Source organism: Euprymna scolopes, chromosome 27 (genome assembly GCF_053919585.1).
Source record: "Euprymna scolopes isolate OS-2025 chromosome 27, ASM5391958v1, whole genome shotgun sequence".
Taxonomy (NCBI): domain Eukaryota; kingdom Metazoa; phylum Mollusca; class Cephalopoda; order Sepiida; family Sepiolidae; genus Euprymna; species Euprymna scolopes.
In genome coordinates, this window is record NC_136508.1 from 30,569,169 (window position 1) to 30,713,347 (window position 144,179).

Sequence of the window (144,179 nt, forward strand, 5' to 3'; positions counted from 1 at the left end):
TATTTGTTTACTGGTCGGTTTACTGTTTTGTTTAATGTTATTAACATAGAGGCCACAGAAATAGCTACGAGATTAGGCATAGAATATAGAGCTAACCGCTTAAATAAGAGAAAAGCATTTGTAACTTTAAAAGACCATAAGAGAATTTTACCAACCATCCATCCTGCAGACTTATAAATCCAGCTGAAAGCAAAATACGCCAGTAACGCTATAATAAAAGAAATTGTCAAAAACATAAAAAGTAAAACCAACCTTAACCTATGGAGTAACACGCAGTCAGTGCTAAAATTGTTTAATAATATAAACGACCCACATAGATGCAAATTCACTCAACTAGATATTGCGGACTTTTACCCCTCCATTACAAAAGACACACTAGAATAAGCATCGATTTTTGCATAAAAATACAAAAACATTAGCAATATAGAAATAGAAACCATCATGCATGCTAGACAAACCCTCTTATTCCATGAAAGGAAGACCTGGGTAAAAAAAAATCAAACCCAGAAACCCATTTGACGTTGCAATGGGGCCCTACGATAGTGCAGACATCTGCGACTTAGTGGACCTATTCCTACTAGAGCCTCTGAAAAAAGACCAGACCATACATACGGCCTGTATAGGGACGATGGCCTTTGTCTCTCACGCGATCACAACGGGACTAGCCTAGATAAGCTTTGAAAAGATCTAATCAAAACATTTCATGAACAAAGTTTAAAATAACAATTAGCACCAACCTACGCAAAGTAGACTTACTAGATCTAAATAACAAGACATATAGACCCTTCCACAAACCTAATGAGCCATGTACCTCCCCTACAGTTTTCAAAAACATGGTTGCCAATATCACCAAAAGAATCTCCACGCTCTCATCAAACGCTGACATCTTCAACCAAGCAGCTCCATATTACAATGAAGCGCTCCAAAAAGCGAATTCAGGGAAAGCATTAAATACCATCCAACCCAACATCGACTAACAAAAGACAGGCGCAACAGGAGGCGGAACATCATTTGGTTCTCACCTCCATTTTCCCTCAACACAAAAAACTAGTGGGATACCTATTTCTTAAACTGCTATATAAAAATTTCCCTCCAAAACACAAGCTGCACAAACTATTCAACAGAAACACGATTAAGGTCAGCAAATCACCCACCCAATCAATAAAAAGATCATCGCAAGGGACCGCAATTAAAATCAAATTGGGGACTGCTCTTGCAGATCCAGGGAAGATTGCCCATTAGAGGAAAGATGCAGGGTGAAAAACCTCGTATATGAAGCGACACTCACACATCAGGCAAACGATACACCAGAAATATACATAGGCATGACAAAAGGGGCAAATACAAGGATAAAGACAGCATTAGTCGCCCGAGTATGGCAGCTAAAATAAAACGGAAAACCATTCAGCATTAAATGTACAATCATAGAGAGCATACTCACCAGCCTCAAAACAGTTCACCCTTTGTGATGCGGAGATATACAACATTATAAAGACCATTAATGCCCCTCAAAAGACCTGTTTAAGCGTATGCAGTGATACACCTAAAGCCTGTGTACATAGGAGACAAACGCTTCTAATAAACTAGGATATTTCGTCAAGATTATTCTAGATGCAGACAACTTAACGCATAAATTAGTAAAAGTGAAAATGGTCATTTAGGCAATTGTAAGTATAAATGTAAGTATAAATATTAAATATAAAAATTAAGAACGTTATGTCTACCTTAAAGAATACAATACACATATAAAGAAACAAAAAAATTAGGAATTAAATACCCGGCATACCTCCTATCAACTATTTAAAATAAAAAGGTTAAAAAATAAATAGATAGATTAATTACCTCACTTTGACCAACTGAAACATGTATTATATCCCTTTAACTAAAACAAAGAAAGAAAAAAATTAATAAGATAAATCAATTATCACCCTCACACCAGCTAAAATTAACAAAAGGCAGACCGGAAACCATGCGAATCGGAAACAAAAACAGGGCAGTACATATTTGATAAAATGCATTAAATAAAAAATTAAAAAATTAGAAAATTAATATTAGAATGAAATAAAATATACAGAGATTATAATAAGCTATAGTTAAATAAAAATGAGCATCATTATAAAAAAGAAATGCGGCCCTGTTTTTGACGAAAGCATTACATTATTTACGGTTTACCATTAACTGGCCCCCTTTCTGGTTTTTCTTTTTAAAAATAATTGGTTCAGACTAGTGGTATATCTGCTTCATCTCTTCTTCTATTCTATCTTCTGTCTATTCTATCTCTCTCTCTCTCTCTCTCTCTCTATATATATATATATATATATATATATATATATATATAAAATGAACTCATTTCCCCCTCCGTTTTTTACCTTAATAGGATTATCTTCTATTCTTCTTCTATTCTATTCTCTTTCTGTTCTTTCTTCTATCTATCTTCTTCTATATATCTTCTATCTATTCTCTATTCTATTCTGCGCTTATATTTCTATCTTCTATCTATCTTTTTTCTTCTAATCTTTTATTCTCTATCTATTCTTTCTATATTCTCTCTCTCTCTCTCTCTCTATATATATATATATATATATATATATATATATATATATATATATATGAAATGAACTCATTTTCCCCTCCGATTTGGACCTTAATGGGATTAAAGATCAAAACATTACATGCAAATATTATGTGCAAAAACTGACGCACAGTATCTGAAGTGTGTTATAGCCCTATTACATCTCCACTTCCTCGATAATCGTAGATCTCTATATTTTTTCTGGTGAGAGTTGAAGGCCAAAATCGATTAGATTAATTGGAAGTTGTAAAACCTTTTCTCTCTAATAAATTCCTTCTACTCCCGCTACCACTTAACACCGCTGCAGATCCGTTCATAAGGAACAGAACGAAGAAACCGGTTTGGGTTTGTAGTTGCTTAAAAAAACATGGAATAGCACTTTACAGTTCCTTTTCGTTCTATGTTGTCTACTAGGTGAAACACAGCATTGGATTAAATCGAATCGAAGGGTTATTTATGCCATTTTTTTACTATTTTTTCCTTGTTTGTATTTTTCCGCTTTTTTCCGCCTTTCGCTTTCCGTTTTTCGCTTTGTGCTCTCTTTTTTTTTGTTTACGTTTTTCAGAACACGTATATCATGGTTTTCCCTGATTTATGCATCGTCGTTTTCCCTGCTTTATGATTTCTGTTTTTCCGATTTCTTCTTTAAATAAGTTTTACGTTTGTTCGGTGCTTTTTTTTTTGGGGGGGGGGAGTGTGTTTTTGGTTCTGTCGAATTTTTTTTACAGAAGTTGAACATCGTTTTTATTTTATTTTAATATTTTAACGGGGCTATTTCTTCGATTATTATTTACTTTACCCCAGCCTCCCCCTTTATGCACACACTTACAAACAACCGGGCAACGCCGGGAACCCTCGCTAGTATATTTATAAGAAGCAGGTATTTTGAAGAATTTCAAATGCTGTATCTACAGTTGAAAAAACAAATGTCCTCTTCGTCTGGAGATATATCATGGTTAAAAGCACATCTTGTTGATTTTGTCTCATAGTTTCATTCTTATTGACTCGAAATCTTTTGTGGTGGAAGCCATTTGTTTTGAAGTGTAATAAAGTCATTTATATTACAAAACCAGACAATGTCCTGAACTGGTGATACTCGATAAAGGCGTTTATATTAAGGAAAGTATGGTGATATCTGGCGATACTAATGATGTAAACATTTGGGAAACGCCAGTGTTAGTGGTAAGACACTCAGAACTAGAACCAATCTACCCTCTCGCTTCCTGAGATTTCAGAAATGTAAATGGTGCTCAAAGGAAATTTACGATCGAATTCGTCTTACCCGTTATATGCATCCCAGAACGCATGGTTTACCAAAAGTCCACAAGGAAAATGTTCCTTTTAGACTTATTCTTTCAAGATTGGTTCCACGCAACATGAATTGGGTAAATTCTTAGCCGAGAACCGTACACCGGTTCTGAGAATATATTCTGGATTCCGCACTCTTGATTCTGTTCGGTTTGCAGAATTCCTTCGTCTAGCCAAGGTTTCATCGAATACTGGATGCTTATGTTCCTATGACAGATACAGTTTTTCACCAATGTGTCTCTAGATGAGACTATCGGGATTTTTTTCCGATTATCTTTATCGTAGTTCCCTAGCGAAGCCCTACTTTACTGAGCATATATATATAGTGAGCTTAGTTACTAAGTCGGTTGAATTTAGTTTTGACGGGAAGATGTATCGTTATGTTGATGGGAGAACAAGGAAAAGTGTTTTGCCTCTATCACTTGCCAATATTTTTGTTGAATTTCATGACCAACTGCTTTTTGATTTGTTTCTTATACCGATGTACTATTTCCTTTATGTAGATGACATTTTTTCACGTGTTTCTCTTGTATGAAAGCTGCGGTATTGTTACAGAAATTAAACTTACTTCACCCTGCATTGCCGTTTACTACGAAGGGCATTCTAAGATGTTCTAGTAGAAAGAGCTGGGTTGCGCTTTGTCACCAGCGTATATAGGAAATCTGCTTTTACAAATCTATACATTAACTTCTAAAACTTATCTCTTGACATCGGAAAATTAATCGGATCATGACCTTAGTATATCGGGCATTGTTGATCAGCTGCAGTGCTAAACTACAGCCAGAACTAAAAATTATCACTGAGAACCTTTTGGCCAATGTCTATCTTTTACACACATCGAAAATGCGTGACAGAAAAACGTTTAAGGGTGGAATATTGGTTATCCCTCAAAAATGTCCTATATATGTTAAGCCTCCGTGGATTTATGCCAAAAGCCAGGAATTTTCACAGAAAATTTCTACAGCCGTTTCACGTTGGTATTTTGCAACTAAGGTTCGAATGGGGTCTAAGAAGAGAAATGCTATGGCCAGCATTCGAGCAGGTACAGGCTCATAAGTCAGCTAGCGGTGAACATTTATTACAGTGCCAGATTTGCATTGGAGATTATAAAGATGAAACTTACTAAGAACACGAGGGAAATCAAGGTGAAAATTCGCTAGGCTCTGTCTATAATAAGCGTCAACCACCTCTGTGAAAAAGAAGGAGCATAGCCATCATTTAGAACTCTTGGGTGTTCGAAGAGGTTGTTTTTTTTGTCTCCTTTCTCCCCGAGACATTTTCTTCCTATTTTCTTTCTTATAAAGGCTGTTAACCTTCTCCCGATCACCGAGGATGATTTTGGAAGGTATCTACCGAAACACGTCTTAATAGAGTCTGTTACCCGAATTAACTTTTACTTTCTTTCATTTGTGCGTGTGTGTTTTTAAATATTGAATTAGAGCTAAGGAACGACATTTTTAGAAGTGTATTTTAGTTTCTGCTCGTAAGTTCACTTTTCTTCTTTAATAATATGTGCAGAAATACGTTTAGTCGCCGGTGACCCGACCATGAGGCAGGTAGTACTGGGTAACATGGTTCCAATAGCATATAACATGACCTGACAATATACATATATATATATATATATATATATATATATACAAACATATATATCATTATATATATACATAAACACACACAGAGACATACACAGACACACACAGGCACACCCATACACACACGCATATATATATATATATATATATATATATATATATATACCTTTGTGTATACTCGAAGTATTTCATCCTTAATGCTACGCTATAATGAACTATAGTATTCTAGCACTTAGCGTAATAGTAACATGGAATCTAATGCAACAAAAAAAACGAATTATTAATAAATTAAAGTCGATCTTTAAAAGAATTTATAAATTATTAGGCATTTATATAATAACTTAAATATCCCTGGCATAATATATATATATATATATATATATATATATATATATATATATATATATATATATATATATATATATAAAGTTATATTTCGTTATTTTTAAATAGAAGTAGGCAATGGGAGTACGGCGAAAAACTCAACTTCATACAGTTAAAGAAGTAGTATATATTATCATACGGAAAAAAAAGTGTTAATACCTTCCTTCACTCAGCTTACCTTATTTTTCTAAATATCATATGCACATAAGAAAATGCAGTCATACATTAATACATACAAACATACGCACGAACTCCCCCTGGCGGCCAAACGTAAGGGAGCTATTTTGTTTTAGTTTTACAGTTTCCATACAGAGTGTTTTATTTCTTTCCACGCGATAATTTAATTTCGTATTGCTGTGAGATTGCACTGATGATTAAAACTGGGTAATAAAAACTCCAACTGAACGTTATAGTTTATGAAGTTTTATTCTTACATTCGCTTCATCGTAATTTACGTAAGATGGTAATGTTAGTCGAGAGATATTTTTATTATCGCATAGTTGCGCATAATTAGTTGCGAATAATGATGATGATGATGACTCATCGTAGGTTTCTTTTATCTTTTTTACAACTGATTAATCTGCTACAGTATTTACGACGCAGCCTCCTACCTTATATTCTTCACCGATGTGATCAGAAGAAATAGCAACTTTAATTATTATAATGACTGAACTTCTCCATTCATATCCTGAAAGATTCATCTTTTCAGATATTGCATATATTGTCAGGAACATGCGTCGGAAGCCGAGAAAAATCATTGAACACCTGACTAAAGTACATTGAGAATTGGGATAACGCAGTAGAAAAACGGCAAAGTAGTAAACCATGTATATATTATTACTTCTATTGATCTTATATTTACAGTATTTCAATATTAAATACAATGTAATATTTTGTCTTTTGTCATGCGCTCTTCGTTATAGGCATAATCGCCTGCTCTGGGTACGCAAATAATGAAGTGTCAAACTAATCTTTCTATTAGAATCTCAAAAATTACATAATATATCCAAACAGATGTGTGCGATTGGTTATGTCTTACTATATGATAATGTTGCTGCGCTTGTTTTAATGTGTGTGAAGTCTTAAGAGAATGAGGGGATATGGATAATGATTTAAGAAATGTTTGAATGATAGAAGTACAAAATCGTAAATACTTGGACAAAATGTGAGGATGTGAAGAGAGAGACAGTAGTGGAGAAGAAACAGGAAGAGAGAGAAAGAGAGAGAAGATCTCCACTTTAAAATGACACGATGCAAAATAAATAAGAATGTATTAGAAGAATGTATTAGAACTCAAGTCACACTTTCTATTCGTCACTGTAACCTTTCGTGTTTCTGTCTTCTTCTCTCTACATTTGCCCCGTCCTTTTTCCTTTTCCGAGTTTATTTGCCACTCTTTCTCCTCTATCGAATTTATTATGCCGAAATGGGCGAAAACAGCGAAAAAGAGTTGGAGAAAGATAGATTAGTAGATTGATAGATAGACGGACAGCGAGCGAGAGAGAGAGAGAGAGAGACAGAGAGAGAGAAAGGGGGACAAAGAAAGAGAAAGACAGAAAAAATTGAGGTGTGCGTATGTCTATATTGTTATGATTACTTTTTCGAATCATGTGAAATGACGTCGCATTGCAGTCTATGTAAATAACCACCATTAGTCAAAATAACCATAGTAATCTCCAATAGTATGATTAATAATATTTGTCTGTGTATGTGCACCTGAGCATATGTGAGTGTATGTGTGTGTGTGACTGTAGGTGTGGGTTCGTTCCATTTCGAGTCCAAAACGACTAAGACAATTTTTATGAAATTTAACAGAAAAATATTTTATGCACCTGTAAGTGTTCAGAGATTATTTATTGTGGAACGTTGTTGACATGTATCGATATTCGATGATCGAATTTATCCAATAAAGGAAGAAACAATCAATTTTGACCAAATTTTAGAGCTCACACAGCCTTATATAAAAAGTGTATTTTAGAAGTTTTATTACTACAAAGGCCAAGAGGCCCAACATAAAAAAATCAATAGTAACTGTATAATAAAATCAAAACTGCGCTATTATACCTGGCGATTTTTTTCATTTCAAACCAAAATTCAAGCAATTATTACGTCACATGCAATAGTAGGTCCAGGCATATAATATCTGAGGTGAGTTATTTTATATGACAATGACGCGTTAAAAATTAATGTTTTTGTTTAGAGCCCTATTATTACATAATACTTGTCATTTCATTTAACAATTCAATTTAAGCAATTATATGTAATATATATATATATATATATATATATATATATATATATATATATATATATATATATATATATATACTAGCAAAAGAACCCGCCGTTGACTTAGTTCAAAAACAGCCTGCAGAAAATGGACTCTGATTTATGAAAGTATGATAGGTTATGAAAAGGAAGGGTTGTAAAAGACAGCTTCGAATTTGGGGGGTATAAAAACCAAAGCAAAATATGATGAAAGCAAAAATAAAATAGATAAACCCCATAATTTATTATAGCATACCTGTTTACGCTGAACCACTTATCACAATATTCTGTGGATCTATATTAAAAAACCTTGTTAAACTGTGTGACATATTTCGATTCTGTAGAGGTCAGGTTCGAACGAACACCCCGTAATTTTCTTATACCATATTTCTTCAAACTGAAACATAATTATCAAAGTATACTTACGCAGATAGATATGAAAAGTCTTTATTAAAGTTTGTGCCTATTTATATTCTATGGAGGCCATGCGCGCACGCAGGCCCCACAATTTTATTATACCATTCCTATTAAAGTTAAAACATACTTATCAAAGTATTCTTATGTGCATCTATATCAAAAAAACTTTTAAACGTTTTTTTTTTTTATTTTTTTTTTATTTCCATAGTTTGTGGACCAGGGGCTAATGCAGACCCCACAATTTTAATGGACGACACTTCTACCAGATCAAACATACCCATTCCTGTGTCTCGATACACCTTTTATCATTATATGTAATCAGCTTTTTTAAAATAGTCAGCCATATAGGAGCCTACTCGTGACCAGACACACACACAGACATTCTGCTTTGTATATATATATATATACATATATATATATATATATATATATATATATATATATACATACATATATATATATTTATGTATAAATATATACATATGTATAAATATATATATATATATATATCTATATAATAATAAAACTCAAATGACCTTGTAACGAGTGTTGTAATCCAACATCGTGTATACGACTTACGATTGCGCATGTGTACATAAACATAACCCCATAACAGCGTAAACAAGTAAACACAAATCGCTACTTTTGCAGAATTTGACCTGTGCACTGGAATATTAACGTTATTATTTAGAAATTGTTATTTAACATGGGAAGGGCGAGGATGTTTTGCAACTATTGTGTATTACAAGTATACTGTCGTAATTTTCTTACAAATGAATCAACTTTGACCCGTATTGTTTTAGCTTGTACGTTTGCAGCGTCCCAATTATTTCTTATCGCGTTTAAATTATCTAAATAAACAATTGGTAATACTTGTTGCATTTTTTTATATCGTTCCTTTCCGTATTACGTTTAAGATATTTTAACGCAATCTTCTTACAAATAAATCTACTTTAGTCCTTGACAACCATCAGAACATTTTGCAACATGTACGTTTTCAGCGTCCCAATTGTTTTTTTTTCGCGTTTGTATTAAACGATATATCAAAATTTTAATAGTGCACATTTACCTATAATGTATGGCAACCACGTATAAATAAATGGCTGTAAGTTTTTGTTTTTCAAGAATAAACAATTATAAACAGAACGACTCATAGAAATGTATCTATATTATTTTTTCATTTTAATATACTTTCATAGAAATGTTTCTGTTATGTCACAAAAAACTATTTTCTTTACCTCACAAGTGCCACGCTCATACATGTATTCCATACCTAATATAACATACTGACCCAACGGGTCACGCGCAGTCTAGTATCTTTATTAATATATATATATATATGTGTGTGTGTGTGTGTGTGTGTGTGTGTGATCATAAATATATATATATATATATATATATGTATAAATATATACATATATGTATAAATATATATCTGTGTGTATATATATATATATATATATATATATATATATATATAAATTCGTATTTCTGTTTGTTTGTTCACAATTTGATTAATATATACACAAAGTCTATTAGTTAAGTATTTCATTTATTTCTATATATAGTAAATTTCTTTTAAAAAAATATACGATTAAGAGGTTACCTCAGTTGTTTATTATATTTAGGAAAATCAATTATACTAAATAGCTGTATGTTACTTTAAGATTCTAACGAAAGGGTCGTTTAATTGTTCTATTTATTATTGTTATTTCATCAACTCTAAATAACCATTATATTGATAATATATTCAATGAAATTTATTTGCAATTTTTACTTCCGACACCAACATCTTTTATAAAACGAGTAGAGTTATTTCCCCTGATTAGTTTTCTTTTTATGTTCCAAAGTTCGAAAGATTAAAAAAGAACTCTTCCCAAATAAATTAATTTCGTAATCGCAAGATGTTTTCAGCGTGGAAAAATAAATTCATGTAGACAGAAAGATGGTTTGCTTTATTTTTAAATATTCAATACTATTGCATAATTAGACCCGGATTCTCGGGAATTCCCGTCAAGCATGGTAAGGCTCGACCGGCAATCATCGGTTTAAGCCGATGGTTTTCACAGCCGCTTTAAATACAAACAAACCGGAAAAAATACAAAGGTAAATAATTAAAAGTAAAGGACTGAAAATATGTTTCTTCATTTTATTATATACATACATATATATATATATATATATATATATATATATATATGTTTGCAAAACATTTATCAGCAAATACTTTTGTTTGTTTTTTTGTTATACTTTTTTCACCGTAAATTCTTAGATGTAACTAAAATGTTTATTTTTTTTTAATTTGTTTACGAAACGGAAATTGTTAGATGAAAGTACAGGTAAAAATGTACTTTTTTTAAAGAAAACTTAATATCTTTATTTTATTTTATTTATTTTCTGTCCAAAACCGATTAAAGAGAGTTTTTCAATCTCAACATTCCGTATCTAAAATATCGAATCTATAGACCGAAAATTGAGAGGGTTATTTGGTAGGGAAATGTACACAGACAGACAGACATACGTTTTCACTTAAATAGATACATAGATATAGATAGATTGGACGCAATACGTAGTAATGATTGAAAAGGTGTTTAAAAATGCGCCACCACCGAGAATCGAAACAAAAACGCTCAGCCCATGAGTTATTTTTGCCCCTGTCGTGAATGACTGGAAGACATTTATATTGCAAGGATAAAAATTAAAACATGAGCCAATAGCTATTATATTAGGCATTCGCAATGTCGGCGTTCGACCTTCATCTGGCAATTTTCTTTTCTTTTTTTTTTAATTTTCACACTTTTTCATCGCATTTTCCCGGGTAAAACCAAACTATAATGTTTCGCATGGATTCAAATACCTTATATATTAAGTTTACTGCCTGTTGACTAGAAACGCTAGAGGGAGTTTGGTACGCAAAATTGGTTAAACAAAAATATATACATATACATAAATATATATATGGAAACAGTTTTGTGTTTACTATAAATTTTTTACGCAAACATTATGCAAGTATAAATCATTTAGAATATGTGCATTAATATAATTACACGTAATAATTAACTAAAGATGATCATCCCATCAGAAAACCGAATTAACTAATAGGGAATTAATTAAAATGATTGTTTAAAAGAATATGCAAATAGGCTAGATCTTTTACTAGTGTAGTCAATTCAACAACCCATATATAAGATAATTGTGTTTTCTTTTTAAATAATTAGAAAAAAGGGCTGCTTTTTTCTGTTATTCTTGGACTTCGGGCCGGGATCAAAGTGTATTATCTGTTCTGCAAATGCTTCACTTAAGGTAAGTTGTCCCGGTCAATGGAGGGGAAACCCTCTATACTGGGGCAATTATTATTTTTGGTCCCAACCAGATTGCTCGTTTCCCTTTTTTTCAGGGAGCTGGTTTAACACCACATAAAAACGACCTTGTGTCACATGTGACTTTGGTGGGAAAGCAAACAAATGCTAATAGAACACAGGGTTTTTAATATGAATATCAATACACCCGCAAAATAATGAATTTATAGGACTATAGAATATATATATATATATATATATATATATATATATATATATATATATATATATATATATATATTAGGCGCTTCAATTTACGTACAAAGGTACTCACCAACACGATTGGTGACTTGCTCTATGCGGATGACTTTGATCTGGTGGCTCATACGGTGACTAATATGCAGCATCTTGTGGACGCTTTTGCGTTTGCCTGTAGCGCATTGGGCCTGGCCATCAATCTGAATAAAAAACTGTCTTAATGTATCAGCCTGTTCCGGGCATGCCATACTATGAGCCATCAGTTAATATATGTGGGTCAAGGATAGCGCTTGTCTCAAAGTTTGTATACTTGGGTAGCACATTGAGTATGTCTGGTGGCCTGGATGATGACGTGTCGTTACGGATCAGCAGGGCAAGTGATGCCTTCGAAAAGTTGGACGGGCGTTTGTGGAGACGTCATGGGATCTTGCTGCCAAGTAAGATTAAGGTTTATCCGCATGCGTTCTCTCTACTCTTCTTTATGGTTGTGAAACTTGGACAACATACAGGGAGCATTTGAGACGTCTCGGGCGGTTTCACCAGATGTGCTTACGGTGAATCTTAGGTGTGGATTGGCAGATGTATGTCAGTGATGTGGAGGTGCTTGATCGAACCCAATGCCTTAGCATTGAGGCTCACGCTATTAAGCATAGACTGAGATGGAGGGGACATGTGGTAAGAATGTTAGACAGTCGACTTCCCAAACAACTCCTTTTATGGGGAGGTCTCTGACGGAAGACGTCTGGCTCAAAAGCCTAGATTGAGATTTAAGGATTGTTAAAGATCCACCTTAAAAAAATGTGAGATTGATGAAATAACCTGGGAGAGTCTTGCTTTGGACCGCGGAGGGTGGACAAGGACCTTGCGGGAAGATGTGGGCAAGTTTAGGATGGATCGAACCCAGTATGAGCGGCGGAAGCGCGATATCCGGAAAAGGAGAGCGAAAGGAGCTGTGGATGGGAGTGGGGGCCAAATTGGTCTGGAGTGTGAGGTGTGCGGAAGAATATGTCTTAGCAGAGCTATTCTGATGAGTCACCAGTTTACTTATCGGCGCAGCGGGCCACAAAGCAATCTTGAGTTGCCAGAGTTAAACTGTGTCAACTGTGGGCGGATGTACAAAACGACAGGCGGTTTGAAACGACATTTGATCATGCATAAAAAAGAACAGCAAGAACGTGCTGCTAGTGGTGCACATGTCTGTACAGTGTGTGCTAAGGAATGCAAGGGTTTAGCAGGACTTAAAAGCCACATTCGTGCAGCCCATCACTGAATGTTTTCGTGTTTCTACATACCTTTTTTCTTTCTTTTTTTGTGCTATATCGAGTGATGGCAATGTTCGAAAGCGAATTTGCTGCCACCACACACACACACACACACACACACACACACACACACACACACACACACACACACACATATATATATATATATATATATATATATATATGTGTGTGTGTGTGTGTGTGTGTGTGTGTATGTGTGTGTATTTCGGGTAGCATTCAATACGAGTAGTAATAACATACAGTATTACCAGAAGTAGAATAATCTCTCTGTCATTTTGCCTGTCTGATGCTTTCGCTCTCCCTCTCCCCCTCTCTCTCTCTTTCCCCCCTGTCTCTCTCCCCCTTCTCTCTCTCTCTCGGTATATATATATATATATATATATATATATATATATATATATATATATATATATATATATATATATATATATAAATAAATAAAATAAAAATTACTATTAAATTTACCAAAATGATCCAAGATGGTAAAATTAAAGTATATTAATATTTATAAAATTATCTCAGCCAGATGTACAAGCTCGACAACACAGATTAGGAAATAGAGCTTATAATATGAGCAAAAAGTTAATAAAATATGGTAAAAGACACTTTGAAATGAGTTAAAAACATATTTAATCTGAAAAGGAAACACTAGATAAATGGATAGTCCTTAATCCGCGGGGGCTCGAAGAAATACTTTCCTTCTCATCAGAGGGTAGGAATTAGCAAAATGCGGAATCGGATTTTGCATGCAGAAGTATCTGATGAAACAACAATTAAGTCAAAGATCTTACTTGAAAACAAAAATAAAGTGAAGCAGAGTTAATATGGCGAAGAAAAAGGTGATTACACATGAATGGATAGTCTGGTGAAAGATAAAAAATCCAGTGACGGTAAAATCCAAAAATAAATAAATAAATAAATAGGTTGGGGGCCGTTTTTTTTTGGTCACTCCGCATATATATATATATATATATATATATATATATATATATATATATATATATATATATATATATATATATATATGCGAAGTGACCAAAAAAACGGCCCCCAACTAAGATTAGGCCTGTTTCTTAGTGGTTTGTCCGAATTAAATGAATCTTTCGTCGTACCGAGTTTATTATATTCAAATCATCACATCAAAACACTCGGGTCTTTGGCCTTTTTTTTTCTCCGTTCTACAGCATATGTTCTAGATGGCCTCAATTTAGCTTTTGTTTTTTTGGGGGGGTAACCCTATATATATATATATATATATATATATATATATATATATGCATATATATATGTGTTTATATATATGTATATATATATGTATATATATATACATATATATATTTAATTTAAATACCAAAAAACAAGAAATGGGCAGGTGAAATTATTAAAATTTCCTTAAGGCCTTATCGTCTGACCCTCTAAGAGGAAACGTCAGAATGATAAATTAAAAACTAAGAAAACGAATGAGGGAAGAAGGGAATTTTGGTTTCAGTTGGAAGAACAGTGGGAAAAAAAATCTCACTGTTCAGGTGGTTTTAAATCAATGAATATCTCCAACTGATGTTTCAGAATCTTTTGTCTACACAGGCTAGGTCGAGAGTTTTTTAATAACTAACGCCTCAATAATATTGAGATGATAGTTCGACCTCGCACTGTATAGAACAGAAAACCACCCATCGGAATATTGATCGGCACACCTATTTATACTCAACAGGTGATTACCAATGGCAGACTCATGAGCTTGGGAGTGCCCGGATGTTCTCGAAACCTGGTGTAGTCGAATATCCCGAGGGATATGTTGGGATATTCTCATTTCTAATCTTTAATTAATTAGGTCTAATCCCGACATTTATCTTTCTCGCCCGGATAAAGGATCGGGCGTTGTTATACTTAACAAAACGGATTATATCTCCAAAATGTTACAAATCTTGGACGATAAAAGTAAATTTCTCCGTTTGGGTGATTAGAGCCATGATGATACTTTTCGTATGGAAATAAAAATCCAGAAAAGATGTCTTCAACTTCATAAAAGCGGATTTATTTCTAAGGAGATTTATGATAGAATCCGACCCATCGGCTCTCAAAGGCCTAGAATGTACGGTTTACCCAAGGTCAAGAAACCCAACATTCCTTTGCGACCCATTTTATCTATGTTGGGTTCTGCACAACACGAACTTGGTAAATGGCTGGTTGATTTTCTTAAACCTGTGCTTTCTTGTTATTCGGTCCATTGTATCTCTGATTCTTTTCAATTCGTATCTCAGATACAAAAATTACCTTTATCTAAAAATACCGAGTTCTTGGCTTCCTTTGACATTAATAGTCTTTTTACTAATATACCTTTGGATGAAACCATTGGTATTTGTGCTGACTATCTATACCGTGGCCCCTTAAAATCTCCACAATTTCCTGAACGAATTTTCGTTGAACTGATGGAACTTGCTACTAAATCAGTCTCCTTTAGTTTCAACAACATTATGTACCGTCAAATTGATGGGATATCTATGGGTAGCCCTCTTGGTCCTTCGTTAGCCAACATTTTCGTTGGATTTTTGGAAAACGAATTATTTTCCAAAATTACTAAGCCAGCATTCTACACACGCTACGTTGATGATACGTTTGCATGCTTTCCCTCTCGGAGTGAAGCTGAACAGTTTCTTCGTCTTCTTTGCAACCTGCATCCATCTTTACAATTTACTATGGAGGTTGAAGACTTTAGCTCTCTCCCATTCCTTGACGTTCGTGTTTCTAAAGTTGGTACTACGTTTGAGACCTCTGTTTATAGAAAACCTACATTTACAGAGCTCTATCTTAATTGGTTTTCTTTTGCCCCTCAGTCTAGAAAAATAAACCTCATTAGCGCTCTTACGCATCGTGCACTTATGATTTGTTCACCAAACCGTCTTGATACGGAACTTGAGGAAATCACAAATATTTTTCTTAATAATGGATATCCCATTAATATAATAAAATCTACTATTGAACGTAAAATTACTACATCTAATAGTGGTAAACATATTGGTCCATCACGTTGTCCCATTTATCTAAAATTACCATGGTTGGGTCCTGTTGGCCTTCATATTGTTGAAAGGATTTCTTCTGCTACTCAACGTTGTTTTCCAGCTACTATGCTTAGACTAGTTTACACAACTCGAACCTTTTTCTCTTCTTTTCGTAAAGATGTTTGCCAACCATTCAAAAGAACTCTGTTGTTTATAAATTCGTTTGTCAGTGTGGAGCTGACTACGTTGGCAAAACATCCCAAAGATTAGAAATGAGAATATCCCAACATATCCCTCGGGATATTCGACTACACCAGGTTTCGAGAACATCCGGGCACTCCCAAGCTCATGAGTCCGCCATTGGTAATCACCTGTTGAGTATAAATAGGTGTGCCGATCAATATTCCGATGGGTGGTTTTCTGTTCTATACAGTGCGAGGTCGAACTATCATCTCAATATTATTGAGGCGTTAGTTATTAACAACTCTCGACCTAGCCTGTGTAGACAAAAGATTCTGAAACATAAGTTGGAGATATTCATTGATTTAAAACCACCTGAACAGTGAGATTTTTTTTTCCCACTGTTCTTCCAACTGAAACCAAAATTCCCTTCTTCCCTCATTCGTTTTCTTAGTTTTTAATTTATCATTCTGACGTTTCCTCTTAGAGGGTCAGACGATAAGCCCTTAAGGAAATTTTAATAATTTCACCTGCCCATTTCTTGTTTTTTGGTATTTAAATTAAATTATGTTTCCTCTGAAATTTCTCCTTCCATTTTGCTGTACCAAAAATTTATATATATATATATATATATATATATATATATATATATATATATATATATATATATATATATATATTTCGGGTTACATTCTATGAAGAGTAGTAATGACATACGGTATTACTTATTACATTATTACATGTAGTATATTTTATTGAGATAAGGTTCAACATGCCATTTGCACTTTATTTTTAAAATGTTAAAGAGTCTCAAATTATTGTTCTATACACGTAACGTTGAGGGAGTAATATTCAGGAGAAAGGGAAAACGTTCGATCACAAATAATTTCTTTGAGCGATCTGTTCGCTTGATTATCGATAATGTGTTATCATTCCGCTCCTAGAAGACGCTATCGATATTTTCTGCACTACACTGCCAATGGTTGTACATTGATAAACGCGTAGGTTATTTAGTTTATCAGCTTGATCACGACTCTTAAAGTTGTTTTCCATATCTTCAAAATACAATGTTGAACGCCTCTTTTTGGGGGAAAAATATATATTCCGAGGACTTGAGTAAAAAAAAATAAAAATGGAAAATGAACACATGAATACACAAACGAAACAAGAATAATAATTGATTCAAAGAAACTTCATATGTTTTTTTGCCTTGTTTATACATAATTAAGTTCATTTATTTTATGGAATGCAGAAGCACGCGCAAAAACACACACGATCACATAGATCTATCTATTAATCTGTTTTTCTATATATATATATATATATATATATATATATATATATATATATATATAAATAAATATATAATTATTTTCCAAAGCTGAAGAAACGTCGCAGCCCACAAGAGCCCAAAATGCCAACAGACCTAGAAGAAGAAACTACAGGCCAAATTCGCTTTCCATTCCTTTCTGCAAAACATTTGGAAGGTGAATAAAAAAAAACTATAGAACCAATTTCTTGTCTTGGAGTGAAATAATTCTTCGCCCCCAAACACTGGAATCAAGTCTCCCTCCCAGACGAGAATTTCCAAATGGACCAACAAAATAGCAGAAGGCATGTTTAAAAGATACATGACAGTCACTATACGATTACACATACAATGACATGAAAACTGATAAGATAATCAAACACTCAACCATTTATTAGAGAGAATATAACACAAGACTCGAGTTTCTCCCTCATTTGGGCTCATCAGTTAGACATATCGGCGCTCAGAATTTGAAAACCAAACCTCTATCATGCTGGGCGAAAACTCTACCAACTGAGCAAACACGCCATACACATAAGAATCTCTATTAACTTACACAGATCAAGCAACCCGCGACACAGATCCGACAGTGGAAAGAACATATCGAACATGCCTGCCTAATACCGCTTTTTTGGCTTAACACCCACCTCCACTCACCCAGCGTAGTACTTAATATTTTGCATAAAACAAAAAAAATGTTATTAATAAAGATTTTTGTTGCACTATACAAAATAAATCGCTGTTTGCTTCGGAAATTCAGTCGACTATTCTACTGGTTCATCAAATTCTAAACAGCTCACTAATGCGATATTGTGTACACATTCCTACGTTAATGACTATTTCATTTTTGAATGCCCACACACATGACTGACTATTTTTTTTATATAAGTTAAAAATATTTTAAGCATCATAACTCAGAATGAAAAAACAATTTTATATTTTCATCATAGTCTCAATCTTGCAATTATAAAATCAAACACGGTCACGCTGCAAATCTGATGTCTAACTCCATATGTGGCCTTGGCTCGTTTCTATCTAAGTAATAGTTTAATTTACTTTGATGTTTTTAACTTACACGTCGATATCGCATTAAAACATTAAAGCAAAATGATGCGTTTTATTTTCATAAGTAATAACTTAACTACATCATTTCTGAAAGATGATTTACATCAATCTCAGCCATGCTTAACCTACCATTTCACATTAAACTTTGTTACTATACGGTGTTATAAAAATATGGGTGTGGCACACTGACAAAGCTCCATTCTGGGAAAAGTAAGGGGCTTTCCGGAAAGGTAACCTTATACCAGTCTTGTCACATGCTTTTAGTAAGGTACGTATAGACAAGTTCATACGTATACTTAAAATGTCGGGCCTGCCAACTCAACAGATTGACAGGCTACGTGTGCGATGGCGCTTGTTTATGTAATCGGGTGTACCACCAAAGGTCAAACCTGTATTCTGCTCCAGATTTAAAAAAAGCAGCATACTAATCCATTTGCTTCGATTTCATAGGTCGTATGCATGTCTCTATCTCTTTCTTTCTCTCTCGCTTTCCGTCTTTTTTATCACACACAGTGGCTCTATCGCAAAGGAAAAAATATATTTTTTGTAATAGCTTAAGTTTGAACTAGTTATGCCACGCGCGCATAGAAGTTTTGGCTGCGAACACCATTGGCGTCACGTATTTGGTTGAAGTATAACTGTTCAATTTAACTGTTAAATATAATATGATTTCATATTCATAAAAAATATATACCTTGTTATTTTGTTTTGTACAAGCGTTCACTTCCAAAATAGCGGTCCCTATTATACACAACGTCAATAAAATCCTGCCCGCAATGACGCCAAGTAGAGGAGCACCAGCAAAGGCAGCAACGTCTAATAAACCCTAAAAAAAACTCTTATGTAACAGGACGGGCGTTATATCAACGTCTTAATGTAAAGGGGGTGTTCACATCGTTTATTTCCCGGGAAGCAAGTTGCCGCTCTCAAAACGTAACAACTTTTCAAGAAATGCCCCGCACGACAACTATAATAACTATCCTAAGCAATCGATGGGACAACATAACTTATTACGTATATATTGGCTCTTTTACTAAAATACTTAAAAATATATCTTAGCAACTGACTTTTATTTATGGTTTCTGAAAATTTTAGCTCATTTTGTCATTAAGAATTTACTAGTAAACTTTTATTATAATACAGAAAAACGAATTATTTTCTACGCAAATATGCGATGCACAAACTAACAGCTATTACTATCACGAAGATGACAGATAAAACTGTCTGGGCGCCGTGAAAGCTTCCATCATGTCCGACTATATTTTATGTATTCACGATTATTATTCACTTAATATTCCATAAAAGAATAGCGATGTGTTAATTCAGTAGAGGAAACGTTATGCCATTGTTTTTTTATAGTTTTTTAAATAAAATATTCATGTTGGTTCTGTCTACGATTTGTGCGTGATTGTGTATTTGTTTAAGTCTGTATCTATGATAGTGTATGTGACGTTTAGGTGGCCTTCCGTATATCAGTGTATGATTCGAAGCGCGAGGATGCTGCGTGCACAGAATAGCAGAATAATAAAACACAGAAGAGGCTATTATGATATTAAGAACTTTCAAAGAAAAGATGTAACAGTATAATTTGTAATACTACTCATATGTGCGTGTGGAATATCGTCAATTCTGTCACAAACATCGCATGAGTGTGAATCTGCTTAGTATGAAGGTAATAGTATCTTCTGACCTTATTTGCGATTTATATAAAGAGTGTTAACCTCTGACCAGTGCTTATTTCATACCGAACTCTTTCACTACCAAACCCCACAGAATGAAACGATAAAGTTGTTGCCCTTTAGAAAACAAAACTATTTTACAACTTATTACAAAAATCAATTCAGATATCTTTATTATAAAATACAGCTGGCATCTCTTCAATAAAGCCGCCTTCACTTCCAATCGAGGCATTGATAAGCGTCTGGAACTTGAAACCTGCTTTATTGAAGGAGTCGGCGGAAGCTCAGCGAATATTTGGCGAATGGCGGCTATCAGGCTGGCTTTAGTATTATGGAAGGTCATGACGGTGATTTTCTCAGCGTATGACCAAACGAAATAGTCTAGCAGATTCAGATCACGGGAGGAGGGAGATACAAGACGGTGGGGGGACAAAATCGTAGCACTCCTTCTGAAGCCAAGCCTGGGTTTCTTTGAACGTGGGCCGGCGCCAATTTTTGCTGCCACAAGGAAACCTGATTGCAGCAGGTGATCACCGCATTCTATCAGCACATTAAGATATACTTTGACTTTGATATCAGCATATTAAGTATATTTTGATTTTGATATCAGCACATTAACATATACTTTGACTTTGATATCAGCAAATGAAGATATACTTTGACTTTGATATCAGCACATTAGCATATACTTTGACTTTGATATCAGCATAGTAACATATACTTTGACTTTAATATCAGCACATTAACATATACTTTGACTTTGAAGCCAACTTTGCAACCAGGAACACTTTGAATTTCAAGATTTCGAAGATGTGAGTTTGAATGATGTGGCCATCAATTGAAAGCAAACCAACGACCATAACCGTAGCCGAAAACTTAGTTTCCATCAATCTGGGCACGTCCCTGTTATTCATGTTTATCCAGCGATGCATTTTGAGTGTCAGTTGCCATTAGTTGTGCTAGGCTAACACATGATAGAAGGCTGTTATCGCTCTTGGGATTTGTGCACAACTGAGCAAAACGTAGGTGGTCTGATACAAAAAAGAAAATAGCTTTACATCAAACGGAAATGGAATGTCATCTTTTGTAAGGCGACGATTTTATCTTTCCACACAGTAAAAGGTTCCGTGGCAGCTAAACTGGCAACCATGATGTGCCATGTTCGTATCCAGTTGGTTTAACAGAAACACTTTCTATAAACCCACCTTAGCTAGTGACACAGTGTCGTAACTGTTCTGAAAATGTACTTTACCTTTTCTCTCCGGATCACTGAAGAAGAAATCCTTCATGAGTGAGACAATGTTGTTTTTTTGTTCATATCGCGAGTGCCCCTTTTCTGAGAGGCTAGATCTTCCTCACGGGGAAAAACGTTGGGAGACAAGTAAAATGGACCCAACACTTTTTTTCATGTCTAATGTTAATAGAGGTAAACAAAATATTGGGTTTCTGACTTTGAGGAAAACCAGTCGGCAATATTTTTTAGAAATATAAGCCTCTTTCAAAAACCGTGCTAAAATACTTTGTATTATTTCAATAAACATTTACAATTTATAAATCACTAAAAATGATCTTTGTTTTTTCTTACTAATTTGGGCGGCAATAATCTTTCTATGAATTCCAGTATTCCCCGCATTATTCCAACAAATACCTGAATGCTTTTTTTCCGCATTCATGCTATTTTCTTTCGACTATTCACAACGATTACAGAACAAGTACCGTGCTCTATATTTCATGGAGAAGTCAAATTATTGGAATTGTGGTGATTATATTATAACATCACAGGGATTTATGACATAGTACATTCTAAGCGATTGTACTCGGAAATCAACGAATCAAGTTCCCTGGAATTGGAGTGAGAAAGTTTTTTGGAAGGGCAGCAGTAATCAGCGCTTTTGCAGAACATTGCAAATTGGATTATTGCAACAATTATTTTCGTAGATTTATTTATTTATTTTTGGTTTCCTCATGAAAATCTCCTACTTTATTTCCTCGCACCGTCAATGTTAATGCAGCTTTTTGGGGGGCGGGGTGGGTATTGGATCTTGAATTTCCATGGCGAATATTATAAATAGTACCAATTTTGCCATTGTGTGAAACCCTGTCAGCTGACCTGCTATCTATCGAACTGCAGCATGGTCGCCATCGAGTCCAAAGTAAACAAGTTCTTGTTGGACCGGCTCGTCAAATAATCAAACAACATCCATCACTACACTGTTGTATCCATGCTCATCGTGTACTCATTTTCCTCTCTTTATGGGGACAAAGGATGGGGCTTGATAAGAACTGACCCATATTGTAAAACTCTACATCTAGAGCTCTCTCGGTAAAGTAACAGATTATTTTATGTTTATCTTGGATTTTACTATCTTATAGCAATTTCGAAAATAAATATTTTAGTAAATTTGGTTGCAAAAATACTTAGCATTTTTGTATAAAAAATAAATAAAATAAACGCAGAAAGCACATTTTCATTGATGTAAACACTGGAAACTTGGCTTCCCCGGTCGTACTAAAACCTGATATTTTAACCAATGCTGATTGCGTATTAGTGTTATAAAAACCTGCCCTTTATTATTATATATTACGAGGAAACATTTGCTCAGTTGTCTAAGTCGACAAAAAAAATAAAATAAATAAATAACAATAATAATAATAATAATAATAATAATGTTCTTCATCAATTGCCATCTATGTTTCTTTATAATATCACGTCAGATGACATTTTAGTTTGACGATGAATGCCGCTTGAAAAGTAAAATACTTAGTTTAAAAGATTTGAATTTTGCGGTGATTTTTAATGGAACCTCTTTTTTATCGTAAATTGTACTCATTAAGAGAACAAAGTAAACTTATGCTGGGATACATCCAGGTTTGAACAGGAAATCATTCGAGCTAAAGTCGAATGCTTTTCCTCTAAGCTATATCTCCAGATAATAATACATTTTTTTCAAGAAATAATTTGATTGGCCGGTGTAACGTAAAATAGCCCCTTATCAAAAGTCTGTTTGTTTTATTCATAAGAGAGAACACATTTTAAAGATCGGATTTTTTTCTTTTTTTCGATACATTAGTGATTAAAGAATGGGGATTAAGTGATACTGTTTTTGGACCAGTAAAACTTGAAAAATTATAGTTTGTTAAATATTACTCTATTTATAGTCAATTTAATCCAAAAATTCAAGGTAACCCCCCACATTCATTGAAGTAAAACATACATGGAGCTAAAGATTAGTGTTACTATTAGAACACTTATTAATGGGGCATGTATTCCTATCGGATAATTATTTTAGAACTTAATTGCTGAAGCATTATTTTGTATTCAAGCCATGCATAACCTTAGTAAATTATGGTTTGATGGCAAACATAGGTTAAATCTATGTTAATGAAATTAGTACAATGGTTAAGATATGCTTTCAAAACTTATATTTTGAATAGATTAGCTGAGCTCTAATTGGATCCGTTGAATTAATCAATAAAGCATAAATAAATATTAGGAATTTACCAAACTAGAAAAATCAAACGGCCTTGGTTATTTCCCCTTTATCGTTAGGAATTCTTATTAGGATTTTGGTAACTTATAACTTCAACTAATTCTTTAAAATTCCGAACATAGAGAATTATCTCCCTTCTACTTCTAAAATATCCGATAATCTTAAATCTTAATGGGAGAGAACGAAAGAAAAGTAAAGTAAAAGAAAAGTAAAAATAAAAAAAATAAAAATAAAAAATGGTCACACACTTTTTGAAGACACTTGTTTTTAAGTAAAATTTCAATGAGAAATTTGAAAACTTGGACGTGTCGGATATAATGATAAATTTCTTTTTATTTACTGTTTTCTTGTAAGTCCGATATTTTGCCAATAGATAGCTTAATCAGGGTAGAGTCCGATCCATGGATATTTTATTGTTTTTTTTTCATTTTGGTGTTATGGTGAAGAGAAGAGAAATGCACTTGTTATTGCGTTATGCTCCAGTTTCGAGCGGGATTTAAATTAAAAGATTGTCACACGCTTTTTGAAGACACCTATTTTTAAGTAAAATTTAAATGAGGAATTTTAAAACTTTGAAATGTCGAATATAATGATAAAATCATTTTTATTTACTGTTTTCTTGTAAGTCCGATATTTCGCTAATAAATTGGCCGGACTCTACCCTGATGAAGCTATTTATGTACGACCTATGATTCTTGGACTAAGCTATTATTTATGCTGATGTCGGGCACACACACACACAAACCCACACACGCACATATATATATACATATATATATATAAATATATATATATAAAAATATACACAAACGTATTCACGTAAATATATGTAAGTTATGTACATGTAATGAAAGTGGTTGTAGGGTAAATATGTGTAGGAATACCCGAAAATGATGATTAACATATAAGGTTGTTCGAGGGAATACTGGGCGTATGTCTAAATGTGTGAATATACACTTGTAGTTGAATCTATTATGCATGCGTCCACACAGGAAGTGTGGTATCATGGGCACACACGTTTTGGGCCATAGATAATAAAACAAATAACATTTAATACAACTGCCGCCTTAAATAAGATAAAATAAAGATTTATTTTCTTTTTTAATAATTTCACTTACTCTTTCTTCCATGTATTCACTTCGCCAGCAACATCACGTAACATGGCTGTTCCTCCCAATTCGTAAAAGTAGAAAAAATACTTTTTTTTTATATATATGTTTGGTATTTTAGTTTTGTGAAATGATTTGTTGGCGTCATGTGCTGTTATTTCTGAAAATATGTACTGCAGGAAAATGTATACGCAGATGTAGCCAATAGTGTTTGTATATATAAACATATTATTCATATTTACGTACATTTTTCATGTATTGGGAATTGTTGGACACATAGCAAGTTTCAGTGGATCTTCATCTAGGTCGTAAAATATACATCGATAAAACACATATATGTGTGCGCATGTGTGTGTGCGATATGTACGTATCTGTGTGCAATTGTGTGTGTACATATATATATATATATATATTGCTTTTCATTATATTAACATTATAGTTACAATTATATATATATATATATATATATATATATATATATATATATATATATATATATATATATAAACGCTGTGACAGGGCATATCTTTTGATTTAATTTTAAATGATTTTGTGAATTTTGATTCTTCCGTGTAAAAACCTTTTAAAAACAAGTTTCTTGGATTTTGCATGTATCATTTACTGATGGATTCCTACGCCGCAAGAGGCCGTCAGGCGGATAGTAAAATATGTACGTACTGTTTCGTATCTAATTACAAAATGCCATAATGAGGCTTCTCAGAGAGCTTACAGTTTTATATAAAACATTTCATTGGAATGGGCAAGTTTTATGAGGGTTGGTCTTATTTTGACTACCGTGTTCTCTGAAATTGTTTATGTTTGATTGTATATTTCTCGGGTTTCGAAAAAATTAAAAATATACATAAATACCTTACGATAATTTTACTAAAGTTTTGGATAAAATACATAAATTTACAACAATTATTGAATAAATATACGTTGAAAAAAGCTCGTTGTTCAAGAGTCTTTTATAAATGTGCTACCTGTCCCCCCAAATTATATAAACTTTTTAATGTCAAAGGTTCTGTAAAACAATAAAATCGACTTTTATAAGATACTAGCAGTTCATCCCGGCTTTTCCCGGTCCCTATGGACTGTTCATAACTTGTCTTATGTGTTAAATCCATTTATGTAAAATTTAAAATGTGGATACCAAAAATTGTCTAAGTATTTTTTGCTTAATTTGGACCCTAATTCTGACCCCTTTACAGTTATTGTTTTGGCCTTAAATCAGAACAAAATGTTTGAGCTATGTCGAAGTTAAATACATCTAAAATTTAAAGTGTTTGGACACAAAATTTGCGGAGGAGTTTGATAGAATCTGCAAAGGGCAATTCTTTCAACTTAGACCTTTCGTCAGCCATATTTTCGCCTTAAAACTTATCAAAATGCTTGCTGCATTTCTGAATACCTATTATATCAAATTTCTATTGCTTAGATCAAAAATTGGCTAAGTCGTTTGCTAGACACCGCAAGGACAAATCTTTTGAACACTGACCTCTTGGAAGCTCAAATTTTCAACCCACACCAATTAAAAAGCTTGCCCTATCTCTGAATATCCTTTATGTAAAATTTCAAATGTTTAGACCAGAAATAGGCTGAGTAATTTTGTAGAGACCGCAGAGGTCAATTTTCTTTTAATTTGGACCCAAATTTTATCCCTTTTTTATTTATTTGGGCTCAAATCCGAGTGAAAAGTTTGGACCATGTTTAAGTAACCTACAATGAAAAATATCGAGTGTTATGAGACACAATTGGCGAGGAGTTTGATAGAGTTTTCAAAGTTGATATCGTTGAACGCTGACTCATTGACAGACAAATTTCTAGCCAAAAACCTATTAAAAATGTGTTCCCAAACTTCAATAAGCCCAATGTAAAATCACAAGTTTGTGGACCGAAAATTGACCGAGTACTTTGCTAGGGAAAGGTACACACACACACGCACCCCCACACACACACACGCACATGCACACACACCGACATTTTCATTTTAACCCGAAATATTAGCATTGCAGTTCAGCTTTTCTCAGACCCTAGTTCTGTTCATAACTTGCTCCACGTGTGAATACACTTTATGTAAGTTTTCAAATATTGAAACAAAAAGTTCTCTGAGCAATTTAGTAAAGATCGCAGGGGTAATTTTTTATAACTTTGACCCCAATTTTTCCTATTGAACATTTATGATGGTTGTCTAAAATCCAAATGAAAAGTTTTACCCACATCCAAGTTACGTACATATAAAATTATTAGTGTTTAGACACAAGAATTTGGTAGAATCTACAAAGGTCAACTCTTTCAACTTCGATCGCCCCAAAACTGATTAATTGTTTGTTGCATGTCTGAATACCCTTATGTATAAATTTCAAATGTTTAGAGCTAAATTGGGTGAGTAGTCTGCTAGACACTGAAAGATAAAATCTCTTGAACTTTGACCCCTTGGAAGCTCATATTTTCGACCCCAACCGATTCAAAATCTTGCCCTATCTCTGTATACATTTTATACAAACTTTAAATGTTTAGACAAGAAATTGGCTGAATGATTTAGTAGAGACAGCAGGGGTAATTTATTAAAATGTAACATCAATTTTGACCCATATATATTTAGATTTTAGGGCTAAATTATAATTAAATCATTTGATCCAAGTCCTAATAATAAAGTATTTTTTACCATAAATAGGCAGAGGAGTTTGTTCGCGTTTTCAAAAGTAAAATCGTTTAACTTTGGCCCCTTGACAGACAAATTTCTAGTCGAAATCTGATTAAAAAGATTTTCCCAAATCACAATACATCTATTGTCAAACCTCTCTGGTCCCCCCTCGCCAATCTTTCACGAAAAACACCCGTCTAGCTGAATCCTCTGTGAAAAATGTCCCCACTCTATATATGTGCCTAAATCAAAACGTGGATTCCATGAACAAAGCTTATTTTTTCGAACTGCACGCCTGTGTAACTCTGTTCCCTCTGCCTGCTTCCCACCGGACTACAACTTGGATATCTTCAAGTCCAATGTTAACAAATTCCTGATGAACCGCCCCCTTAAGTAAACACTTCATCAAATCTCCATACTAACGTAATGTACTTGCAATAACCCTTATCCCTGAGTGGCTTCCGGGCCTTGACAAGTGGTGATCACTGTGTAAAAAAAATCGCGATACTCTAGACTGAAAATTGACTGAGTTATCTTGTAGGGAAATGCACACGCACAGACATTTTCACTTTTATAGATATAAGATATAGATAGACACACTTCGTCCTACTCTTCTCCTATTGAGTGTTCCTATTTACTTGGCTCCTTATAGAGGGTAAAATTCGACATAAAGTCGTTTTTTTAATATGGAGAAAATACAGCCCCCAAAAAGGGGCACTCTGGTCGGAGCAAAAATTAAAATTGCATAAGACAAGAAGGATTTCTACTTCATCGAACAAGTAGAGAATATGTGAATGCAGTATCAGAACAGATAGTATATTTTGTTAACGTTTCAATCGATGTAACCACCGACCGAATTTATGTGCAGATTTTCATGTTATACAGAACCACTCCCGTGTTTGAGCGTACAGAATAGAAACATTAACATGCTAATATATGGTGTGAGAATGTGGGTTTTGGTGCCCATTTTTTAAAACAATATCTCCTGCAAGACCTGTTCTAAAATTTATTTTCAATCGATATTTATTTAAGAATTGCCATTTTTTTCCAGGCTTGCTAAAATGGCATTTTTTTTTTCATTGCCCGTTTTTTTCCATTGCTCAATTTTCCGTAATTCATAAATTTAACGAAAATGATCACACAATTCTGGCATATTCTAATGGTTTTTAAGCAGGTAAACTTTAATTTTACCACCACCCTCAAGCATAATCGGCAAAATCATGAAACCACAAGTAATAGCTTTATTTTTCGTATTATCACCCGGACTTATGGTAAGTACGAGGACGGGATCGTGTCTTTTATGACTTCAGGCAATGATATATTTTATACAACAGTTTGACCAGGAACATGAACATGACCAAAATAAAAACACAACTAAAATCCTTTACCTGATCTTAAAACACTGTCTGGTCCAAAAGCAGTGATCATTTTACGTTAAATTTGTATGCGAAACTTTTTTTTTCAGATTGTTTACATGCCATGGCTTAAAAAAATAGGGAGTCGGATTTTTCTTTTCGCAACAAAAAGTTATATTTGCAAATGGCGAATACTTAAAACAGAAGAGGAAAACACCGATGATTGCAAGAGAATAAAGTATTTATGTGTATCCTTTTACACGTAACTATTAAAAAATAAATACAACCATTAACTATAAAGACTGATAAAACGATTTATTTAGAAATTTAAAATGGAACACCAGTTCCATTCATGAATGTTCATTACATATAAACATCGTAAAATAAGCTCATGTTTCCGAAACATTTAAGTGTGTTAGGGCAGTTAACGGAAAACTAAATATGTTCTTTGTCTATTATAGATAGATTATGTGCGTTTATTTGAGGCGGGGTGTCTACATTTTAAGCGATTTCGCATGGTTTAACGCCGTTGCCAATGGAAGTTAAGTTAGTGGGAAACAATTTAGCTAAAATCCATAAAGGATTTGAATGGCTCAGAAATGATGATTATTTTACGTGAAATTTATATTCGAAATTGTGCTTCCATTCCCAATACTAACATTTTCTTTCCGTCAAATTTAATAAGGTTTTCACACGTAATCACCTATAGAAGTAATATTTCATTTCGGAATGGGCATTTAGCTGAGAGTGTTAATCTACAAATTTATCACCACCACCGTCATCGTCATCATCATCATCATCATCATCGTCATCATAATTGGCCCACAAGGAGCTTTCATACAGGACATCAAAGATCTCATTGAATACAGCCCGTAGTATTCCCTGAAAGCTGAGTGACAAAATGTCTCCCCAGATTTGCGAGCACTCTGGGTTTAGAGAACTTATAGGTATGCAGCTTCAATGTTTTTGTTTTTATATAGAATTTCGTGTTTTGTGTCTGCAGCAGTTTGTCTGGTCTGCGTTTGGGATTCATGTGTGTTAGTGTCCATATTGAAGAGTTTTCCTTAATATTTCAGCTGTTTTCATTATTGTTGCTGGTTGTATTTTTCCAGTAATATTTCTGATTCAAATTTCTGCCATTCTTTTTTCAAAGTTTTTATAGGTATTATTTTGATTTTCTTCATCTTCCCTACTCATTATTCATTTCAAATCTCTCTCTCTCTCTCTCTCTCTCTCTCTCTCTCTCTCTCTCTCTCTCTCTCTCTCTCTCTCTCTCTCTCTCTCTCTCTCTCTAGCTCTGGGTATTTGGCCCGTTTCTCCTTTTCTTTGATATTCACCCGGTGGTAAGCTGGAACAGAAAAGTCTACGGTTTGACAGAACTTTTCTTTCTTGTTTATTATAACGGCATCTGGCCCTCTTGCTTGGATGGGTTTATTAATTTGTATGCCCATATCCCAAAATTGTGATTCTCCTTTTCAAGTACTGTTGCCGGCTTATGTTTGTACCATATGTCTGTGCATTTGAGATGTAGTTGTTTGCATAATTCCAAGAGTACTTCCCTTTCCACTTGGTTGTGTCTGTTTTTGTATTCCATTTGGGCCAGTTGGCTGCATTCACTTATTATATGATTTATCGTTTCGTCTCTTTGTCCACAGAGTCTGCATTTGCTGTTTTCTTGTGTTTTGTCGATCTTTTATTGGATGTGGTTTGTTCTTATGGAGTTATCTTGTGCTGCGGTTCTTAGGCATTCAGTTTCCCGGCTTATGTATCATTTTGGCATCCATGTCCAAGTGTTTCCGTTTTTCTCATGTTTTGTTATACTTTGGGATCTTCCATGCAGTTGTTTTTCCCCCCATTTTTCGTTTCTCGTCTTATCTTTTCTCCTTCTGTTTTCTTCTCCTTCTTCTTCTTCTTCTTCTTCTTATTATTATTATTATTATTATTATTATTTATTCTAATAATAACATTATTATTTAGAGATTCGTCGATAATTATTTGTTCGTACATCGTTTTCTCATTTTGCTTTCGAATCCTTGATTTTCCCAACTGTTTATGAAACTTTTAAGTACCATGTTGTATACTAACAACGAACTGGTGCAATAAAAGATTAGCGGGGCTTATGTAATACTTTTAAAATGTAAAAAAAAAACCCAATTTTAATGTAAATCGAAATTTGAAAAAGTGCTGGAATCGGAAATTTAGACCCGAATAAGTAATTGTATCGGAATCGGGAACATTTTTGCAATCTTCATATCACTATTTTTCTGAAAGTCAGACGAGGTTAATTGATCGCTAATACGATTCGGTAACCGAAACATGTGTAACAAAATAGATAAAACGATAATAAAAATAAAATACATGTTTGTTCTGCAATAGTATTGAGCACTTTCTTCAGGTTTTTACTAATTGCCATTTTTACTATATTATATATATATATATATATATATATATATTTATGTAATTACTTCGTTTAGTCACATAAATAAATATATAAAATTATTAATTTATGCGTAAACTTTAAGTATTTAGTTCAAGAGTTCTCAATATGTATGTAGAGCTATGTAACACGTTATAAAATATATATGGGGATAAAGCTACTCTGAATATTCTGCGTTTCATCCACGCTAGGATTCCTCAGTCTTATGCGAGAATTGTGTGGTTTACGTGCGTTTTTATATACGCACCTTCTATTGAGTTTTTAGTAAGCTAATCAGCTTTCTAGTTTCGACGACACCCTATCTAATCAGCCAATGAGCAGGTACTTACAGGGCAAATACACAGATTATCCCCGGTTAACCCGTCCCTGGCGTGTGCTGTTTTAGCGAGGAACGTGGCTATCTAGTGAACTGACCTATTTTAAATCTAGGTTATTTTTTTATATGTTTTATTATTATATTATATTTATTTATTATTATTATATTTTTTATATGCTTGTTTATATATATATATATGTATATATATGCGTGTATATATGTGTGTGTTTTATATATGTGTGTGTTTGTGTGTGTGATAGTTTATGTATGTGTATGTTTATTTGTTTATTTATGTTTTGTTATTTTTAGTTTTAAAATTATTTTGTACGTCTATCCTAGAGTAAATTTTATCTTGTGAACACAGTTGTTCGCTATTTCTCTTCTACAGTTTAACAGATCTTGGGGGTCTTTAAAGTAAAGAATAGCACATTTCTCATGAAGGCATAATCTACATGGGTCGTCTAGGTCTCGACATGCGCTTTTTGTCTTATTATTTTCCATTCGACTACAGGCGAACGTCCGTTTTCCTTGAGTTCCCAGTATTTGTTTGCTAGAGTTGTTTTCATACGGTGTTTTTTTTATAATTAAATATACCTTTGTAGTCATAATATCGAGTTTTACAATCTAAGGAAGTCATACCACCGTAATATTTCTTGTTATTCGGGTTTTCTTTCGCGAACAGTGTGGCCTGGTAAAGTATGCTTTTGGTTAGATATTTATTTTGGAATGGGCAAAGTATGCGGTATCTACAGTTTAATTTATCTTGTTCGTTATTGGTATCTTTTATTTTTATTTCTAGTATGGTTGTGTTTGTCCGGAGTTGGTTTATTATTATTATTATTATTATTATTATTATTATTATTATTATTATTATTATTATTATTATTATTATTTTAATTATTATTTCTACTAGGTACATATGTGTCCTTTGCGTTAGTTTTATTTTGTCATGGTGTCCATTTTTATTTTTTATTTTGTTGTTGTTTTCATTGCTTTTACTTAATTTTTTGTTGCTTTAATTATCATCTCTAAATTTTCGCAGCAGCTTTAGGATAGCTTAAGGTTATTTTTATTGAAAATTTTGTGTAAAAGAATTTGTGGCGGGGAAGTGCTTTTCGAGATCTAGAAATTTCTTGCCAGTTTTTTTTTTACATTTCGTCGTATGGCGCCGTATACTAGATTATATTTCCTTTTCTTCTATTTTTAATTGTATGATAGTTATTGCTGTTTTGTTGCTTATATTTGATATCAATATATTTATCAACTATTTTTAGGGCTGTTTTATAGATATTGGTTGCCCTGTTAAATACACTTTCATCGCTTGAGTTATTGCTGAGTCGAAGTTCATTTTTTATTAATATTAGTAAAACTAAATATTTGGTTAAAGGAAGAATATTGTCTATATACAACATATATAGGCAGTTTTTTTAGATATTGTTCATTATATAAATTTCTAAAGAATACATGTGGAATTTGGCGAACAGTGCGCTAAAACATAATTACATTGATCATCTGTCTACTTTGATATAGAGAGGGAATCAGGTCCATAAAAGTTTTCTGACAAAGCTCGTTAGATTTAACGCCTCTTACATACATACATACATACATACATACAGGCACACACACACAGACACACACACACATATATATATATATATATATATAACTGTGTGTATTCTTAGAAGTTTCTTTAAAAATTTTAAAACTATAAAAAACTTGTCTTTCGCTGAAACATTCTCTCGTGTCGAGGAATCGTTTTATTTACACAAACAAACAATAGTACAATAGCTCTTCAAGGTATCATCAATTGTTTATCATAAAACACTGTTTCCTGAATTTAAAAACAAAACAGTAAATTAAATCATGACCCCCCACCAATGTTGATCAAACACCACCTACCTTCTCTCTCTCTCTCTCTCTCTCTCTCTCTCTCTATATATATATATATATATATATATATATATATATATATAAATATGGTCAAATTTTCATTCGCCATAATTTTGTTTCATGTGCCCGATTTTAATGCATCTGTACTAATTCTTAATTTGTAAAAGAGTTGTGTTTTCGTACTAGTAAATAGATTTAAATATTATCTTGCACACAGGTAATTTTAGACTCATTGTCGGGAGTGACTCAAAAATGATAATTCCAATTATTTTAGATGGTTTGTATCTTGCCCGATCGAATTTTTTCATTCATCATAGAAGTGTTTACTTTGATTTTCTGTTAACGCAGACATGCTAAGTCAAAACATAAAAATTTAGCTGTGGCCTTATTGCTGTCGTATACTCCAGCTAGTTAGACTGTTTTTCAGAAATCGACTTCCATTACTGCCATGAATCCTTTCCACGGGTACGCCTCTCAGTTAAATATAAGTTGAAAGTCTAGCTATTCTGGCGTTGAACGCAATCTCCTTTGCGTCAAAGTTAACGCAAGACCGGAAACCGAATATTTTCTACTTCCGTTACAGCAAAGACTAATGGCGATTGCCGCCATCTATCAAACGTTGCGCTCGACTGGCGATGTTATCGATGAGACTCTGTTAATCGACAATCGTTCTCTTCGACCAGTATGAAATCACTGTTTTTCGCAGTTCTGATGAGTGTTTGCGTCGGGTGGGGGGGGGATACATTAGGATTCAACGTAGCAATTGGTGCAGAACGCTACAGTTTTAGACTATTATCTTTATATTGCATCAAATTGCGTTCGTCGACTATCATTATAACACCTACGCTTATATTCTCTCAGGCAGCCATAATTCTCCCGTTTAATTTTATTACTCTTGTGGGAACACGGTATTAAGTCAAAGACCCATGTTCTCTCATTTTATAAAACTATGATATGTTATATTTATATTTAACAAAATATGCTCTTGAGGTAAGCTGTTGACATTATTTTGCACGAGTGTCAGCGGCCCAGTTGGTGAGGCATTAGAATACACCGACTGCCCCCCTGTAGAAAGTAAAAGTCCCTCAATGGGGGTCCTGGATATGACCTTAAACTATATCCACTGATGATGCCCCAGCTTGCGGGCTTTGGGGAGTGTGGAGCCACCCTTTAATTACCATTGCTCCCAGGTCCACTCAGACCCGGAGTGGTTGTATCTGTTAGGTTCCAACAAATAGAAACCGACTTGAAAACAACAAATATATTCTATTAAACATTTTTTCTTCAAAATCTTTGGATTCGGCATCAAATAACCTGAAAAGGTTGGATATGCCGTAAAACAAAAACAACCAACCAACCAACGAGTGTCAGCTCTGATTCAATGAGCGCCTTGGATTCTACTAGTATTACCTTCCGCCAATGGTAGCATGAAGTGACCCATGAGTCGGAATGTGAGATTTAAAGAACTTACACCTTGGATGAAGGGCACTATCGTCTGTAAAATTTGCCTAGGCAGGCCATCGGCATCACCGGTACAGGTACCTCAGGCAATTCGCAATAAACCTTTTTACAAATTAAGAAGGCAACTTCTGGTATGTTGATCGTTCTAGAACAGCTTAGCCAGAACCATAGAGGAAAGCTCTCTGACCTACAAAAATACTTTTCAGCAGACCGTTGACTTTCTCCTGTTTGGACGCTTCGGGCAACTTACAATAAACTTGCTGATTTTCAAAAGTAGAAGACAAAATTAAAATGTAGTAATACGTGTTAAATGTTTCTAGTAAGTGTGCACAGATATCCTCGTATATATTTGCGATATGCGTGGATTTACACTAATCATGCATATGACACAGGTTAAGGTAAGTAAAACGGATTTTACTGGTTAATGGAACTACATTGGACGGTAGTGAAAAAAGTATTTATAAAGCAAACGCAACTAATAAACACGATGAACATTCGAGCTATTTTTCATCTTCTTACTATGACTGTCGGTTAATTACTGTGATAAAATCCCAGATCGCCCTGCATAACAAGGAGAAGAAAAGCGCGGGAGATACTAAACTAAATCTAATAGAGAGATTTGTATAACGTTCACGGTAAGTTTCCAGAAAAGAAAATATATATGCGACTGTGCTGATACAATGGTAACATTTTTTAAATAACGTGAAATTTTGTTAATAATATGTAAAAAAAAGTGCTGACTTAAATACAAAAAAACACTACCTTTAGAAAAATAGCGTGATAATCAAATTCGTTCATTTGGACCGAGCCAGTTTTTTTTTTTTTTTTTTTTACTTAGAAGTCAACAATCCTCAGGACTATAGGCTAGTCGAAGATGACACGCGGGGTAAACTCATAATGTATTATTATTGATCGTTGTTGCTATTTGTAAATAAAATGCTAGAAATTATTACATTGTTTGGAAGGTTATTCGTGAAAAGAAAAAAATCTGATTATCCGATCACTAGGGAAGATCAACTTGGAACGGAAATAGGAAGGTTCTAAACATGGCTATTCGTCTTCTGGAAAAGTTATGAGCTGTGAAAACCTCGTTGTGTTTACCAAGTTTGGAGGAACTTCTACTACACCCGAAATACGAGGAAGCGGATAGTGATGCCACTGTGGGTTTGGAATAGTTGTAAACGATCAGCTTTGGGGATAGAAAATTCGCACGAACACAGAGAACTGGCGGGCAGTTATGAGAGCAAATTGAGGCTTATGTTACGAATGACTAAAAAAAAGGAATGGGGATAAATAAAAAGCCGTCAATATGTAACAAGCAAATAAGTGAATTGTGGTTCTAAGCGTAAATTATAGTATCACAAGATAAATATTAAATGAGATACAAGCATGGAGGATAAGGTGTATCCTGTGTAATTAAGAGGTACACAACTGTATGTATTGTTAAAAGTGATTTTCTGTTTGGATCCTTAAACGTAGTGAGTTTATAAATTAATTAATAGCAAATTATGGGAAATGACTAGGTTACAAATAGTCTAATTGTTTGAAGCATGAGAAATAAGATCAGAGGACATATCGGACGAGAGATCATCAGCTTGAAGATTGGCAAAACGACGATCTGTTTGACTGCAGTAAATGGGGGGGGGAGTAACCGACATTGTAGGCAACCATCTATTCTTTCTCGGCTGTTTACCTTTGCAAGAGTTAATGATCGTATGGCATGGCCGTACAACTTAAGCTTTCATTTGTTCTTCACTTTCTCATGCATAATTCATGTAATAACAGTAGAAAGGGCGTCGTAAATTTATGCCAGCAGGCTCGTACATTTCGCTTCACTTATTTTCTCCTTTATTCAAGGAGCGATAAAGAATTTAGCTTTTCTGGATAGAAATCTATTCCTCTAAATACTTATCGTTGGCAAATTTTAACCTTGGAATATTATTGATTAGGTCCTTACATAAAGTAGCTTCCTGCCCTGTCTGGAAATATTTAACAAACAAAAAAAAACGTTTATCGAGAAAAACTACCCTAAGCATCAAACCACACCCCTTCACTGTTGATGTCCCTGAACGCCAGAAAGATTTTGACTCTGGGATTATTTCTCTCGAACAGCTATACTTTAGAATTGCCTTAGTGCTACTTGTTTACCTTACTGAACTGATATACAGGAATTTAAATACAACGTAAACCAACACCTTGTTATTTTTTCTAGGCATAATTCCCAAAAGTCGCCCCTCATCTCCAAGTGGTGATATGCCTTGTTAAAAGTGAGCGTAAGTAAAAAATAAAAATAAAAAAAACATCAATCCTTGATTCAACTCATAATGTAATGGACTCCCTTTTCTTTGTTTATATAGTTACATAAGTTCATTCAAATCTTGTTGTATTTTTACATATGTTCTGCTAGACAAAACACGTGTCCTGCAATATTACTAATCAGAGAGTCGCTGTGTATATAATCATTTTTACTTAAATATTTCTTCGGAATTTCTTTGCGATGACAAGAGATAACTTTCTATTATTTTAAATATTCTGACTATCGTTTATACAGAGTTGCACCCAAATAAAACATCCGACTATTGTTGCCTTAATTATCGTTATGCTTAATTAATTAACCAGTACATAATTTAATTCACAGTGTAAATTATTTTTTGTTCAGACAACGAGGGTTGTGTGGGAGTCTTAAGCAATTTATAATTGTGTTGGTATTACCTATGTAGATGCTTGAACTGACAACTTTCAAGGATTATTATTTGGAAAAATATATTTAGTACTTTATCGGTTCCGCAAGAGGTCAATTCATAAAGCGTATTCCGGTCTGAAAGTTGGAAAACATGAACAATGAAAAGTGTGAATAATCAGAATAAAACACCACATGGTAATCACGCCGTTGTGTCGGCTGGTTATAAAGGAAACTCTGAAAGTGACATAAGTACATGATTGTTGTAGATTAATAAAATGTTATTTAACATATTCTGTACGCGATATGGAGTGCGATAACAATGTGGTCGGATTCACATCATACAACGAAAAAAAAGGATGAGTAAAAATAAACTATTGAGAATAATAGTGAATAGTTAAAGAATGCTTGAAATAAATTAGTGACATGAAAGAAAGCTGCCTACCATTAAGTAAGCCAACAAATTAACAGCGCAATTCAGGCTCTATATTAAATTTCTTTGCAGTAGATCGATAGCATATTTCTCGGTTAATTATCTGCGATCATGATTGAACTATTGACTATTTCCAGTGTTATTGAACCGCTCCAGAATTGGATGATGGCAAAAACGTTCCCAGGCACTGTCTAATTAGTTTTCAATAAGTCGCTTTCAATAGTCCCAAAGATATATATATATATATATATATATATATTTATATAAATATATATTCTTTATTTTTTCCTATTATCTCTCACACTCGAAGTATATGTATATATATATATATATATATATATATATATATATATATATAGATGAATGACTGATAAACGTTTGTATGAAAAATTCCATAATGTTGACCAACTTAAAATTTACACTTTTAATTTAGCTGACATTTATAACTGTACACAATATATGTTTCGTAGCACAAAATCAAAATCAAAAGGAGATAAAGTTTTTAGACATGATTAAAATCCAAAAATTTGCAAAAAAAACTGTAAATACCTTTAAATGTTTACATTTCGCCATTGTAAATTTTTCTGTGTTGGTTGTTGCTATTTCTCCTGATGAGTTAAGGGCAAAATAGATTCACTAATTAATATAATGATTATATGATTGGTTTTGGACTACGAAATATGTACTCTCAGGGATTGTAAATGTCAACTTAATTAAGGGAATAAATTGTAAGATGGTCAATAGCATGGACTTTGGAATAAAATCTGTTGCCATCCATTCTTTATATTGCTTGGTAATTACATGAAGCTACTTAAATAAGGATTGGTATATATTATAAGGAAATAAAGAATATTTCCACATTATATATATATATATATATATATATATATTATATATATAATATATATATTATAATATATAATATATATTATAATATATATATACATATATACATATATATATATATATATATATATATATATATATATATATATATATATACGAATAATGAGATGAATAAGATAACAGATTAATAAATCGTGTGGCTTCAAGTCTTACAAAATATTTTAGGAGGTAATATTTTTATCAAAGAAGAATCCAAGCCAAATAAAATTGCGGAATATATTAGATAGAGCTAGCGAAAATTTACAGTTTATACATCTTATTCAGAAAAATATAATTTTCGAAACAAAACTTCATTTTCGAAAAAAAAAGAATACAACATTTAAATTCATTTCAAATTAATTAACAACATTCAAATTAATTTCAAATTCCATGGATTTTAGATGGTACTTATCTCCTAAGAGAGATAGCCATCTACTGAATATTAATCCTGGTTTGATAGAATTTATCTATATCGCATATACATAGAAAATATATTAAATATTAAATATTTTAAGGGGCATAGAGAAAGGACATAAGGATGGAAACAAAAAATATGAGAGCGGTTTTGGTATTCAAATAGAATGGCCATCCTCCAATAGAAGAGGATGATGGTATTATGTATGGCTTTGGTTGAAGATTTCCATATTGAAGGTAAAATCCAATTATGTTCGATTAATTATTCAGAGTGAAATACACTATTTTTTTTTTTTTTTGCGAACACAGAATTTTAGATTAATTCGGTCCCATTTTTGTAAATGTAAGATTAGTGGAAATTGTTATATTTTCTATAAAGTAAAACCCAGCTGGTCAAAATAAATCTTCCAATTAGTTAAAAGAGCCGAGATGCATTACAAAATACCTGAAATTTAAAGCCGGCTTAAGTTCTTATTTAAAGAGTGGATTTAAAATAAAGATAAAAAAATAGAGACTTAAAAAACCGTAAGTTTAATTTAAAACGCCATGTCACATTCTCGAGTATCTAATTAAATGAAACGAAAAATGCAAATATCTTATTTATATATTCAGAGTAAATGCGTAAATGAAAGGAGAAAGAAGGAAAGAAAAAGTCCAAACGGAATTTATTTTAAGTGCAGCGTTTAGGTGATAGAGAATAGAGTTTCAATTGGAATAGTGTTTTCAGCGAGACAACCAGTTTGCAGCGAATGATAAATCGGTCAGGAGAAGAGGGGATAAGTTTTTTACATGAGTACAAATTATTATTATAGTGCTAATCATCTATTTAATATAATTGTCTTAGGCACTCTAACTAATACTGTCTTCATTCTAGATGGCTTTAATTAATAATGTGTTTGTATTATAACTTCATAATTTATAGACTATATTTAATTTTACTACTATTTTACTTTTTATTTTATTATTGTGAAAGTTTTACGTTAAAAATTAAATTTATTATCTTATTGTGAGACACTAAGAATATTCAATCAAATAATAATACTCACTTTCGAAATAGGTAAATAAGGTATTGTTTTTATTTAACTTTAATAAATACTTACTCCTCTTGTGTTGGTCTTAACAAGAACACAAATCATGTGTTTATTTATATTTAATATTTAATGATTTTATCCTCATGTTGATTTTATTATTTTGGGATTGTTAATGTTGTTAGTATAACATAATATTTTTTATATTCTTACCCTTGCATTTAGTATTTTCTGATTTTTACATAGTTTCTTACCTCATATTTAACATGTTTCAATGCTGAAACAGGGAAAAAAAAGCAATTAGAATGTTTCAAGCGCCACATTCTCGATTCCGGATGTGAATTTGATAGTTTAATATATTTTAACATATAATTCTAAAATAAAATGATGAACGTTTTATTAAGGCAAAACTTATGCTCCCATATCTCATGTTCAATTACATTGAGTCATCGTGGTAGAGGTTTAAAACTGCGGTGTATGATTCGGCCAAAGAGTCATCAGGTTTTGTTCAAAGGAAGAATCCCTAACATGCGTCGAACCCAACCATGTGGACTAGCGTAAAACATTCTTAAGTGAAACAGGGGGTTTTGAATGGACAAAATATTTGCACAATATTTTCCCCGGAAAATGAAACAAAACTGGTGCTAGCTGAAAGCTAATGTCTTACAAGATGCGACGGATAAGTGTGATTTTAAATCATTCTACTAACACCTCAATGGCGTGTTTGGTCTCATTTTTAGAAGTGAATCGCCAATAATTTCGTCAGATGGAATTCTCCTTACTAAAAAAAAAAACAATTACTAAGCGCTGGTCTGAAAACTTTCAAATATTTTGAACAAAAACTCCACAGTTGATCTGGGATTGATTTATGATATTCTTCAATGGCTAACCTTTGAGGAGCTTGCTTGCAGTGCATCCATATCAAAGATTAAATCGTCTGTGAAGCTACTTTCAAATGGTAAGGCTCCATGTGATGACAGCATACATGCAGAAGTATACAAGTGTGGAAACCAACTGCCTATCAGAAAAGTAAGTGCCCTTTTGTAGTAAAATGGAAACTGGTACCGTACAATAACAGTTCAAAGACGTGTCAATTATTAATCTGTTGAAACACGAACAAAAATTAGTGTGAGTGTAGTAACCGTAGAGGAATTTCCAATTTATCAATTGCTGATAAGATTCTTGCTCATGTCATCTTAAGCAGACTCAATAGTTCAATCTGGGAAACTATGCTCCTAGAAACCCAGTGTTGTTTTAGGGCATGGAGAACGCACTGTGGACATGATTCTTAGCCAGTGGCAGCTACACTGCAAAGCGAACTTGCAGAATAATGATTTGTTTGTTATATTCGTTGATCTCACAAAAACGTTTGATACCGCCTCCAGAGACGCCTTGTAGACTGTTTGAGGAGGTTTCGTATTCCAGACAAGATGTTGAATTTGATCGACGCATTGGGGAATGCTAGCGAGAGGACGATCTGGCTGCGAACAGGTGAACATTTTGAAGTGTAAAATTTAACTAAGCAAAGATGTGTCTTTGCCCTGATCGTTTGCTTTTTTCTGATCGGTGATGTTTGAAACAGTTTTCACAAACACCTCGGTAGATATGAGTTTTGAGTAACGATAAACTGTAAAGACCGTTCTTGATCTCCTTTATACTGACGCAAGCTCTGGTTACGCATAGTCTTGTAACATGAAGAACATCCTCAATAGTTTCTCTGATGCATGTAAGTCTTTCAGTCTTACGATTAGTATAAGAAAGACTGAACTTATTAACCATCTGAAACTAGACCCTACACTTTATATACCACATATACACAATATCCATATACCACATATACACAATATCCGTATACCACATATACCACAAGCATTTATATATGTTGATAGTAAAGCTTTGAAAACAGTCTCTTTTTACATACCTCGGATCTTTTGATGGAACTAAATTTGAAAAAGATATCCAAAATAAAATTATAAAGCTAGCGAGGCATTTAGTAGATTGGGACACAGATTCTGGAACAGCCAGGATCTGGCTCTAAAGTGAAGGTGTCAGTCTACAAGTCTATTGTTCTGCCTTCTCTTCCGTATGATGCCGAACGTGGACCTTTTCTCGCATGTATATAAATCAGCTTCCTTACTTTCCACCTGATAAGTCTGCTTTGTACTTGCAATGTTGGATGACAGGATCGTGTTCCAAAATATGAATTACTGGAGAGATGTGAAATCACTGATATTGAATCATTTTTGATCAGGATACAAATACTCTGGTTATGGTTCCTAAGCAATTTTTCTTTGGGCAACTTATTGCCGCTTAATAGAGCGTCCTTTGATTCCTTAGATGGATAAAATAAAATAAAACCTGAAGCGTTGTGATATTTCTCTAATTTCTTGGGATAGTGCAACAGGGAAGATGTGTTTTCTAGAGAATAGAATTTAAACATAACTATTTGCGTCATAGGGATGTCGTTCATGCAAATATGAAGGTAAATCACCAGAAAATTCACCAACAATAAATAGTTATGCCACTGTAGTTTCAAAGCTCCAAGTAAAGTAGAGTTATCTGTTCACTCGTGAAGGCAACTTTGACCAACGAGAATATGCAAGTTCACTATTTGCAGAAGAGTGTGCTAAACGTCTGCACGATTGTAATTATACATGCCGTGTCACAGAGCTTGACATATTTTACGTGAAAGGCGAATACCTTACTAGTTGAGTTATGTCGCAACATACAAGAAAATTTATTAGCAAAGCACGGTCAAATCTGACTATCGAAAGTATCTACTTCATCTCAAACAAGGTATATGGTAATCCAACCATTGTGAACTTAAGCCGATATCTCAACAGGAAGTATTTATACTCTTGCCAGGAAGATCACATATAAAGATGACCCTGAAAGCAAATAAATATTACAATTTTTAGAATGAGAGAGAATATAATTATTTCCACATGCAAACAACGTGGCAGATCATATAGAACCATAAAAAACCCCAAAAACGGAAATCAAAGACTTTAGTTTCGCAAACATTTGGATTCATAATATTTCTAATGGGGGTAAAACTTAAGTATTGGGCTTATTTTATTTTTTGTGTCTAGCATAAGCTGCATTGCTGTTTGACTGTGGAATGTATATATATATATATATATATATATATATATATATATATATATATATATATATAATTATCGTTTTTGGAAAAAAGAAATCTAGCAGAGTGATTAATTATAAGGAAAAACCTAAAATAAGATCGTATTTATATATATATTCTGTTTTACAGAAAGTTTCTAGATGATACGAATCATTTGTACCCGCTGATTTGGACCGATTTAGATACTTATATCAAGCTCTCTATAGCCAATACCAATCCTTTGATAATAATAATCCATTCTCTTAAGAGAGGAGTATTGGCGGAAGAGAGCTTGCTATAGGTATCTAAAATGGTCCTAATTATCGGGTATCGGGTTTGAAACCGACAATACCAATGACTCGTCTCATCCAAAACTTCCTGTAAACACACACACACACACACCCACATATATATATATATATGTTTATATGTGGGTGTGGGTTTGTGTGTGTGTGTTTATATATGTATATATATATATATATATATATATATATATATATTCATTTGTGTATATGGGTTATTTTATTTACTTGGTCGAATTCGAAATTCCATAGTTCTAAATTTCCTTTATTTCCGTATCAATAGTTTTGTGCTCCTAAGGTAGAGGCCCAGCGGATTGAGCAAAAGGTGGCTTCGATACTAGTATCAAATCTCATGACCGGTAGGAATTGTTATCATACGGTGATGATTACGTAAGCATAACATACTCGTGTTTGCAGGTAAAAATAAGGAATCCGTTCTATTACATTTTCACTCATATCATGATTTATGTTTGTGCAAAATTTCCAATATTTCCAAGCCGTAGTTATTGTGAAAAGTTCGAACAGACGGACGAACAAACGGTCACGGGTGAATTTACAGGTCCACCCTTCTTTTGTCGGGGGACCAAAAAATGTGTGTGTATGACTGTTTATTGCTTTTACATATCTGTGTTTGATTTTTTAGAGATACATTTGAGATTTGATCTATTATCACTGGGGAGATGTAAGATAATATTTTGTCGAACTAGTGTCGTTTTGTAAAGAAATATAACGACAAATAATAGCTGTACAAAATATATTTAGTCATTCTGAAAAAAGTATATTTCGATAAAAAAAAAGCACAAAACTAATACGTAGAAGACGTATTAGAACCAATTCCCATGGTCTGTTTGGTAATGAAATACTTGTACAATATATGTTCATTTATTCTGACTCCAATATAAAATTGTTTTAGGTTTGTTATTTGTTTCTTATTCAAAAATAGGTGGGGTTAAATGAATGTTTGTTGTAGAAAATTCTCCGTTTTATATGTAACCATTTTAGGTGATTTTGTTTTATTCCGTAAACGAAATTGTGCGCGCTTGTATCTTGAAATTGATATGTGTGAATTGCGAATTGCTGTTGCTCGGAAGATCGTTAGGCATTTGTAAATATTGGATTTAAATAGTATAAACCAAGCCGATGAGTATTAGTCGGTTCTATTTCTTAAACTTGTTTTTACTTTTTTATTGATGGGTTTGTTTTGAGTGGTAGAAAGGAAGAACGAGGGACAAGGAGAAAAATAAAGAAAGGAGAAGGAGTTAGATTCTTGTTAAGCCAGAAGGAAAATTTCATCATACTTTTACCGTTAATCCCATAGTACTACGAGCAGTCGTGTTATTTGTAATAGTATTTATTGCACTTACGCACCACAAGCTCAATTAAGTGAAAATGAAAGTATATTTTCTTTATATCGCGGTACTTTTAGATAAAGCGTTTCACTTCAGTTTAAACGTTTATGCTATCGTGGTTTAAAGCTTTATACTAAGATATTGTTTTTTTTCACATAGGCATCACCACTTATCAAGGCCAAGATGCCACTTGAGGATAAGGGTTAAAGAGTGTACAGTAGAAATTGAACAATATAGTAATTGTTAGTAATGGAAATTCGGTAAATTTGTTAACTTATATGGAAGGGCTAATCAAAATCTTGTTTACGTTAGACTTGAAGACAATCATATTGTACTCAGGTGGAAAGCAGGAAAACGGAAGATAATTCCATAGGTCTGCAGTTCTAAGAAATGAGCTTTTTTCATGGAATATACGTTTAGGTTTTGGCACAGATAAAAAGTGGGGGCAATTGTTGATAGTGTTTTCTGCTAGACGAGTTTTTCTTTTGAAGGTTTGGCGATTGGGGGAGCATAGATTGGAGCTAAGTCGAGGACTTGCCATGAAAATAACGATACATCAGAGACAAACTCGCAACATCTCTTCTGTGAAAAAGAAGTTGCAGCCAAGAGAAAAGTGGCACCCCCTTGTTTCGTAGTCATACCGCTTCAGTTATTTGGTAGGCGATACCGCTAATCAACATATTCTTTAATTCGGTTTCTGAGATATGCTTTACTTTAAATCATGTCTATATAGTAAGCGGATAGCTAAGAAACCGATCATAGACATGTACTTCAGCTAGTTTATTTTAATATGGATGGAACAAATACAAACAGTGCTCTTATACTCATGCATATGCTGCTTTATTGTAGGCATTGGGGTATGACTACACTTGACTATCAATTATATACTCTAATGTATTAATGCTGTTAGATCTTATTTTCGGATGCATATTTAAGATTTCGAGACAGTTGATGAATATAAAAAAGCGATCATCTAAGTGAACTTTCCTGTCGGCCACCATTACGTTGTCCATAATTATGGAGAGTCGCTTTTGAACTAGGACGTTTAACGCATGCGCAGGTTCAATAATGTCCCCAAAGTAGCGACAGTCACGAACCTCTGATTTCCTTGTAATATTAAGGTGGACGGGAAAGAGGAGCGAACATTAGTTTATTATTCTACAAGATGTTTTTTTTTATGAATATATGAAAAGAAACTGTAATCCCGAGCACGGTCTGATTCTGTTTAACTCTTTAGAATATATAGTAGAATATTTGTATAACATAGTTGCGCGTTTGTTTTAATAGATTATTCTGGTCCCGGATATAAGCTTAAACTATATTCGATGGTGAGGCCCCAGCTTGAAGGCTCTGAGGAGTGTGGAGCCAGCCTTTAATTGTCATTGCTCCCAGATCCACTCTGACCGGGAGTGGTAGTACGTGGTGGGGTTCCAATTATGAGTTAAATAGAAACCGACTTGAAAAAACAAAATATATTCTATTAAATGTTTTTCTTCAAAATCACTGGGATCGTCATTTAATAACCTGAAAAGGGTTGATGTGCCGAAAAATAAAATCAACCAACACACGAACCAAACCAACATCTAAAAGATTATTCACGACCTAAACAAGTTTTAGCAATCTTTCATATATTGACACTGATTCTCGGGATTTTCCGTACATTATGGCTCTAACTCGACCGGCAATGACTGAATGTAGTTTTAATATTATTTTTGGGTGATAGGAGGTATTACTTCTGTTTAATTTTTAACATTTGTTGACAAAAATAATTTGTAAATTTTCTTAAATAGACACTATACGGTTTTCAGAAAAATCGTTCATCTTTTCAGAAATACTTTCCGTTTAAAAAAAATAAAAGTTATCCGTTAGTTTTATTTAAAACAAAACAATATTGCAAGTTTTCTTTAATAAACAGTACTTTTAATTAACAATTTACTGTTAGAAAACATTCGACTTTTCTAGGAAGAAAAAGCCTTTCTTTATTAAAAAAACATTGTAAAATATAATAACAGTTAATAAACAATACAAATAAAATATGAATAAAGAATAAAATATTCGTAGTAAATTTGTTAGTTTTATTCATTGTATTTCGATGATCTTTCAGTTTGTCTGTACTAACATTATTTTGCGTCTGTTCCTTTGCTCGGCTTTTTACGCTGATTGCCAGTCGAACCCAAACAAAAACTGATGGAAAATCCCGAGGACTCTGGACAAGTTATGCAAGCGTAGGGAATTTTCTATTACAAGTAAATTCTAATTACTATTGCACGCGCTAACATCTTAAAATACACATGTCAAAGTTTTTGGTAACTAGTAATATCGTTTTTATTAACGATATTGTACGTAATATTTTAACCAGAGATCAAAAAGTGAAAAATGTCGTGTTTCAGCAGGACAATGATCTCAAGCATACTGCCAAACTAACCAAAGAATGGCTTAGAAATAAACGAATCGACGTTCTTATTTGGCCCAGTCAGTCTCCAGACCTCAACCTAATTGAAAATTTGTGGAAAATATCGAAAATCAATATTCACAAGAAGAATCCACAAAATATTCAACAACTATAAAAGTTCTGCAAAGTTGAATGGCGCAATATACCTGCATATCTTTGCAAAAAAAACATGTGTGCAACAATAGAAAGCGATTGGAAGCTGTTCCACGCAATATAGACTATGCAACTAAATATTAAATTAAATGTATCCAATGCTTTTGCGTTAGTTGATTTATATTTTTCATTTAATATAAAATTTCTAAACTTTAACGTTGTAATTACTACCCCAAATATTAGTTAGAATATTACTAGGAATATACTGACCAAATTTAAGGTAAAATTATGAACCCTAATAAAAGTATTGAATAAAAATGTAATGTACCCAATATTTTGCGTGGCACTGTCTCTCTCTCTCTCTCTCTCTCTCTCTCTCTATATATATATATATATATATATATATATATATATATATATGTGTGTGTGTGTGTGTGTGTGTGTGTCTGTGTGTGTGTGTCTGTGTGTGTGAGTATAGGAGACAACGTGTTTGTTTTCCAAGGTCAGAAAGCGATTAATTTAATAGTTCAATTTTTGTCTTTGTTAAAACCTTAAATTTCCACAGGTGATAATAATGATGAAATGATAAATATTAATAGATTTAAAACTTTAACTGAAACAATAATCTATAGACAACAACTATCCCCCCTGTTCCCTTCCTGTCTTTCTTCCGCCCTCTTCGCACCCCCTGACCTCATTTACCCTTTGACTCTTTCATCCCAAAATAGCGAACATTTCTGTAAAAGTCTGAGGAAGCTACAGACGGTAAAAAAACGGCCGAGTAGCTGAAACAATAATGTAACTTAACAGAAAGATACGGTAATAAAAAATAAAACACATATAAATATATATATATATATATATATATATATATAGAGAGAGAGAGAGAGAGAGGGGGGAGAGAAGGACACAGAGAAGGGGAGTGATAGAGAAGAAGAGTGATATCAGACGAATATTATGTACTTTAGAAAAAAGGTTTCTGTTCTTGTTCGAAAGACATTTTTATTCCTACACGTCAACAAATAGAAAATAAATAAAATATAAAATAAATTTATATGCTTCGTCTTAATGTTTATCTATACACACACACGGACATATATATATATATATATATATATATATATATATATATATATATATATATATATATATATGCACATGTGTGTACGTGTGTGTGCGTGTGTATGAAGAGGAAACCTATCAATTCCTTTTAAACTATACGTAACATTAAGCATAACAATTGACCATATAAACTACATAGGAATCAGGAGAATATAAAAATGAGTTTATAATTATAATGTATATGACATGATTTTATTTAATTTCCATTAAAAAAGATATTAGTGTTGCCAATATACATCAGAGTGAAGGTGTTCTATTCAGAGACATTCAATATTTCTTAGTAACATATAACACCAAAATCATGCCACGATGTTTCCCGACGATTGAATGATAGTCAGCAAATGTTCCAAACTCCCATATTTTTTTATCATCGAAATTCATGGATATACATATCTTAAATCAAATCGATTGATTGACTGCTCTCGTTGTGGATCCATTGTGGTGCACCGGGAGGAAGCTTCACATGCCTCCTTGTATTTTATAACTTAGTCCAAAACAGATGCCTCTCTCTATGAATTATTTCATAATTTACTGTAGTCTGTATTGCACTGTAGATAACCTACTGTTGATTTTATACAATTATTTTAATATATATATATATATATATATATATATATATATATATATATATATATATATATATTGGCTTGGATTTTAGTTTAAAATGCACATATTAAAGTATAATATTCCACTTGTGCCCTAAACAGAAACATTCACATATCAAAGAACATATTGTTGATTTACAGGTAAGAACATTCGGCTTGTGTTCTAATAAAACTGTTGAATTTGGAGATGTAGTGACGCACATTTGAAAGCAGAAGTACGCAAACACGCACATACCAGGTTGCTTTTGATCTACATTGTTGTGTCCATAAAAATAACCGAAATTCTTATTATCACGACATCAAAGAACTTTAAACATTTATTAATTTCTCAATGCAAAATAAAAAGAAGAATGTATAATCCTAATGATTGATGTCTACATAAGAGATAACTAAACAATAGAAGAGAGAAGGTAGCAGACTGACATATTTGAAATATCTCCACTGTCATGCATTACACCAAACAGGCCCTACAAATAACGTTTTTTTTTCTCTCTCTCTCTCTTTCTCTCTCTCTCTTTCCCTCTCTTTGTCGATAGGTAAAAGGTTTATTTGTAAATAAAATGTATATGTTGATAATGTCATCTCCGTGGTTATTTTGAGAATTACGACAAAGAAATTTTCATGTATATGTATTATTTTAGATAGCATTTTAAAAGTGCAAACAAGAAAATTATATACACAGTTAAACAACACAAGACCACTACCAGGCAGATAAGGTATCTTTGTGTGAAACTTCATGAAACTCGCCCAAGATGTTTTGAGACCATAGGGAACGAACACACAGAGAAACAGACACCATTTATTTTATATAATAGTAGATATTTAAAAAAATACATATATTGCAGAATCAGTGTTATTTATATTGCTGCTGTTAATAGAGTGTATCACTGGGTTTTAAAGTTAAACATTGCCTTTCTTGTTTTCAATCGATTTTTCCTAATCGATATTTTCATCTTTTGTAGTTATAATGAATTTATCGTCTTTATATTCTTACACATTAATAGATAGTGTAAGTAAACATACATATCTGCAGCATTGATTACTGGAAAACAATCCCCAATGAAAATCATTGCTTCAATACGATTCGTTGAAGACACTGGTTATGTAAAAGATTACTGTGTATAATTATGGGTGAATAAATTGTAGAAAAGTATTAATACATTATAATGAAGTATTTGTTTAGCGCAAACTATTTTATACAACTTTAATGTTCACAAGTTTTTGTTTGAGATAAACTTTGACCTACTTACAGTGAATGTTTTCAAACTGGGGGATCTTTATGATGAACTAAAGAATCTATACGGAATTTCATACTTGACCTTTATACATTTTATATACGTTCGTCAGCCATAAACAAAGGCCATAACACAAAAACAATGCAGTGATTATTAGTTCTAACTGAACCATCTTGGAGGTTACTGGTTCAATCCTAACATCAAACTATATGTCTTCTACTTGTTGCTTCTGGAGTTAGTTCGTATGTTGCGCTTTGAAAAATACTAAGTAAATACTTGAAGCTAAACTGCCTCAAAAAGGAAAAAATCACGGAATCTCTACTATATAAACGTCAATTTGTGTGCGTGTGCGCGTGAGAGTGAGAAATACTTCCGTATGTCAAGGCTGCTACTAAGAAGGTGGATTCTCTCTACTGCGCTAAAAAGCTACTTACGCCTGAAAGTATCATGTGCTCTGGAAAACTATCATTCAACCATATACGGAGTACTGTTGACACATTTGGGCTTGTGCATCTGCTACCAGCCTTTAAATCCTGGACAGGGTTCAAAAGAGAGTTGCCAACCTGATAGGTCCTGAACTGTCGTCTCGGCTTTAGTCTCAATCCTATGTACGAAATGTTGCATCCCTCTGCCTGCTACAAGTATTTAAGTTTTAAATGCTTTGACGACCTACAAACTCTTGTACACCATCGATGTAAATACCCCAGACAGACCCGACAAGAAGCTAAGCCATAGCCTTATACAGTAGATATCGTCAGGTGTAAAAATAACCTTCTAATCCAACGGTTTCTTCCCCAGAACTTCTAGATTTGGTGTTCCCTTCCGGAATTCTGCTTTTCCAACTGTATCAACATGCAGAAGTTCAAGTGTTGTGTGAACAGACATCTTGCTGCTCGTCTCCATTCATAATGGTCTTGCAACTTATGTACCCGATAGTATTCCCCTACTTCCAAGTTGTACCGTGCCTTGTTTGGGGTGAAGATATAGGTTTCCAAACGGCTGGGTCTAATTTTTGTAAATTTCACACAAACGTAATTGTATATCTAGCAGTGTTTTTAGATATGTTTTCTAGTGAACGTCATCCTATAAGTATCAAAAATCCAAACATTCTTATCTTAAAATAGTCTTTCTTTTATTATAGATTAAACAAAAACATTTACAATGGAAGATCTTACAAAATAAACCAGTGAACATTACATGAAAAGGGAATATTCGAAAGCAACAAGTCAAAAAAGAACAAAAGTGCTAGACTGAAAAAGTAAATGAAAAGCTGCTTTCCAAAATATTATTTTACTATTTGTATTGAACTATGTAGCACAATATTGTTTTCTAATTATTTATGAATATTCTATTAATTTATCTCATTTAGGCCAGTTCTATATGTTAAATATAATAGATACTATTTCATAAAAATATTAATAAACTCATTTGCTTTCGTTTCAGACAAAGAATTAAACAAATTTTGCTCAAATCAGAAAAGAATGCGCTTTATCAAAACATATGTGTTGATTAGATATTAGTAGATCCCGTAGGATTTAAAAGTATATTTGTTTGTATTCGTGTGTGTATGTGTGAATGTGTGGGTGAGAGAGTTCATCCCTTATCGAAATCGAAAACGGCTAGGCGTGTTTTATGAAATTTCACAGGAAGGGATACGACATATAAAATAAACAGTACGTTGTTTTTATATGACAGGGGTGCTCTCGAAATGAATTTTTCTGTTTAAAGCAGAGTTCCACTATGATACTCGATTTTTAGATTTTCAACTTAAATTCAAGCCATTATGACCGCGGAAGAAGTAAGGCCAGGCATATAAAATCGACAGTAGCTTCGTTGATATGGCAGGAACGCTTCTGAAATGAAGGTACCTGTTTAGAGCACAACTGAAGCATTTTCAACTTAAAATCAAGGCATTAAAAATTCAAAAAATGATTTGATAAAATCAACTGCAGGTTATCTAAAGTGCGGTGCAGAGTCCATTTAATTGGAAAAAAAAGTATCTGCCGAAAGGCATGTAAAGCTTCCTTCCAGTGAACAGCGATCAATCCCAAACGAAAGCAGGCAAATAATATAATTAAAAAATGAGCAATGCCATTTATTTCGATGACCATAAAAATATGTCAGTGTGGCCCATGCCTTCATCATCAGCACATCTCGGGCAACGCAAGGTCTCTCTTCCCCATAATAATAAATCTTATATAAAAAGTCTATATGAATGTCTGTCGCCATATTTGCAAACTCTATATCTGCTTAGACTAAATGTTTAAGAACGGCGATTTGGTCCTCAACTGATGTGATTTTTATGGTTTAAAATAGTTTTGAAGAGGCCAACATAACGTCTAAATTGAAACAATCATAATACATTATGCATAATGTTCTTTGCTTATTTTTAATTTTAAGTTTTTTATCTGTTCATATGTGAATCACGATGATATAGCGGTAACGTTAACAGGTTGGAATTCTACAGTTGTGATTTCGGTTTCGATTCAAGCTGATGGGTACCAAATACTTATTTTTTAAATTTAGAAATCACGACTCTATAATAATACACATGGAATCTGAACAGACTAAAATCTCATTTTTAAGCGAATTTTTTGCGCTTCCCCCTTGCTAGTCTAATATATAAAAGACATTATGTCTGTCTGTCCCCATACTTTAAAACTCTCGGAAACTAAAACATGCAGAGCGGCGTTAGTGGCTTCAAATGATTGGACTATTCTTTTATGGGTCTTTAGCCGGTGAGAATTATTTTAAGGGTAAAAAATCTGGCCTAATCGAAGAAATCATTTCAAATGTATACATTCATCTTAGTTTAATTTTGATTTTAAATCACTTCAATTACGTGTCACGTTGGTGCAGAGGTAGCGTTATCATTTTGGAGTTTTACAGTGTCACTTTCTCTATTCATTCCAGTTGATGGTCACCAAATACATTTTTTAACTTTTGAAATCGCGACGGTATAATAATATATAACGAAATTTGAACAAATTAAAATATCATATTTAAGCGAATTTGTCCACAAAGCACCGCGCCTCCACCCCGCTAGACTAATATATAAAGATAGATATGTCTGTCTGTCTCTATATTTTCCAACTCCATCCTCCCCGAAACAAAAATCGCAGAGCAACGCTAGGGATCTTTAATGATTTGATTTTATACGAGCTGTTCCTTTTATGGGTTTTTTTTTATCCAGTTGAAATATTTTTAAGAGGTAAAAAATTAGTCAACATTTAAAAAGGTTTTCTACATTTTCTACATTTATCTTTGTCTATTTTTAATTATAATTTTTAACCAATTCAACCCCGACTCTATAATATTATATAAGAAATCTGAAAAATTAAAATATTCTAATTAAACGTATTTTTCGCCAGAGTAAACCCAGACGCCCCTTCCCAACGCTAGTAATAATAATACAATACTTAAGCCTTCTAATCGCCTCTAGCTGACGGAAGGAGCACGCGAGATTCAGTAGATAAAACAAACTGTAAAAAATAGGTTATAATAACTTTAATGACGTTTATGAATACGAAATTTGGAAAAGATGTGTGTAACATATGCTGAGATAATATCACTTTGAGCCAGAACAGTAGTCCAAATAATCTAAATAAAAAAATTATTCGTCACCGTCTGAAAAAGAAAGGGACACATCCTTAATGTTTGTACTAGGGATAAGCGATTTAAATACTCATGATCGTATATAAAGGTCCATAATACACCCGTATTTCGAAAAGCAACGTCTTTTTTAAGTCCACTTTTTAAACAGTTTAAAATAAAGGACAGCTAATCTTCATTTATATCGGTCTCTATATAAATGCCGTCGACAACGTCTTCTTCAGAGATGAAAAGCGTAAATATTATCCCGTATAAGAAAAGAGTTTACTGTTCAGTCAGCCGAGAAGTTTTGACATAGAGAATCTTTTGCATCAATGGCCAGCTTGGATTTTGCGAAAAGACAACGAATTCAAGCTTCTTGTTGAACGCGCCAAATAAAAAAATTGCCAACGTCGACAGGCGGAAAATTTGGAAGATACGAAAATGACAAATGCTTATCAATTAGTTTCCCCCTGAATGGAGAGCGGACAGTGGCGTGATTAGAAATATCCTTGTAGCTACATTTCCCCGATAATCCATTGTCGGTGTTATGATTTTTACAAACAAATAACACTCCTTCCATAAAAAAACAACAAAAATTCATTATTTATCTCTTCGAAAAGCACATGAAAACACCCATTTAGCTAGCTTTCTCTATGCGTAACGTTCTAACATTTTTCTTCTCTCGGCATAAGACTAATATGATATATGCGCTATTTGAACAGCGATATATCATTATTTGCTCAGTCTCTCTATATATTTTTAAAAGCTCAAGTACTATATTTCGCAAAGTCAGCTATGAGAGGATAATTATTATATTTTGCCTGCCAAGAATCTATATCTACTATTATGAAAACGGACATTTGTATGTGTGTTTTCTTTTTTTTATATGATTCCGCAACCCTGGAGCCGATTTTAAAAACATTCCCACAAATATATATTCCGTGCCTGGTGATGTTCTTAAATAGGTTTTGAACCAGAATGTCTTCAATAAGTATGGAAAATTTATAGTAAAAATAATCCGATGAAAAACGGACAGAGCCAAAGTTAACACCATTCACAGCATTAAATCAGAAGTGCATTTGAGAAATGTAATTAACACACAAGGAAAAACGTCATCTCATATTAAATCAACAGTAGGTAATCTACAGTGCCATGCAGATTACAATGAATCTTGGACTGTCTCATTACGGGTAGGCATGTTAGGACACCACTCGGTATACCACAATGCGTTAAATTCCGAAAAATCAAAATGGCGTAATGTAAACATATTCTGAGGTATTTACAGCTTCCAATTTTCAGATTTTTAATCATGTCAAAACGCACTTCATTTCCTTTTGATGGATTGATTGTTGCTGTTTCTTCTGATGAGTTAAGGGCAAAATAGATTCACTGATTGATATAATAATTATAGGGTATTTACAGCTTCTCTTCCAATTTTTAGATTTTTAATCATGTCAAAACACAATTTTTCTCCTTTTGATGGATTGATTGTTGCTGTTTATTCTGATGAGTTAAAGGAAAAATAGATTTACTAATGTATGTAATAATTGATTGATTTTGTGCTACGAAACAGATTCTTTCAAGAATTGTAAAGTTCAACTGAATTAAAGGAATACATTGCAAGATCGTCAATATAATGAACTTTGGAATATAAACTTTTGTCATTCATTCACTATATTGCTCTGTAATTACATTTATCTTCTTAATTTTTTTACATGGTGGTCACCACTTATCCAGGCCCGGAAGCCACTCAGGGATAAGGGTTATTGCATGTACAGTACGTCAGTGTGGAGATTTGATGAAGTGTTTACTTAAGGGGGCGGTTCATTAGGAATTTGTTAACGTTGGACTTGAAGACATCCAGGTTCTAGTCAGGTGGGAAGTAGGCAGACGGAACAGATTTCCAAATACGTGCAGTTCTAAGAAAGAAGCTTTGTTCATGGAATCCACGTTTTGATTCAGGCACAGACAAAGAGTGGGGGAAATTTTTCACAGTGGATTCAGCTAGACGGGTGTTTTTCGTGAAAGATTGGCGAGGGGGGACCAGAGATTGGAGTTCAGGCGAGCACCTGCCATGTAAATAACGATAAAACAAGGATAGGTTCGCAACGTCTCTTCTGTGGGAGAGAGGTTGCAGGGTAGAGAAATAAGGATTGTTATATATTTAAAGGAAATAAAGTATATTTCCACAGATATATATATATATATATATATATATATATATATATATATATATATATATATATATTGTGTATTTAGGCAGCATTTTTTAATTAAGGCAGATATTTTGAAAAACACGGATGTTTCTGGGGGGGTATTTTTCCGTTTTTATAATCATTGTTCTAATGTGTCAATCGAAAATGCGTAAGAAAATTTCCGTATTCGTTTTGGCCCATCTCTTTCTTTTTTTTTCTTGCAAGTGCTTTTAAACGGGTCTTACTAATCAGTTCTCAAATACCTCAGTCTATAAACAAATTAGTTAGGAACCTAGACTAAACTAATAATAACCAAGCTAACAATCTCCACCTCCTCAATATATTCTATCGCAACAAATTACACCACAAATTTAAATCAGATGAAAAGGTTCTAAGAAATATAATACATCGATACATAATCCCAGTTAATAATAATAAGATAATATTTCTCATGTGTTAACAAATTCTTAACTTAAAAATAAAAACAACACTTCCCGGACAACAAGGTCAGTTAATGAACCAAGGTAGTCTACCAATTCAAATGCCACTTCGCAGATATAAGGTCGATTTACACAACCACACAACATGGCTGCCCAAATTAACAATTTACAAAAATCATAGTTGAAAAAACAAAACTCTTTCCTATGAATTCAAACGTAAAAGATTAAAAAATACTGGAAGCACTATATATATAAGAGTTGAACAGCAGAAAATTAACAATGAAACTTTTGAAAACCATAATAACATTTTAAATGACTAGACACGTAACAACCATTATACACACACACATACACATACACACACACACACACACACATATATATATATATATATATATATATATATATATATATATATATATATATATATATATTACGAGGAATGTTTTGTTTAAAAAACAGGGGGAACAGTGCTCAATATGTTGGTAGAGTTAAATATTTTATTATTTCAACCTCGGGGATTTTTACTAAAATCATCACAAGTTGTTTCAATAGACAGGACGATAAATTATACTGCCGATCCCTCTAGACGATCTAAACGATCTTTATATGATAAACACACACATATACAGACATGTATATATATATATATATATATATATATATATATATATGCGTGTGCGTGCGTGTGTATATATATACGTGCGTGTGTTCGCGTGCATGCGTTTGTGCGTGCGTATGTGTGCCTGTATGTGTGCACATATAGTTACATATGTTTATTTATGTATATATTTATACATGTATTTTTTTAAAATTTATAGATTAAAAAATAAAAAATAAAAAAACCTGTAAATTCCATACCATTTTGTAAACCACACTTTTAAACCATTGCCCATTTATTTAGCCACGTTGTTAATTTCAAGTAAATTTAATGCAATTTGAACTGGAGCATATAAAATGATCCAAATTTTATACGAAACAAGAATTTAAAAACTGACTGAAGTCGACTGAAGAACATTAGTTGAAAGTTCTTACAAAAAGAATAAAAAAACAGATTGAGGAAAAGGACTACGGAACTTTACTACACAAATTCAACCGAGACCTGAGGATAACCATTTCAAACATGGAAAAATTACAAAAAGAGATCATTAAACAAAAACTCACTTTACTATTTTAAAATATATGTTTGAATATATATATATATATATATATATATATATATATATATATGATTTTTTTTAGATTCGTTTTGAATGAATTCAATTATTTTTACAGAACAGTATGTTTACCTAAATCCGAGTTGAGAATCATTTTTTTCTTTTACCAATTTGCTACTGCCAAATAGTGTGGTGGTATGTATCTTGTTTTAAAATGTAATCATCCACTGACAAGTGTTTGTTGTTTAGGACTCATCAGTATGGGTTAATTTATCGAGATTCAAAATCCGTACGACATGAAAAAAAATCTACTTTCTTACCACTGGATCATCTCGCAGGACCATTAGAATATATCCCTATTTACGTAGATGTATTTATTTGTCTGTTGTTTTTTTGTGCGATACGTTTTAAATGATTTTAATCATTTTACGAAAGTGCATTTTTACCTAAATGTAAGTTGGGGATCATGTTCCCTTTTACCAATTTGATACGCCAAAATAGGGAGCGACATGTCTATTGTTTTTAAAATATGATTATCTCCAGAGAAGTGATCGTCGTCTACGACTCGTCAGAGATGTTGAATCTTGCGAGATGGCTGCAGATTTCGCTAGATTCAGCCAATCTGATGAGTCGAAGACGACGAAACACGTGACAGTGAATAATTATATTTAAAAAAAAATATATATATATATATAGTAATTTATAAAATATATATGGCGATTAAGCTACACTGAATATTCCGCGTTTCATCCACTCTAGGACTCCTCAGTCTTATGCGTATTATATAAATTAATTGTGTGTATGCACATGAATTTACACTTATATAGTTTATTATTATACTAAACTCTTCACAAAAAATGAACATAATACACATATATATATATGTATGATTTATGTGTATATAGGCATTCTTATATATGTGCATATACACACACACGCACACAAACACACACACACATATAAATAAACGTGTTCACAACGGATTGAAGAACTTGTTGGGAATAGTTGTAAGCGTCTCTGCGGAGTGACTGGATGGAAGATTTACGGTTCTATGGACGAGAGGTAATTGTCCATCCTTTCACGAAACAGCTGTAAGAGCTTAACGCCAAAAAAGTGAATTTCTATTCATGTAGGTTGTGATTTTATTCAATTTACGTATATATATATATATATATATATATATATATATATATATATATATATAATGTATATATATATATATATATATATATATATATATATATATATATATAATGTATATAATGCCGAAAAGTCAGTAGACTATTATAATGGACAGAAGTAAGAACATAACACAAACTAAATGTAGTACTCTTTAGCAGGTAAAAGAAAACTGCTTAATTTCAAAATAAATCCTGATATAAAAGCTTTGCACATGTAAAAAATACATTTCAAAGTAGGTGTATGTAATGGGAATACATTTCCATGCCCAACCTTGGATATTACACAATTTAAGGCATTAGAAAAAGAAACAATTTCGTGTTAAGGAATAATTCTGACAGAAAAAAAATATTTGAATAAATGTAAGATGACAGAAATTTCAGAAAAGCTCACACAAATGGAATGATTTGACAAAATTATTGTCCATATGCGACAAAAACGTAAATGTCAAGAAACCAAAGTTGAGCAAATAAAAAAAGATTTGAAGAACTGGTTCTTCATACTGAATAGAAACAGGTAAAATATTCGAATTATTTTATAATGGTAAAAAAGAAAGAAACAACTGCATTTCCTCAGGAAACTATTTCAAATCATAAGAATGATATAAATTAAGGCCGTGGAACGAAGTTACAAGACCAGAATGTTGCGAAAACCAATAGAGCACCACTAAAAAAAGAGAACCCTGGAATCTTTAAAACAGTTGCGCAGCCCTGGTGGTATTTCTGTAATGTAATTGGTGTTATTTTTGAAGCACCAAATGTGCGTATGTTTCGTTGTTCTTATTTAGATGTCGACTTACATATGTGTTGTTGTTCATGTTAGTAAAGGTGTTAAAGTGATAGAGACAGTCTTAGGAGTGTACATGTGTTGAGCCTTCATATGTCTCTAGATGTTCATGTTGGTAGTGATAGCACATTGGAGACATAAACAGGGTATATATAAAGAGAGAGACAATTCTGTATATATATAATAGACAGTGTACATGTTACTACAAGAGCACCAAGCCTGTAATTCAACTAGAAGAGATGTTTGAATATCTTGATAGATAGACCGAGAGTGCGTTTGACCTTTACGTTTTGACAGTTGTACATATGATATAAATACGTTACCTTTCTCGTTGTAATGATGAACACAGAAGACGGCAGTTATAAAAACACATGAGGATACGTTTATTGCTTCTTCGACTAAGTGTTTAAGTGTTTCACTAAGATATCAATTTATTGGCTCCTCGTGATCCAATAATAATAATAATAATAAGAAGAAGAAGAAGAAGAAGAAGAAGAAGAAAAAGAAGAATACATTTGGTCTCACAAAGTAATTCTATGTTTTATATTCTGTGTGTCTGTAGTTATATTTCCGTGTTGTACATATGCATTTTTTCATGAAATGATAACCTAATCCTAGACCCAGTTTCGAAACATACATTTAAATATGAAGAAGATGATACAATAATGATACAATACGTGTGATCCAGAAAACAGACCTGGGTGGCATGGTCTAAATGTAGTATTTCTTTTGGCTAACATGGATGAGCCGGTTGGCATCCTTGTGATGTTAGCGAATCTTTTAATTTCAGGAAAGAAATCACAGACGATCTTTTTAATTGCAGGGACAATGCTAACATCGACGAAACACAAGAAAGCAACACATTCATCTGCCTATTTAGGCTTAAATATATGAGAGCACAAACCAAATTGATGCAACTATGTCACAAACACTATCAATTTAGCAATCTAAGAAGAAATATTCCCCTAGATGAATATTTAAATAATATATTTCCTATTATTTTCAGGCGTAAATAAAATATGTTTAAAATTTCCTATTGAGATGACAACCTATCAGCCTTAGTTTTGTTTATTTCTAATAATACATATTATTTTTATAAGTCGTTTTCAATGTTTATCGATCAGATTTATTATTCAGTATATATCATACCGAAATGTCATTTGACGATATCGGCGTCGGCGCGTCTGTATTGTTAAAACTAATGTGCTTAGAGTCCAAATTATTGATATGTATTTTCCTTTTTGTTCATATAACGAGATATACTCGGTTTTGTCCGGTTTTTACTCAACATTACATTCCATTAAAAATTAAGTATAAAATAAAGACTGGTATATGTGTATGCGAGTAATATGTTATTTTTCGAAACGATTCACTTCGTGTAAATGAGCAAATAATATTCGAGCTAGGATTGAAAACAACACCTAACGATAGTGGGTAAAGTGCAATAAAAATTAGACCAGCTCTTAACAATCTTCAAAGAGCGTTTCTAAATTTCGTGAAACAGATGATAAACAGATAAGTATCCGATGACCCCCCAAGTACCAACTTCTCAATTGTTGTCCCTTATAAGCGCTTTCCATCAGATGAAACTGATTAAAAAAAAAACAACATGTATGAATAAACTATATAATTTTAAGTTTGTAGATCAAACATTCCTTGAGTATATGGGTTGAGAAGTGTTCGCACATAGATTTTCACTTATATATATATATATATATATATATATATATATATATATATATATATATATATATATATACGAGAGAGATATTGAAACTATCTTGGATTATTTTGGTCTATGTATTTCTCTATTAAAAATGATTTGAAAATTGTACATGGGCCTCCTAGTAAAACCACAAACCAGTGGATATTACCGCTGATTAAGGTGTATTCTACAGTTACTTAAACGTTAGGATAGTGTGAGGGGCAAAGAAATAATGAAGCAGTAGAGAAGACAAGACATAGCAGAAGAGAAAGCGGAAAAGATAACGAGAGAGACAAGGTCAGAGATATAAATAGATAAAAAGACGGTAGGGGACGAACGAGAACAGAACGATTATTAGCACATAAGAGAGGAGGAAAAAGAAAAAGAGATAAAGTGAGTGGGATAAAAGAAAGCTGGCAAAAAAGCGAAACAGAAGAAGAGTATGCGCGCGAGAGAGATCGAGTTGGAGAGAATAAGAAATTTTTATGACACTATGTGTGGCATTTTCTCTTGCTTTTATATTGGTCTTATCGGAACGTCTTTGGGAATATCTTAAGAACCGAGCTCACATTTAATAGGATGTTATAAGTATAGATGCCATCGATGGAACGTGTATGTAAAATAAAATGAAAATGAAACAATACGTTACAATAAAATTAAGGTCATCAGATAGCAAGATGCATTTAAATAAGTAAGCACAGTTATTGTTGTGTCTGTATCAATAACAACACGAACGCAGAAAGTAAAGGCAAAACAAATATATTAAGACAAAAGATAATACATATTTACAAAGGTGCAGTTGTACTGCAGTTAGAAGATTGTCCGGCAGAGGGCGTGTTAAAGTCTTTCATGGAGCAACCGGCACATGCGTCTTGCCTATCCGGCGTTCGAACACAGCTCGCTGATCTTGCTGACTTGATACCTTTATCTATATCTTTTCACCCACGTATGCTAATTAGTGGGCGTCTCCACAACAGTTATAGAAATGAAAAATATACAAATACAAGATTTTAGTAGATACATTTTATATAAGAATAACTTGAGTCTCGTTGCAAGAAAAAAGACAAGGACGACTGGAAACAATGCCGAGATGAGCGCAGAGCACACACAGCACTTGGAAGTCAAAATGGATACCCATTTAATAATGGGCAGGATCATCGTTGTTTATCTTCGGTGATCTGATGGGAACCGGTGTGTCAAACGTGGCTATGCTGTATACATAGTTAATCAGCCGAGATCAAGATTAGTCTATATGAAAATATATAAGATATAAATATTTACTTAAGAATCAAGACAATGAAAAGAATAGGCAGTTGCCATAGCCCTAGTTATAACATCCATGTACAAAACATGATTAGATTCTTATTATTTCTACGGCTTTTGTATTATGTCTTTATGTAGAACGTATTCTTTGGAGAAATCGTTTTCTTTTTATTTCCTCGTTCTAACTTTGGTAAACAGCTGCGCGTCGCCATATCTCCTACATATATACATTTCGTAGAGATTGTAATTGATTGGATGGCATTTTCCTGCCAACTAATAAAAAACTACAAGAATAATTGCGAATTATAGAATGACGACTGAAAATAAATTCAGTATATCGGAGCAGAAGAGATGAGTGAAAACAACATAAGGATGCATTTGTTTGTATAATATACGAGTGGTGAAGCAATAGCATTTCTATAATTTTATCAAAAATACAACTTAAACAAAGATAGATTCAGTTTTCTAGTTGTCAATACATTGAATATCCTGTGTCCATCAGACATTGCTGATGGAATGAACATAATATTAGTTTGTATAAAAATAAATTAATTTTCCTTAGTTTGGATTCGATAAACAAACAGAAATTTCTCTGAATAGAGATTGTGCAGAAATATGTGTGCACTTATATAGTAAATAGTATTTGAAGAAGTGGGTTTCTTTTATATGGGTGTTTGTATATGTGCGTATGCATTCATTAATATATGTGTGTGCCTATATGTAAATATATATATATATATATATATTCATATGCACACACACACCCACACACACATATATATATATATATATATATATATATATATATATATATATATATATATATATAAAGTGTCTGTATTTTTTAGATGGGGTGTTTTCATTTATTGAGATTGTCGGACTGACTTCTTCATCTTGGTTGTTATAGTCACAACGTTTCGGTCGTTTTGCCCTCCGGCCTTCATCAGGTGTTCGATACAAAACACCTGATGAAGTCCGACAATCTCAATATATATATATATATATATATATATATATACATATATATATATATATATATATATATATATATATATATATATATATATAAACTGTTAAGACTATACTTAACGTATTAAACAACTATTAATAAATAAATAAAATATTAAAAATATAAACAAGAAATTCAAAATAAAATAAAAAAAACCCTTATACAACCTTACACCAACTTATTGAATGGTTCAATAAGTTGGTGTAAGGTTGTTTAAGGGTTTTTTATTTTATCTTTAATTTCTTATAAAAACAAATAGAATTAACTATAAACACAATCAAGCCTCGATAACAAAAACAGCAACAAAAAAGAGGCGGGGGAGTTTTTACAATTATTGAAAACGCAAGAAAATATAGTTGAACAACAATCAGTGGGTGTCATACTATACACTCTACCAGTCGAAACAAGAAAGAGCGCCCGGTCCATATTACCAAAAGATTTGACAAAAACACGGTCGTGTATAATCAGACATGCATAAATAATGACTTGCTGCCCAAGTGTACGTGTATACACGCACTTATATATAAATATATATATATATATAAATTTATATATATATATATATATATATATATATATATATATATATATATATATATACGAAACAGATACTGTCAAGAATTGTATAAGGCAACTGAATTAAAAAAATAAATTATTAGATTGTTAATATCATGTATTTAGGAATATAGTTTTTTTTTAATTTATTCTCTCTCTCACTCTCTCTCTATCTCTCTCTCTCTCTCTATATATATATATATATATACACACACACATGTTTTTATATATATATATATATATGTATGTATATATATAGACAAATATTTAAAAGTTGTTACAAGGAACTTGCTAAAGTATCAGAACGATTTGTTTATGACAAAGGCTTTTCCCCCTGCATCAGAAAATAAAGTATTTTCCGTAATTCATTTTCCGCATGCATCAGAACTAGTTTTTTACCGCTATTCATTATAACAATTTAAAGATTCAGTTTTTAAACATTTCGGATAAACATTATTTCTGTTTCCTGGCGAAAAGCGTTGTGCTTTTTAATATTAAAAAAATCCTACCGAAATATTGGCTTGTTCACTGTTGCAAATATGTAAAATTTGTCAATAAATAAAAATATCATAACCTGCAGGTTTTATTGAGCACTTTAAAAAACCTCGTTTTAATTCCTGGGTTTTACATCTTCAATATCTTTCGCTTGGTATATATATATATATATATATATATATATATATATATATATATATATATATATATATGTATATATATATATATATGTATGTCGCCAAACGCAGAGGTATTTTTTTTAACTTTGACCCCTTAAAATATATTGTTTTGGGCTTAAGTCAAGTTATTAAGTTAAATCCATGTCTAAGAAATCTAAAATTTCAAGTGTGTAGACCCAAAATTGCGCGGTGGAGTTTGGTAGAGTTTTCAAAGGTCAAATATTTGTACTTTGACCCCTTAGCAGCATGATTTCTTGCTGAAACTCGATCACATCGATTTTTCCAAATCTCAGTAACCTGTATATCAAATTTCGAGTCTGTAGACTAAAAATTGACAGAATTATTGCGTAGGGAACTGTATACAGACACACACACACACACACAGGCACGTTCACTTTTATAGATATACTAGCATTTTAGCCCGGCGTTGCCCGTGTTCTTGGATGTGTATGTTAAGCAAAAAAAAGTAGTAGTAGGAAGGCAGGTTCGAACCCGTAAAGGAGGAAAAAAACGGCGTGAAACCTAACGTTTATGCTGTTACGACTACCTCCAAACTGGAAGACACATTTTTAAAAGTTAAGGCTAGAAAATCTAAAGGAGAGGATAACTTTCAATAATATCGCCGAAAAAGTGCCCCCTCTGTAGAAAAGTTCCTAGTTGAAGGGGAAGATATTAATTTTTTAGCCAATTTTTCGATATTTGTTGTATGAAAGATCGAATTTTTAAACGATACTGATCTTGGTAAAATCCGTCGCCTCTATTGAAAGTTTAAGGCAGACATGCAAACAGACATACATACATACATTTATATATCGGTAACTAAAAATTATCAACCCAAACTGATGAAAAATCTTGCCCTATCTTTGAATACCCTTTATGCAAAATTTCAAATATTTAGACCAGAAATTGTCTGATTATTTTGGAAGAGACCGCAGAGGTATTTTTTTTAAAACTTTGACCCCATAAAATGTATTGTTTTGGGCTTAAGTCAAGTTATTAAGTTAAATCCATGTCCAAGGAATCTAAAATTTCAAGTGCGTAGACCCAAAATTGTCGGTGGAGTTTGGTAGAGTTCTCAAAGATCAAATCGTTGAACTTTGACTCCTTAATCGCAAAATTTCTGGTCAATAACCGATCACCTCGATTGTCCCAAGTCTCGGTAACCTTTATATCAAATTTCGAGTCTGTAGACTTAAAATTGGCAGAGTTATTGCGTAGGGAAATGTACACAGACACACAGACACTTTCACTTGTATATATATATATATATATATATATATATATATATATATATATATATATATATATATATATATATATGCGTTTAAAGTGAATAAAACCATATTTCTACGTTACCAATTTATTTGGAATTTTCAGACAATCCATCTTTAGAGTCGAGGGATGCTTTTATGTCATTGAATTTAATTTACCTCGCGAATTATTAAAATATTAAATTAAATATAAATATATAAATATAAATATTTTTCGAAGTCGTTTCTGCGAGACTTGCCCGGTTTTATTTCTGGTAACTTCCGTTTCAACTACTCTCGAATTACCAGATAAGTAAAAAAAAAACAAAAAAAAAACTTACTCATGCAGAGAGTGATCCGTGCTGAAATAATAACGTTATTATTTAAAAAGCCATTCTACACATGGGGAAGGGAGGGGGTTTTGTACCTATTCTGTACTTTAACCTTACAATTGAATAAAAAACATATCATAAAACTTTAATTAAACGTGGAAATACGATTTTAAAAAAATAGCGCAGATCACTCTCTGCATTAGCACCGAAAATGTTACTAAACATTTATTAATAATTTCTCACTTTTACAAACATTTGATTTTAAATTTCTTTTTAAATGACGACTTTTATCGACTTTTTAAAAAATATCCCCCACCCAAATGGTGTTTATTCCGAAATCCGTTGTTAACATGGATAGGTTGAGTGTGTTTATTCTGAAAGCCGTTCTTAACATTTGTGGAGGTCGATCTAATGTAAAAAAATAAATAAATAAATTAAAAAAAAACTAAATCATTTACTGATAACTTCTCACTTTTACAAATATTTTTTAATTTACATGCGTGGATGAACAAATTGTTGAATAGTGCGAAAACAAAACGTTTTTGTAATAAACTTCGGGATAATTATTTTGGTAAATATTTACATTTAGGTCCACCTCCACAATTTTTTTTTAATGACGACTTTTATTGATAAATAAATTTACTTCTCCGCAACTTTTATCGATAAATAAATCTACTTCTCTGCCACGGCCACTAAGCCCCTCCTTTTTTTATAGTATTTTCGGGTGGGTATGCTGACAACAAATATCAGTTAAATTTTGAAAATTGCCCCCTCCAAAAGTGGTGTTTATTCCGGAAGCTGTCCTTAAGATGAGGAGGGTGATAATAAGGTGGACCTAATCTAAAGAAAAAAAAGTTTTTTATGCGCACATAAGCAACTATTTTTTATTTACTTTTTTTTTACTTTTTTTATTTAAAAATTAGTAAATTTCAATGAATAGACTAATAAATCATTTATCATTAATATGTGTTTTTGGTTTTGTGTTGAATGAATTTTTTTTTTCATTACAACAATAATGAGCCAATTTAAATCTTCCGGCATGCGTTTAAGGGTTACGAAATTATCAATAAATCGTTTAGTTACTAAGCCAACGTCAGTAAATAAAAAAATGTCACTTGCGCATGCATTAGCCTTAACTAGGGGGGCTAAGGGAGCGACCATTAAATAATTATGCTAGTCGCCATGGACCTCTACGCCCAAGGAGTAGCTCAAGTGGCATTTATGCACTTATGTTATTGTGCTATTTTTTAAAATAGTATTTTCATGTTAAATTCAAATTTTACAATATGTTTTTCTTTTATTAATTTGTTAAGTGAAAGTACAGATAACCCGGTCGGTTTCTAATGTGAGAATGTCTAGCCCCCCCCCCCCAAAAGGGGTACTCTGGATAATAACAAAACATTAACATTGCCTCAGTCTCGAAAGATTTCTTCTCTACTGAACGAGGAAAAAAAACGGTGAAGTGTAGTTCACCTTCTGTTTCTCTCCCCGTCTCTCTTCCTCTCTTAATATCTCTCTCTATCCATCTCTCCCTTTCCCTCTCTCAATCTCTCTCTATATCACCCTCTCCATCTCTCTTTTAGCCCCTTTCTCTCTCTAACTCCCTCTATCTCTTTCATTTCCTCTGTTTCATCCCTCTCTGTTTCCAACTCTCCCCCTCTCTCTGTTTATATATCAATCCCTTTATATCTCTATCTCCTTCTCTTTCTCTATTTTCCTCTTACTTTTTCTTTTCTGTTGATATATCTTCATCTCTATCTCTCCATCTCTAATTCCTCATCCTATTTTAGTCTCCTGAATTAATTACAGTGAATAAGGCATTGTCAAAACATGGATAAATCCTATTTTAGTCACCTAATTTACTGACTGGGAGAATAGAAGTTATTTGGAAATTACTGCTACCTTGAATAGCACCAGAAGTAACTGGTAAACCCTTTCTAATTAAATTGATTTTGGCAGCCATTAGATTACAAAATGACATAGCCTTAGCGCTTGCTGCATGAGGAATACCTGCGACCTTGCTGCCAAGTAGAAGAATTATTTATTCTACTTTAAAACATTCATTTTTTTCAAAAATCTCATGTTCGACATATCCAAAACATCCAATATGGGGAAAAATATTGCAAAAATGCAAACTTATTGTTTAGGATGAATGCACAATGGTACGCAAAAAATCACTTGAGGCTCTTGGTCGATCCTTGCAAGATTTGCCTGGCAATGTCAGACCATTTGGGAAGGCAGTAATATTGCTTGCAGATTTCAGACAAATGTTACCTGTTATTCTTCAATCAACACCAGCAGATGAAATAAATGCTTGCCTCAAATACTCTACTTTTTTATTCCATGTGAAGACATTAAACTTAACTCAAAATATGCATATCCAGTTGCAGACTGTTCGATCCGCACAAAAATTTTTGCATCACTTGTAGGAAATTGGGTACGAAAAAGTGACAGCTGATATGAGTTAAGGGCAAAATTCTTTGACTTTTAACTTCTGTAATTTCTGTAATTTTATTTCATCAAAAGAATAGTTAGTTTAAAAGGTTTTTGCAGATATTCAAATTATAAGAATTCTATTTGAGTGAGTGAATGCGCTATTCTTGCAGGTCAATACAAAGATGCCTATGAACTTAACGCTATTATTCAATGTAAAATTCCAACTGAAGTAGTCAAATACAAATCCATCGACACTGTTGTGAAAGCAGATAAAGTGGTTAATTATCCAACAGCTATATTTGCCAGGGATGCCACCACATGTATTGCAACTGAAATTTGGTGTACTAATTATCATGTTGTAAAATATAAACCAATCCAAGCTTTGCAATCGCACATAGCTTGCAGTAAAAAAAAATAACAAACAATATCAAAGAAACAACAATCTTAACAGGACCTTTCACAGATGAATATATCTTCATTCCATGCATTCCTATGATTCCACCGGATACATCATTACACTTTAGCAAATTGCACTTTCCAATTGTATTGTCATTTGCAATAACCATCAACAAAGCACAGGGAACAAGCTTTACAATTGTGGGCCTTACAGTTACACACTGACTGTTTTTTCACATGGACAATTTATGTTATGTATTCAAGAGTCACCAAACCGGAAAATCTCTATATCAGCTTAGAAAATGGAACAACAAAAACTGTGTACCCATGCAAAATGGAAAATTAAACCTACAAGAAACATGCTTGTTCTCATTTTGGAACTTTTTCCATTGCGCCAATTTGAGCCACAGCAACGCGTGGCAGTGTATAGCTAGTATATATATATATATATATATATATATTTATATATATATAATTTGTTATATTTTGAGCAAAAACAATCCTAGAAATATGCTATATTTAAAAAGGAAATCATTTTCAAAATAAAAAAGTTACATATATCTGTTTTAATTCAAAGAACTTTAGATGAGGAAATTCATCCGTACCATCGGTTTCACTCTTTATAATAGGTAACCATGTTTATGCCTTAATATCTAGCTTTCCTCAGCCGATCTATCTCATCTGTATATAACCTGAAGAAGAAACATGTACATATATTACACAATCCCGTGCAATTTTGTTCCTTATTATTTTTTTTTCAAAATTGTTAGATTTCTTTATTATCCGTATAATATTTTGGATACCAGAGAAAATCCGATATATACTTAAAATGAGACTGTTATTTATAAACTAGATTTTATGTTTTGTTGTATAATCTAAACTATGCAAAAATCTGGTTATTTTGGTTTCATACACATGAGATAGATCCACTGAAAGCTTTATCTTAGTACCCAAATCATTTCTCTATTATCAGGTTTTGAACCGACGGTATAGATGGCTAATCTTATCCGTATTTATGAAATATATATATATATATATATATATATATATATATATATATATATATATATATATATATCATTATTTAATATTTTACTATAATAATTAAATACCTACAGACACTAGTGTTTCACCATCTCGAGAATGTTCAGTGCAGGGTGTCACGATTAACGCCAGTCAACAGACTTGAACTCGGCAAACGAGCCGTCTCTGGCTCGATTAGCAAATACCATACTTGTAGCACAGGCAGAGGGATGCTACATTTAATCGATGGGACAGAGGCTTAAGCTCAGATGACAGCTCAAGACCTATCAGGTTGGCGACTCTCTTTTTAATCTTTTTTAGGAGTGAGAGTATTAGCAGATGCACCAGCCCAAATATGACAACAATACTCAATACATGGGTGAATGGTGGCCTTATAGAGGTACAGGATACTTTCGGACGGTTGTAGTTTTCTAGCAGGGTAGAGAGAACCTACCTTTTTCGCGGCGGTCCTGGCAATGCTTTCAATGTGATTTTTCCAACTCATGTTTCCTGTGAACTTTAGCCCGAGGAGTTTTAAAGAAGTACTTTCAGATAAAGAGTCTTTGGCAATTGTAATTTGTGGTAGAGAAGGTTTCTTGTAATTATTGAAGGAAAAAAGTGCAGTCTTGGCAGCATTGAATGTAACTATCCACTACAGATTGGAGGTTATCCTCTAGTGTTTTTGCCATTTCTTTAGATATGTGTTCATTTGTGTTCCTTTGGTGTTTGTTATAGAGCGTGGTCTCATCAACATACAATTTTGTCAGAGAGGTTATCTCACATACTATTTTGTCAGGGAGGTTATTTATGAATATTAGGAATAATAGAGGTCCAAGGAAAGACTCCTGGACCATTCCCGCCTCTATGCCATATTTAGATGTACGACCATCGAGGACAGCTTGGATTTTTCTCTTATCTAAGAAGGATTTTATTATGTTAAGTATTCTTTCAGTGATGCCGTATTATCTGCTTTTCCTGAGAAGACATTCATGCCATACCCTGTCAAAAGCCTTAGATATATCTACAGCTACCTCTCTACCCTCACCTGCTTTGTCAAGTGAATGGCATATACGCTCAGTGATTACGATTAGGATTGCTGTCGGGAAACGGGCTTGTCTAAATCCATATTGTTCGTCGGTCAACAGTTTAGCATCTATAAGGTGATTGAATAGAGTTGGGTTTATTTTGGACTCAAATATTTTGGCGAAAACAGGGAGGGGGCTAATGGGGCGGTGATTTACGGGGGCAGGTCTTTTGTCAGAATTCTTGAAAACTGGTACCACAGAAGCAGTTTTCCAGCAGGCAGGAAAGCAAGATTCGTTAAGGCATTTGTTGTAAAGTTTGGAGAAAACCGGAGCTACTTCGGCGGATCATTTTTTTAATAGCACAGCCGAGATGAGATCAGGTTCACATGCTTTTGAAGTGTCAAGATTTTTTATGATAGCATGCACCTGAGCAGCAGGGGTGATTTCAGATCGTCTAGTGTGGCGTCTATCCGCAAAGGAAAGTCAGGGATGGGGTGGTTAGCAGGACCCAGAGTGGGGTTGGAGACAAACCGACTGGCAAGCATGCTATCCTTGTCGGTTGCTGAGAAAACCACCTCATGATTTTTGAATAATGGTTAAATTGTTGATTGCCCATTATTAACCACACTGTTGTAGATTTTCCTGAACTCACGGGTTCCTAATTTCTGTGCTATGGTGCGGTTTTTGGTGGTTTCAGTCAATTCTCTCTTAGCTGCCGCTATTACTTTCTTAAGGTTATTTCTGGCTTCTATATACTTCTGCCTGTTTGAATTGGACATGTCAATTAAATCTGCGGTACGCATGCTGCCTTTACGCGATGGCAGCTGCACCAGTAAAAGTAAACCATAGTTGAGAGTGGGGCTTGCTATAATATTTCCACGTGGGAACATGTGCTTCAATTGCTGTTTTGAACCACTCAGTTGTCCCATTTGCGCACTGTTCAGCAGGAAGTTAAAAGATATTTCGGCATGGGGCGTCTCTGATGCGATCCGTGATGCATTCCTAGTCAGCCTTTTCATAATATCTCGTTGTTTTTAGCAATGACTCTTCCGTTTGGCTCTAGACTTAATGGCGATTTCAACTATTATCACTACATGATCAGCATTCCCAAGTAGGCTGTGGGCAGTCGTAACCCAATCATCAGGAACAGATCTAGAAGTGATGCGTGTTGTTCTTGCTGGTCAAGAAAACGGGTTGGAAACGTAACCGTCTGTGATAGGGAATGAGATATAGATAAGCTATGTATTGTGCAACCAGCTGCGTCTATGTAAGTAGAAAATCCAAGCCAATTGTTGTGGTGGACATTGAAGCCACCAAATACATGCACATGTGCGCTAGTGTCGAGGGGAAGTGCTGTATCTGTGCGGTCATAGATTTTGTTTATTAAGATATAGTCCTGGGTAGAGGGAGAGCGGTAGAGAAAATAAAAGTAACTAATGTTATGTTGCATGTTAAGTCTAAAGCACATAAAGGTTTGACCATGCGATTCTAGTTTTGTTTCTCTAGTCAAGAGGAGGATTTTTCGAATGAAGACTCCAAGCCCGTGTATAGGTCTGTAAGAGGCCTTACGGCAAAGTCGGAGATATTAGGTCAAGTAGTTAGAGGTGATGGACGAGTGTAGGTTAATCTCACTTAGTGCTAAGTTATTCGGATCTTTTTTAGGAGAAATGCTTCAGCATCATTTGAATTAGTTCTTAGCCCACGGATGTTCATAAATGCAAGCCTCAGGGGAGGAAGCAATTTGGTGTTGTTTGAGTTTTTCCTGGTTTAACCGTAATTTTATTTAGCACTGTCATCATTTTTTAAGAGTTTCAGTTTAGGTAGGAAGCTGAACAAGAGGTTATGCAGAATACTAGATATGCAATACAAATAGACCATCAGCTGACCCTCCATCCACTAGGAGTGTCGCCTCAGGAAGAGAATGTCCTTTAAGAGAAGAAGAAACAATTTGAGCAATTTTAATCTCTGAAAGCTGCTATTATGGCACTGGCAGGAATAAAATCTTACTTGACAAGTGAGAAACAACGTTTAGTATGACAATGAACAACTTTGAATTTTGAAATATATTTAGTATGAAACAAAGCTAACATTCTTGAAACTGGCTTTCAAGCAAGAAATACTATAATCTACTATAAAATATTTTACATTTTCTCTCAACTGTTCATTATTGGATACTTAACCTTTAAATGCATCCGTTGAAACTACTATGTAAGTTTTTGAAAGGTGCTCCGTAATTTTGATCATAGCTGTATATTGATTTTTTTTTTCTGTTAATGTAAATGTTACGACAGCTTTTATGTATATATATATTTTGTATGATGCTAGTCTTACTCCAATTATAATGAGGAACATTTATCTTCGGAATGGCATGGAATAAAACGTATTTACCTCAACCCAACCCTTTTTCCATTATTTATCTGATGATATAAAAATTTGACGTAAATTTATTCTCCATGTCTTACTAAACATATTTAATTGCTTTGTGCATTGTTATAGGTGTGTTTTGTATATATTTGTTAGTTTATTTACATATATATATATATAATTGTTAATATAAAAATCGAATTATTGCCTATATCTCACACGTCTCAAATGTTTCGTTATATGCATATATATATATATATATATATATATATATATGCACACAAATATACATACATACATGATGATTGAAACGTCTTGTCACACGAATGCCATTCCCTCCGCCACTTAAAGTGCATGAGCCGAAACATGACTTCCATCGCCACAGGACAATTTTACTAGACAAATGCCTGAGGGAGTACCTATACACAAATGATGTTACAGAGGCTTAGCTTTATACGACAGCTAAGTCTCCATGTCGGTTCAAAATGTTGAGATCCAGCAACAAGCAAGAGCAACATAGCCAGCAACAAGTTAAAGTGCAAACCAGCTTAATGTGGGTACTGGTCTCCCGATTTAAGTTTTTTTTTTTTTTAAATTAGATATTTGCTTCTCCTCGAAAGGTTGCCTTCACCATGGCTTACAGGAGCCCTCTCCACACAAACACAAACGCACATACATGCATACAAACGCACAGGGTGGTAGTTGGCCGTTGACCCCAAAAAAGGGTTCATACATACATGATGATTGCAAAGTCTTGTCAGACGAGTGCCACTCCCTCAGACATTTAAAATCCATGAGCCCAAATGCCTGAAGGAGTATCTATACAAAGATGATGTTACAGAGTCTTAGCTTTGTACGACAGCTAAGTCTCTCTCTCGGTTCAAAATGTTGAGATGCAGCAACAAGCAAGAGCAAGATAGCCAGCAACAAATTAAACTGCAGACCAGCTTAATGCGGGTATTGGTCTCCCGCTTTATGTTTTTTTAAATCAGAGATTTGCTTCTCCTAGAAAGGTTGCCTTCACCACGGCTAACGGGAGCCCTCTCCACCCCAAACATACATACATACATGCATACATACATTCGTGATGTTAATCGTGGCACCCTGCATTGAAGATTCCCTAAAGGATGAAACACTAGTACATGTAGGTATTTAATTATTATAGTAAAAGAAATAATTATATATATATGAAAAATATAATTTCTGAAAAACTGAAATCTAAAATAAGAGCAAACTATATATTTATGTGCTCATATATATCTATGTATGATATATATATATATATATATATATATATATATACATACATATATATATATATAACTGCTTAATTTACTCACTTAAAATTCATATACGAAAGTATAGATTTATGCGTAAACTTTAAGTATTTACTTCCAAAATGCTCAATACGTAGGTAGAGCTAGTTAGTAAGTTATAAAATGTATCTGGCAATTAAGCTACACTGAATATTCCGCGTTTCATCCACTCTAGGATTCTTCAGGCTTATGCGCATAAGCCTTAAGAATCCTAGAGTGGATTAAACGTGGAATATTCAGTGTAGCTTAATCGCCATATACATTTTATAACTTACTATATATATATATATATATATATATATATATATATATATATATATATATGTATTTAATTTAATATATTTAATATTTAATAATTGATATAGTAAAAAAATTATTATATATATATATATACATATATATATATATATATATATACATATATACATATATATTACTCATGCTCCCCCCTTAAAATGCACATTGTCATTTGAACGTAAAAGGCAACTATTTGAGACCACGCTTAGATAAGATTAACGAGAGGTTGGTGTACGTTACATTAAAACTTCAGCACATGAATCCATGAGGTGGCGCAGATAGTAGGAAAGGAATGTTCGGTAGATGAAATTATCATAGTAAAAAGCTTTCTGGCATTGGGGGACCTATACACTGAAGTGGTAAGATTCCGTTGCTAAGCGCATTTTTCGCTGATATGTACGTCGACGAGGAACAAGTGCAAAAAATTCATCAAAACATATTCTATTAAAATACTTGTAAAATGGCACAGAGATGCAATGAGATAGGGGTTAAAGCTTAGTTGAAAAAGTCGGACCTGTAAAATTGAGACTCATTTTAGGACCGTATGCAATAGTAAGAGATTATAAGTAGATGCACAAGCCCATACGCGGCAACAGGACACCATGCCTTGTAACAATATATATATATATATATATATATATATATATATATATATATATATATATATATATATATATATATATAAATACGTTGATAAAGCTTAATATATCTTTATTGTTTCAACTTCGGGAGTATTTTCTTAAATCCTTACAAAATAGTTTCTATGCAGGTTTTAAATTGCCTGATAACTTGGGCTGGATGATGTGTGTATGTCTTCTTTAGAAACAATCGTGTAATGATTTAAGCAAATACTCCCTAAGGGGAAACAATAAAAGCACACACACACACACACACACAAACAAATAAACACACACGCACACACACACATATATATATATATATATATATATATAGATAGATAGATATAGATATGTGTGTATCTATGTACACATAGATACACAGAGACACAAAAATATACATATATATTAACGCACACAGACGCACACACACACACACACATATATATATATATATATATATATAAAAGTGAAAGTGTTTGTGTGTGTGTCTGCGTGTGTGTCTGTGTCTGTGTTTTTCTGTGTACCTTTCCCTACGCAATAACTATGTCAATTTTTAGCCTACAGATTTGAAATTTTATATACAGGGTACTGAGATTTGGAAAAATCGATCTGATTTGTTTTCGGACAGAACTCATGCAATTAAGAAGTCAAAGTTCAACGATTCGACCTTTGAGAACTCTACCATACTCCTCCTACAATTTTCGGTCTAAACACGTGAAAGTTTAGATATAGGTTCCTTGGACATAGATCTGACTTTATAACTTGATTAGATCCCAAACCAATAAATGTTAAGGCGTCAAAAAAGGGGTCAACGTTAAAAATAATTGACCGCTGCGTCTCTTCCAAATTACTCAGACAATGTCTGGTCTAAATATTTGAAATTTTACATACAGGGTATTCAGAGATAGGGCAAGCTTCTTTTATCGGTTCGGATCGAACATTTTTAGTTACCAATACATAAATGTGTTGTGTATGTATGTTTGCATGTCTGCCTTAAACTTTCAATAGAGGCGAGGGATTTTACCAAGATCAGTATCGTTTAAAATTTCGACCTTTCATACAACAAATATCGAAAAATTAGCTAAAAACATTAATAACTACCCCTTCAAGTAGGCACTTTTCTACTATAGGGGAGGTCACTTTTTCCGCCGATATTTTAAAAACTTATCCTCTTTTATATAGTGTCTAGCCTTAATTTCTAAAAATGTCACTTCCGGTTTGGCGGTGGTCGTAACAGCATAAACTTTAGCTTTTTACCCCGTTCTTTTCCTCCTGTGCGGTAGGGGTTCGAGCCTGCCTTCCTACTTCCACATTTTTGTGTTCAACACACATCCAAACACCCGGGAAATGCTTATATATATATATATATATATATATATATATATATATATATATATATATATATACATATATATATATATATATATATTAGCAGGCCACCCGTCGTTGCCAGGTCATAAAACTACGTTTAAATATTATATTTTCACTTACGGAGATTTCATGGTACTTGTGAATGTAAGGCTAAAAGGTTTTAACATTCGACCTTAATCAAAAATGTTATTAACTATAGAAATCTATAATTTGAAATGTGTCTCATAATTCTCTCTTTATGGTATTTTATGTTTTGAGTAACTTACATTATCCGCAGCCTGGAATACATAATCATATAAATAAATAGCTTCCGACACACACACACACACACACACACACACACACATATATATACACACATACACACACACAAACAAACAAACATATATATATATATATATATTCTGCGTGTTGATGTGTAGGAATACAAAATGACTTTTGGAGAAACTATTTTTTTCTTTCAAAAGCACATAATTTTCGACCGATCCATAGGTATTCCTCAGTGTGATACATATTTTCATTTCTTAGTATCAAAGGTTCTATAGAAATTACACAGCTCTTAGATCAACAATTTTTTCTCGATTTTTCCATTGTGTTTCAACTATTTTTCCGTATTATTTTAGTGTTTTTTTATTTCCACATCATCTGGTTCTTTTTGTGGATATTTTTCTACTTATATTTTGCTAATATAACCTAGAGAGAATGTCGCAAAGACGTTTATCTGCAAATTAAACACTTATACTCTTCCGGTGTCAATTCCTATTATTATGAGAAATTCTATAGTATAAACACTTTCTATAATTATTTTTATACTTTGGATTTATTACTGAATCGAAATATATATATATATATATATATATATATATATATATATATATATATATATAACTATATTTAACTTAGGCTCTCTCGTATTTATGCATACACATATATATGTACATATACACACACATGTAAATATATTAACAGATACAGGCACAGTTAAACACACACATATTTATATATATATATATATATATATATATACATATATATATATATATATATATACATATATATATTATTTGACTAGAAAATCACGTTATACTTTTAAATTAAATATTAAAAAAGAGGAGCGAGCACATAATATCGAAAATATAAAATTTCAAAAAGAAACAAATTCCACCTAAGGATTAGTTGACGCTGAAAATTGCCTGAAAAGCGCGGGATAACAAGCAGGTGCTCGATAAGGAGATTAACAAATAAAGGATTCAGGAATCGCTAAGATGGCATGTGCTTATTATTCGATAAAAGTTAAAACACATCTAGAAAAGCAAAGACAACATTAACATTTTATGGAATCAATAAAGAATAAACCCTAATTATAACCACGTTATTATTTTTGCGCCGCATATACGCATTTCGCTGTAAACAATTCGACTTTGATGTTGACTGAACTTATTAATTGGCAATGTGACGCAACAATCACTAGTTTATATACTTCCGTCAATTTGTGCATTTACAGAACATATTTACTAGTGCATGTAGTTACAGCGTATTGCCCTTCTTCAGTTATTGTATTACAAGCAGGGTAGCTATTTAAATGACAATTTGACTGTTTCATAGGGGTTAATAGCAACACAAATTCATTATCAAATGAAAGCTATATCCGAACGGGTATTTTATGTCTCTTATTGCAATCAAAGGACCCCTGTCTAGAGCGCGTATCTAATATTACGAGATGTAGCGAGACGAAGTTGTAGACTATTGCAACATATTCCTGTATCTTAAACTTCAAAAATGAATGTTTATATCCGTGCAAAACTGCAATTGTAAACAATCTAATTAATCGAGCCAAATGAATCCGAGGATCCATCCACATATCAGTAAAAAGGAGATCAAGTCAAATTGGGGTCTCTTGATTATCTCTTCATAAAATGCTTCATGGAGAGGGCAAATTTCCATAGAAAATTAAATTGATGCAAGAGCTTCAGCAAAAACGATTCTCAAAAAAGGCTGGAATACATAATGCAATTCCAACATTTGGCCAATGATCAAAACTTTCTCAAAAACCTCATTATGTCCGATGAGGCCCATTTTCATCTGAATGGGTTCATAAATAAGCAAAATTGCAGGATTTGGGGATCAGAAAATCCCCACGCAACAGCACAACGGCAATTACACCTTCAGAAATGTACAGTATGCTGTGGAGTAACGGCGGATGAAGTAATCGGAATTGGTGGACATTTGCGTAACATCATTTTTCATAACAAAAATTAGACCTTGTGAAAAACATACCCTAGATTAACTTGTCTAAATAAAAGTAGAATACATAGACTATGATATCTTACAATATGTCCAAATATCACGGATAGACTCATCTAACTACCTGTGAAAATTGGTAAGCATAACTTTAATAGTAAGGAAGTTAATTATATTTAAAATCCGTCAGCTTCTTTTGGGGCACCCTGTATATGATGATGATGATTGCAACGTCTTGTCAGACGAGTGCCACTCCCTCAGACATCTAAACTCCATGAGCCCAAATGCCTTAGGGAGCATCTATACACAGATGATGTTTCAGAGTCTTAGCTTTGTACGGCAGCTAAGTCTCTCTCTCGGTTCAAAATGTTGAGATCCAGCAACAAGCAAGAGCAAGATAGCCAGCAACAAATTAAACTGCAGACCAGCTTAATGCGGGTACTGATCTCCCGCTTTATGGTTTTTAAATCAGAGATTTGCTTCTCCTGTATATATACAGATAAATACATCATAGGCATATCTTTCTTTATATGTCGTGCTTTAAATAGTAATATTATATTTTCGAATTAAGCAGCAGCTACAGTTATATTGCTGGCGATTGATTTTATATGTGAATGGTGTTTTATTGAAAACTATATTATCTTATCCCTTTTATTATCAGCGTATCATAGTCGCTAGTTTAAGCTTGTTTTTATTTTTGATTTAGAAACAGAAAATTATCAATGAATCAGTTCGCTTTCACAAAACCTTTTGTACCCTCAATCAATCATGACGGTTTCGATGAATCTTCGTTGACTATAACGTTAATAGAAAAAATTAAATTCATATATTTGTTTTTATTTATAAATTATAGTTTATAGAGTGGTAAACGTTAGATTCTTTGAATTTGTAATAATTTATTTGAGGGTACAATCAGTTTCGTTAAATAAAACTGTAATTCCTACTTGTGAGACATGTGATCGGGCCATAGATTTGATGATTGACCAAACTCCTTTGTTCCAGGCAAAGTAGGTTCATTACACAATCAGATTTTGCAAGAGTTTAATTTATCTCTGTTAATTATTGGGCTTTTGTTGTGTGTGTCCCGTTTTCTTATGTGGACGAGCACTCGCCTCGCATGCAAGAGGCGCGGGTTTCAAATCCCGAGATCTGATTTGTATAAAGGATGGATATAATTGCGGACGAAACTTGTGTCCTAGACTTCCAGTTTGTTCGCTGTTATGGCGCTTGTGAGCTGATGCAGAATTTGGCTGTGAAAATAATCATATGATCTCTCATATTCTGAAATTTATATATATATATATATATATATATATATATATATATATATATATATATATATGTGGGTGTGTGTGTTTGTGTGTGTGTTTTGTGTTTGTTGGTGTGTGTAAGTGTGTGTGTGTGTTCATATATTCATTAATATATAAGTATTATACATCTATATATTAACTCCCTTCCGGGAGTCTGCTTTCCCAACTGTACTGATATGCAGAAGTTCAAGTGTAACGTGAACAAACATATTTCTACTCATCTCCCTTCATAATGCCCCCGCAAATTCTGTCCCTGATAGCATCCCACTACGTCAAAGTTGCACTGTGCCTTGTTTAGAGTGAAAATATAATAAAAGTTGAATAAATAAATATATATATATACATATATATATAAATGAAATACGTATTATATACGTTTGAAACCAAAAACAACGCATTATTACAAATTCACAGACATTTATTTTGTTTGAAAATGATGCTGAAATTCATAAATATATTTCGAGACAAAGCCTCATCATCAGTATGTCTTTCTTTTTTGGCCATGTTGTTGCTGGGGCAGATAATCAGAAAGTCGAAGTATGTTTGTTGTTTTTATAGTATTTTTTAAATCTCGGCATCGGGCGTTATGTCACGCGGGATTCACGTTAAGATTTCTTGTTCCTTAGAAGCGCCGGTTGAGTTTGAATAATGTTTAATTGATTCAAACTCAACCGGCGCTTCTAAGGAACCAGAAATCTTAACGTGAATATATACTGTGTGTATATGTGTCTGTCATCTCTAATGTGAATATTGCTAGCAAATGTTTGGAAGTCGTATAGTTTGTCTCATATCTATTGCTATCTCTAGCGGAGATAAAAAAGAAAACATGATGATTTATTTTTCTATCCCGTCATTCTTTCTGAATCAATGGCGCTTTAAATTTATATGAGCTGTAAATTTCCATTTTAAATATATTGTGGCAGTCAATTTTTAAACTTCATTTTTCTTACACTGTTTTAGCTCTTAACTTTTAGGGCGCTCCTTTTTGCAATGAGTATTTTGTATACTGTTTTCTTGTTGTCTAACATTCCCAATTATTTCTGTTTGCTTCAAATCAGTTTCTAGATTATACTTATTTCCAAGGTAAATTACATACTTATTTAAATAATTATTTATGTTTTAAGTGGATTTTTAACGCTATTTATACCAAAAATGAAAATGGCTATTTTTCTTGATATAAATATCATACTAGTACAATTCCTCGGGTAGGAAACGAAAATAAAATACACTTCAAATACAATAAAGATAAATACAAATAAACTTCTCACAACTTTTAAAAACAATAGTACATGCATTTTAATTTTTCTTTAAAAAATGTAAAATTTAAACCTTGCATTTTAAGTATATTTAAAAACTGCGTTATAATTTTTTATAACAATTAGAATATGGATTTTAATATCAGATGCAGTCTTTTAAAATAGAAATCTCAGGCATCTGATGTTTTTGTGTGTGTGTGTATGTATTAAAATATTTAAAATATTAAGTCATCGAAATGACATCAACTATGGTGATCAACTCTATCGAAAAACATGAAAAGATCGACAATATTTTCATGTCGTTTTGATTAAAGGGGTCAGGTCAAACCGTGGCTTGGATGTTGTTTGTAAATCAGGCATGCGGAAACAGTCGATTTTTCTTTCATTTAAAAACGCTAAGTTTGCAATGTCATAAAATCAGTGTTGGATCGATAACGTGATTTTATCGATAGCCCGGTATTTTTTTCTTTAAGTAAAACGATAAGATGACACCAAAGTTCCCTTTTCTTATTTAAACGTATTTTACGACCGCTATATCTATATGTGTTTCATTTAATGCTGAAAATCACACACACACACACACATACACACACACACATATATATATATATGTATATATGTGTGTGTGTATTTATATATATGTTGAAATATGTTTACATAATATTTCGCTTTTTATACTATTCTTCAATTTATAAAGCTCGATATAATTACAGAACCTCAGACTTTCTTAGAATTTAATGACACAAGACTAGTGACTTTTATTTATCACAATGCCTTTAAAAAAAACCTTTTTAATATTATAAAAAGCAGGCAGACAGGAGGATTCCGGCATTTAATAAACACCAACGAATATTTCACCCTTCCATATTTTATTGTTATCGAAATCGGCTAAATCAAATCGATGCATTGTAATCTCTACTTGGGGATCTATCGTGGTACACTGAGGGGACGACTTACATTCCTCCATGCATTGACTTAATTTATAATACATTGAACTCTAATGAACCTTCTGTTGGCTTTATTAATGTTGGTATATATATATATATATATATATATATATATATATATATATATATATATATATATATATATAATAGCTAGAATCAAAGTTTTAAATTGAAAATTCAGTTCAATGGTTCAATTGTGCTCTTAAATGATGTATTCATTTCAAACGTGTCCCTATCATTAAATAACCCCTACTGAATCTCTCTCCCTCCCTCCCTCTCTCTCTCTCTCTCTCTCTCTATATATATATATATATATATATATAATATATATATATATATATATATGGTGGGATCAAACAAAAGTATAATGTAAAGGGGAGTAACTCCATACCGCTTTGAGCAAAGTCGCCTCCCTTTGTCCGTAATCCTAAACTTTCCCGCGAGTTCTCGCGAGATGAACGACCGGAAGTGGATAGGGGAGGAAAAACAGAGTTACTTTGAAAATGGCGATATAAACGTCATTCCCGTTATCCGATAATCATATTTGGACTTCTAACTTATATCTATGATTTTTTAATTGTAGTTACTTGCGTGTACATGTCTTTTTTTAAACGTATGTCGTTATGTAGCAGTTAGTTGTTCCTTATTTGTTCATAAATGCTTTCCTCATGAGCTGCTTCGTACCAAAGCGAAGGCTGGACTCCTTGCGGTAAGATATTTTATGTTATATTGATCTAACGCATCCCACGATATAATAATATATATATATAACAATAAATAAATAAATATATATATATATATATATATATATATAATAAAAATTAAAATGAAATAATTTCTGCTTGTGTAGTGATAATAGCTGGGATTTCAGTTTGCATTACAAGAGTCAATTCTAAATATTATAGTGTGCTCGAACCATCTATTTCGAATGCGCCCCTGCCATATGAAAGAACCTACTGTTGATTTTATACGCTGGACACATTCGTTTGTGCATTGATAAAACTTATCAAATGCGCTTGTGATGGTAAATTGTGTAAAAGTGGTCAAAATCGGACTGCCCCATCTTTAATGTGATTTTTTTTATTCATTATCGATTATCTAAGTCATTCCGGTACAAAACGAATAAAAAATTATCTTATGCACGATGGAAATTTGTGGTAATTATTTTAAAAAGTCAGCCCAGTCGTCTTTCAGGCACATTGACAAAGATCCTTTTATAAAATAGTATGAAATTAATCATGATTTATAACAGTACAAGTAAATCATTTGTCTAAAGCTATTGATTTAGCTCTTTTCGTCTTGTTCATGCTAAATAACACTGGGGAACACCATTTCTTTTAACTTTCTGTTGCATTTGATTTTTTAACTGATTCTGCAATATTTTTAGGCGCTGATTTCAAATCTGAAATTAGTTTTTCTCCATAAGCTCTAGTTTTCATGCAATTTGAGATGAAATAGTCTAAATATGAACTTACGTAACCCAAATCTAAGCATTTTGAGATTATATACATAGATAGATTCTAATATTTTTATCGGCCTTCTTTTTTCCAAATCAAACATGGCTTCCTCATCGAGACATCACTGCGGAAACAAACCTGATGCCTTCTGTTACATCTGTGGTTGCTACACACTCCATCATCAGAGACGTAACATATCCTTGTTTGTGAAGCGGGCCATACAAGGCTTATTTTAAAGTTCATCTTGGTGACCAAGAGAAGCAATGTGCGCAATTGTAACGAAATGCTTCGAAGCTGGACCAAAGGAAAACGCAATGGTCTGCCTTTTGGAGTTCCAATGATTTGGCGAGAACCCACCAACCATGTAACTGATTGCTACATATGCATGGTAAACACCGCGGGTGTGGGCAAGAAAAACAGACATAAGATCGTATATCCGAACATTTCCTCAGCTACTCAGCCTTAAGAAGTTCCTGTTCCAGTTTTCAAAGGTTTGCCTTCATTAAACGATAAAGACATTGGACATGACACAGACGAGGAAGACAGTTGTGACAACGAATTACCAGAAACTGCGTGGGAACAACTCATGGAATGTTCTTCAGAGACTGAATCTCCCCCAGTCCCCAAGCCTCTTAACCAGACTGAACTGAATGACTTAGTTCGGGATTTAGATCTTTCAAAGAAAGCAGCTGAGCTTTTGGCATCAAGATTGCAAGGCAAAAATCGTGTTGATCACACTGTTAAAGTATCATATTACAGAAAGCGTGACAAGCTTTTTGTGAACTTATTTTAAGAAAACCGACAGTTTGTTTGCTGCCATGATATCCCAGGTCTTCTTAAAGAACTGGGTGTTCCTCACTATGATCCAACTGAATGGCGGCTCTTTGTAGAGAGTTCTAAGCGCAGTCTCAAGCGTGTTCTTTTGCATAATGGCAATGTTTACGGGGCAGTGCCTGTCGGTCATTCAGTTCATCTGCGGGAAGACTATGATGGCATCAGAATTGTCATGGACTTCTTAAAATATCGTGAGCACAACTGGATCATTTGTGTAGACTTGAAAATTGTAAACTTTCTTCTTGGTCAACAGAAAGGTTTCATCAAGTTTCCATGTTACCTCTGCATGTGGGACAGTCGAGCAGGAGACAGACACAGGGTCCAGAAGGACTGGCCTGTTCGTGAAACCCTTGAAGCAGGCTTGCCAAATACCACACATGACCCAATTGTTACCAGAGATAGGATCATCTTTCCTCCTCTGCACATCAAATTAGGTTTGATGAAACAATTTGTCAAGGCACTGGATACAGAAGGTGAATGTTTCCAACACATCATCACAGCTATACCAGGGTTGTTGTTCGAGAAGATCAAAGCAGGTGTGTTTGATGGCCCACAGATTCGAACCCTTATTCGTGATGATCAGTTTGTTGCGAAGATGACCGCCTATGAGAAGACAGCATGGTTATCCTTTGTGGCAGTCGTTCAGAACTTCCTTGGAAACAACAAGGCAGAGAACTACAATGAACTTGTGAACAGAATGCTCCTCACTTTTCTCAGGTGCAACATGAGCATCAAGCTCCATTTTTTTTGAACAGCCATCTTGACAAGTTCCCTGAAAACCTGGGGGCGGTGAGTGACGGACAAGGAGAGCGGTTCCACCAAGACCTAAAGATCATGGAAGAACGCTACCAAGGTCGCTGGGACAAAAGTATGATGGCCGACTACTGCTGGAGTATTAAACGAGATTGTCCAGATGAACTGTACAAACGCAAATGTTACAAACGCAAATTCCTGTCTGACTAAAATACTGTTCAGAAAGAAAGTGATAAGCGTTATTAGATGTGATTGACTCTTATTTAAAAAAACGTTGTGAATGACGATTATCTCACGTTGTGATAAAGACTGTTTTCTGAGAAACTTTTCCAGAAAAACATATGGCACTTCTAACAATGGTGTACTTTAATCTAAAATCACATTTTATTGTTCTGTTTCTTTTGCCTTGTTAAATATACTGTTTTGTGGCTGACATTGAAATATCATATAATAATGCTCGTTTTTTTCTTTTTTGATAAAAATCAAAGATTGCATAAAATCTGCAGCTTGTAGAATAAAACTAACTTAAGATTTGAACTCAGCACACTTCAATTGATTAAAACAAGTATTTCTTTAAATGCAACATATTGAGTGTTCCCTTGTGTAATATATTTTGTACTATTTAAAATGGCTTTTTAAACTACGGTTTATTTTTTTAAATGGTTTTTAAACTACGCTGTATCATTTAAAATGTCGTTAAAACTATGCTGTACTATTTAAAATGTTTTTTTAACTACGCTGTACTGGCTAAAAATAGCTTTTAAAACTACCTATACTATTAAAAAGACGTTTTAAACTACGCTGTATTATTTAAATATCGTTTTTAAAACTACGCCGTACTTTTAAAAATGATTTTAACTACGCTGTACTATTCAAAACGGCTTTTTAAACTACTATTGTTTAAAAATGGTTTTAAACCTATGTTGTGCCATTTAAAAATGGCTTTTAAACTATGCTGTACTATTACAAAATATTTTTTAAAACTACACTGTACTGTTTAAAAATAGCTTTTTGAAACTATCGTGTACGATTAAAAATGGATTTTTACACTACGCTGTCTCATTTAAAATGTTTTTAAACTACGCTGTAGTATTTATAATGTTTTAAACTACGCTGTATTATTTAAAAATAGTTTTTGAAACTATGCTGTACTATTTAACAATGTTTTTTTACACTACGCTGTAATATTTAAAAATATTTTTAAACTACGCTTTACTATTTCAAAATTGCTTTTTAATCTACGCTATACAATTAAAAAATGGCTTTTAAACTACGTTGTACTATATAGAAATGTGTTTTCATGAGATGACAGAGATCACAAAAGAGACGTATCCACTATAACTAATGCATATATGCGTAATTTGTATTAAAACAAAATGCAGTGATCATTGATTTCCTCAAAGTTAGTATAATGCTATATAACCCATAGTGTGTATATACTATTATAATACCGGTGTATACAGTAAGAGCGATTATGACCGATATAAAACACCGTCTAATCGGTGGAGAACACCAGATGTGCATTCAATCCGATTGTTTCAGCTCCATTATTATCGGATACATATTTAATGGTGTCGCTATTCTATACAAATGCTGTCGTAGGCAAACAGATGTCTTTAATACCACTTATTCTAGTACGAAGTCAAACATTAATATATTAAGAGACGTTTGAAAAAATAACAGTGTCTTTGACTAGTAAAATGCATATTCACTTATGAATGTAAATTGTCTTATTATAATTTTTCCACCTCTTTATTGATACAATCAGTTGGTATACTACATGTTAAATATATGTGTTATGAAATTAATATGCCTTATCTTTATATATACTTTCTTTACACAGGAAGGACCGATTATCAAGGTCCAGAGACCACTCGCGGATAAGGGTTATGGGTATACATTAGTCAATGTGATAGTGACGTAGTAAACATAAGTAGTGGGGATTTTTAAATTGAATTACTTAGGGGGACGGTTCATCAATAACTTGTTAACGTTGGACTTGAAGACAATCCGATTGTAGTCAGCTGGAAAATAGGCAAACGAAAGAGACTTTTACAGGCGTGCAATTCTCAGGAAAAGCTTTGTACTCCATCATTTGCCGTACATGGCGTTTATAAAGTTAGAGACTTGCCGCCGGATTCAGATATCTACAGGAGCGGTAGAAGGATCCCACTATTTTTCCAGCGACCTTGACCATGGATTTTATATACGTGTTCTATTTCACATCGGGAGTAAAGCTTATGCCCAAGAGCATGTCAAAACAGAAAGCCTTCCTAAGAGGAGAGCCATTCATTTTAATTAATAACAGAAGCGCATCAGAGCGTTAAGATGTAAAGATAGAAGCTTGGTTTTAGATGCATTAAAAGTAACATATTATTTTCCCCCATTGTACTACGTGATCGACATGAAATGAGAGAGAGAGAGAGTCAGAGAAACTTGATTGTTTACGGTCTTTGATGTGCTACCATAGATGGTAGTGTCATCAGCATAAATATCTACGAATAATGTTCGGATGTGGTTTTGAAGATCATTGATGTAGATCAGGATGAAAGTCGGGTCCAGAATGGACACCTGAAGCACTCCAGCATTGATACTGAAAGTTTCTGATTTCCGCCCATTAACCATTACACATATGAACCTATCAGAAAGAAATGATTTAATATTTGCAAAAAACGTCCCCAGCTATACCATAGTTGAGGAACTTGTGAAATAGACCTGAATGTCATACCTTATCAAAGGCCTTTGATATGTCACGAGCAATTATCCTAGACAGGAAGCCTCCGTCGAGATATTCGCTAATCCTATGAGATATAAATTTAAACTGCTGATATAGAAGAACGGAAACCATATTGCATGGCACTTAGAATATTATTTTTGCTGAGATGGTTGACTACTTCTCTGTTTTGAACAAATTTCAGTAGCTTACTCATGACGCAGAGGAGACTTATTAGTCTGTACTGAGAGACAGATCATAGATCACCTAAATTATTTTGTACATGGCATACTGATGAAATTTTCTAAGGCGTTTCTCCTTGAAGACAACTTTTAAATAACTTTGTAAATATGGGCTCTATTTCTGGTTGAAGCTTTTTGAGCACTATAATTTGAATGCCATCAAGGCAAGTTGCTTTACTGGAATCAAGGTTTTTGATTAGCTGCGCCACATAAAGTAAACATATTTGTAAGTCGCATAGCGTGTTTCTAGATACATGAGGAAATACTGAGGTTGGCGGTCTTGGTCGTAAAGGGTAATATTAGCTGCAAGATATTGGCAAAGACTTTGGCTTTGATGATGACGAGATTACTTCAGGTCCATTGATGATAGTTGGGATAGAGCAGACACTTCTGTTCAGGATTTTGTTTGCTATTGGGCTAAACTGATGAGAAATGAGCCGCTGCACTGCAACCTTGGACTTGACGAAATTGGCATGCAAATCTCTCGCTTTTTATTACTTTTTTACAGTGGTTACTTGCGGCGCTGAAGGCGATTTTCAGTATATCTATCACGTTGGAAGCAATGAGAAAAAAGCGATTTCTGTGCGCAATGGCAGCGGTTAATTCTGGACGGAACCACGGCTGGCTATTAGGTTTTGCTGGATCGTTTGTGTAGCTATGAAACGGTCTATACCTATATATAACCATTCTGTCAGGTCTGATACTATAGACGATACATCCTTTTAAAACATGGAACGCAGATTTAGATATGATAAAATGTATGGAAGCTATCCCAGTCAGCCATAGAGTATGAAAATACTGTATGATGGAGTCGTACGTCTAAGGATTTATTACATTTAATTTATTCTTAACTGATACAGCAGAGTGGTGGTACGATACAAGTGGAGACAGAACGAAAGAAGAATATAGCTCTGGGAAATTTGTGAGAAAAAGGTCTAGGAGACTTACATACTGACCGTCAGTGTTAGAAACACGGGTGGGATTTTTCAATAATCTGAGTGAAGTCATTAAAAATGGGGAAATCGAGACAGTACCTTTCCCTGCACCGGTCTTGTTTGAATGGGTAAACCATTGCAAGTTGTGAACATTGAAGTCTCCACAGACATGAGTATCTGCTGCGGGGTATGCAGAAAGGAGATGACCTATTTTATCAGATATTAGTTTAAAGATAGTAGCCCCATTGTTGTGGGGGCGATAGAGTGCAAATATAAACGCAGTAGGTTAAGAAAGTTCAACCCGGAAGCACATGTAGGGTAAGTTAGGATATTCTCTAAAGATGTCCCTACTACATGGAAAACCATCTTTTATATAGCCATATATTCCATGCTCATGGCGATCCTGGCGGTCAGATTTGGAAGCTAAATTAGAATATCGTTTACTTAAATAACTCATTTAGGAAAATAGTCTGGCCAATGCAAGTTTCGCTTATAAATAATATGTCTGGTTTAATCTTCTGTAAATTGGGTTCCACTTTTGGACGATTGAACGTAGACCCCTGAGAAGGTAACATCATAGGTGGGCTCTACTTTGGGAGTTGGAGATCCGGGTATAATCGTTTATTTTTATTCGAAACATTTCATAATCGGGATTTGGGAGTTGCGGAATAGGTCAACGGACTTGTTTAGAGCAAGGAATACAGGGAAAGTAAGAGAAAATAAACGAAGGATTTTTTCGTAGCAAATGGTAAGGTAAAGCCGTAACAATCACTCAATAATGTGGCATCGAGAGGCCCCAGCAGCAGCTACTGCATGGTCTAGAATGCATTCTAAAATGGTAATGCAGCAGTTCCAGTATTTTGCACCTGCTGATAGGACAGCCTCCTCAGTGGTTAATTCAGGTTCCAGTCCATTACTATCAGGCGGAAAATGTCAGCTCAGTAAACACGCTTACCTCCAGCACTCTTAATCGTGATATGACCACAAGAATAGACAAAGAAACAAAATTTCCGACATCTCTTGGGACTATTCACACAACACACTGCCACCCTAGAATGCAGCTTTTGTTATCGCTTTGTCAGAAAAATCTGAAAGATGGTGGGATCCATCTACCGCCCCAGAAGATATCTCACTACTGATACTAATCTCTATCTATATAAAAGCCAAGTACATCCAAGGATGGAATACTGTTGCCATATATGGGCAGGAGTTTCTAAAAACAGCGTATCCTGCCTTGACAGAGTACAAAATAGACTTCGTGGCTTAGTGGGGGATGCGATTTTCTCTACCCTGCAACCTCTCTCCCACAGAAGACACGTTGCGATCCTATCCTTGTTTTATCTTTATTTCCATTGCAGGTGCTCGTCTTAACTTAATCTCTTGTCCCCCTCGTCAATCTTTCACCAAAAACACCCGTCTAGCTGAATCCACTGTGAAAAATTTCCCCCACGCTGTATCTGTGCCTAAATCAAAACGCGGATTCCATGAACAAAGCTCCTTTTTTAGAACTGCACGCCTGTGGAACTTTGTTCCGTCTGCCTGCTTCCCAGCGGACTACAACTTGGATGTCTTCAAGTCCAACGTTAACAAATTCCTAATGAACCGCCCCTATAAATAAACACTTCATCAAATCTCCACACTAACGTAACGTACTTGCAATAACACTTATCCCTGAGTTGCTTCCGGGCCTTGATAATTGGTGATCACTGTGTAAAAAAAAACACTCATAGAAAAAATATGGACAGAGTGACAAATAAGGAGAAGTGAGGGTGACGATAACGAATCCACCATGCATTGTCTACTCTTCATTAAGAAAAAATGATTAAGGGATATATATATATATATATATATATATATATATATATATATATACATATATATATATATGCATACATACATACGTATAATTATGTACTATAATAATTATTAAATGCATTTGGACACTAGTTTTCCATCTTTTTGTGAATTATCAGTGGAGTATGTCACAATTAAGACCGGTTGATAGATTCGAACCCGGCAACAGAAGCCATCTCTGGCTCCACCAGGAAGCATGCGTACCGCAGATTTAACCGACACAAGTGTAGTTAAAACAGACGTAATTATATAGAAGTCAGAAGTAACTGCAAGAAAGAAATAGCGACAGCTAAGAGAGAAATTACTGAAACCACCAAAAACGCATCGAAGCACAAAGATTAGGAACCGTGAGTTCTGGAAAATTTACGACAGTGTAGTAAATAATAGGCAATTAAAAATGCCCCCACTATCCAACAATCATGAGGTGGTTTGATCAGCAAATGAGAAAGCTAACATGCTTACCAGTCGGACTACCTGCAGATCCACACTGCTAACCACCCCCTCCCTGACTATCCTTTGCGGACAGACGCCTCGCTAGACGATCTAAAAATCACTCCATCTCAGGCGCATGCTATTATATAAAAAACCTTGACACTTAAAAAGCATGTGGACCTGATCTCATCCCGGCTGTGCTATTAAAAAGTTGTTTCATGGAAGTCGCTCCAGTTCTTTACAACAAATGCCCTAATGAATCTTGCTTTTCTGTCTGCTAAGAAAAGTATTTCTTTGGTACCTGTTTTCAAGAATTCTGGCGTAAAAACTGACTGACCCATTTAATTATCGCCTTATTAGCCTGCTCACACTTTTCGCCAAAACATTTGAGTCCATAATTAGCCAAGCCGTAGTCCATCATCTTACAGACGATAAACTTTTGACCGACCAACAATATTGATTTAGGCAAGCCCGTTACACAGCAGCTATCCTAACTGTAATCTCTGAAGGTATATACGATTCACTTTACAAAGCAGAGGAGGGTAGAGTGGTAGTTATAGATATATCTTAGGCTTTGGACAGAGTATAGCATGACGGTCTTATCAGGAAAATCAGATCATACGGTATAAATGGAAAAATTATTAACATAATTTAATTTTTCTTATATAAGAGAAAAAATCCAGGTTGTCCTCGATGATCGCACATATAAACAATATGATATAAATGCGGGAGTGGGCATGGCGTCTATCCTTGGACCTTTATTATTCCTAATATTTATAAATCACCTCACTGACAAAATTGCCTCTGAGATGGGTATATATCCTGATGACACCACGCTCTATAACAGGCACAACAGGAAACAAATGAACACATATCTAAGGAAAGGGCAGAAATACTAGAGGAATACCTCACATCTGTAGTGAAATGGGGACAAAATTGGATGGTCACATTCAATGCTGCCAAGACTAAACTTGTTTCCTTCAATAATTACAAGAAACATTCTCTACACCAATAGCGATGTTAAAATATTCATTATCTGAAAGTACTTCTTTTAAACTCCTCGGTCTAACGTTCACAGGAAATATGAGTTGGAACAATTACATTGAGAGCATTGCCAAGACCGCTGCGAAGAATTTAGGCTCTCTCTACCGTGCTAGAAAGTTACTAATGCCCGAAAGTATCCTGTAACTATATAATTGTTCTCAAATTTGGGCTGGGGTATCTGCTACTAGTCTCTCGCTCCTAGACAAGGTCCTAAAGAGAGTCGCCTATCTGATAGGTTCTGAACTGTCATCTAAGCTTCTGTCCCACTGACGAAATATTGCATCCCTCTACATGTTCTATAAGTATTTTAATGGTGAATGCTGTGACGAACTGCAAAAACTTGGGCCACCAGGAAGTAAATTCCCTCGACAAACCCGGCAAGCAGCTTAATCCAACCCTTTCACAGATGTAGGAGAGCTTTCTACTTCAGTAGTGTCTTCCCCAGAACCCTTAGAATTTGGAATTCCATTCCGGTTACCTGCTTCCCCAACTGTACTGACATGAAAAAGTTCAAGTGTAATGTGAACCGACATCTTACGTTTACAAGAAACACTTACGAAGGTTTCGGTTTTCTGTACTACGTAATTTTAGCCTGTCTTTCCATTCTGTGATTCCTATTGTGAAACGCACCACGGAATTAACCGATAGAGACATTCACACAGACATGAATACTTATCCCACGCTTACTTTTACGTTGCTTAATTACCATTTCCCCAAAATGTGTACACTAAAAAAAAAAACACGATTCTTTCCATTTCTGCTTTTTTTCTTTTTGAATGAACATATGAAACATCATTTCCGTGTTCTTTAGTTTTGTAGTAGCCTGAAAAAATTGGAATGGAATTTACCGTTCCTTTTCGTTCTATGCTTTCTACTGGGTGAAACGTACCATGGGCTTAATCGAATCGAAGGGTTATTTATGCCATTGTTTTACTTGCTTGCTTTTTTTTTTTTTAAATGCCATTGTTTTACTTACTTGCTTTTCACCCTTTTTTTTTGTTTCTCTTGTTCAGGGCAGGTTCATTATTCTTTCCCGTATTTTTGATTTTTGTTTTTCCGATTTCTTTTTTAAAGAAATTTTAAGTTTGTTCGCTGATTTTTTTCGTTTTTTTTTTTCGTTTTTTTTAAGAAGTTTAACATCTTTTTTTTAATATTTAATTATTTATTACATCGAATATTCACTACTTTATTTCCCTTACACACACGCACCTCCAAACACCCGGGAATGCCGAGTACTCCCGCTAGTTTATTAATAATATCCATGCTTGTTAGTTTTTATTATTGATTAGTTTTAAAATCTAATGATGTACAGGATTGAAGTATTCAGATTGGATTCGGCTCCTGAACACAGCCTTATAAAGATACGTTAGAATCGAGTTCTTTATAAATATAATAAGAACTATATAATTATGTATATATATAATTATTTATATATATATATATATATATATATATATAGTCTTTGAAGTTTTTAACATTTGAAACCACACAAAAAATTATTTTTTATCATTCATTAAAAAAAAACATCTAGTCAGTAAGTCATTTAATCACCTGCAATCACTGCATCAACTCTCAAATTTACTATAATACCAATTTTTATATTTTTTAAGGGATCATCAGTTGTTTACCATGAAACACTGTTTCGGGGATTTAAAAACAAAACAGTGTATTACATCATGGCTCCCCAGCAGTGTTGATCAAACACCACCACCCTTAATCTTAGGAAGAAGACAAGTTACAAATTTTTTTTTCCCCAATTTCCTATTCTTAATTGTAATTACTAACCTTTTCATAGTATAAAAATGAATTTCTTACCTGTGCGATTCATCAATTTCCACATTTAAAATGGATACATTTTTTTAATTTTTTAATTTATCATTCTTGTATTTATAAGATTTGGATTAATCCATTTAACTACTTATCACCCCCACTATAGTTAGTAGTTTGTATATTTACATTCTTATTTATTTAAAATTAGATATATAAAGGTTAAAAATATTTTATTTTTACATATATACATTTTTTTTTTTTTTTTTTTTTAACTATATAAATTTATTATATGTAATTATAAATACATTTATACATTGCTAATATAGTTTTGGATTTCCTTTATCAATATAATCTGGTTTATCTTAAACGATTCAAAAGCATCAGGATAACGAACAAATGCTTTGTTTAACTGTTTAAATATTTTATTTTTATCTCCACCTTGTTTTATCATCCTTATTACTAAGCTAGAAACTGGTGGTATAAAATCTGTTAATTTTAGAGTAACGCGAGCTATTCTCAAAAACTCTGACATAATGGTTCCATAAAACACAAAAACGGGGCAGGTGCTATCCTTATGGGGCATACGTACTATTTTAAAGGGGAAAGCGTTTCTTTTATCAAATATTTTATAAAGAAAAATGCCATCCTCAATTTTTATATCTAAATCCAGAAATGTAGCCTGTTGTCCTCTATGTTCACAATTTAATTTTAGTTCGTTTGGATATATAAGATGTATATATATATGCGTGTATGTGTGATGAATAACAAGAAACTTAGTTGTTTTATTGTTAGAACTGATCGTTACAGACAATGTTTAGATAATTTTGTTGAAATAGCGGCAAACATCATAGGAAAAGGATGTTTTCTGCAGATGCATAATTATGTAAAAAATACAAATGAATATACTATGATAATGTAACATGAGAAACAAGTGTAAAACGATAGTGAAAAGAGGAAAACTAGAAATATAGAACGTTAGTGAAACGCAGTAAAATAATACTTTAAATAAAATCACCGAATAAATGCGCTGTATATTGAACTGTTTTAGGTGGAGTTTGTTAGATATTTGCTCATAGAATATCATCATATTTGGAATTATCTTTTTTTTCATTTGGGACTTACCACTTATCAAGGATTTAAAGTCATTCGAGGATAAGGATTAATGAATGTAAGGGGGTCGTGTAGTAATCGTTAATGGTGCAAATTGTGTAGAATTTATTTATTAATGGGGGGTTCAATTTGAGCTTGTTTACTTCGGATTTGAAGGCTACTCTGTTGTATCAAATCAGGAAGCAGGCACGCGGAAAAGTTTTCAACAGGCGGGTAGTATTGGGAAAGAAGGTTTGTTCATGTAATGTTTGTTTAAATTTAGGCGTAGATTAAAAGAAAAGGGGATATCTCTATAGCGGTTGTAGTTAGTTGCGTGCTTTCTGTAAAAGTTTGGCAAGGGCGGACCATAGATTAAAGTTCACTCAAGAGTTTGACCTGTAAGTAATGATAGAGCAGAGCCAATGTCTCTTCTGTGGGAAAGAAGAGTAAGTCATATAGTGACACACATACATGATTTATAAAAAAAATAGGATTGACCTAGATACAAAGAATGGTTGAATGGATCTAATCACAATCATATCGTACGCTTCCGAATATCATATTGTTCGTTTTTCTCGATATGTTTTTCTTCGTAATTATTTCTGGAAAGATATTGGGAATTTGGCGAGCGACCTCATGAAAATTGTCAACATCCTAAGTGAAATTAATTCGTGTGGAACGATCTGGATTTAAACTTTCGGCACCCAGGTCGTAAGTCCGTACTGTAAACCACTAGATCACTGTCACGTCCCAGTTAGATATAATACAATACCTATGCAACGGGGGCTGAATGAACATCACGCGGTACACAGCAGGATTACACGGTATATCCTGAATATTTATAAATCATGCGACAAGCGCTAAGATATGGCTATCTACTAGTAGGACCAATTCTGCTAGAACTCACAAATACATGAATTATATATGAATTAAACTGTGAATTTTTTTCTGCTTCCCTGTCACATGCAGCTTTCATAGTAACAATAAATGAGTAATAACCGTGTTTTCTTAGTGCTTTAGGCTTCATCTATGTTTTCGAACATAGATATGTTATATCAAAATCTTTTCAACGTCTTTTAAATTCTGTTTGTCATTATTCAAAATAAAACCATACACACAGTAAGGAAAGCAATTGCTATTTTCATCAAAGTCAATAATGACTGATACATATTGCAACACGACGACATTCATGTCACAGACGCATGTTTATAAAGCTGTAATTTTTCTTACCTATTTAAATCTAACGTCCTTCTATATTAAATAATGAAACACTGAATCTACCTAAACATATGATATATACACATTTTATTTGCACATTAACATATTAGTACTTCAGTTATTTATTGTCAAGTATAAGATGTTTACTAACTATAACTGATTTCGGTTTATATTTATAAATATTGATTGGAGCATAACTCATGTTTAGTTTTCTAGAATTTGTTATTTTTTACATTTTTCAGATTTTGTAAAAAGTAATCCTACATTAAATAGCAGAAACATTATTACATTTCCGCTAGAATGTCCGTGTAAGGCAGCAAAAGAAGATCATTGTAAGATCCATTTTTGAAACACTGTTTAAGCTTTTTTTTTTCTTTTTTCATATAGCGGTCACCATATATCAAGGGAAGAGAAAAGGGCACCCTCCACTAAGCCAGGAAGTCTATTTTGTACTCTATCAACTTGGCTTTTATACAGATAGAGAATAGCATCATCAATGAGATATCTTCTGGAGCGGAAGAAGGATCCTATTATTTTCCAAGCAACCTGGACAACAGACTTGATGTACGTGTTCCATATGGTTTTGAATTCTTTGCATTTTCAAACGTAGTACGAGAAGCATTATCTAGTTTACCTTCCAGCGCTCTCGTCTACAGTTTGATTCAGTGTTTGTGAGATTATTAGAGAAGGACCACACCGGCTATCTACCTCTTACAGTGCATAGTTGTAGTGGGTCACTCCTCTCGGAGTCTTCTCTTTACCGGTGAAAACCTTAGTTTTACTGCCTGTCGGTGTGCAGTACCGCTACTTGTACCACTTGTTTATTGTCTCTTTTTAGAGACTGCCTTATTACCAGGTGTTTTCATCGCTCTTTAACCATATAAATAGCGACGTCTTCTCTGCTGTTCATTGGACATCTTTTTTCAATTGCTTAATCATATTATGATAGAACCACAGTTCTTGCTTAAAAAGGTGGGAAAACGTTCGATCACCATAGCCTCTCGCTCGAACACTCAAGTTACTGAAACTTGACACCATTGTTCTTCACATCTCTTCATCTAGCTCTCATATCTCCTTTCTTTCTTCTTTTCCTGCGGCATTAAAATTTGACTCCCAAGGTACGGTTAGCTCTAGTAGGTGGACCAATTCTTATTTGGAATCATGAAGGAGGTATTTTAGCAGATAAGTTGTGAATTTGTAATTTCTGTTTTTTTTTTCTTTTCTAGGTGCAAGTGTTAATATTACATTTATTTCAGTTTTTCATCTTTATCTTTATTTCATGCTCTTATTAATTGTGTAATAGGTTTTCTCGTGCAAAAATGTGCCGATTGTGTCTGGCAAGTTCATTTTAAATAAAACCATAAATAGATTCCGAAAATGTTGTGCTCTTACCCCCCCCTCTTCAACCTTACTACATATAAAAGAACATGCTTGTTTAAGTAACGAGCTATACCACGCGATGCCCGTTTTCCTTTACAAAAAGGAAACGCTAAAGTTTCTTTCAAGCAAATCAATTCTTATTTGCAGTCACGAAGGACGTATTTTAGCAGATAAGTTGTGAATTTTTAATATTTTTTTCTTTTTCTAGATGCAAGTGCTAGTATTATATTTATTTCAGTTTTTAATCCCTATCTTTATTCATAGTTTATTAATTGTGTAATAGGTTTACTCGTGCAAAAATGTGACGGTTCTATCTGGTAAGTCTATTTTGAATATATATTATTGTTTATTTTAAATAGATTTTTCTCCTTATAAATGTTGTTATTTTATATTTCTCAAGTAAATAGCATAAATAGATTAGGCAATTTTTTTCACTTTCTATTAGTTAGAGGGGAATCATTCACAATGCATTCCCTTAAACACACCAAATGGACTTTTATTAAGTACAACACTTAATATTTTATCTTTTCATTTTTTTTATTTTTATTGTTTTTTTTTTAATTGTGTGTAAATAATGCATTGTGGATGCGTTATCGGCAGCTCCCCATATTCTCGCTTATCTTTATTTGTAACTTAGTCCTCATTTTAATGAGTGATTTCTCTGACAAAGGAACAAGAAAAGCCGCATTCTAGGTTGGCAGTATTTTTCGGAAATTTTCTGTTTATATGTCTATCCTTGTAGCCATTTGACTAGTAAGGGTGCTGGAGGTAAACGTTTTATCTGGGCTGACGTTATCGTCCTTATACTCAGGGACCGAACCTTGAATTAACCACTAAATAGGTTGTCCTATCAGTAGGTGCAAATACTGGGGCTGCTGTATTGTCATTTTGTGAATGGATTCTGGACCACGCAGTAGCTTCTTGTGGGACCTCTCAATGCCATATTAGTGGGTAATTTTTACGGATTTACCTTTTCATGTGCTATAAAAAATATATATTTCTTCATTTCTATTTCTCTCTTACTTCCCCTCTCTGCCCTGTTCCTAGCCCATCTGTCGACTTAGTCCACAAACGACAAAACTACATCATAAAACGTTAAAAAAAACATACACGATTAAACTCAGATCTCCATCTTCAAACACGATTAAACCCGGATCTCGAACGTAGACCCCCAGAAACATGTCTCCTTCACAGACATCAGGGGTATACGTTTTAATCTTCGAGAGGTTGACACCCAATTATAAGAGACTAAACAAGGCATATTATTTTTAAAAGAAAGTGGAATTGGACAGACTATTTCCCTGGATGAGTTCGTAATAAAAAAGATACTCTAATTCAACTTCCAAATCTGACACCCAGGATTGTCATGGGCATGGAATATATACCACATTTTGTCTGTGCCTAAATCTTAACGTATATTACATGAACAAAGATGTCTTTTCATGTGCTAGGGACATCTCCACAGAAGATCCTAGCTTACCCCATATGTGCTTCATGTTTGCATTTGCTGAAACTACTGCGTTTATATTTGCTCTCTATCGCCCTACAACAGCGGTGTTACTAACTTTAAAAACATATTTGAGAAATTTTTCCAAGTCCTATCTGCTTATCACTCAGCTAATATTAATGTATGTGGAGACGTCAATGTTCACAATGTTCAATGTTTAACTCACTAAAACAAGACCCACGATGAGGGGAGGTTCTGTCATGATGTCTCCATTATTTATGACCTCACTCAAATTGTTCAGGAACCCACCCATGTGCCCGATACTGACGGCCAGTATGCAAGCCCCTATACCTGTTTCTCACAACTTGCCCAGAACTGTGTTCAGCTTCCGTTCTGTCTCAACTTGGATCTTCCCACCACTCCTTTGCATGTTAAGATAAAAATGAAATGTAATAAGTCCTCAGATATACCTCTCCATCGTACAATATATCGATAATCTATGGCTGACTTGGACAGGCTCCGTACATTTATATCAGACCTACCTCTGCGTTCTATGTTTAAAAAGGATGGGTCCTCTATAGTATAAGACCTGACGGAATGGTATATTGTAGGTACAGACCGTTTCATACCCTCGAAATTTCCAGAAAAAAACTAATACCCATCCGTGGTTCTCTACAGAATGTGCTGCAGCCATTGCGCACAGAAATCACATTTTCTATTGCTTCCAACTGAGACTACAGCTGCTTTCAGGACTGCCAGCAAATACTGTAAAAAGTAATAAAGAACGCAATATAACTGTATGCACAGTCTGTTAATCGAAAGTAGCTGAGCAGCGACTTGGTTCCCACCAGTTTTTGCAAATAGCAAACAGAATCCTGAACAGAAGTGTGTGTTCTATCCCAACTATCATCAATGGACCTGACGTAATCTTGTCAGCATCAGACAAAGCCAAACACTTTGTCAATAACCGTGCAGTTAATTCTACCCGTTGCGACCAAGGCCGCCAACCCTCAATATTTCTCCTGTGTTAGAAAACACGCTATGTTATATACAAATATATGTACGTGATGTTGTCAAGCTAATCAAACACCTTGATTCCAGTAAGGCAACCTGCCCTGACGGTATTCCAATTATAGTACTCAAAAAACTTTAAGTAGAACTAACGCGCATGCTTGCAAAACTGTTTAAACGTTATCTCAAGGGGGATTGCTTCCCATCACCCTGGAAAATCTCATCAGTATTCCGTGTATTTAAGAACTCAGGTGATTGCTCATCTCCTTCTCAGTACAGGCCAATAAGTCTTCTGTGCGTCAATAGTAAGTTGCTGGAATTTGTGTAAAATAGAGAAGTAGTCAGCAGATATACAATTCTGAGTTACACACAAAACGGTTTCCATTCTGCTTGATCTACAGCAGATGTGCTAACAGTTATATCTCATAGGATTTGCGAATCTCTCGACGGAGGCTAGCTTTCTAGGGCAATTGCTCTTGACATACTATAGGCCTTTGGTAGAGTATGGCATAAAGGTTTACTTCACAAAATCTCCAGCTACGGTATAGCTGGAAATGTCTTCTCAATTATTAAATCATTTCTCTCTGATAAATTCATTATAGTCGTGATTGATAGGCAGAAATCAGAGCTCATAGGGGTCCATCATGGGCCCACCTCTCTTCCTGAAATACATTAATGATCTTCCAAATCACCTCCTTACAACATCTCTCCTCTGATCTTGAGCATATGGTACAAGAGGGAAAGAGGTAGGTTGTTAATTTTAAAGAATCTAAAACCTAGCTTTTATCTTTACATCACCAACGCTCTGATCCCCATCTGACATCAATTGAAATGAATGTCTCTCATCTTGGGGAGGCCTCATTTTTTTACAAGCTTCTGGGCTTGACCGTTAATCCCGATCTCAAATGGAACACATACATTAAATCCGTTGCCAAGACCGCTGGAAAAATGGTGGGATTTTTCTATCGATCCAGTAGATATCTCACTGATGATGCAATTCTCTATCTATATAAGCGCCAAGTACGTCCAAGGATGAAGTACTGTTGCCACATCTTGGAAGAAGCTGTTAGAACGGACATCTTGCCTAGATAGAGTTCAAAATAGATTTCGTAGCCTCGCAGGGGATGTCATTTTCCCTTCCCCGCAACCTCTTTCTCACAGAAAAGATGTGCAAGTTTGTCTCTGCTTTATTGTTTGTTTGATGGCAAGTGCTCGACTGAGCTCCAATATCTGGTGCTACCTCGCCAGACTTTCACAAGAAACACCCGTCTAGAAGAAAACTATCAATAATTCCCCCACCCACTTTTTATCTGTGCCTAAATCTAAACGTATATTACATGAGCAAAGCTTCTTTCTTAGAACTGCACGCCTGTTTTCCTGCTTTCCAGCTGACTACAATACGGTGTCTTCGAGACTAACGTAAACACGTTTTTGATGAGCCGTTCCATTTTATTTAACAAATTTACCGAATTTCTAATACTACCGTTTACTTTATTATCCAATTTTCTACTGTACACTCTTTAACCATTATTCTCGAGTGACCTTTCGACCTAAATAAGTGGTGATCCCTACGTAAAAAAAATGTCAGGGCTGTTGCAGTGATTTTTAATACGTTTATTCATCATTTGGTAATCATTTCTTGCTTGAGAAGATAAAGGATTAACAGAATTATATTTGTCGAAAATTATTTGATTCCTGGTCGTCTAAATTAATTCGCATTAAATGTGTGTTACTTATAGAGAACCCACAGAAAGAATAGTATTTTTTATATATGCTCTATTTATGGATTATTTTTTATGACACTACTTTTTATGAGTGTATATCTCTAGTTGTTACAGACATTGAAATATAAAATTGAAATATTTAGTATTATTGAGCATAGTTACTGACGCCGTCATCAGCTGGCAAATAACTATCGCCTTTTTAATGAAATAAAATTTACATCCACAAGATTTTTACAAATTAGAAATTTTTCACATGTTTTGTTTACATTGATAGACACATACAAATGTGGAAATAGAGAAGGACAGTAAGTGTATGTGTTGACAGAAAAGGGGAATTATTTACAGGTAGTTGGATAGACAGTAAAGCTGAAGCATATGAAACGCATGTGAGATGCATGGAGAAAGAAAGTGAGAAAGAGAAATAGACAATAAAGCTCAAAAGAGAAATAAATATTGAAAGGAAGAAAATAACGGAGTGATCCATACTTCTTACTTGGAAATATATTGCTTTTGCCATTACTGGATTAATTCGCTGTCGATAATTCAATTGCTTTTACAATGCAAGTGATCATGAATTACTTTAGATCATATCTACAAACGTTTACAGCTGCAACAATGAAAAACTATGATAATGTGATCACATTGCAAGGAATATCAGTTGATAACAAACATTGGAAAATAAATATCTTCATAACATATAGAAGACAACTTCAACGGATAATGTATTAGTCTTAATTCTATTATATAAACATCCTTATTTATCATTCTTCATACTGTTATTGGGATGAACAATACTAATATTATATTTTAATTCGTACAGTAATTCAAACATGCGTTTGTGAGTATTTTATTTTTTTCTACACAATTAATTATTGGAAGTAAAGAAAGCACTCGAACTTGGATCGAAACCAAAATATTTCGATACGATAACCATCAAGCCAGCGTGACACAATCGTTAACAAGTGTTTTCAAACTTACATATTCGTAATATAAGCAATATTTTTCAGACTGTTCACGCCTGCGCATTAGTTGAACTCTTAGCAAACCGATAACAATCCGATAACGTCCACGTACCAGTTATTCAATTATGATGTAAACAGAGTATGTTTTACAGGTCTAAATGTCCTATCAACAAAATTTAAACTCCTACCGGTGAATTCACACGCTCAAGCAGGCATGACACTGAAGACGGTCATTGAGCTCAATTATTACATGCTTCCAGCATTTCAAGCCTCTACGCGTCACAACTTTTCCATTGCCACAGGACCAATTTTATAGACAAATGCCTGAAGGAGTATCTATACACAGATGATATCACTGAGTCTTAGCTTTGTACGGCAGCTAAGTCTCTCTCTCGGTTCAAAATGTTGAAATCAAAAACAAGCAAGAGAGAGAGAGAGATACCCAGCAACAAGTTCAACTGCAGATCAGCTTAATGCAGGCACTGGTGTCCCGCTTTATGTTTTCTTTTTAAAATCAGAGATTTGCTTCTCCTAGAAAGGTTGCCTTCACCACGGCTTACGGGAGCACTCTCCACCCCAACACATACATACATACACACAAACACACACAGTGCTAGTTGGCCTTTGACCCCGAAAAAGGGTTCATTCACCCTTTGGAAGGTCTTGTTTTTAATCCTTCAGGGAGACTAGCCACCCTCCTCACCAAACAACTCTGGCGGGGGAACCAGTTTAGTCGTTTGTGACCCGACCATGATGTAGGTAGTACCAGTAGTCTATGGCATGACCTATATATATTTTTTGTATTCAATTTTCACCCCAAACAAGGCACAGTGCCACTTTGAAGCAGGGAGCTACTATCAGGGACTTAATTAGCGGGGTCATTATGAAGGGAGATGAGTAGAAAGATGTTTGTTAACATTACACTTGAACTTCTGCATATCATTGCAGTTGGGAAAGCAGAATCCCTGAAGGGAGTTCCAAAGACCCGCAGTTCTGGGGAAGAAACTATTGGAGTAAAAGGCTTTCTTGCACCTAGAGATCTCTACTGTAAAGGGATGAGACTTAGTAGCTTGTCGGGTTTGTCGGGGGTAGTTACGTCGGGGAGGTACAAGTATTTGCAGTTCGTCAGAGCATTCACCATTAAAGTATTTGTAGAACAGGCAGAGGGGTGCAACATCTCGTCGATGGGACAGAGTCTGAAGCCTAGATGACAGTTCAGGACCTATCAGGTTGGCGACTCTCTTTTGAACCCTGTCCAGGAGCGAGAGACAAGCAGCAGATGCACCAGTCCAGATGTGACAACAGTACTCCATACATGGGCGAATGGTTGCCTTATAGAGGTATAGGATAATGTCAGGCGTAATTAGTTTTCTAGCACGGTAGAGGAGCCAACCTTCCTTGCAGCAGCCTTGGCAATGCTCTCAATGTATCTATTCCAGTTCATACTCCCTGTAAACGTTAGGTCGAGGAGTTTAAAAGAAGTACTTTCAGGCAATGTGTTCTTATGTATATATATATATATATATATATATATATATATATATATATATATATATATATTGTTTACTTATAACTGTATATATTATCTATTATTTATAATTAACGATTCCCATATCATGTTAAATTCTATACTAGGTCAACTTAGTATTTGGTTATCTCCCCACATACTTTTATTTGACAACACGTTTCACCGTTGTATAGTTTTCCACATACACAGTTCTTAGTCATGATTTTATTTTCTGTAGGGGTTAGACTCTCACCAGCTGTTTCCAGACAGTCGAATCGCTTCTGAATACTGTCCTGATGTCATATAGATTACATATCTTTGAAGTTTTTTTTTTCAGATATGTCCAAGTCAGGCAGAAACATTCCAGAGTTCAACAAGATACACCTGAAAATCGTCGGAGGTTACATTGACTAAAACGTTGCGAAAACAAAACTCAAGACAAGAACAATAGTATGAAGAATCCAAAGAATATAAATAACCAATGCTCATCTTAAAAATTCAGAAACGGAATGACACTCGTTTTGCTGTTTCTATCAAAGTGATAAATTCAAAAGACTTAACACAACTCTATAAAAAAATCCCAAAACCGTAGCATGTTTGATTAAAAAAAAGAAAAATCAGTTAAATATTATTTGTTTTTAAGTTCAAATTGCAAAAAATAGTAGCTTGCAAGAGAAAAAAATTAATTAAAAAAAAAATTCAAAACAGAGGAAAATAAAATTGTATTAAAACCGCTATAAAAACAACTTTTGAAGGTCGGCAAAATGATGAAAAAAAAATCATTAAGTATTCTAGAATATATTTAAAACGCAGCTGATTTATGTTCCAAATCTTTACAAACAGATTGAAAATTTTATCATTTTCATACTAGTCCATACGCCCCCACTCCACTCAAAAAATAAAATTAATTAAAGAAAAATTGATGTTTGTCCAGAATTCTGCCTATATCAACAACAAAAAACATTATTTTAAATCAGTATCATATATGTATTCGTAATGAAAAGAAATTATTGCATTCCAAAAATTATATAAATTCCATAAAATTCCATTTTCCTTTTTTAAAACTTGACTACATCTGAACTGCGTTTCAATTTATGTGATTTTCAGTGTATGATATTTTCTTTCCATCAAAAGTATATGCACCATACAAATCTTGCTTTATTTTTGGTATTTTTTTTCTTTCCTGTTTTGGTGCTGAGGGAGGGACGGTCACAGAATTGTGCGTACTTTTTTTTTCATAACATAATCATCTAATTTTTACATTAAATATTTGATCGTACATTTTTTGAAAATACGGAATTACAGAATCGAAAATAATTTTTTTACAAAATTGGATAATTTCAACAAAAATATAGTTCTGTCTAAAACGGGTGAAATCTTTATATTAATATCATTACAATTGGTTGAGTTTAACATAATTTCCCAAATAGCATTTATAAGGAGAAAAGAAGACAAAAAAAGGGGATATAATTTTACCAGAATTTCACGGAGGATGACAAAAAGAAAATCATTTGTTTCTGAATGCTGCCTTATAACAGTGGGGGAAAAATGGTCGCACATAAAATATGGCTAAAATGATGAAAAAGTGAAACCATGAAAGCAATAAAAAAAATAAACACTTTATACGGAACAAAGATTATGGAAACAATGTATATCTTTTCCTGGTTTTCATTTAGAATTCAACCCAATTAAAAAAAAACTACAGAACAACCCTCATGATATATATATATATATATATATATATATATATATATATATATATATATATATATATATATATATCAGTTATGAATGGAAAATGTCACATTCCAAAAATTATGTAAATTGACAGAGCAATTCCACCTTTATAAAACAAGTCATTATAAAACGATTTAAAGCAATTAATGTGAAATCGTTAGCATTATGGAATTAATGTGGACATCTGCCTTTGTTTTTATTTCAATATGAGAGTCCTTTTTCTGCTGATAAATTTACTTTTCTCCGTTAAAACAACACCACTCGATCAATTCTCGTGATTTTTGGAATATGAATGACAGCTGTTCTGTGACAGAGGACGTACACCATAAATACTTTTTCCATATCTCTGACCTTTCCAACTGAACTCTAAATAAAATCCCTTTTTCCTTGCATTCTTAATGATACAAAGGATGATTTTGATTATTTTAGCAATGTCTGTCATGGTAATAACCCTTCTCCAAATTGGAGGAAAAAGAAACAAAAACAAAGCAAAAAAAAAAAAAACCCAATTATTCTTGCCACCACAAGAAACTGTAAATATGGAATCGTATAATTAATAAATCATATCGAAATCTGAAATATATATATATATATATATATATATATATATATATATATATACAACTCTTTGGCGTAAATATTTTAAATATATTATTACGCAAATTTCATTGTTTCATCTTTATGTGTATGTACTGTGTTTGATAAAACTATATTTGATTAATAACAAAACCAGTTCCTAAATGAACGATAAACGAATTCAATTAAAGCATAAACTAATAGTTCAAAATGAGTTAAATATATTTTCATTACAAATTTTGATTGATCGAAGGAAAGAGTTTCATTTGTTTATGAAATGCATACGAAATGTACAATTTAAGAGGATTCTTGTACGTGTCACATGCGTTGTCCAGGGTACATTTTCGAACACTCGCAACGGCCACGGTAAGTCTAAACGTACATTCGACAATAAATTGTTTAAGGCAGTTAAGAGTGAACACACGTGCCAATACACGCGCATATACGCACACATACATACACATATAAATATATACACATATATATATATACATATATATATATACCTAAATACACATGCATATATAAATATATATCAACATGCATACACACAACCAGATACGCACATACATATATATACACAATGTACGTGTAAAAACACATGCGTAGTAATGCACACATATTCACACACGCATATACGTATACACACAGGCATACATATATCTATATACATATACATATATATATGTATCTATACATATACACCCATATATATGCACACACATACACATACTTATATATATATATATATATATATATATATATATATATACACATCCTCAGTCAGATAATGGTGTATATATGCATACATACATAGGCACACATGTACACATGCATTCATATACTTATATATTAACATACATATCTATAAACATATACGTATATATATATATATATATATATATACAGACACGCACATATACATAGATGTGTGTCTATTTATACTAAGTAAATAAAGTAAAGTTAGGATAAATAAATAAAAGAGTATAGTTAATAATGGGAGTTAGATGCATGGTAAAATATGTTCAAATACATCTTACTGGTTTAATATTTAGGGGTATGTATGCATTTGCCTTGCTCATTATGGATGGAGGGAAAGCTATTTTGGCTTGCATAAAAAACATTTAGAAAATCAAATTTTAGATTTCTAAATAGAAAATAAAATGAATATAACGAAAAAAATTAATACAACGAAAAAAGTGAAAGATAATAATTGTAAATTAAATGCAATGTGTATGTGTGAATGAGTTTAGGGATCACATTTTATTTCCTTAAATGGTTTTTGTGTATATATTGGTTACATTTATATGTATCGGGGATATACATGTAAGAGTAAGAGTTATTAGTAAGACAAGGATATTATGAGTAAGATTGAGCTATATTTATAGTTATATGAGTAGTAGGATGTCTAAGAGTTTAAATGTGGTTTGACCGATATAGAAGGTCTGACAGTTTAAAGGTTAAAGATTATGAAGGTGGTGGTTGAGTTTTAGTGGTGTAGGGGTTCTTTTGGTTTCGTTAAGTATATATATATATATATATATATATATATATATATATATATGTGTGTATAGGAGATGGGCGCTTTATGTAGTGTTTTGGGCAATGTTTATGTCTAACCCTGTTTTCAGTGGCAGGTGTATTGCAAATATAGATAGATAGGTACATACAAACACATACACGTTAATGTATCCAGATATAGATATACCTGCATAATACTTTTACCCATGTCTACACATACACACACACATATATATACACACAAACAGTCAGAAGAATGCATACGTCTATATGTGCACATAGTCATAGATACACAGAAATATATCTATGCATATATGCATGACTCATGAGCATATACTCCCATACACGTAGATATACAAACACGTATACAAATACATATAAACACATCAACCCGCATGGACACATAAAGATACATGTACTTGCACATAGATAGGACAGTAAGTAGGTGCGTTAGAGAATACAGCATTTCTAGCACACCTACACAAATGGGCACATATATACATACAGGTATCAGTATAGATTCTAATAAATGTATACCCATATATGTGGAGAGTTTAGTAGTAATTAGTAAGTTTGTGGGGGAATGTTTGATTCGTGCATATGTGCAAATGTTAGGGGGCACTTGGGGGAATGAAAATATAGTGTAAGATAGTGTAACGTAATCCCCCATCGAGGAGCGTTAGAACTACGCTGAGGTAGCTTTGTATTCCCGAGTGACCTTATGAATCAATTTATGTTCATAGTTCTAATAGGACATCTATGTATCAAGATATACACTCATGTACATTAGGCATTGTTCAGATATACATTAAAATATACGCCTATACGTGTCCACATGTGCACGTGTAGACCCACATATTTGCAGGCACGATAGTTTCTTACATCATATTGTGTGATCTGTGTGTGAGGTATGCTGTTGTTGGGCGGGCAAATTTACCTAGAAAGGGTAATAGACGTAGATGCTCGAAAGCTTTGTGTGGTAGATTACATCAGGTGGTGTATAAAATGGTAATATTGGAGATAGAGGTTATTTTGTTGGATTTAGGGGAATTGTGGTGAGAGGTAAGGCAATATAGAGTATGGAGAGAATGGGGTAAGAGGATTTGATTGTGTGGATATTACAGTAATTGGTGTGTGCGAGATGGCTGTAGTGGGTATATATGATCCAGCGGATCCATAACGATGTTTTCTGAGGGGTGTTTAAGAAAGTTGTGTAATTGCTAAGGAGGTGGGATTTATAATGGCGGCAGTTTATGGTAGTTTCATTTTTTCGATTTCATAATTTGTCTCTACCTTTAAAACTGAATGTAAATTATTTTCGTTTAGGCAGAGGAGACATGGGGAGTCTAAAGATTTACACACGTTAGATGTTGTGAGGATTTTTCACGTAATTGGTGTGAGATTATTTTGGATTAGATGTAGACATTGGGAGGTTAGTTAGGTTTTGTTGGGGTTTGTGAAGTAGCATTTATGTACTCGAAATCTATCTTTAAAAGATGTGCCTACTAAGCAAATATAGTATTTTTGTCCTTTGGATTTTCTGTAGATGCAAATGTGGCTTTATACACTTCTCCTGTTTGTAGACATTGTTGATATAGTGGGTATTCGGATTTGTTAGTGCAGTTACAATTATTTTCGCTAGTGTTATTTGTGTTTTTATCCTTGTTAAGTATTTTCCTATTGGGGTTCGTTATTATTTGTTCTAGGTTATCAGTACATCTGTAGCTAAATTGAATTGTGTTTTTATAATTTTTTTTTGTAGTATGTGATTGGGTGGAAATTTTTTGACTAGTTTCATTTTAACCATTAACTGAAAAGATACAACGGTAATAAAAAATAAAACGCATGTTTGCTCTGCAATAGTATTTAGCACTCTCTTCAGGTTTTACTAATTACCATTTTTACTATATATATATATATATATATATATATATATATATATATATATATAATGAGGTTTTTAAATATGTATGCATATTTAGCTACTTAGTTAGACGTGTCCAAAATTTTGTGTAGATTATTTTCACATTTAGTTCCGTGATTCTCGCAACAATTCTCCTGTATTATGCAGTAGTGAACGCATACTATAATGTTTATATAAAATATATTGTCTTATAAAAATATTTCGGTTTATCAATGTATGTATAATCTGTTTGTCTCTCTCCCTCTCTCTCTCTCTATTTATTTTGCGTGTATAAATGTGGGTGCGTGTGACGAGGCGCACATGTGTGTACGAATATTTTAGGCTACTTATCGTTACCGCACGCTATAATAGGAGTGGTCTCTGCAGATGAGTCCTGGGAACTTTTAAGATCATGCTTGAATGAAAAAACAAAACGCAATTGTGAATCGTCACTCAACGGAAGCCTCTTATCTTTTCTCATAAATATTTTATTTTTTTATTTTCAACATGGATGGCACGACATAAATCAACCGTAAACATCATTCACACGAGTTGAAAGGTGTGGCCATATTTATTTATTGTATTGTTCTTTTACTTTGCTTCGGAAAGGAAAATGAGGAGAAATAATTGTTGCATCGGGATATCCCCCTTCAGCACACAGTGTTACACTTTGGGCTCAGATATTTATGCATAACTAAACAGCAGAGTGATTCATTGTAAATTTATTAATTATGTTATTATAATAAAAGTAAATATATAATGAGAACTTATTAATTGCTTTATTCTAACTGAGGAAGACGTGCCAGCAGGTGAGGAAATTATGTGAATTCAGCCAACCACCAAAATGAAGAGCAATTAGGTCTATTAAAATTGGCTGGGCGATCTCGACGGCATTCTCCGGTTAAAGTAATTTAAGCAATTACCGATAAAATTACTATTTGCAAAGGAAAGAGGATAGGGTATGAAAGATAAGACCACCTAGAACTATTCAATGAAAATGGAAAAACGACTCAGTTTCTTTGTTGACTGATTATCTAACATTTTTTAATGTAAGAAATCGTGTGCATTCACCAGAATATTATTCCGGAAATTAAAAAGAAAAATAGATTATTACATAGGTATGTAGATGCTTAATAGATTAAAAATATGGATAAATAGAAAAATATACACTAAAAAGATGTATAGCGAAACGTATATATAAAAAAACTACCATAGACAAATAAAATAATAATTACGACATAAACAACAACAATAATAATAATAATAATAATAATAATAACAATAACAATAATAATAATAATAATAATAATAATTACGACATAAACAATAATAATAATAATAATAATAATAATAATAACAATGGCGATTTACAATAAAGGTAAAGATGGACTAAAAAAATCACAAAACATAAAATGAGATACATATATATATATATATATATATATATATATATATATATATATATATATATATATATATATTAATATGTTTTTCCCCTAACATGCAATGTTTATTTACCGTAAAGAATAAACAAATTCTCGACTCCTAAAAAGGCTTCATCAGTTCATGATATTTGTCTTTGTTTTTGAATCTCACAATTTTCGTTGAAGATATAAATCTATTGATGCTCGAAGTGTCCGAGCGTATAGTCAGCAATATAATAGCAGTTAGAAAACAAACCGTGAATAACATCTCAACGGAACTTTATCTACAAGTGATTTATATCTCGAATAGAAAACTTACTATTTTTTCAACAGTTATCAAGGCCATTGGCCCACTCGAGAATAAGCGTTAATGATTGAAAGGTTAAAATGTAATAATTGTAAATCCTATAAGTCGGGGGGTTATTATTTAAAACGACTGCACAACAAGAACATTTTTATATTGAACTTGAAATTTAGGACATTTTACACGGCTTAGAATCAGGCCAGTGCAACGGTATTCAACACGAGGGCAGTTATAGTAAAGGAGCTGCGTTTAAAGTTGGTCACATATAAAGATTTGTAAAATTTCTGTTTTGCTATTGTTGTTGCTTTTCGAGTCTTTTTGTGTAAGTCCGGACACTAGATGAGCACATATGGGAGCTCACATGAGCACTTGCTTTGAAAATAACAATAGAACAGATAAAACTTCGCAACGTCTCTCCTACGCGAAAGAGATTGCAGGAAAGAGAAACGGATATCACAAACTATATTTCCATGCAAATGTTGAACTCGATCTAGGCAGAATAGTGCGATCCTAACAGCTCCTGGCAAGATGTGGTAATAGTACTCCATTTCTGGACATACTAAGCTCTTCTTCCGATAAAATATTACATCGCTAGTGAAATATCTACTTAAGCTGTAGAATGCCCCAACCATTCTCCAATAATATTGGCAACAGAATTGATGTATATGTTCCATTTCTAATAAGGCGTGAAGGTCAGTCTCAAAAAACTTGTGAATACATGGTGCCTCCGCAAAACGAGTCATTCATTTCAATTATGATGTAAAGAGAGAAGCTAGTTTTAGCTGCATGAAAATTAAACAGCTATCATTTCCACATTGCACCAAGTTCTAAAGATAAGAAGAGAGGTAATCAAAAATATCTTTGTCATTGCTGGTCTTTGAAGTGTTGCCATAGATTGTGGTGTACTTTGCATAAATGTCTACTAATAAGATTGGACCAGATCACATTTTTCACTATAGTTATCTGACTTTTGCAACCAGTAGTTTAGTGCAGTAACACGTAAAGATAAAATAGAACAACAAGGTTCAATTAGATAACAGTTACGGAAAAGAAAACCTTAGATCGGAACAAAGAATATAGAAGCGCTAATAATAAAATCATAAGATCATACGAGGAGCGTGCATTAAGTAATGCCCCTGACCAACTTCCAATAGGGGTAGAGCTACGAAACGTGGCAGAGTTATTAGTCTTTCTCTACGTAGTAAGCATCTAGAGTTATGCATTTCTTACTTCGTTTGATCAAGCTCTGGAGACCGTTTTTGTAGAACACCCCATGTTGGTCTTACAACCACGACGAGACTTCAGAAATCAAGGTTGCACCATCTGGGAAGCGCTTTCCTTTCAAAAACAACTTCATGGCTGGAGAAGGGGTGAAATTTAGATGGCGCAAGGTCAGGAGAGTAGGGAATGTGGAGGAGGATTTCATAACCACACGGCCGTGCTTCTGATCTGTCATCACTACTCCGTCCTGGTCCAAGAAGGCTGTGAGCAGTACCTTCCCAGCGGAGGGCTGCACCATTGCCTTCTTTGGAGGTGGTGAGTCCAAGTGCTTCCACTGCATTTACTGGGCATAGTGATGCACCCAGGTTTTATCCTGTGTAATCAGTCTTTTGAAAAACTTTGACTCATCGTCTTGGCACATCTCAAAATTTATCCTCGAGCACTCGATGCGTTCTCGCTTCTGGAATGGTGTGAGCCATCTGGGAATCCATCTGGGAATCCATCTGGCAGACACCTTATGCATATGCACATTTTCATGAATGAGAGTTTCCACAGATCTTGACATCATGGGCTATTTGGCGAATAGTAATGTGCCGAGCTTCCAAAACGGCAGCCTCAACTTGACGGACAGATGCCTCATCAATGGTAGAAGGGGGCGACACGGTCTGGGAGGTGATTCCACAGACTTCCGGCCATGTTTGAATTTACGATGCCAGCGTTTTACAAGGTCATATGATGGGGCATTATCACCATAAGTTTCTTTCATTTCATCAAAAGTATCCTGTGGTGTGCGTCCTTTCAAATACAAAAACCGGATCACTGCTAGACATTCAACAGTCTATTTCACAGAAGACTCAGTTCAAAAACTTGTAAAACAGAAACCACAATTAGTTCAAAGCTGTAATTTACCACATAACCCGTAGTGATAAAAAATCATTGCACCTGCAAAACTACAGCTAGATAAGACAACTGGAAGTGGGGCAGGGGCATTACTTATTGCACGCCCCTCGTAAAAAGATAAAAATCAGAATATTACACATAATATTCAAAAACGGATTGTAGTGATCTCTAGTGCTACAAATTAGAGTAAAATTCGAATGGAAAAGCGTCTGGCATATAAACATATCACACAAAACTTCGTGGAAATCCGTGAAATAAACACCAAACCTCATGGAAATCCGTGAGATAAAAATAATAAGCTTCATGATTCGATGAGTCACTTGAATGACATATTCGGATGAACTGAACGGTATTTTAATACCTCCTATAAACCACTTTCCAAAATCGATGGGAATTTTCAATCATAGCAGAATAACACTGACATGTATGTCTATAGATAAATTCCTTTTATGCACGTAAAATTATTTAAACAGATATTTCCATGATATATAAATAACATACAAATACATATATGTGTTGTCATTATAGATGTATATATCTTAATAACTTACTATTTATCTTTCTTTCTATCTATCTATCTCTATCTCTCTCTCTCTCTCTCTCTCTATATATATATATATATATATATATATATATATATGCGTGTGTGTGTGCGCGCGCGTGGGGGCATCCACAAGCAGCAGCCGAATAGCGCAATGGTTAGAAATGATTAGAAGCTCTGACTGTCGTGTGTGCATTCGGGGTGATTGTCTAGCTTAACTGAGGAGCTGTGAAACAGCGAAACACTACAATATATGGATGACTATAATGCTCCAAATCTTGTATTGAGCATATTTGGAAGTGATGTACAAATTACCATTAGCGTATAAAGCGATGTAAACAAAGTGAGCTTAGGTATTTGAACAATGTCAAACCATTATTAATTCACAGCCCGTTTTATAACAGCCGACTAGCTAACGAGTTAGAGTTCCTATTGTCATTTGGGCGGTCGAGTTTCTATCCTGGCTCGAGGTAGGTGCTTGTATAGCCGCACTTATGAACTATGAACATGCGAAACAGTATTGTGTGTGAATGACTATATATATATATATATATATATATATATATATATAGATACGGCCTCCGCTAATCGAGCCAGAGATGTCTCGTGTCGCGGGGTTCGCATGGTTCGACTGGTAGTAATCGTGACACCCTGCACTGAAGAATCCCGAAAGGATGAAACACTAGTGTCTGTAGGTATTTAATTATTAGAGTAAAAAAATAATTATGACAGCCGCTTTAAGAAATTCGTTTCTTATCGTTGAGCACTTTCAGTTGAATTAAAAGTCGGTCAATTTAGCTCTAATGCGTAGATCATCGTATAACGATTTGATCACTGTCTGTCTGACGTAATGAACATTTAAATTAAAATGTTTAAAATTCAACGCTATTTCACACGGTTAATGGTAGCCGAATTGATACGGCCTCCGCTAATCGAGCCAGATATGTCTCGTGTCGCGGGGTTCGAATCGTTCGACTGGTAGTAATCGTGACACCCTGCACTGAAGAATCCCGAAAGGATGAAACACTAGTGTCTGTAGGTATTTAATTATTATAGTAAAAAAATAATATATATATATATATATATATATATATATATATATATATATATATATATATATATATATTACGAGATGGAGATATGAATGAAGAATAAATCATTCATTAAATCGACTAATCCTGACATTTTGATTCAAAATCTTGTCGGAAATTGGAATTTAATAATACATTTGAATGCTGTCATCACTTTTAGAATATATGAGTTTAGAGAACGATCGTAATTCCTTCCGATATAATCTATATTATTGTAGATTATTTTGATTTGTGACCGCATTAAACGCACGGCTCCGAAACAGTACAATCTATCGTACTGATAAGTGAAACCATTATCTTTATTATAACTTATTGTCATAGTAGAACAAGGAATATTTTAACGGAAATTATGAATCCAACTCTTCATGCTCGGAGATTAAATTTGACAAATGATCGGAACTGTGGGACTAATTCAACAGACTTTGAAGTAGTATTGAATGTTTTATAACGTTAAGAAATATACTAGGCTAACAATAAAATTGACAATTCTTAGAAATACAAGTTTCTTATAGAATAGATAGATAAAGTTGACCAGCTCGAAGTGACTGGTTTTAAGGCGTCAGTAAGTTTCTATCAAATAGATTGTAATTCATGTGGAAGATGTGTGCTTTGTTATAATGTTCATGCATCATTTCTAAGCATTATTCAGGGCGGTAATTGTATCAGGAAGAATTGGACATTGATTCGTTTTTAATAATTGTTTATATTTTAAGCAAATATTGTTAAAAATATCAGAATTCGTACGTTTTTTCATTTACGGAGATCTGTCATAAGGAAAAGGAACCGTAGGAGAAGCGCGAAAATGGTTCAAAAACAGCTTGAAGGTTTCTCTCAAATAGTTTGCTTTATATTCAAACTCGGGGAAAAACTTAGCCGTGACACAAGTTCCTGGCTTACCGCAAGCTACGAAGCGGCTACAATTTCTGAATCTAAAGAATGCGACAAGAAAGGTACTATTAAAAAAGACAGAGCAGCCAGCACCTCTACCACAGAATCATTTCACAGGTGCCTTTCACGCAGGATATATTTCAAAGCTAAAGGCGGACTGATGAACATAAACATTTTATGATCTCCGTCATGGATGAACATAAACATTTTATGATCTCCGTCATTTTCACAATCGATTAACGGAAATCATTATATTATCGATTTTTCTTACGGTCATGTTAGTATTAAATATAAAAGCATTCCTTGTTATATTTTGCCTCTTACATGCATGGTTGTAGAGACAAAGGGTCTCGCCGATGAAATCCAAGTAAACTAAATTTAATGTAAAAGTCATATCGAGGTATAAAACACACGTGCCCCTAACCAGATCTCATTACCGTTTCTTAGCGTGCGTTCTTCTGTTTATCATTTGTGTTTAATTATTTAAACATAAAGCATCACTGATATATGATCAAAAGTAATGAAACAATACATGTTCACGTGACGTCACTTTAGTCACTTTAGTCATCAAGGAAAGAGTGACCGCCGAAGACCAACCCATATTTAAATTCATTACAGTTAATTTTCAATATTTGCCGAGTGTTGAAACTTTCACACAAATTAAGAAAATAAACCATTAATATTTTCGCAAGTTGACGTCCTCCCCAGTGGCATGAGACAGTTTTCTTCTACGCGCATTTGTCACCGAAAAAAACCCCCAAAAACACGCTATTGCCATCTTTTCATATTAGCGACAGAGGCGTCTTCAATTCTCGGCCATTTTCTAGGCCATATCTCAAACACCAACGATGACAGTAACAATTTTGTTTTTCGTTCAGCGTTTTTGCGAGAAATTACGGGACTCATTTCGTCCACCGAGCGATCCGTTTTGTCAACCATTAACCGAAGTTACACGGGGTGACGTTTCTCAAATTAGATTTCGAAATTGCCAATAACAGTTATTCGCAATGACTGTTGACAAACAATTTCACATTCGACGCATTCGGTGGAAATTATGGACAACATATTTTCTACATTGGGGGCACATTCCTATGTATGATATATTATATATTATATAATTGTGTATATCTATTTATAGATATAGATAGAAACACACACACACACACACACACACATATATATATATATATATATATATATATAAGTAGATAGATGTATATATCTATGAGTGGTAATTGTCTGTATGTTTGAGATGAGGTGTTTTCATTTATTGAGATTGTCGGACTGATTTCCTCATCTTGGTTGTTATAGTCACAACGTTTCGGCCATTTTGCCCTACGGCCTTCATCAGGTGTGTTGTATCGAACTGGGGAATCATTTGTTAGGAGTCTCGACCCCAACCCTTTATTATTATTATGCGGGTACCGTGTTCGGACTCCAACTAGGCTCTGGGACATAGTTGCGGATTCTCTGTTTTGAATGTTACTTTTCACTGCCTTCGTTCAGGATTGAACGAAGCACCTTTGGGTAACTGTAAACTTTGATACAACGTCTAGGATCACTCGGCCATATTTCACTAGGCCATATGTCGAAGTGACATATGGCCGAGTGAAGGCCGGGGGGCAAAAAGGCAGAAAAGTTGTGACTATAACAACCAAGATGCGGAAGTCAGTCCGACAATCTCAATAAAGTATATGTCTCTATATCTATCTGTTACAAGAACAAGCCGTCTGTTCTTGTGGATGAGTAAATATGAGATGGGATAGCCGAGGATTCGAACTTGCGAAGCTAGATTTGGAATTGAGAGTTAAATAAAATAAATGGAATTGAGAGTTAAATAAGTTAAAATAAATAATGCGGAATGTTATTGAAAATTGGATGTAGAATTAACATTGTTTAGTTCACATGAAATAGTTAGATATCTGTTTATTGTAAACGGAATGTACTGATGAATTTTGTTTCTGTTAAAGAAATGAAATTAAAATAAGGAATTTAGAAACGGAAAATGGAAAATGCTTGTAAAGTTGGTTAGTCAAAAATTAGGTTAGAGAGTCGGCTTTCTGGAAACGTGAGGCGTGTCAGGCCGCGTGTCTTATATGCACGTGCTGGTCATGCAATGACGTCATGTGTTTTCAATATATTTGGAGCTTGGCAAAGAGAAAGTCGGTCAGTCAGTCAGGGGAGAAGAGAGAAGTCAGTGAGTCAAAGACAGAGCTTGGGATCGAATGGGAGAAGGAGGAATCATGTAGAGACATGAATTCCTTGATACAAAGCCACTGACCGGTCGGAATGGAATAAACGAATATCATCATAATTTAGTATCTGCGTCTTTGTGTTATGTTATTCAGCAACAGAAAGGTATTGTGTTATGTTATTCAGCAACAGAAAGGTATTGTGAATTTATATTATAAGAACTTTGTGAAAGTCATCATCCCCAAAATAGGTAACGAAATATATGTGTCAATGATATAGAAACACTCCCACTCACAAAATTGTCAACAGTATAAATGTCAAACGCACTATATTTCGGTCTATCTATAAATATACCTAAAATATCCCCTCATTGTGTACTACATGTCGTCGACTCTCCTGTATAAACATGTACCCCCTCTCTTTATATATATATATATAGAACTGTCTCTCTCTTTATATATGCGCGATATATCTGCAGCACTATAGGAACACTCTATAATTCTCTCTCTATTACGAACATTCAACAACAATATATAATATAATAAATACGTCATCTTCTAAAATAACACCCATTACGCAACATATCTATATATATATATATACATATGTGTGTATATATATAGATATGTATATATAGATATGTATACACACAAACACACACACACACACACACACACACACACATATATATATATATATATATATATACTAGCAAAAGTACCCGTCGCTGACTGGGTTCAAAAACAGCCTACAGAAAATGGACTCTGATTTATGAAAGTATGATAGGTTATGAAAAGGAAGGGTTGTAAAGATAGTTTCGAATTTCGATGTATCAAAACCAAAGCAAAATATGATAAAAGTAAAAATAAGATAGATAACCCCCATAGTATATTATACCATACCTGTTCACACTGAAACACTTAGCATAATATTCTGTGGATCTATATTAAAACACCTTGTTAAACTTTGTGATATATTTCCATTCTATGGAGGTCAGGTGCGAACGAACACCCCATAATTATATTATACCATACTTTCTCAAACTAAAACATAATTATCAAAGTATACTTACGCAGATAGATATGAAAATCTTTATTAACGTTTGTGCCTATTTCTATTCCATGGAGATCAGACGCGAACGCAGACCCCACAATGTTATTATGCCATCCCTATTAAAGTTAAAACATACTTATCACAGTATTTTATGTACATCTATATCAAAAACACTCTAAACGTTATTTTTGTTTATTTTTACATGTGTTACTTCCATCCTTTGTGGACCAGGCGCGAACACAGACCCACGATTTTAATGAACCACCGTTCTGCCAGATCAAACATACCAATTCCTGTGTCTCGATACATCTTCTATCATTACAGGCAATCAGTTTTTTTTAAAATAGTCAACCATATAGGATCCTATTCGTGACCAGACACACACACATTCAGCTTTATATTATATTATATATATATATATATTTATATATATAGTTATATATATAGTTATAGATATAGTAAATTAAAAAAATATATATGACAATTAAGCTTCACAGACTATTCCTCTTTTTGTTCTCCTGAGAATATGCAGCTCGATCTTTAAATGTATTTTTAAAACTTACTACCATAGCTCTATAAATATATTGAGCACTGTCGAAGTAAGTACTAAAAAATTAAGCATAAGATTATATTTTCGCATATAAATTAATGTGGATAAATAAAATAATCATTTCTTATGTAAATTCCACCTGCCTGTATAAATGTATGTATGTATAAGTGTATGTACGTATGTATGTCTCCCAAAAATATTCGACAGCGGGGACGGATTCTGAAATGATCAGTAACATTTTGAAGCGCGACATCTCGGACGGCAAATATCGAATAAATAGGGAAAAATATTAATTCCATTAGCCAAAACCCGACCGTTTTGTACAAGGAAACTCTAATTTATTGCCGACATTTTAGCAAGTAATGGTCACCGTTGGGTTTACGTCGGAGAATTTCAATGTGATTAAATTCTGTCGGATCATGAAACATCGGCTAAGGCGTAAGATTTGTTTTCGACCCTGCCTGCCTACTTCCACACTATTAAACGCCTCCCTTCACCCTGGCTGCCTCTAGTGGTTTTGATCCCCCCAAGCTACAACAACACCCCTCTCCACATTAACAGAGTAAAGTCTGCCTGCCTACTACAATTTTTTTTCTGCTCAACACCTGGGCAACGCCAGGCACCTAGGCTAGTTTATAATATGAATCTTACCTGTCTGTTTTAATGTATATATGTTTGTATGTGTATATTTATGTATGTATTTACGGTGGTAGGTCTGCCTAAAAAATTCGAAAGCAGCGACGGATTTTCATGAAGTCAAGATCGATTACACCTCCTACACACGGACCACAAATACTGAAAAATTGACTAAAAACATTAATTCCTTCACCACCAATTGGGCACTACAGGAAGGGGTAGCTTTTTTTAAAAGTCATCCCCTCTTTTCGATTGATCAGGTTTAATTTAAACGTTCATCACTGCCGCTTTTGCGATGGGCACAAAAGCAAATACGCCACGCCCTTTTCTCAAGTTCTTTTTTTTTACACAGTGGTCACCACTTATCAAGGCCCGGAAGCCACTCAGGGATAAGGGTTATTGCAAGTACGTACATTAAGTTAGTGTGGAGATTTGATGAAGTGTTTACTGAAGGGGGCGGTTCATTAGGAATTTGTTTACGTTGGACACGTCCAAGTTGTAGTCAGGTGGGAAGCAGGCAGACGGAACAGAATTCCACAGGCGTGCAGTTCTAAGAAAGAAGCTTTGTTCATGGAATCCACGTTTTGATTTAGGCACAGATAAAGAGTGGGGGAAATTTTTCACAGTTGATTCGGCTAGACGGGTGTTTTTCGTGAAAGATTGGCGAAGGGGGACCAGAGATTGGAGTTCAGACGAGCACCTGCCATAGAAATAACGATAAAACAAGGATAGGCTCGCAACGTCTGTTCTCTGGGAGAGAGGTTGCAGGGTAGAGAAAAGGGCATCCCCCACTAAGCCACGAAGTCTATTTTGTACTCTGTAAACGCAGGATAGGCTGTTTTTAGCAGCTCCTGCCCAGATATGGCAGCAGTATTTACCTCCTTCGCCTGCATGTTTACTACCACTTTTGTTTCTCTCAACACACACCTCTAAACACCCGGGTAACGCCATCCATCCAGGCAAGTATATATATATATATATATATATATATATATATATATATATATATATATATATATATATATATATATATATATATATATATATATAACGACTGCATTTACTCACATAAAATTAATATACGAAAGTATAAATTTATGCGTAAACTTTAAGCATTTACTTCAACAGTCGCCAATACGTAGGTAGAGCTAGTTAGTAAGTTATGAAATCGATTTGGCGCTAAGCTACACTGTATACTTCGCGTTTACTCAACCTGAAGAATCTTAGAGTGGATGAAACATAGAATATTAAGTGTAGCTTTATCGCCATATACATATATGTATATATATATATATTTATGTATATATATGTATATATATAACATATATATACATATATATACTTAAAATCATATTTGTTGTAGAGAATTTTTTTCATAAAATTTTAAACCATATATTAACTCATTTCTGTTGTAAATATAGTTGCTTCACCTTAGTTTGTTCTATTCCACATATTATGTGCGAGTGCCTCAAATGACAAAATATCTATCGTCTAAAATCTTCTTTACCGCACTAAACACATCTTCTTCACTACAAAATCACTACTTTTAAAAATAAAAAAAATACCAAGCGAATAGCACTACTCCTAAAAATCAAAAAAATACAAATCGGAATATCACTACTCCTAAAAATCAAAAAAATACAAATCGAATATCACTACTCTTAAAAATAAAAAAATTCCAATCGAATAGCACTACTCCTAAAAATAAAAAATACCAATCGAATAGCACTACTCCTAAAAATCAAAAAAATACAAATCGAATATCACTACTCCTAAAAACAAAAAAAATACCAATGGAATAGCACTACTCCTAAAAATAAAAAAAATACCACTCGAATACTAATCAGTATCTAATTTTCTAATTTTCCCTCGATTAGCAAATACAAATGGAAATGATAATAAGAATATAATTTAACAGAATATGTATGTTGTATTTTACTTGTGGAATTTTCTTATTTATCTATTATATTAGTCAGCATTTTGTTAGCTCGTGATGCTTTCAATATTTGCCCAGTGTTTTTCGTATGTGCAAGTTTATCAATAGTACTCACATGAAACTATTGTTCCTTCGAACTAATCTCTTTCGGCTTCAATGCAATTGTACCGTTTCAACATCTTCTGGGTGGCCCAATGGGATTCTTCTTGTGCGATCGTGTCAATGACCCTCGTACAACAATCGTCTAATATCGATAGCCTCTCAGGTTTCCCGGCAGCGTGGGCAAGGATTAAAAGTAACAGGAGGCTAGGTCTGGTCTATACGGAAGTTGACAAACCGTATTGGTTCCCATTTTGGTCAAATAGCCTGTGACAAGGATGGAGTTGTGAACTTGTGCAATCATGCAAATTTTCGCAGCTTTAGTTCTTCAAGAATAAGTGTGTACAGTTCCCATATAGTTATTAAACTGGGTACGTAGTGTCTCTATAGACAAACGACGATCCGTATCAATGTTATTTTTTTCATTTTCCGATGAAATCGTATGTTGTTACTTATTCTTACTCTTAACACACATCTCACAGTCTCCTTAGTTTCCTAAAATTGGTTATGCCTTTCAGGAACTGATGCTGATTCATGCATAATTGTGCGAAAGTGTTCCATACGTAGCTGTAGTAATATATAGTAATAACATACTGAATTTTCAAGAGACTACAACTATTTTAAAGACCCGTACAGAACAGTCTTGAAATTTATTAAATGTCCATCGTATTTTTTATGTAAAAACCGATATCAGCGTTGTTCAAGCTTTATTTCTGAGGCAAATAGCAACACATTGGTAACAGTTTATTTTTTTAACTGTTTAAAGTCAAAGTAACACTGGTTTGTGTCTATACACACCTATACTTCATTTTGCTGTTCCAATGCCAGTGATTTATAAGTATATAGTGAGTCTAGACCCTCTAGTATTGGACGTCATTATTTCTCTACTTCATAGTGAAAAAGAATACAAAATGAAATATAATAAAATCGTACTGAGAGATGTGGGCTGTTTCAGTTGCTCTAATAAAAATAAGTATGCCAAGCTCCCTGATCTAACATCACGCGATACACAGCGTGATTACATGAGATCTCGTGAATATTAATAATCTTGCCACAAGCGCTAACATACGGCTTTTCTTTTGTAAGATTATATCGAAGCAGTTTATTATCATATATATATATATATATATATATATATATATATATATATATATATATATATAAATTAAACTGAATTGACTGTATTCCTGAAACGAGTCAGCTTTTTTCTTATTGCTGACAGGTAGATAATAGGACTACTTCTAGAGTATTTGTACTTTGTTTTAAAATACATGGATTTTATTTTCAACTACGCTTGAACATGATAGATTGTGATTGTATTACTATAGAATCTTTCGTCTAGTGATTATTATGCATTACGGGAAGAATTTACCCGGTAGACTAGTTAACAAATAAAAAGCGTTTAAATAAAATAAAATAAAATAAATAATAATTATAATGTCATTCACTAAAATCCGCCTGTGTTGGTTTACAATATCACGTCAGCTGATATTTGGGCTTCACGATAAATGTTCTGCAAAATACACTTCTGATTAATGTTTAGTTTAAAAATATACTAACAAAGATATGATTTACGAAGATTATGAATGACACCTCTTCTTTAATCCTAAATTAAACTTATTAATAATATACATTAAAATTAAATTATGAGGTACACAGGGAATTGAATATAGAATCATTCGATCTATAATCGAATGCTGTACCACTAAGTTTTATATTTAGATAATAATAAATCTATTTTTTCTTAAAGAAACAATGATTCGCTAGAATGTTATTATTTCCCTAATCGGCTTTAACAAAATATATTCCCTGTAAAAGATATTATTTTTCATCTGTAAGAGAGAAAAGCTATTTTCAATAACGGATTTTCTTTTTTATGTTCGAGTCATATGGAATGGATTTATTTACAAAACATATCTAAGAACAGTACCAAACAGATAAATAAGTTTTCTGTGAAAATTGCAAGAGAATGGCACAGTCCTTTTGGAATCCATCAAGAATAAACTTTTATATCATAGTAAAGATAGAACAGATATTATTAACCGGTTTTGAAATCAGTTCTGCTTGATATGTTTTTAAAGTTCAGCCATATTGTCAGAAATGGCATCATTTCAAATAAGAAGTTTCTTTGGTTGATAAGAATCTGATGTCATGTTTTATTATAATTTTTGATTAGTTGATTCAAATTTTAACCCCGCGCGTGAACAATATATATATATATATATATATATATATATATATATATATATATATATATATATATATATATTTAAATAAGGGAGTAGTCACCAACAATGTGTATTTTTTAACATTATTCTATTATTCCGTAATGTAATAATGTTTTAAGTCATCGAAATCGTTTTTACGCGCGTTTCAGACGTTCTGTGAAGCGTCCCCGTCAGAAATTATTTTCAAATGTGTTGGACATGTAAAAATGGCAATTTTCGTAGTTCATTTGAAGACTTTCCAAGGGGTGGAGGCTTGTAAGTGTTTATTATTAATTGGCATGCCCAATTTATATTACTCTTTTATTGGGCTTGTCAAAGCTGCTGACCTGGCTGTAGTCACTCTTTCTTTCTGCTCGTGTTTTTTTCTTTTTCTTTAGGGTTGGGTAGGGTGTGTGTGTGTGTTTGTGTGTGTGTTTGTGTGTGTGTGTGTGTGTGTGTGTGTGTTTGCTTTTATTGGTTTCAGAATGTGTATACTGTTTTATAGAATTATGAGGTTATTTTCTTCCTTAGGAAGGTGACTGTGATCTGAGGTCGTTACTAATGTGTATGTGTGGGGAAGGGGGGACCATCTCTTCTGAAATAAGGGTAGTGGTGCTTTCATTCTATTTTGATATTTATTTTTTGGATTCTTGGATTTTAGTATTGTGATTTTTCGTTTTAGTCTTTTCGGGTATTCCTTATATTATGTTTGTTTAGAAGGAGGGGTGAATTTAAAATATGTATAGGGGATTTTTAATGTTTCTATTTATTTGTCTCCCCATGTGGGTATGGCCAGACCCAGGATCGGTTCCTAGTGTGGGGAAGATTTTGTTCCCCAAATGGGGGGGGTTGGAGGGGGTATAGGTTTGGGACGGGATGATAGAAGGGATGATAGTTGTTTCAGTCATGAGGGGGTTCTCCTCCACTGACTGAGAGGGGAGCGAGGTGTTAGAACAGATATTATACTATGGTTCTAGGTGTTTCCTAGTGTTGTTGGTTTCGAGGTTAAGTAGGGTTGGTATTGTTCACTATGTTGTATTAGAGATAGGTGTGTTATGTCTGTGTATGGTTGTATGCGCGCACGTGTGTGTGTTTTAATGTGCTGGTTCTGATTTATGTGTGGGTGTGTATATATGTATGTGTATGGATGTGCATGCATGTTTTTGTGTGATAATATTTGTCTCTGTTCAGTGATGAAGTTTTTTTTTTCCTGTGTAAGTAAATAAAATAATTGTCTGTTTGGAAGATTGACATTATTTTGAAGCTGTTTCCACTGCATGTGTGTACGTGTTTTGAAACATAGAGGTGTCTGTTATCTGCACTTTTGATGTTGCTCTTATGTAAGGCCACTCTATTGCTGAAATTTTTGGTGGCGCCTATGTAGGATTTGTTGCATGTTGTGCATCTTAGTGCATATACTACATTTCTGGAGGTGCAATTTAGATCCTTTTTTATTTTGAATGTTTTTGCTGGGTTTTTGAATGGTTATGTGTTACCTTCTATTATTATGCCACATACTCCACCTCGCGGTTTGTTGCATTTTGTAGCCCCTTTTGTAGTATGTGGGACGAGTTTTGAGGAAGTTAGGATTTGGTTTAAGTTTTTGGATTGGCATTTGCTTTTTATTATTTTTGTTGTTTTAAGTATGTTGTTTAGTTTGTCGTTCTGATTGAGGAGGTTAAGGTTTTTTGTTATCTGTGTGAATAGTTATGGGTTGTTTGTGTTGTGTGTAGAGACGTATGCCAAAATTTGTTCATTGTTTTGTTCTGTTGGGGTTCTTAGTTGGTCTATTGGAATTTTTTCAGCCAGTTCAATACCTTTCTGTATTAGTGGTAGTGGATATCCTCTTTTCTACAGTGTTATTGGTAGTTCATTCAGTCTAGTTAAACATAGGTGTCTGTCTGTTACTATGGTGCAGACTGTACGTGCTGGGGAGTAGGGTATTGATTTTAGACAGTTTATAGGATGGTGGCTTTTGAAGTGGAGGTATTGTTGAGTGTCTGTGGGTTTGTGGTAGATGTCTGTGATTATGTTGTTTTTTATTGTTACTAGGATGTCTAGGAAAGGTAGTTCTGTGGGGCTTTGTTCTAGTGTGAAGTTTATTTTGGGGTGTAGATATTGTAGCAAAGTGTGGAGTTCTTTGATATCCCCCATGAGGTTCTTCAGAGGATAAAGCAGTCGTCTAGAAATCTTTTCCAAGATTTTATGAAGAGTGTTTTTATATTGTGCCCGTACTTTTGCTCTATCCTTTCATAAAGGGTCTCTTCTAGGAAGGCGAGTGTAAGGGTGGCATATGTCGGTGCCATTTTGGTACCCATTGATGTGCCTACTATTTGAATGTAGTTGTCTTTATTGAATTTGAAGGAGTTGTTATTGAGGATTATGTCGATGCTATCAATCACGAATTGTTTATTGAATCTGGGGTGTAAAGTCTGTGTATGTTTGAAAATCCAATATGCGATAGCTTCTTTTCCTAGATTGTGTGGGATATTGCTATATAGGCTGCTAACATCGAATGTGGCTAGTATAGTCCCATCGTCTACTGTTATATATATATATATATATATATATATATATATATATATATATATATATATATATATATATGTTGTTTTGTTTTGGTTTTAGCGATATGTTTTGAATGAATTCAATCATTTACGAAAGTGCATTTTTTACCTAAATGGGAGTAAGGAATAATTTTCCCTTTTAACCAATTTGGTACCCCCACATGGGGAGCTGTATATATATGTTCTTTTTAAAATGTAATTATCAACTGACACGTGTTTCGTCGCCTATGATTCATCAGAGTGGCTGTATCTAGCGAGATTACATTTGAAAAATAATATATATATATATATATATATATATTTATAAATTTATATATATACTAGCATTTAAGTCCGGCGTTGCCCGGGTGTTTGGATGTGTATCTTGAGCAAAAAACAAAACGGTCAATGTTTAAACTTTGACTCCTATTATGCCTCCTTAACATTTACTGTTTTAGGCTCAAATAAGAATAATACGTTTGATCCATGTGCAAGTAACCTATATCTAAAATTTGTCGTGTTTAGACCAAAGATTGGCGGAAGAGTTTGGTAGAGTTCTCAAATGCTAGATCGTTGAACTTTTACCCCTTAACAGCCTAATTTCTAGCAGAAAACCAATCACAAAGATTTTCCTAAATTTCAGGGTCTCTAGACTCTAAATTGAAAGTGTTATTGCGTAGGGAAATGTACAGACACACACACATATAGGTTCACTTTATATATATATATATATATATATATATATATATATACTCCTTTTTATTCTAGTGTTTATGGTGTTTATATATATATATATATATATATATATATATGTTTATATAAGACAATCCTTCTAGATATTATCTCGTGTTTATTTGAATATATGTGAAGTAATATCCAGTGGTAACTTCCGTTATTTTCTTGGAATTATGGTGGAAAATGGGGTAAAACTGGGGATTATAATCACACAAATTGGTGAGTTTTAATATGGGACAATCATCCAAAATATTTTCATCTCCGAAAGCTACCATCACATCAATACCCCTCCTATACGGCATAATCACGTAGACAAACCGCTTATCGCTTTATCACCGAAGTTAAGCAACGATGAACCTGGTCAGTACTAAATGAGTGACTATTTTCGACTCATTGCTGTGTGTGCTCTCCGCTTTTCTCGGCATTGTTTCCAGTCGTCGTGGACTTCTCCTTGCTACTGGACCCAAACAGTGCCGATTCAGGAGAGGGGTGGTTAGAGATCGCGCAACACTCGCCTAACAGTTACATTCACATCTGCCTTTACAGGTGTCTGAACGGACGTATAGTTGCTCAGTTCTCTCTTTTAATTTGATTTTTTCATTCTCCCAAGACAATTTGTTTCACTTTTTTTTTGGATTAACAGATCTACAGTTTCTTTATAGATTTTGATGAAGTTTTTATACGCGACTTCAATATTTTTTACATATCTGAATTTGGTGAACAGTGGATGCGCATAGCCGACAAGTGAGCGCTTTATAAACGGATAAAATGTGCTTATGGCACAGAATATTGCAAGGATGAGTTCAAGGTCGATCTCACAACCAAGTCAAATAGTTCCGCATGATAACTTCCAAAACCCACTGTAGTAATTGCGCCCAATAATGGTGACAAGTTATTGAAAGACCTCGATTACTCCCACCCATACCGCACTGATCATCGTGCGGGTCAACAAAAATCACGTTCTTGATTTATGGAGTTTCTGCTCTAGTCACTCTTTTAGAAAATAAGCTACGCAACAATACAACAAAATCCGTTTTATCGTGAACAACAAATCGATAAATGTATCCACCTTTAATGTATATAATAGCCGGTTCATCAGATACCGGAACTCATAGCATCAGCAATCAACTGTTAAATGTACATGAACCTCGATTATTCATGTTGATCCAAACTTAAATACCATAATTTTGGAAAAGACTGGATATTTGTTTTAGACTCAGTCCTTAAAATAACAGGAAATGCAACAGTGTTAAGTAAGGAATTTTGTCGGCCCCTCGTGACATGAAATGATTGAACAGCGTCGAAAAGATAACGCAACGTTTTATCGTGGCGATCTTCAATGGGAATTCTGCACCAAGTTCGTATCATGTTACAATTTAACCAATACTGCAGAAAAACAAGTAGTAATTTTTCGTAGAATTTTCAAATCTCATCCTAACTATTCCAACACATAATACACTTATTATTATTAGTTAAGCAAGAACTAACGCTCCGAATTCTGTATATCATGAAACGGCAAATGAAACCGAAAACACACGGTAAACCTACAAATAGAAAATTATGTGATTTGTGTTAACGTGTGTTTCCAATAGGGATGGAAAACTATGGACATTTACATATCTAGATATACACAAGATGATCAATAGGAAATGGATTAATCGTGCCAAATCTGTCTGGCGTATCGCTCCTAAAGAATCATTTCGTCTTGTTACTGCATAATCACGTTGAATATTAATCTCAACTTTCGAGAAATATGCCAAGATCATATGCAAATACCAAGTACAACGGGTATCTACTGCATAGGAATTTTCACCATGAACGTTCAGAATTATGATGCAATAACTGTGGAAAAAACTGGGATAATAGCTAAGAATGGAATGCACCCACTACAAGCTATATTCCCCGAGAAAATATTGTACTCCACAATTCAAAATATTCATGTTAATAGAATTTTAATGAACGAAAGATGCAACGACCATATATTTGCAAAAAAAATATACGTTTGTCTTTTCGAAGTTACTCATACCGTACGACACCCTTAAAACATTAATTATGTATATAAGATTTGGACGAAAATTATATTATGAGACGATAAATCAAGTCTTTCGATGTTTCAATCTTTTCAGACTGATAAGGAAGTTAATTAGGAAGACACGACAAGAAAAAAAAACAAAATAAAATCATATTATATTATTAGTTTACGTGATAATTAACCGAAGGTCGTGTCTTTCTGCTAGTAAACATTTAAATACACATTACTTTTTTTATGAAGTGGAAGGTTTTGGTTTTTAGCAGCTTTTTTATTTCGCGTGAATTGAATACCATACTTGGAAGTCAGATGAAATGTAATTCGACAGCATATTGTAATTTATTTTGTATAAAACTCCTGAAAACGCATCAGTAATAAAAAGTTCCACAGAGGAAGATTCGTTTTCCTTTCCTAGAATAAAAAGGGAATTCGATCATGGTTGTTCAGTACTAAAATCGGATTTTGCAAATATTGAGGTCTCGTCCGTCTTAAGGCAGGAAGATAAGTCAACGGGTCAGTTTTTAACATTGAACAGGGCGACAAGTCGGTGAATCATTTTTCAAATGCGGATCGATCAACATAGCTAGATTTACGCCGCGGACACGAAAGCCAAATCCACGTAAGAAGACTGAAGACGTGGCTTACACATCTTAACTGACGCCTATCCCGGAAAATTGCAGTATTGCAAAGCAGATTAGCATGTTTGAACGTTCATGTCTATAAGAAAAGAAGTGTTTATTATGTTTCGATTTTATGTCTCCGCTGATGTTGCCAAAATCCGTCAGATTTTGTGAGTTTGTGGAGTCTAGCTGCCGTTATCACTACGTATGTGTACACTTAAACAAAAAACTCAGTACCACTTACACTTAGTGTGTGATCTCGTTTCTGATACACTTTGAAACGGGTAAATAATTTTTCTTTTAAATTTCCAGAAATTTAGTGTATACATATGGGAGTGATCCAAAATTTCCTCTCAGAATACCCCCGATAATTATCGATAATCAAAATCGTTATATTACTTCATCTGTTATCGGTAAAGCCATTTCTACCACGTCGTCGCTTAGCAACAATGATAGAAAAAAAATTGTGAAAATTCTACTGTGGGCAAGTTAATAGGTTTTTTTTTGTTGTTATATTTTGTTGTTTTTTTTTGTCATGACCTGGTCACTAGGTTCAAACTCTGAACGTAAATTTCCCATTTTTCTTTTTATAAATTGAAAATAATTTTATAAGACTTGAAGATTTACGTGTGTTTTTTTTTCGGTCTGAAATGATCGCACGTAAATTTCCTTATTCTTTTTTTCGGTCACTGGAAAAAAGTGTATATAAAATAATTTTAGAAAAAATAATGGTACCTTCTCTAGAGGGCAATGTAGAAGAACATAAATTTTGGACAAAATTATTCCATGGAGAAATGTAACGCTTCCTTCTGGCTATTTCATGGATATCGTGACAATAAAAATATAAGAGTATAAAATATTCGTTGATCATCATTCAATCCCGAGCAACGTCGTGTCCCTGCTTATTACTCTAACATTAATATTAAAAGGCTTCTTTTTTCTACTAACGAAACTCAAATGAAGTTCTTGAGGGTGCGACTTCATGAAATATATTTCTTTAATAAAAGTACGTCGATTAATTATTTATTCCTTAATTACGATCTTTTAGGATGATTTGTTTCATTTAGCAATGCTGCTAATTTTTTTTCTTCATAGCTTATGAATCGTGCATGATTGCTTAGCATTGGGGATGTAAATGAGGATGAAAACGTAATAGGAAATTGATATCTATATATATATATATATATATATATATATATATATATATATATATATGATTATAAAAATGGATAAAATCTTGCAATATGAAATTTAAAATGGAGGAAGAGAGACCTAGAGGGTGGACGTTTCGCCGTTTTCTCTCAGACAGCTCGCATAAGACGGGCGAAACGTCGAGACTCTAGGTCTCTCCGCCTTTATTTTAAATTACACACACACACACATATATATATATATATGTATATAACATATGAAAAAAAGTCTATATTCAAGATTTCATGATGCTGACCAATTTACAATGATACATTTACTTAATTAATATGTCTGTATATATATATATATATATATATATATATATATATATACATATATACGTTTAATTTTTTATTACCGTTTATTTACTCTTTTTTATTACCGTTTGTATCACTTTTTTTTATCTAAAACAGAAAAAAAAAACGTAATAAAAAATAAAACGCATATTTGCTCAACAACAGTATTGAGCACTTTCTTTAGGTTTTTATTAATTATAATTTCTACTATATATATATATATATATATATATATATATATATATATATAAGTTATTTATTTCGTAAAGGGTAAAGCGATAATGTATGTTACTATTATAAAGAATAATTACCGAAATTAGTAACATATTCAAGAATTATGAAAAATGATGAAATGTGAGCTAATTGATTGGTGCATTTGTTATGAAATAATCGGCCCAGGCAATATGCCAAAGTTATTATTTTAGTAAGAGGTATGCGATAACGTCAGCCAATATATCAAAGTTATTATTTTCATGAGGGAGGGGCAATATTGTGGATTAAAGTTATAAAAAACATGTTTGTCGAAATTAGTAACATATCCAAGAATGATGAAAAATGATGAAATATGAGTAAATTGATTGGTCTGTTTGTAAGGAAATAATCGGCCCAGATCATATATCGAGGTTATTATTTTAGTAAGGGAAAGGCGATAACGTAGATTACAAATATCAAAAATTATTGTCGATATTAATAACATATCCAAGAATTATGGAGAATAAATCGATTGGTGTGTTTATAATGAAATAAACAACCCAGATACTATATCAAAGTTATTATTTTCGTAAGGGGACATAAAATGGGTTAAAATTATAAAAAATGATTGTCGAAGTTTGTAACATATCTAAGAATTATGAAAAATGATGAAATGTAAGTTGAATGATTGGTGCGTTTGTAATGAGTTAATCGGCCGACTATATATTAAAGGTATTATTTTCGTAAGGGGGGTGAGATAATGTCGATTAAAATTATGAAAAATGATTGTCGAACTTAGTAACATATCCGAGAATTATGAAAAATTATGTAATGTGAGTTAATTGATTGGTGTGTTTGTAATGAAAGAATCAACTCAGCCAATATTAAATGTTACTATTTTTCGTAAGAGATAAGGGATAATGTGAGGTAAAATTATGAAAAATGATTGTTGAATTTAGTAACATAGCCAAGAATTTAAAAAAATGCAATATGAGTTAATTGATTGGTCTGTTTGTTATGAAATAATAGGCCCAGACAATTTATCAGTTTCTGTAGGTGATCAGCAATTTCTTTCTGAATTTTCAATGTTATCTTCAGGAAATTACGTCACAGTTGTAGTGGTGAGTAGAAAGACACATGATTATGTTGCTTTTTTAAGTACTTTGTAGTTCTCTGTGAATTAACAAACCTTTAATTTTGGGATGGGGCTAGAGAGAGTAATGTCAATTTTGGGATTGTGCAATCTCCCACAATGACATATTCCGAAAATCTGGAATTACTATGGAATCATATTCCGGAAATGACATCGTTTCTCTTACTAATGTGTTCTTGGCGGTTGTGGTAGTAAAGGGGAGGGGAGAACTATATTTATATTGAAAATTGTGGTAAATAAAAGTTGCCTAATGATAATTCGCACCAATGCATTTATGTAATTATTTGGAAAACCTGTGTAGTTATGGATGCTGTAACTAACAGGGAGATTAGTAATGTGGAATTTTGTAATGAAGCAAGGGTTGCCTAATCACAAATCTTCTAAACATATTTGTCTATTTGTTTGTAAAGCTGGCTGAGTAATCTTCTGAAAATAACGTCTTTTTTAAAAAAAAATTTGATTGTCGGTAGTGGGGATAATGAAACAGAGTAATGTAGAATTTTATAATGAAGCAAGGGTTGTCTAATCACTTAACTTTGTCAATTAATTTATGCATCAATTTTAAAATCCTGCTAAGACATCTTCCAAACATGACAATTTTTCTTACAATAAGAGTGCCGATAGTGAGGGAGGAAAGAGACGCAGTAATGTTGAAATTTATGCATGAAGCAAGGGTTGCGAACTCATTAACTAAAGCAATGTATTTATGTATTAATTTGGAAATCCTAATGATCCATCTTTTAAAAATTATCAAAATTTTCTTAAAATCATGGTAGCCTTGGGGGAAAGAGAAAGTATTTCATATATATTGTACAATACCTGTTGAGAGTATGTTAATTTGTTTCATATATGTATACAAATTACCCGTCCGAAGGTAGGTAAATATATTTTAAATATGTGTTGCAAATTACACATCCCAAAATGTAAAATTATTTCATATACATTCTGGAAATTACCTGTCCTAGGAAATGGTACACTCATTTCATATGTGTAATAGCCGTTTTAGGGTAGGTAAAGTATCCTTTTGTTCAAAATAGCAAATAATGCGTAGACATTAAACATTCCTCTCTCCAAAGAATAACAATTATATTCAAAATCAACTTCAATTATATGGTCCCGAGCAACGTCAGGTAACCCAGCTATTATATAAATGTAAATAGTTAATTCCCGTTTAATTATTTTTCATCATTCTAACTAATTTTTTTATATGAAATTCTGTTTTATAATTTCTTTATATATGTTTAAATGTTTGATTTGTTAATTTAAATGAGTCGTTTTCATTTTAGCAAACCTAGTCATATCAAACAATATTTCATTCTATTGATGAATTATAGATTTATCTAATGTTGTTGTTATTTTATTATATTTTATTTGTTTATCAATCCAATTTGTATTAACAATTCAATCATATTATCTAATTAAATATTAACATATAACACATTTCAGTATAAATTAACCCATATAAGTGAGTTTTCATTATCAATAATCCAAGTTAAATTATAATAATCAAATAAACGATTAGCTGATATGTCGATCAGTTATTTTCCCTAATTATATATGTGACCTTCTCTCATATATTGAATTCTGATGTATCTTTATTTTCAATTATTTTTTAATTGTATCAATACATATTATAATTGCATAACCTACTAAATTTGTTTTATAATTTATCATTAAATTCTAGTGCAATAATAAATTACTTGAACATATATTTTGTATTAATATTTTATATAATTTTTAGTTCATATTAATATTTGTCATTAACAAAAATTACCTTATTTTAATTTGAGCTATTAAATATCTATAACCATACCGGCTTTATTTGTAATTGTATTTATTACCACTACCACTTTTTTATTTTAATATCATATCAATTCATTGTTTTGAAAAATTTGCATTAAACATGAAAGCTGTATATTTATTTTTTTATTAAATTGTTATATTGTAATATACTGCCATCAAGTATTATCATTTTTAATAGAAACTAATATTTTATATATTAAAATAATACAACAGTTAGAATATTTCAGGCTCAACACCTAAATTCATGATCATTTTCCAAACCAGTCATTTTTTAACTTAAAGAAATCCTGTTGTTCACTTGTATTTGGTTTAAAAGTGCACTAACCATATCATAATTTAATATTTTATTAATTAAGTGAGTATTTAAAACAGTATTTTATGATTTCATTTTTACTGTGGTCATTATTATCTGTGTACTTATTATAATATATTTTTCATAATCTCCTACACTCCTATCTACTATTTTTAATAGAAACTAATATTTAATATATTAAAATAATACAACAGTTAGAATATTTCAAGCTCGACACCTAAATTCCGTATTTTAATTTTATAGTTTTATATATTTAACTTATAATTCCAAAATAAATTGAGAGCATTTTATCTAAGTAAAACGATTGTATTACCCTATTGCATGTACAATTTTAATCAAAAATATATCTGATTATAACTAATGTTTTTTATACCTATTATTCTAATTTTACATTTGGAGTATTAATTAGAGTAAACAATCTTTTTATACTTGCTCATATTAACTAATTAATTATTTAATCCAACACTCGACATTTTATTTCTATTATACTTTATTTTAATTAATATAGATTCTCATTACAACACAAAATCTCATTTTTTACAACCCTCATTATTTTTTTATTTTTTATAATCAGGAATTGTATTTGCAACCAATATTTTACGTGTTCAAATATTGCAATTTGGTTATAGTAAGAATATTTCAAGTTCTGTGGCCTCTAACCCATATGCTTATTTAATATAAATTCATTATTTACATATAATTATGAAATAATTTTATTAGATTTAACTGGAAAATTATAATTAAAAACTACATTATGTAAAATTTGTCATCAAATTTTCTTTTCTAATCTATTCTAGAATATTTCTGAGTAACTCAATGTAAATATCTGCTGTCATTATATTATTTATTTTGTTTATTGTAATTTTCAAATTTCCAGTTTATTATACCTCATTCGGTAATTTTATATCTAATTTAATATATTTATCTTTGAGACAAAACCGGCATCCAAATATCACAAAAGACCTTCTCGACAATTAAAGATCTAACCCGTAAATCTGTATCTAACAATAATACTAATGTCAATACTCGAGTATACTCCGTACTCTGTCTTCATTGTGGTAAAATATACATCGGAAAAACGCAACGCGATCTCTTTAAGAGATTCTATGAACACAAAAAGTATGTGAAAAATAATAATAGCCTTGATATTATTTTCTTTTACATTTCGATTTTAATAATCCGATTCTTCTTAACACATGCACAATAAATTAACACGGCGTTTTATTGAAAATCTACTAATATTATAAAGCAAAGAAAAAGTGTATCTCTATATTTGCCCATATTTATAAAAGAATCCTTATCAATGGAATAAATTTAGTTATAGGATTAACCTAAATACCCCCTTCCTGATGTATTTGATATATATTTTTACAACCATTTTAAACTGCATGCACGTATATAAATGTTTAATTAACATAAGTACTCATCCCATTTGTATATATAGCCTTCAACAATCGATCGTCACGTTATTGACCATCCCTCTTGAGAAAGCCCTCAAACGTCGAACAGTTAGGTCTCTCCACCTCCATTTAAAATTTTATATCGTATGATTTTATCCATTTATGAATTATATTTATAAAGGACTTTCTTTTATTTGCCATGCTTTAGTGGTCAAATTTACTTAAACGTGATTCATGTATCTTCATTTTTAATTATTTTAATTGTATCCATATATATTGAAATTACATCAGGTTTAGTCGAGATAACATATAGTTAGATCTATGTAGATAACATATAGTTAGATCTATGTAAGCAGTTCTTAATTATTTCCTGTCGTTTGTTTAGAATACTTTTTCTTTATATTATTACATGATATTATTCTATATTACAAACTAGCACTTTCTGGTATCCAGGATTTCAATTTGTATTCAATTTTATTCTGTCTGTATTCCATTATCCAATTTGCTAATGATGATGTTTTCTTATTATTAACTGCTAAGATTTTAAAAGATCTTATATAGTAGTTACATCTATATTTAATTCTACAGTCAGTGGTTCTAATGTGTATTCTGCCTCTATTAGTATCTATTACTTCACATTCATATAAATATTAAAGTAGAAACATTTACCTACGTTCATCAATATCTTTACACTATCAAACTGATTAACCTGCTATGTTTGGATTTACGTTCATTAATATCCTCGTCTATTTTCGCACTGTCATGTTATAGTTTTCTCTAAGTTAGTCGTTGAAGAAATAATCATTTAACATTTTTTGCGGGTTATGATTTTTCCTAGATTAGTTCAATTTGGAAGTTTTTGTGTATAATTTGAAAACTTACCTTAGGCAAATTATTTTTCATGTGTACGCTATAAAGGCTGATTAAACTGAATCCAATTTCACCGTCCATTTTTTCTTTTTTTCTTTTTCTTTTTGACATTATTTTGAGAGATTCTTATAATGTTGTTTTTTTACCATTATTTTTACAGTTTTTAATTTTTATAGTGTGTTTACAAGTATATTTACCAAATGACATATTGTATAAAATAACGTGATGGTTTTAGTTTTTTTTTAATTCCCTTCGACTAATATCTTATTTTCAATTTTACTTTATTTCACCTCGTTATCATTATAATATTCTTTGTTACTATTAAATATATGCTCATTATGAGATACTACGGATATTCGTTTTGATATGCTGGGTATAATTGATTTCTTCATTTAGATTGGATGATTTGATTTATAGTCAGTATAATATAGAGTTTGATTAATTTCATTGAAGGGTTTATGCGCATTGTTAATTAGGTTAAACGTGGCATATAAAACATACTATTTCATCATTTTTATCCGTGGTTATATTTAAGTCAATGTGTTTAACGAAATTGTGTAGCATTTGAATAATTTCGTCTAAATTTCTATTTGCAATGTTTATAAAGAATAATGTCTCCCCTCTATTTAGCCCCCCCCCCTTTAATATCAGTTCATGCTCTGTTTTCTACTCAAGTATTTAATATGATATTTAACTAAGGTTCCTCTCGCTAATTTTACTTTGTCAATTTTTGATTTTGTAATATTAGTGTCAGCTTTTGCATGCTTTAATGCCTTATCTGACACTTTCTGAGAAATTGACTGGTAATATGAATTAATGTAGAACATTATAAGCTTATTATTCTACCGTTTAGGTAATGAACTAAAACAACAAAGAATGTCATTCGATAAAAATCCATATATTTTTAGTTACTTTAGATTTTGTTAATATTCTCTCTAAAATCATGTTTGTTAATGTTATCTCTATGTCTAAAAATCAAAGAGGAATCAAGTAAATTATGAGGTTCAAATTTGGATTTGTGTTCTTTTAAGTCAATGACGGGAGTTTCAAAGAATAGACTTAAATATTAATACGTTTTTTTTAATATGAGGACAAATATTCAAAGTAGATGAATTTATGTTGTAAATGTCTACTTAATTTGCAAGTTTATAATTTTGTTCTTTATATATATATATATATATATATATATATATATATATATATATATATACACCCACATACACACACACATATATATATACATATATATATATATATATATATATATATATATATATATATATATATGTATACGGTGACTCCAAAAAAAAAGCTAAATAGAGGCAATCTAGAACATATGCTGTAGAAGGGAGAAAAAAAGCCAAAGACCATAGTGTTTTGAGGTGGTGTTTTGGATATAATAAACTAGTTATGACCAAGGCTTCATTCCAATTGGACAAAGCACTATGAAACAGGGCCTAATAAGAGGCGGGGCCCTGTTTTTGGGAATCACCCTGTATATATATATATATATATATATATATATATATCTTTATCAACCTCTTCTATAAATCCACAGACACAAAACTTGATGTATAAGATATTTGGACTGCGGAAACTTTTTAGATTTTCATGGAGGCCAGTATAAATAGCTGCTAATTAGTCAAAATATAAAATAGAAAGATTTAACTATGGTAGGACTATATCAACTAAGTTCTTTGCCTACGTAAATTATACATTTTTGAATTTAAGTGTCTACATTTTCAAACATTTTAATCCACATACACACGGATTAGACGGTAATGGTTGAGGGTTAAGTTCTAAGTAAGGACTAAATATTTGGTTTCGACACTAGCACCCACGTTTATATTTTTTAAAATTATATATATATATATATATATATATATATACATATATATATACATATACATATATATATATATATATATATATATATATATATATATATATATATATATATAAATGAAATAAAATGATATTTATGTCTCGGAAGTAGAGTGAAAAGCATATCTTATTTTTCTTTTATTAATATTATAATATTATTGGAATCTTTTCTTTTTTTCCTTGTACACATTTTTGTGAATTATTCCATGAATTTCTGCCTTTGGATTATTATGGACCATCTTCTTCCAATTACGGGATTTCCTTGGATTTTACTTGTACAAATGGAAATTCTTTTAACTTTCTTGAAGTTTTACATTTGGATTTTACCGTCACTGGATGTTTTATCTTCCACCAGACTATCCATTCGTTTGTAATTACCTTTTTCTTTAACAAATTCCCTCTGCTTCACTTTTATTTGTTTTCAAGTAAGATCTTTGACTTACTTGTTGTTTCATCAAATACTTCTGCATGCAAAAGCCGATTTCGCATTTTGCTAATTCCTACCCTCTGATGAGAAAGAAAGTATTTCTTCGAAACTCCGCGGATTAAGGACTATCCCTTTATCTAGTGTTTCCTTTTCAGATTAAATATATTTTTAACTCATTTCAAAGTGTTTTAACATATTTTATTAACTGTATATATATATATATATATATATATATACATGTGTATGCGTATATATATATATATATATATATATATATATATATATATATATATATATATATATATATATATATAATCAATAAGGAGTTTGTACTTTATTAATAAATACGAAATACCTATAAATTAAAATATCAGGTTTAAGCGTATTTTACGACCGAGCAACGCTAAATCACCTGTCGGTATATACATATATATATATATACATATATATATATATATATATATATATATATATATATATGTGTGTGGGGGGGGTGCGTGTGTGTGTGTTTGTGTGCGCGCGCGTGCGAGCGCGTTTTGCTTTTTGTTTCCAACTACGATTAGATTTCAATCGCATTTGTTTAGAATTTATTGCAAACATTACGCGAGGGTTGATTATAATTATTTGAAGTTCAAACGCGAAGGAGTGTAAACGAAAAACGGAGGTCCATTTTTTCCCGAAACGAAAACAATTTTAATGGCGTGAAATCAAAGACACGAAAACAAGGCTTTAAATGGGATGTTCTATCCGTTGTTTGTATTCGTCTTTATTATCTGATTTGATTTTCTATACCATCTATATAACACGACGATATGAAGTTTTTTTTTTTTAAAAGGGATCAAGCTTATAAAAGACGCACCGAATCACCCTGTGAATAATAAAGTTTTGTACATGCATCTGCATGGCCACAGACTTTTTTTCGATTTATTTGTTAAGTTTTCTTTGTGTAAGGTTTAAACGACATTTGAATATTTATGTTGCTCATATTATCTATTTACGATTGATGATTAGATTGTCTTTCAACAGGTCTGTGATTATGTGGGAGTCGGAATCATTCATACTTGCCATCTGGGTGTGCCGAGTTCGAATCCAAGCTGTCGTTATCAGTTATTGATATAGACAACATGTAATTGTTCTTTCCTCTAAGTATATGTGTTGCTTAGAGCTTATGATCACGTATGATAGTATCAGTAGCAGCGTTTGTGCGCGTGTGCATATTGGCAAGTGTACATCTTGGCAAGTGTGCATATTGGCAAGTGTACATATTGGCAAGTGTACATTTTGGCAAGTGTACATATTGGCAAGTGTGCATATTGACAAGTGTGCATATTGGCAAGTGTAAATATTGGTAAGAGCACGTATTGGCAAGTGTGCATATTGGCAAGTGTGCATATTGGCAAGTGTACATATTGGCAAGTGTGCATATTGGCAAGTGAACATATTGGCAAGTGTGCATATTGGCAAGTGCACATATTGGCAAGTGTGCATATTGGCAAGTGTGCATATTGGCAAGTGTGCATATTGACAAGTGTGCATATTGGCAAGTGTGCCTATTCGAAAATGTGCATATTGGCAAGTGTACATATTGGCAAGAGTGCATATTGGCAAGTGTGCTCGGGATGTGTATTATGAAAAAAGAACAAAGGACACAACATGGTTGGGAAGAAAAACCTCGACAGCGAATATGACGGACGTGTAAGGTGATGGCAACAATGGTTCGGTTGTGGGCGGTGTGCATCGGAAGAAAGTGGCATGATGTAGCGAAATACTTTTCAAGTCTTGT